The following is a 144,179-nucleotide window of genomic DNA, read 5'->3' as shown; positions in this document are numbered from 1 at the left end:
CCATGAACTATCTTTTTTAGGAACTAAAAGAACAGAGACTGCACAAGGTGAAAGACTTTTCTGCACATACCCTTTTCTCATCAATTCTTCCACTTGTTGCTGAATTTCTTTTGTTTCCTCCGGATTTGTGCGGTATGCAGCTCAGTTTGGAAGTGAAGCACCAGGAACAAGGTCAATTTGATGTTCAATTCCTCTCTTAGGTGGCAGCCCTAGTGGTACCTCCTCTAGAAAGACATCCTCATATTCCTATAACACATTAAAAATAACACTTGGCAAAGTAGAGGATAAGTCGTTAGTGGTAAGAAAATTTTCCTGGTACAGGAGTACAAAGAATGTGGCATTAGGTTCACTCAATTCTTTTAAATCCCCTTTCCTAGCCATCAGAACTAATCCCTCTTTTCCCTTTGTCTTGGTTGTTTGCGGCTGTGGGGTTTTATTTGGCTTTGGAAATACTCCCTCTATATTTTTGTGGGTCACTCGCAAGTGGTTCTCGTACTCTCGCTGTTTTCTTTTTAGATCATCCTTTAAAATCTCCTCTAGTGTCAAAGGGAGCAAAGAAATTCGCTCTCCTTTGTACATGAAAGTCAGCTTGTTGGTTCTTCCAAAGATCTGAACATCATGATCACATAACCATGGTCTTCCTAGCAGCAGTTGGCATGCTTGCATAGGCACCACATCACACTCCACATGATTATTATACCTCCCAATAGAGAAAGGAACTATCACAACATGGTTCACACGCAGCGCACCACAATCATTCAGCCACTGCATCTTGTATGGTTTAGGATGACGCCTTTGTTTTAGCTCCATTCTATCAACCAATTCTTGGCTAGCAATATTGTTGCAGCTGCCATTGTCAACAATAATTCTACACAACTTTTCTTTGATCATGCCTCGAGTGTGGAAAAGATTGTGTCGCTGCCCATTCTCTTCCTTTGCAGTAGTAACACTAAGCACACGAAGACAAATAAAGCAGTTGTTATCCCCTTCATCGGGTTGGATCTCATTTTCATTGCTTTCATAATCCTCATCATATCTTGGACCTTCTTCCTCACGATCACTTTCAGATTCACATTCACCATTCTCATTCACAATCATGGTCCTCCTACTGGGATATTGTACATCAATATGTCCACGACCATGGCACTTGTGGCACACAATTTCTTTACTACGTGCAGAGGAAGTAGTAGCTGAAGAAGCAATAGTTGGGGCTGCTACACTTGTAGCAGGTCGCTGCTGATTTGCAGGAGATGATGTTGTAGAAACCACCATCTTCGAAGGAGCATTAGATGAAGAGGGCAAAGCTACAGCACCTTGGGACCGTCCCCCATCGATAGAAGTGTTGGACTGCTGCTTGCACCATGGGGCTACAATTGAATGACTTGCATAAGATTTTCCACGTGTCTCTTACTGAATTTTTCTTTCAGTACGGATGGCTTGATCAACAAGGTCTTGCAAAGTATGGTATGGAAACATCTCAACAAAACCAGCAATTTTCTCATTGATACCACCCAAAAATCTTGCCATTTTTTACTCTGGATCCTCTCTAATTCCAGTCTGCAATAACAGCAGCTCCATCTCCTTATAATACTCATCAACCGATCTTTTTCCTTGCTTCAACATTTGTAGCCTATTGCAAAGGTCACGCTGATAGCTTGACGGTACAAATCGCCTTCTCATCACTTGCTTTATCTCTTTCCATGTGTTGATATATTCACGGCCCAACACAAGTTGATTATCTTGTATCTGATTCCACCAAGTCAGAGCATAACCAGAGAATTTCACTGAAGCAAGATTAACACGCCTCTGATTAGAAAGATTATGCACTCTGAAAATTTGATCATACTGCTCAGCCCACTCAAGATATGCATTTGCATCCTCTCTTCCAGTGAATTTTGGGATACTCAACTTGACACAAGCAATGCTGTCCGGATCTTCCCTATTACAACGACTATGATGATGCTCCCTATCTCCATGATCAGCACGCCACCGATGATCATGGCGCCGCCCGTGCAGCCCATCATATGCAAAGGGTTTCTCATCAGACCTCTCTTCTTGATCAAAGTTATCATATTCTTCATCATCAAAATAAACATGATGGCCACGACCATGCCCATGAGCTCGTCCTCCATCCTGGCCATGATGACCAGCCCGCCTGCGACCACCACGACCATCTCTGAAACGGTCATGTCCCGCATCAGAATTTTCAGCACCAGATTCATCATATTAATGTCGAGGAGCCCTCCGCCCATCTGTAGGTATGCGTGCATCAAGCATCCTCTCCATGGCCTACAAGAGTGAGTCTGCCATTTGGCGCATCCACTACAAGACCTTAGACCTTCTATGACCAACTAATTATGACAAATACAGTGTTTTTCATGTCACTATACCCCTTCTATGACACTGCAGTGACGATATGGTTGTAGTCATAGAAGGTGGGTCACAATCCCCCTTTTGTGACCAACAGACCCATTTGTCATTACTAGTGACAATTGCACGCATTGTCATCAGATTATGACAATAGTATTTGTCACTATATTTGTCATAATACGTTAGATGAGGTGATGACAAGTGTCCAAGGAGCTGACATGGCATATGACGTGGCACAAATAGTATGACAAAAATAATTGTCATAAAAATAAATTCGGCCCAATTAAAGCATGGGCTGGTTTTACAATTATATTTCAAATAGGCCTATTTAGCCCATGGGCTAGCCAGCCAATTTTGGCCCACTTAGTAACAACTTATTTATTTTTTCAACACAAGCCCAATAACATTCCAGTCCGGTTTGCATTCAATACTACCCAGTTTACATCCAATATTACAACCCAAGCCCATATAAAGAATCATCATAAATCAACACAACAGCAGTAGCCAGTAGATCACTTTCTTCAACTAATGGTTCACACAACCATACAATAGTTCAATAAATCAACAACCATACAATGGTTCATACATCCATCAATTACCAGCCATACCAAACATACATCCATCAAATTAAAAGAAGTAGCCATATTTCAGTCACTACAACAACAGCAGCACCATGGCAGCGTAAGTTTTGGTCATCCAGTCATAGCAAAAGCAGCAGCATGGCAGCAGGGCAAGTTCTAGTTAGCAGCAGCTCACCAACAACAGTAGCAACACTCCGGGCACATTTCCAGACACTGCAACAATAGGATAGATCACTATATCACTAATAGAAATAGCACACTACTCCAATGATGCCAAAAGGATGAAAACATGGTGTTGGACTCCAGTCAGTCACACCACACTTCACAAATCACTAAAATGAGTCCAACAACCTGCAAAGAACATGGTGTCAAAATTAAGAAATGAACACACCATCTCTAAGTCTAATACCTAGCAATCAGAACTTTTAGTTAAAAAACTTATATAAGTTCATTTGATTCCAGTACTGTTAAAAAATAGGAGGTCAAAGTTTGCTCTATACCTTTGTATTTTTCTTGCTTCCGAAATGTATAAAACAAAATGAGATTGCTCTTCGCACGTTTTTCCTAGACATGAAACGATTGTGTAGCACTAGTAATATAGCTAATCAGGCAAAAATGAGAACAATCAGGTTGATACACTACTAACTTAAAGCTCTGAAATGCTAATTCTATACTATTGCACATATTCAATTAAGAGCAATATAGCTTAACATTCAGTGTATCATTCTTTAGAATAAAACTTCAATACTACAGTACACAATGAGTAGTGTAACCGAGAAATCCCAATTAGTGTCCAGGAAAAGGTTTCAAATGGGAAAATCATTTAACTGTCAAGCAGGAAATCAATGGTGTCCAATAAAAATTCTAGTGTTCTGAAACAATCACATCTGCTTAAAATGTTGTCAAGTGGGCAAGCAAACCCACTTCAAATTTCAGCCATATAATTCTGGTTTCTGAATCAGCATAGTTTCACTTTAGTTTTGTCTTAGATCTAAAGCATTGAATCTTAATTATCTGAAAAATAGATCTAAAGCCTTGAATCTCATAAGCAAAGATATACAAAATGGATTGATAACATAGCTTAATGCATTTCAGAGAAAAAAAGCAAAGCATGCAAGGCTTTGCTCCTATTGTTGTACATAAATAAACAGCAACAGTACCTGCTCATATCAAAATCACCCCTGATCCTTGGAGCACTGCTAGCAGGAGCACTGCTAGCCTACAAGTTAATTTGTTTGATCTCCAATCTTTTGCCCTATTGTTTTGCAAGAGTTAGATACAAATTGACTAGATGTTCACCATGCTCCACCACAGGCAGGAACCTTCCTACAATCGAGACTTAATCTCTACACAAGCATGATACATCCCATTGTGTTCAGTCAGAAAAAAAACTACCCATTGTGAAGAATATGCAATCTTAATCCTTGATTCTATTTTAATTTCCAACCTAATTGAATAGAAGAATTGGTAGTTTAGAAGAACAAGACTACAGTCTACTACTACTGAGCTACAAATACAGATTAGAAAAATACGAGATTGAAGAAACCAGAGAAGATCAGCAGAGACCGAAGGGAGACATGGTCATGAGGCCGTCGGCCGTCGGCCTGCAACCGTGCAGATCCGCCCCCGGCCCTATCCAAAACCCTACACCCCGTAACCTTACAGATGAATGCCCGAGAAGTACCTGGGACCTCCATTGATGGTCTTCTCATCCTCTTCCCCAGCGGCATCTTCCTTTTCGTTGGAGCGGCAACAGAAAGGAGAGGAGTGGCGGCGGCGGTCGATTTTGGAATGGGGAGTGATTTTAGGGTTAGGTTTGCATATATATATATATATATATATATATATATATATATATATATATATATATATATATATATATATATATATATATATATATATATATATATATATATATATATATATATATATATATATATGGCATACCGATTCAGCAGGCGGGTTTGGGCGATGGGCGGCGGCGTCGGACTCCTACTGTGGACGGACAGAGGCACGACATCCGCTCCAAAGTGCGTATCAGGGTGTGCCTTGTCTCTCCAAGTTGACGAATTAACAAAAGAGAAACAAATCAAAATATTGACAACAACAGAAGGCTAGCTCAGTGGGATATCCATTCTTTAGAGCATCTCCAACAACTCCTCAAATCTACTTGGTATTCTTATTATTTTGACAAAAACACAAAAACACCTCTCCAACAACTCTTTAAATTCACTTGGTATATTTCCCTTCTTGGCAAACATCGAGTCCGCACGCATATATCTCCGCGCGCAGCGTGGACTGCCTATCGCGGTTTTCGACTTCGACGGCCATGTCCCGCGCGCGAGAGAAGTTCCCAGTGCGCTAATAGAAAGTTTCTTGTGCGCTAGTAGAAAGTTTTCTGTAGACCGAAACCCTCTTAAAGTTTCTTGTATACCGGTGGAAAGTTTCTTGTTTAGCAGTGGAAAGTTTTCTGTGCGCTAGTAGAACGTTTTCTGCAAACCGGTGAAGTGCTGGTCCGGAGTATACTAGTCGTGAACCACGTCGATCGATGAGGAGGTGATGGCCGGCCAGAGTGCCTTGCCGACGTCCAGGAGGAGGTGATGGCCGGCCGAAGTAGCGTCGCGCTCGACTGGCGGCGGCGGCCACGCACGCGAGATCGGACGCCGCGCAGCCAATTTTCACGTGAGTCCAAGGCCCAGTACCGGTTTGGAGAGAGGTGGGCCTATTTTTTCAATTTTACGAAGTGAAAATACCAATTTGTTGGAGACACATCTTTTTTCTCCTTGCCAAACAAAATACCAAGTTGCTATAACTCAAGATATACCAAGTGAATTTTAAGGAGTTGTTGGAGACATTATTTTTCTCCTTGGCGTGGGTTCAATTCCCATAGCCACAACTTATGCTAAATTTTTAAATTTAATTGTTTTTTAATATAAACCTTAATATTTACCATATGTAGGTGGGTCCCAATTCACCTAGGCGTGGCTGTGCCAAAATACTTTTTAAAATAATTTTAAATATATATCAACTTCACATCTCACCATTTTTTGTGCCAAAATATATATATTTGAAATGATTTTTAATTCATGACAATCATATCTCATCAAGGGTCCCAATTCATCTAGGCGTGGCTGTGCCAAAATACTTTTTAAAAATAATTTTATATATCAACTTCACATCTCACCATTTATTGTGCCAAAATATATATTTGAAATTATTTTTAATTCATGACAATCATATCTCATCAAATTTGAAATGATTTCTAATTTATGACCATCACATTTTATTAGTTTTGTCATTAACTGTTGTCATAAAGAGTAACAAAGGCACATGGTGACTATTCTTTATGACTAAATCATAACTTTGTCACATACGCTTGTCATCTAAAGAAAAATTGTCATAAACACATCACTTTCATGACTAAAAGGTGCTTTGTCATGTGAAAATTGTCATAGAAGGCCCAATCTCTTGTAGTGATCTCAGCCCGTGCAATAGGGGGTTCTTCTTCTCCATGGCAATCACCATGAATACTTGAGTTGGATCTTGTCATGTTAGCACTAAAGCAGAATATAGTGGAATGGGTAAATTTGTAGAATCACAGAACCTCACCTCTTACTTACCAATGCTCTTTCCTGTTCTCAAGTATAGTGAATTGTGCTAGTGTAGCAGCTCAACAAAAGTGATTCCGAGGTCGCAAGGATTACAAGTCGAATGTCCTGGTTTCTGTTTTTGGTGGAGCTATAGGTGGCTAACCAAGAGAGGCTACGTTACTGAAAATCAAGTGGTTTCATGTGCTCAAAAGATATAATGTTGCTGGTATATAAATCACCAAGCATCTGAATATGTAAACTAAATTTTTCAGTAATCAAACCGCAATACAACCCCTGTCCTCTTCTTCTACTTTTCTGTTCTTTCTCTTTTCTTTTTCGCTGAATTTTTTTTCTCTGATTTTTTTGAACTCTTCTTTTTTATACTAACAGGGTGCAGATCTCAAAGGAAACATGACACAATATACGTAAAGAGGGTGACTAGCAGTTTGATGAACACAAAAAAAAACACAAGATATCGGTACCATCAAAGGGCTATAGTATTTTTTTTTGTGGCTTTTTAGTGAACTATAGGTGATGGACAAAACTGTAACAAACGATAGTTAAATTAAAGGTAGATATGTGGATGATTGTGAGACCTACCGTGACAACGGAAGCTTTGATATTTGTTGATAGGTTACTGATATGAATCGGCACAAGGGTGGCCCGATCTTTACGACAGTAGATCAAAAGAACAAGGATAACTTGCTGCGAACAGCGGATAACTAGCTTTATACCTGACAAAGGTTGGATGTGACCAAGCGACGGGGTGAGAGGCACCAAAACCGCGAAGACTTCGACTCGATCTCCGAATGACCGCAGAACCACAATCCGGAACTAGTCCACACAATACGGTGCAACCGAACGGAAGCCGTATAGCATGATGTAGGGGAACCCAGAGCATTCACTTCACAAGTCCAAGAAGAACAATGAAGAACAAAGGTTGAGTAAGGCACTCAGCAGCGCGGCTGCAATATCATGTAGTTTATCAAAATAATCAATGGTCCTTTTCATAGCTTAGAGGTAGAGAATATTTATACTAGGAACAACCCTCCTAGATAGGTATGAAAATAAAAGAGATTTTTTGAAGAAAGGCAATGTGAAAGGTCCCCTCGAAATGGATTCCTGAACTGGCTTTGCGTGACTGTTGTCCTCAAGAGCAGTTTCCAATAAACTGACCATAACTTCTTATTGGGAAGTCCAAATGATGAACCATTTCTTGGTTGTGAAACTAGACCCAAAGGGCTTTCCAGCAATATATATCATCCAGCAAGAAACATTGCAGATTGATACAGTTTTACTCGGCAAGTTGTACCAACGTTCTATCACGACAGACTGTTGACATTCTGAGCAGTCTATACTAATTCTGGTCTGCAAGCAATATGGTGTATCCAAACTGGTCACCACTAGATTCATTGAAAAGTAGAGTCAACAAGATTTCCATCAAGTCCTCATGAGCCTTCATAGCTTTTGTGAGTAAAAAGTTACAAAGATTTCTTTGCACTAGTCCGTTCTTGACTTCCACTAGTCTATTTTTGACTCTTGTGGTCCGTTTTGCTAGTCTGTCTTCTGGGACTTGCACTGGTCCATTCTTCAGGGTCCGATTCATCCTTGTCTTCTTCTATATACCTGAGTACAATCAAAGTACAATACTTAGGTAGTATATAATTCTCATTAATGTTAAAATGAATCTTACAAAGTAGCACGTGGACCTCTTGTTGTAGCTTCTTTGCACGACCTGGTATCGGTGTAGGTAAACTTGAGTGGTTGTAGATTGACTTGGAGCTTATGATATGTTGCTTGCTGGCGTGGTCATATCACGTACCTTGTAGCTTCACTAGGATAGTCTTCTCCTTCCTTCTTTGAGAGTAGATTCGCTCCACAGTGGGATTGGCGTCTCCTATTTTGAATCTTATAGGGCAAATTATTGTCAGTGTAACTATTGATGTCGCAACATACCTTTCCAATGGGGAGGTGGAAGTGAACTTGTCTGGATCTCATGTAGAGCTGTTAACACTGGATTTTGGCACGTTTAAGGAGATGATAGATGATAGGTGGGCCAGTACACGGTGATTTCGTGGAGAGGCCAGTATTTTGAGTATTTCGACAAATGTCCATGCGGTCGGCTAATTCCTAAAGATTCGGCAAGCGTTTGTGTAATCGGTTGTCCTGGGAAAGGCGGTTTTGTCTAGGAACAACAAAAGTGGCAAATAAAGACCGGTCCGACAAGGAGAGATCACGATAATTAAGGTAATGGACATTCTGAGGAGGATTGAGGATAAAGACACATTTTTAAGTTTCCTTTATTGTTTAGTCATAGTCTTGTAGGATTCATGTTGCAAACAGGGTATAAATATGAGCCTTTGGTTATTGTAAAGACTGTTCAGAACCAAATCAATTCAACTGGCCCCGAGCCAATTTTGAGTCTCTGTCGTGTCATCGAGTTCTTTGAGAGGGGTTGTCGATCCGTCGACCTCCGTAAGTTCCAACAACCATGTTATCATGTCTAGTATCATGCGGTGGATTTAGACGTTGATGCAAGTAGTCTTGTTTGTCTCGACTGAATGGCCGTGCGGTAGGCGTTTGCTTGACAATCAAGAAGTCTTTGCCTATGCTTTATTTATCACAAGTAGATACCGTGCGGCAGACGTTTACTTGATATGCATAGTAAGGCTAGACAATTATCGACTCTATTAGAATGGGCAAGGTCTAATAGATTCATTAAATTATCATGTGTTACATGTTTTGAATACTTTATATATTTGGAACACTCTTTTGCCCAACCTAGATTGGAAATGTTCGGCTCCATATTTTCATAAATCTATCTATATTGTAATGTTATCTTATTTTCATGCAATCAATATGAATAGATTATACGCTCACAATAGCCAAACTAAATTAATCTAGGTTGCCACGTGTTGCGGGTTCATGTATGTTGAATACGTTTAAATTTAGAGAAAGCTAAGTGTCGTGAGACAAACATAAGTTCTTCTATTAATTTAGTCGTGTTCGCTTGTATGTTTCTTCTTCATGGATCCCAATTTGGTTAGATTGCCAAACTTGGTTACTTTTAAATTATAATTATATACAACTCATTTAGACACATTTTTCACACACGTGTTTTCGGTAATTGATGCAGTACCCTCATTTTAACCGAATGAGTTACAAATCTGTTGGCAGATAGCTTTATAGCTATGCGTCGTCGTATATATGGAACTGTCTGGTCTCACCCAACATGTTCAAGTTTTTGTATCTAACAAATTTCATCCCTTGTTAGTTGCAGGGCAAACTAACTAGCATGTTTCCGGATTTCAGAACACCCGGGCACCCGATTGAAGTCACGTTTTTTGGCTTGCTGTGTGTGAGGCACAGTGTGTCACATTTTGTGTCAACACACTTTTTGGCATGCCCGGTGGGACCCATAGTTCAAAATGCCTAAATTCGACAACGCTCAAGTTCTGGACATAACCATGGATGAACTGCCAAAAAACATAAAGGAGATAGTTCAGCAGGCATGTGATCAGTTCCAACACAAGTGCTTAATGTCCTTTTCAAAGAACAAAAGCAACAGAGTATTCCAGAAACAGTTGTTACCAAGGGTTCTTCTTCCACACCAGACTAATTACACTGAAGAAGACGCCCAAAGGATGGCTGAATTGGTTTACAAGGCCATGAGAGAAACTATGACAAATCATCATTCGGCTTTCTTGAATACTTTTCATGCGATCATGGTCAACACTTCCGGTCCAACAGCCGACAAGTATTTCGAAGAAGCTATCGGGCCAATGCAAGGACCAACGTTGTTCCACGTACCAAAGCATTAGGATAAGACCGCTGGGGGCAGTAGTGCATCTAATGCAAACAAAGGTTGGCTGGAGCTTCATGAGAAACAACAACCTTCTATAACTTATGGCCAGCTCGCATTCGGTACAATAGGGAACGTCCCACAATCGGCCTTTAGAGTGTCTCCAGTGGCAAATAGATTGCAAAAGAATATGTATGGAGATGGGTATCAGGAATTTGTCGATTACAATGCTGTAGATGCTGTTCCAAATCCAGGATACAGAAATTCAGCAGGATTGCCTTTTGAAGGGCAAGCACACGTTATTCAAAATTCAAATATTGATCTTATCATGCAGAGGATGGCGGACATGATGCAAAATCAGTTTGGCTTGAAACCAAAGAACCAGTCTTATGCGTATAAGTCTTCTTATCCAGAGTGGTATAACCGAGTGGCGTTGCCTCTATGGGTGAAGCCTCCTACTGATTTAACCAAGTTTTCTGGCCAAGATGATACTAGTACCATAAAGCATATTAGCCGGTATTTGATGCAGCTGGGGGAAGCATCTACAGATGAAGCTTTGAGGATTCGGTATTTTCTGTTGTCCCTGATAGGACCAGCTTTCACATGGGTTTACATCTTTATCGGCAAACTCCATTAGAACATGGGGAGAGTTAGAACATAAATTCCATTCATACTTTTTCACAGGAACTAATGAGAAGAAGCTAGTTGATCTTATGAGCCTAAGGCAGAACACTAATGAGACACCACAGGAGTATATTTGTAGGTTTAAAGAAACCAAGAACCTTTGATACTCTTTGAATCTACCCGACGATCAGTTACCAGGAATGGCTATAGCGGGTATGCAGCCCAACGTCAGGGAAAAGCTATTTGGTATGGACTTCGATGATCTCGGTCAACTTTCACAGCGGTTGGCCGTGATGAGTAAGCCAGCTCAGGGGTTCAGAAGAGATAATCATTTTCAGAAAGGCGATGTGGCTAGTGAGATGTATCAAGGTTTTCTAGAAGAAGCAGTGAAATACAACGATGAAGATGAAATAGCCATAGCCGAATTGGTGTGGGCAAAAGAGCTGACTCAGGTCACCCAGCGATGGTTGAGGCAGCAAAAGGGAACTTATGACTTTGATGTCTCCAAGATAGATAAGTTGTTCGAGTTGTTGGTAAGAGAAGGACGTATCAAATTGCCGGAAGGGCATCCCATGCTACGCCCTGTGGGAGTAAAAGACAAGAAATATTGTGGCTTCCATAATACCAATTCCCATTCTATCAATGATTGTCGAGTTTTCAGGGTACGAATTCTAAAGGCTATTCAAGAGGGGCATTTGAAGTTCGATGGCAAGATGAAATTCGATGCTCAACATTTTGCATAGAACATGGTGTCCTTCTCTATGAACATGATTGTTGTGGATGATCCAAAAGGCAAAAGCAATATGAAAGTATTGACCTCTGACAGGGTGAGGAAAGCTGGTGCTGTTGATCCCGATCGGCAAATCACAAATGAAGAGTTTCGACAACGCATTCAATCCCAGAATGGCCAAAATAAGGGAAAAGAAGTTTCCAAGCCGAGGGTTACAACACCAATCCTGTTGAACAAATGGCAGCGAGAGCGAGAGCGCCACCAGAGATGGAAATACTATGAAGAACAGGAGTTCATGGAGGAGCACCGAAGGTACAAAGAGAAAATACCGAAGAGAACAAGAATATATAAGGAAACAAGACCAGTCTCATTGGGGGTGTTCATTTTCAGACATTATTGGAATGAAGGCTTGAAACTGCCTGCTAGAAATAATTGCCATGAATGCAGTGATCAATATTTGTGGTATAGGCAGTCTCGAGTCAACCGCCGTTCGGTCCATGAAAGACTTGGAGCACAGTTTCATGAGGACAATCGGCGTTTAAAAATAAGCAGCTCTAAAAATCAGCAAGGGAAGAGGTTTGCCGATCAGGATTGGGTTCATTACGGGGACCACAAAGAGGAGGAAGAATTTCATGAATACATGTGGCAAAGGGGACAGTGGTGCCCACCAGGACTTACAATTAGCCAGAATGGAGAGTGCAACGTTTGAGGAACAAGGAATTAGAGCAAGAAGTTGCCGAAAAGAAACAAATATGGCATCCTAAGAAGGAATCTGATGGGCATGACCGTTCGACTGATGCATGTATGGCTTTTTTCCTTCCATCAGAGTTTGTGGCTCCCGAGGGCCAAGACGTCTAGGAAAAAATATACTTAGATTTTGATGAAAGTGAGTATCAGGATTTGATGGCTCAACTTGTCTTGACTCAGAGGGCAATTTTTGATAAACCAGCTAAGCATCCACATTTGAAGTCGTTATATGTGAAAGAATACGTCAATGGCAAACCTCTAACCAAGATGTTTGTTGATGGAGGCGCGGCTATCAATATCATGCCATACACTACCTTTAGAAAGCTTGGCATGACAAATGAGGAATTTTTAAAGACTGACATGGTGCTGAGAGACTTTGCTGGCAATCCTTCTGACACCCGAGGAGCTGTGCATGCCAAATTAATGATTGGGTCGAAAACTTTGGTTACTACCTTCTTGGTCATTGATGGCAAGGGGCATATAGTCTGCTTTTAGGGAGAGATTGGATCCATGCTAATGGTTGCATTCCTTCAACTATGCATCAAGTTCTTATCCAGTGGATTGGAGATGACGTAGAGGCTGTTCATGTTGATGATTCGGTAAGTGTTGCCTCTACAGAACATGCTTATTGGGAGTATGATGGTATTGATTATTTCTCTGGTAGAGTGTGGTGGGGAGAAGGTCCTGTGAATGTTTTCAATAGGGATCAACAACCGATCCAAGCAGTCGGCTCTCAGAGCAATTTTTGATGGGTAACCCGATTGATGGCAACAAAGGAAAGTTAGGACGTGGTTTTATGTTGGCCGATAAGTTAGAAGAAATAAATGTTGGTAATGCCGTTAAGCCAAGGCCAATGTACATCAGCGCAAATTTGAACCAAGAGTATAGATCAAAGTTGATAGACCTTCTTAAGGTGTTTAAAGATTGTTTTGCTTGGGACTACACAGAGATGCCTGGATTAGATCATTCTATTGTTGAACAATGGTTGCCTATCAAGTCTGGGTACCGACCTTACAAACAGCCCGCTCAGAGAATTTTTAAAGAGGAGGTGTTGGCTGATGTAAAAAAGAAAGTTGAAAGACTGTTAGAAGCAAATTTCATTCGGTTGTGTAGGTATGTGGAGTGGATTTCGAGCATAGTTCCGGTATACAAGAAGAATGGAAAGATGAGGATTTGTATTGTCTTTAGAGATCTTAATAAAGCCACTCCAATAGATGGGTATCCGATGCTGATTGCCGATTTGCTAGTTGATGCAGCAGCCGGTTATGAGTTATCAGTTTTATGGATGACAATGCTGGTTATAACCAAATTTTTATGGCAATAGAAGAAATTTCAAAATCAGCTTTTAGATGCCATAGTCATATTGCTATGTTTGAGTGGATTGTTATGACATTTGGTTTGAAAAATGCTGGTGCAACTTATCGGAGAGCCATGAATTATATTTTCCATGAGTTGATCGGTAAAATTGTGGAGATTTATATTGATGACGTCGTGGTTAAGTCTTGGAATCGTGAAGGGCATTTAGCCAATTTGAGAAAAACTTTAGAGTGTACTAGGAAACATGGTTTGAAGATCAATCTGAATAAATGTGCTTTTGCGGTTTCGGCTGGTGAGTTTTTAGGGTTCCTAGTACATAAAGGAGGAATTGAAGTTGGAAAGAAGATAATGGAAGCGATAGACAAGGTTGCTCCTCCGACCAACTTGACAGAATTGCAATCACTGCTCGGCAAAATTAATTTTGTGAGAAGGTTTATATCCAACTTATCAGAAAGGGTTTTGCCTTTTTCTCCACTACTGAAGCTTAACAAGGATCAAGAATTTGTATGGGGTGACATACAACAAAAGGATTTTGATCAGATCAAAGAATATATGAAGGCGCCACCTGTGCTGGTACATCCACGGCTTGACAAACCTTTTAAGTTGTATGTGGCGGCTAGTAGCCTGACGATAGGATCGGCCCTTATGCAGGAGTTTGAAGGAAAGGAGAGAGTAATAGCATATCTTAGCCGAAAGATGTTGGACCCAGAGACGAGGTATTTGTTTGCAGAAAAACATTGCTTATGTGTTTACTATTCATGTACCAAGTTTCAGCATTATTTATTGAATGCCAAATGTGTGGTGGTTTCGGAGTTTGTTGTAATAAAGCATATCTTATCAATGCCAATTTTGAACGGAAGGATTGGTAAGTGTATTTTAGCTTTATTGGAACTTGATTTAAGGTACAAATCGGCAAAAGCAGTGAAGGGTCAAATTATTGCTGATTTTATCACCCAACATCGTGATCTTTCTATTGAAATAATAAGCATTACGCCTTGGGCTTTGTTCGTTGATGGTTCATCTTGTAGCAAAGGTGGTGGTGCTGGTATTCTTTTAATTTCTCCACAAGGAGTGACCTTTAAATATGCTATTCCCATTGAATATTATGTTACTAACAATCAGGCGGAATATGAAGCATTGCTCAGAGGGCTTCGGATCCTTGTAGAAATAAAGGCCATTGCTATTGAGGTCTTTGGAGATTCTAATTTGGTAATAAACCAGTTGATAGGTTAGTATGAATGCAAAAATGACATGCTGAGAGAATATTATGAAGAATGCCAAGAACTTTTAAGGAATTTTCAGATAGCAACCTTGCACCATATCCCTAGGGGGCATAATGTGGAAGCAAATAAATTGGCCCAAATTGCTTTTGGATATCGAGAAGACCAGGAGATTCTGGCTTTAAGTAAGGATCAAGTTGTTGATGATTGGAGAAGTGAAGTTGCTGATTATTTGAAAAATTTGTCACAAAACGTTTCCTGAAAGCTCAGGTATAAGGCCCTTTAGTTTGTGGTACTTGATGGTCAATTGTATTATAAATCCATAGATGGAGTGCTACTTAAATGCTTGAGTCAAGAAAAAGCCAGAAAGATGGTGTGTGAAGTGCATGAAGGGTTGTGTGGTGCACACCATTCAACTTACTAAATGAAGTGGATAATTAGGAGAACCGGTTATTTCAGGCCAACCATGTTAGAAGATTGTTTTGAGTATTATAACGATGTCAAAATTGTCAGAGATTCGGCAATATTCAAAAGGGTCCACCGTGTGCCATGAACCCAATTATTAAACAGTGGCCATTTATAGGATGGGGCATAGATTTGATTGGTCAGATTCATCATCCTTCTAGCAAAGGGCATAAGTTTCTACTGCTAGCCACGGACTATTTCACAAAGTGGGTTGACGCTATCCCTTTGAAAAGGGTTACATCGGGAAATATGGTTGATTTTGTTAAGAAGCATATAATTTACCGATTCGGGATTCCTCAAAGTATCACAACTGATCAAGGGACTCAATTTACTTTATCCAAATTTTGTGATTTTGCCAAAGAGATGGGAATTAAGCTATACAATTCTTCTCCTTAATATGCGCAAGCCAATGGTCAAGCTGAGGCATCAAATAATATTATGATTAAGATCACTCGGAACAAGATTGATGAGAAACCAAAAAAGTGGCATTTGGTTCTTAATGAGGCCTTATGGGCTTACCAAATGGCGTATCATGGGTCTACTCAAACGTCACCCTATGAGTTGGTTTATGGACATCATGCTGTTTTATCGTGGGAATTGCAGTCAAATTCAAGACGAGTTACATTGCAGAATGATTTGAGACAAGAAAGTTATAAGGATTTGATGATGGACGAATTGGAAGATCTACAATTGATTCGTCTTAAGGCGTTGGAAAGTATGGAGAAAAATAAACTGCGTGTTGCCAAATATTATAACAAAAAAGTTAAAATGAAACAGTTTGAAGAGGGAGACTTAGTTTGGAAAGTTATATTGCCGATTGGGACAAAAGATAGAGCGTTTGGTAAGTGGTCTCCAAATTGGGAAGGACCTTTTTGGATAGTAAGATGTGTGCCTAGCAATGCGTATGTTTCGAAGACTTTATTGGGAGAAGAGTTCACCAGGGCTATTAATGGAAGGTTTCTTAAGAGATTTTATCCAAGTGTCGAAGTTGGTTCATAAAAGAACTTAAGACTACAAGTGTGGATAGCCGATGTGAACGCATCGCCTTTAGCCGAAAAATTACTTTGAGGATTCGGAAGATAGCCGATACAGTATGTATCGCCTTTAGAAAAAAACATATGTAAAACTTAGAGGCAGAGATTTTGCACCCATGAGCGCAAGCTTAGAGCCACTAGAGCCCATGATTCTCACATCTAGCTATGAGCTACGCCCATGTTTGGTTGCAGTAGGTCAAAGCCAACCCTTTTCTACAGCTAGAGTCATATCTTCTAATCAAGAAGGTAATGTACATAAGGTCCTATCTTCTGATTTAGTAGATAATGAACTTTTAGCTACACTTAGGGAATCCTTTAATCTTACTATAAATTTAGGCTTAGACCTACCAGACCTTGTTCTTCTTCAACATCTTTATACGGGTCTTGATAGTACCATCTTTGAGGTGTTTTCTTTCATTATCCATTAGTAAGGTGAGGTTTGTCCTTAGTATTAACGGACACACTCCCACTAGCCTTCATTATAAAATCCTAGAGATAGAGAAGGAATCGTCCCTAAACTAGAAGAGGAAGTTTTCATAGCCACTTTGCAAATATTCCAATCCCATGATTTGGCTATTCATCCCAAACTAGTAATACTCCAAATTCACCATCAAAAAGATTTTAGGAGTTTAAACTTCCCGCTTCATAAGAGATCTTTTAGTGATTATAGTTTGAATCTTCAAAAGAGATTTCTTAGAAAGCTTTTCAAATCCAATCCCTTTGAAGGACGATTAGAAAGACTCAAAGATGGCATGTCAAGTGATGCCATAGAAGGAGAGCAAAGCTGTCAGTGTTTTCCCCACGGGGGGTCACACCAACGAGTGAATTTGTATGCGTGCTCCCTTTTCCAGATGGTGATGCAAAAAGACACAAGAATTTATCCTGGTTCGGGCAAGAGAAGGCCCTACCTCCAGTGGGGGGGAGAGAGTTTGTATTATTTTGCACCTAAGTGCTTGTACAGGGGTGAATACAAGCGTGGTATGGAGTATTGGGATTCTACCGTGTATGGGTATGGTGTTGCCTGATGTCCTAGTTTGCTCCCGGGCTTCCCCTTTTATAGTTCCAAGGAGAAGCCCAGGGTACAAGTATAGGTGTTAGAGTAGGGGTCGATAGAGGCACGGCGCGCGGACCTACTCGAGGCCTCCGTACCGGCGTGGTCTCGAGCCATCCCGTCCTGGTAGCTTGATGATGATTACGCGTGCCCCTGTATCCCGCTCCGTGCGCCGTCTTGGACTGGCTTATCGGTTGCACGCCTGTACGTCATGGCGGCTGACACGTCGGAGTGGTTGCAGTGTTGTTAGTCGACGCCTAACCCTTCCCCAGGAAGGAAACATATCTGGTTGAGGGTCGGACGCCGTGTTATGCCTTGTTATCCAGAGCATTGACCTTGGATGTCTCGAGGGGGTCCTGATTAGACGTTCCATCCCCGCTTCCCGCATCCTGACACGCTCTGGGTTGTTTAGTGGGGAAGGCTGCAAAAAGAATGATGAGACGGATGCCTATTCCCTATCACGCTTCCCGTGACTGGCATGTTAGGTGGGAGCGCGACAGGCGCATTAAATGCCCTGGTTCCCGTGCGCGCGTCAGGCGGCGGGTGGCGTCCCCGTGCTCGACGCCTCCTGGTTCGCTCGAGCCTGTTTCCGTATCCGACGGTAGTTGGTGCTCGAGCCCTGGTTGATTCGCTCGACGCCCTTTCCGTCTTCGAGGCTGGGGTCATCGATGATTGTACAGGTGACTGAACAGAGCGTCGAGTTGAGGGCCTTGACCTGCGTACAGACAATCTTATTATGTACATCTGTTAGGATACCCCTTACTGATACCCTTGACAGTAGCCCCTGAGTCTCCATTTGAGCGCTGGCGCTCGAGTGGAGGCTTTATTTTGTGGTCGAATTTCTGTAGGGGCGCGCGAGCGACCCCGCGGGGGTAGCCCCCGAGCCCTTGGAGGAGTTTTTGACTCCTTCGAGGGTTATATTGCCTAATTCATAGAAACACTGTCGACACCAGTGGTGGAAGGTTCTGGTTGGCTCATTTTACTTAGGGGGTTTCAACGTACTCTCGATAGAGCGAGCGTCATCCACCCCGGATCGAGCTTATAACGGGTAGTCCAAGTGAGAACCTGTGCCCCTTTCGAGGGGGTCAACTGTAGCCCGGAGGCGTTCTCATAAAGCGGGGTCGACATGGTCGGGGATGCTGGTCTCGTCCGATAGAGTGCAGTGGCTCGATGCCTCCCGTCGGGGGGATTCCTCTCGACTGTCTCGACCCTACCTCGGACATCCCCAGCGAGTTCTCGAGGTGGGCCTCGATTTTCGACCACTCGCTAGGCATCCCTCACTCTGGTGCTTGAGATCGGCTTTCGAACCCTTCCGGTGGGTCAGCCTGCGACCTCTCGATGGTTTTGTGGGTGTGTGTCTTGGCTTACAAGGGAAGGAAGAGGCCGTGGCGGTTCGCCTTTCTGCCCGTTGGGCGCGTCTTTTCAGGCGGGAGCCGTTGCGACACTGTGTTGGCGCAGAATTCGAAGCGCCCCGTCTGTGAGGAGGAAAGGGACCGTTAGACGGCGCATTTATGGGGGGAGTTACCTCATTTATCAGATCTGTCTGTTGGTGGGTCGCTACCTATAAGTATCCTGTGGCCTTGCCGCCGTTCTCCCTTCTGCCTTCCATCTTCATCCTGGCCTTAGCCCTTTCGTCGTCTTAGTTCTCTTGCCATCTCACGCGCGCGCACCCCCTCGAGCAGTAGCGAATCCGTCCTCCTTCCGTCCAAGATGCCTGTGAGACTCGTTGCCGCCAACGAGTGGCGCCCGTCGTCGATGACGGAGCGCCGGTTGCTGGAGCTTGAGAGGGAGGGGCTTCTGCGCCGCCGCACATCGCTGTCATCGCTGGAATGGATCGCACCGGCGGCGGATCACCGGGAGCCCAGGCCGCCTAAGGGCTACGTGGTCTCCTTCGCCAAGTTCCACCGCCACGGCTTGGGCGCTCCTCCGAGCCGCTTCATGCGGGCGCTCTGCCACCACTATAGGGTGGAGCTCCAGCACTTCTCCCCAAACGCCATCACCGTCGCGGCGGTCTTCGCCGCGGTGTGTGAGGGCTATTTGGGGATGATGCCCCACTGGGAGCTGTGGCTCCACCTCTACAGGGGCGAGCTCTTCAACGCCCCCACCGGGACCACCGGCGTGTGGAAGCCTGTGCGGGCGGGATGTCTCAACCTCGTGCTGAAGACAGGGAAGACGGAGAGGCCGCGCGAGTACATCCCGGTGGGATTATCGACGAACCACGCCGGATGGGACTCCCAGTGGTTCTACCTGAGGAACGACGACGATCTCCTACCCGCCTACACCGGTCGCCTGATCACGGAGCGCCCGGAGAACTGGACGTACGGCGTCGTCCAAGTTCACCAGTCGCGGCTCGACCCCCTCCTCGACGTCTTGAAGAAGTTGCGCATGGAAGGCTTGACCGCCGCTCTCGTCCTCTTGGCCGTCCATCATCGGAGAGTTCTCCCATTGATGTCTCAACCGCTGAGGATGGACGAGATGGGCCCTGGCGTCTCGTCTCGGGACCTCGAGGCGTGCCGGATGTCCAACGAGGCTCCAGCACACGACGAGGTCGCGGCCCGGGTCACGGCGGCCATTGCCGGCGATTTTAAGTCAGAGCACGTTAACGGCTTCCCCATGAGGCCTGATGCGGGCTCGATCGACCTGGTATGCTCTTTTATTGTACATGGCTCCGATTCTGGATTTCTTTCGATCCCTTTTTAAGCCTTCCTTTGTTCTAGCAGGGACGGATTGATGTCCGGTCTTCGAGGCCTCCAGTAAAGGAGGACAAGGTCGACCGTGACAAGCGGCGCCAGTCCGCCGAGAAACTAAAGTCCGCCAAGGACTCTGAGAAGAAAGGGAAAAGGAAGAAGAACCTCGACCGCCAAGCCCTAGAGGCGCGTCGAGCTAAATCCAGGCAGAGGGGGGAGCCTGAAGAAGAATCCCCCAGTGTGGATGATGGCGGGGACAGCGATGATGATAGCGACGACTCCGAGGGGATGGCGTCTCGCCTCGACCGGATCCTCGAGGGTCCGCCTCTAGGTGGCGTCGACGCCCCGCGGATGGGAGCGCCAAAAGAGGGGCCTGGCGGATCTCACCGCCCCCGAGCTGACACCCCTCCTGCGCCCGCGACCAGTCGGGCCACCCCGCGCCCCCAACCTCCCCCTGCACCAAAGGCGGGTAGCCGGGCTAAGCCCCAAACGACAGGGCCGTTGACCCACGGTCGTGCCGCCGCCTCCGAGAAGGGAGAGACCGGCCGCAGGAGCACCAGTCCCGACGCTCGCCAGGCGGGAGACGCTAGGCCAAGACCAGCGCCTGTCCTCTAGGGGCCTGGGGCCTTGACGCGGAGTGGCTCGAGGCCCACCGGTCGAGGTACCGGCAGGCGAGCCGTTCTCCCCGTGGGGTAAGTTCTTCGACGCTGTGATTCTTATTCTCTTGGTTCTTTGCGTTTTCTCGTATAACGGTCTTCTTTATGCCCGTTCCTCTCTCCTCAGGTTGAAGCGGACGCTTGAGCAGGCCCAGCCTTCAATGGCGAAAAGGCTCAAGGTGGGACTGGCCTCCAAGGACTTAGGTTAGCAGCTTATTCTTGGGATTTGTGTTGTTCTTACGTTAGCCATCACAGTGACTGACCTTTGTTTTGCGTTCTATAGGCTCCTCCGACCCTCAACCACCAACCGGCACCGAGAGCGCCCCACCCCGTCCCCTGGCGGGTGAGCCTACCCCGTCGTCGCCAAAACAAGCCGAGGCGCCTCGGCCCCAAGGGCAGAAGGGAGCCCCCGAGCCTCCCCGATCGGGGTTCGAGGGGGATCCCATCACCATAAGTGACGGGTCTGGCGGCGACGGGACCGCGAGGGATGCCCGTCCTATGGACGAGGAGGCCTCGACCTCTCTTATCGCGGGACGGACGCCCTGGCCCGCCGGTCTTCGCTCCATCGAGGAGCAGAGGAAGAAGGAGGAGGAGGAGCGGGAGTAAGAGACGTGGCGGCAACTGCAGGAGCAGGAGCATCGACCGGAGCCGCAGGAGCTCCAGGAGCAGCAGCAGCAGGGGGACCAGCAGCTGGCGGAGCCGCTTGATCCGCCCCAACCGGAGCTGGAAATGCCGCAGGAGCCTGGAAACCAGGAGGAGGGCTTGCTGGCTTTTGGACCTCCGACCCTGGCGTGGCTCCGTCCGGGGGCACCAGCTGCGATCCCTGCAGAGTCGGGGCGGGCGGACGGCGTCGTGGTGCTCGCCTGCATGATCAGGAGGACGATCTACGGCATGGATGGGATCGCCTTGGGATTCCTCCGGGAGCGTCGATCATGGGAGGACCGTATTCCCGCCGAGGAGGACGAGGCTGGTACGTCGGGCGGAGGCGGCGGCAGCGAAACGGGCACCTGGAAGACGGTGGATGACGACGGGCGGTTCCCCTCCCTCGTCGACTTGTTCCTGCGCCAAGGGTGGTCCCTTGAGACCGTCAAGGAGCTCATGCGCGGTGTCAAGGCGCGGGCCAACCAGAAGATGGAGAACTGGTGCCCCGATCGGATCCACATCCGGGCTTCCACTGATCCGTCCAAGCCCAACATTTTTCTGGACGATCGGAAGGAAGCCGAGAAGTGGGAGCACGTCGAGGAGCTCCGCCTTTGGATGAAGCACACGGTGGGGCTCCTGTCAGATGTTGTAAACAACGGACTCGGGCCGGCCTACTTTGTAAGCCTCCTAGTCTTTTAATCCTTAGGGAATTTGTTGGTTTTGGGTTCTAACTGCTCGATCATCGGCTCGCAGGACCTGAAAGAGACCTCCCGCATTAAGTCAAGCTTCATTCATGCCACGAGGGGCGGCTGGGACCAGCTCCCCATCCTCAAGGACCAACTCCTGGAGTCGCAGGAGAAACTCCTCAAAGCTTATAAAGAGCTTTTAGCGCTCGAGGAGGAGAAGAAGGAGAGGGAGGCTGCCCTGGCCGAGGCTCGAGAGGCCTCAAAGAAGGCTGTGGAAGAGGCTGTGCTGCTAAGGAAGCAGGCTCTGACGGTCGAGGAGGCTGCGTCCAAAGCCCGCGAGGAGGCCCTGTCCTACAAGAACGTTGTTGCTGATCTGGACAAGGAGAAGGGCCTCCTCAAGACTGACCTGGACTCCCTTCAAGAATCCTTTCAAAGGATGAAGGTGGAATATGTGAACAGCGAGGTCGCCAGGAGCACCACGGAGGAGGCAAAGAAGAAGGCCCTTGAAGACCTCGAGGCGGAGCGGGCTCGATCCCGCAACCTCTCTGACGACATCGGTCGTCTGAAGGGAGAGCTGCTGGAGAAGAGTGGAGCCATTGCTCAGGCTGGCAAGGCGATCGAGGATCTGCGCGTTGCCAACACTGAGCTGGCACGCTCCAACAAAGAGATCGAGAGGTCCAACACCAAATTAGTTGGCGAGAACACAGCTCTGGAGGAGAATGTCCGCGGTACGTTTCTATTGTCGGATTTTCTTTTCGAGGTGTGCTTGGTCTTTTCTAAAGTTTTTTTTGCGTTGGCATTCATAGGGCTTAAGGACGAGCTCTTGGCCGCCCAAGTCGAGGCTCGCAACGCTAAGGCCCAGCTCGAGGGGGAGGTTGCTTTGAACCGTCGACTGCGGACGGCGATAAGCGATCTCTCGACCTCTTGGGAGGTCGAGCCCATGGTCGAGTCGAAGGAGGAAGCTCGAGGCGACGCGCTGGTCGACCAACTGTGCTACTTAGGCACGACGCTGAGGGATCGAGTGCGGGACGCCCTCCATATCTGGGTAAAGTGGGCAATGGCGGTTGTCTGCTCGGGCTTTTCCTACGATATGGAGGTGGTGTCTCATGGCTTTGTTACCGACATCTCCAAGACTGACGCGGAGAACGAGGAGAGGCTCCATGCCTTGATCGACGACGCGGAGGTCCCTGGGGAGAGGCTGGCCAAGCTATTTGAGCCCGAGGTACTTCCCCCTGAGACTAGCTCAGGCGCAGGCGAGGGTGGTGAGGACCGTGATGTGGACTAAGGTCTGCGAGCCTGCTCTAGGTGGCTAGGGCCCCTTGTATAGTACTCTATTAACTTGTCTTTAAGTAACATTGCGCTTTTAAGTGACTCGAAAGATCTTATGAATGTTTATCTGTCTTTCCGCTCGAGGCTGTTTTGTTTCTTTTTACGCCTACGTTCGTATTCCTTGTTTTGTCTTTTGTTTAAGCCTGTCTCGACCGACATAAGGGTGAGGAATCGAGTAGAGTTTCCATAGCCTGGGGGCGTGGGAATTCTCCGGCTCGCTGTTCTCTCGGCCCTTAAGGGGCTCGAGGTGCCTCAACTACTCGACCGTGCAAGGTTTACTAAGTAGGGACAAAAAAACTGCTTATTTTTTCCCGGTGCTTGGGGGGGAATCCCCCTGCTAGCCCCCGAGGAGTATCGAATATGATGTGTCATAGTTGGTACTCCCTTCTAACGTCTAGGCTTTGACCCGTAAAAAAGTAAGTTACTCGAGGGAAAGATCTCATTAATTTACGCATTCATTCATAAGGCTTTGATACAGGATGTACATGGGAACATAAAGCCTTGGAGTTCTAGGGGTAGAATCAACGTAGCTGTTCGATGTTCCATGCGTTGGTGAAGATCACGCCTTTTTCATCTGCTAGCTTGTACGTTCCTGGCTTCAAGACCTCGGCCACCACGTATGGGCCCTCCCAAGGCGGGGTCAGCTTGTGGCGTCCTTGATTGCTTTGCCGCCGTCGTAGGACGAGGTCGCCCACGTTTAAGTCCCTCTTGCGCACGTGCTTGTCGTGGTAGCGTCGAAGTTTCTGTTGGTATCTGGCAGAGTTGAGGAGGGCTATGTCTCGAGCTTGCTCGAGTTGGTCGACCACATTTTCTTGAGTCTCCTTATTTGATTGCTCGTTGTACGCTTTGAGTCGAGGGGACCCGTACTCGAGATCTGTCGGGAGCACGGCCTTAGAGCCATAGACCATGAAGAACGGGGTGTATTTTGTGACCCTACTTGGCGTAGTCCTTAAGCTCCATAGGACTAAGGAAAGCTCCTCGACCCATTTCTTGCCGAATTTCTTCAAGCAATTATAAATCCTTGGTTTGAGCCCCTACAAAATCATGCCGTTGGCACGCTCGACCTGCCCGTTAGTTCGAGGGTGAGCCACTGCGGACCAGTTCACATGGATGTGATGCTGATCGCAGAAGTCCAAGAACTTTTTGCCGGTGAACTGAGTGTCGTTGTCGGTGATGATGACATTGGGAATCCCAAACCGGTGGATGATGTCGGTGAAGAAAAAGACGGCCTGCTCGGAGCAGATGTTGGTGATGGGTCGAGCCTTGATCCATTTGGTGAACTTGTCGATGGCCACCAATAAGTGGGTGTACCCCCCTTTTGCCTTTTGTAGAGGCCCCACTAGGTCGAGCCCCCACACCGCAAACGGCCACGTGATAGGGATCATCTAGAGAGCGTGGGCAGGTAGGTGCGTCTGTTTGGCGTAGAATTGGCACGCATGGCACGAGTGCACGAGCTCGATGGCATCAGCTACGGCCGTTGGCCAGTAGAAGCCTTGTCGGAAGGCGTTCCCAACGAGGGTCCGAGGAGCAGCATGGTGGCCACAAGCCCCTGAGTGTAGATCCTCAAGGAGTTTTCGACCTTCTTCCACGATGATGCAAAGCTCATTATTCTCGGGGGCTTCATCAATACAGCTCATTATTCTCGCCATATATTACATACGACTTGGCCCGTCGAGCAATATGGCGGGCCTCGGATCGGTCTTCTGGTAGCTCGCAGCGGATTAGGCAGTCGAGGAACGGCGTGCACCAATCAAACGATCGACTGGGCCGCTGTTCCACCTCCATTACCTCAGCTGCCATTAGAAGCGTTTCGACGGTGTAGGTTTGCTGGGCAGGAGCGGCTTCGACACCAGCCCCCAGGCCCAAGTCGACAGATGGCTCGTGAAGATCTCTTGAGAACGCATTAGGTGGCACCGTGCCCCGAGTTGACGCGATCTTCGCGAGTTCGTCGGCCGCCTCGTTGTAGCGTCGGGCGACGTGGATGAGCTCGAGGCCATGGAACTTGTCCTCGAGTCGACAGACCTCCTTGCAATATGCTTCCATTTTTCGGTCATGACAGTTCGAGGCTTTCATCACTTGGTCGATGACGAGCTGGGAGTCACCTCGAACGTCGAGGCGTCGGACTCCCAGCTCGATGGCGATCTTCAGACCGTTGACAAGGGCCTCGTACTCTGCGGCAAAATGTATCCTGATGACGTACCTCATATGAACGCCCACCGGCGAGATGAATAGCAGGCCCGCCCTAGCTCCCGTCTTCATGAGAGACCCGTCGAAGTACATCGTCCACAGCTCCGCCTGAACTTGAGCCGGGGGGAGCTGGGAGTCTGTCCATTCCGCGACGAAATCTACAAGGGCTTGTGATTTGATAGCTTTACGGGGCGCATAAGTGAGAGTCTCACTCATGAGCTCGACCGACCACTTAGCGATTCTTCCCGTGGCTTCTCGACTTTGGATGATCTCGCCCAAGGGAAAAGACGAGACTACCGTGATAGGGTGGCCGAGGAAGTAGTGCTGCAACTTGCGTCGGGTGAGGATTACGGCGTAGATTAGCTTCTGGATCTATGGGTAGCGCGCCTTGGTCTCTGAGAGTACTTCGCTGACGAAGTAGACCGGCCTCTGGACTGGCAGCGCATGCCCCTCCTCCTGCCTCTCGACCACTACTGCTGCACTGACGACCTGGGTCGTCAATGCGACGTACAGAAGCAGAGGTTCTGCGGGTTGAGGCGGGACTAGCACGGGCGCAGACGTCAGAGTTTTCTTCAAGTTATCGAGTGCTTCCTCGGCCTCTGGGGTCCAAGAGAAACGCTCGACTTTCTTCAGAAGTCGGTACAGAGGCAATGCCTTTTCTCCCAACCTCGAGATAAAACGACTTAGCGCCGCTAGGCATCTCGTGACTCTCTGCACGCCCTTGACGTCTCGGATCGGCCCCATTCTTATGATGGCCGAGACTTTCTCGGGGTTGGCCTCAATGCCGCGCTGGGAAACAACGTAACCCAGGAGCATGCCTCGAGGTACGCCGAAAACGCATTTCTTGTTGTTGAGCTTGATCTGGTTTCCACGTAAGCAGCTGAAAGCGATCTCGAGGTCCTGGATCAGGTCCCACCGCTGTTTTGACTTGACGACGATGTCGTCGACGTAGGCCTCGACCGTCGACCGTATGTGCTTGCCGAACACGTGGAGCATGCAACGCTAATATGTGGCTCCCGCGTTTCGTAGCCCGAACGACATGGTTACATAACAATACATCCCAAAAGGTGTAATGAAAGAGGTCGCGAGCTGATTGGACTCTTTCATTTTTATTTGGTGGTAACCAGAATATGCATCAACGAAAGAAAGGGTTTCACATCCCGCAGTAGAATCAACAATTTGATCAATACGTGGTAATGGAAAAGGAACTTTCGGACATGCTTTATTTAAACTCGTGTAACCGACACACATCCTCATTTTCCCATTCTTTTTCTTAACTAGTACAGGATTTGCTAACCAGTCGGGATGGTGAACCTCCTTGATAAATCCGGCCGTCAAAAGTTTTTGGATCTCCTCGACAATGATCTTGTGCTTCTCCTCGTCGAATTGGCGCAACCGCTGCTTCACTGGCTTGGAACAGGCTCGAATTTCCAAGGAGTGCTCGGCGACCTCCCTCGGTATGCCCGGCATGTCCGAGGGACTCCATGCAAACATGTCAGTGTTCGCACGGAGGAAGTCGACGAGCACAGCTTCCTATTTGGGGTCGAGGTCGGCACTGATCGTCAGCGCCTTGCCGTTAGAGTCATTGGGGTCGAGTGGGATCTTCTTGGTTCCTTCCGCCGGTTCGAAGCTGCCCGCGTGGCGCTTGGGCTCAGGAGCCTCTGCGGCTAGGGCCTCGAGCTTGGAGACGAGCTCAGTGGAACTCTCGACTGCTTCCCCATACTCAACGCATTCGACGTCGCACTCATACACGTGCTCGAAGGAGGAGCTGACGGTAATGACGCCCTTGGGACCGGGCATCTTCAGCTTTAGGTAGGTGTAGTTGGGGATAGCCATGAATTTGGCATAGCCCGGGCGTCCGATGATGGCGTGGTACGTGCCCCGGAACCCCACCACCTCAAAAGTGAGGGTCTCCTTTCTGAAGTTGGCTGCTGTGCCAAAGCAGACTGGCAGGTCGATTTGACCTACTGGCAGCGCCTTCTTCCCTGGTACGACGCCATGGAAACCACCGGCGCTCGGTTGGAGTCGTGCCCTGTCGATGCCTAGGAGGTCGAGGGTCTCGAGATAGATGATGTTGAGGCCGCTGCCACCGTCCATCAGCACCTTTGAGAGCCGGGTGTTGACGATGATGGGGTCGACGACGAGTGGGTAGACGCTAGGGGCAACTACCTTGTTGGGGTGGTCCTCTCGGTCGAAGGTGATGGGGGTGCTCGACCAGCTGAGATACTGGGGCACCGCCATTCTTGCCGCGAAGACTTCACGACGTTCCCTCTTGCGCTGCCTTGCGGTCAACTGCGTCGAGGGCCCACCGTAGATCATGTAGCAGTCCTGGACGGCTGGGAAACCATCGTCGTCTTTGTTGTCCTCCTTTTCGCCGCCCTTCTCCTTCTTTGGGTCGCCGCGCGCATCCTTCCTGAACCCCAGACCATCGAAATGCTTTGTCAGCATTCGACAGTCCTTAAGCTTGTGGTTGGCTCCTCCCTTATGGTAAGGGCACGGCTCTTCTAGCACCTTATCGAAGATGCCCCCATCTGGAGGGCCTCGAGGCTTTTTGCGTTCCAAGGCGGCGACGAGGTCGTCGTCGAGGTCTTCCCGCTGGAACAGTCGCATCTTCTTCTTCTTGTTGTTCTTCTTGGGCCCTCGACTGGGGCCCTCGTCGTCATCGGCGAGCTGCTTGCCTTTCCTTCCTTCACAGCTGAAGAAGGCCCCGACCGCTTCTTCCCCTGCGGCGTAGTTCGCCACCACGTCCATCAACTCGTCGACGGTTTGAGGGCGATTCCGACCCAACTCCTACACCAAGTCTCGACTGGTGGTACCAGAGACAAAGGCTAGGATGACGTCGTGATCGGGGATGTGTGGCAGCTCGGTGCGTTGTTTTGAGAAGCGTCGAGCATACTCTTGGAGGGTTTCTCCTGACCTCTGCTTGCATTTGCTGAGGTCCCACGAGTTGCCCGGTCTAATGTAGGTTCCTTTGAAGTTTCCCTCAAAAACCCTAACCAAGTCAACCCAGTCGTGGATCTGATCGGCTAGAAGCTCCTCGAGCCACCTGCGGGCGGTGTCGGAGAGGAAGAGCGGCAGCTGTCTGATGATGGCTCGATCATCTCCTCGAGCGCCTCCCAGCTGACATGCCAGCCTGAAATCTGCTAACCACAGCTCTGGTTTGGTTTCGCCGTTGTACTTTGCGATGCTGGTCGGGGGTCGGAACGGACTAGGCAACGGCGTGCTGCGGATTGCCCTGCTGAACACCCGCGGGCCAAGCGGTTCTGGGGCCATCCGGTCCTCATCGCTGTCGTACCTTCCACCGCGGTGAGCGCTGTAACCGCGCTCTTCCGCGTCCCCGTGCCGACGGCGACGATTTTCCTCGATGTCACGTCGGGCGTCGTGTCGACGTTGGTTGTCGACGGGGAGGACGAGCGTGGTCTTTTTCCCTCGAGGGGGTGGTTGCTGATGGACCGATACCTCCTTCTCGTTTTGGGCTGGCTTATCGCGCTTTTCAGTGGCCGCTCCTCGACGTCGAGAAGCCGAGCTCTCGGCTTGCTGAACTGCCGCTACCTGGAGCAGAGTCTGCACCTTGTCTCGGATGCGCCGCGCTTGGGAGTTTGATGGCTCTGGGATGTTCCGCAGCAGCATTGTTGCCGCCACAATATTCTGGCCTGCTCGAGGGAAACGGCTGACGGGCTGCTCAGGCTCTGTGTCTCCGACAATCTGTCGGTGCACTTCTCAAGCCCTTCTACGGACACTTCCGCCTGGCGGGTAAGGTAAGTCCTGCTCAAGGATCTGTTCGAGTAGAACAAGGCGCTCGCGATCCTCGTCAAGCTTGGTCTTGAGTTCTCGCAACTGCGCAAGTTGCGCAGCTCTGTCTTCTTGCGGTGGTGGGTCGACCTGTCCGTCGTTCCAAGGCATCCTAGGGTCTTCCCTTGCTGTAGGGGCTCGACCGCCCGTGGCCGCATCGTGCGTCTTGTCGGTAGTTTCTACCGCCCTGCCGATGTGATAGCATTCCCTGGTAGGGTCGTAGCTATCGGTCTCAGAGTCGGAGTCTGGCTCGGCGGCGTAGAAGCATCCACGTCCCTCCTCCAGCAGCCGCTGCCTGAGCGAGGTGATCATGTATCGCCTAGGGCCTAGGCGACGGAGGCCTCGTACCTGGGAGAATTCTGGTAGCTCGGATGCCTGTGGCCGTGCTTCAGGGTTGCGTGGGAGGACCATTGGTCTCTCCACGTACGCATGGGCATTTGGGCATATCACCCTGGCTAGTGACGTTGCGGCATTGTCCAGGCCGAATGGCAAGGCTCCTCTTGAGGCGAACAGCCCGTGTGGAGGTAGCCTGCCGGTGGGGGAGAGCGCGCGGGGCGCGCCCCCTCCTGTCGTCGTGCGGCGCTGAGCCGTCATGCCCACGGTTCCGGCACGCGGTGCTGTCGGCTCCAGTGCCACCTCCTGCTTAGCACGATCTGCTGGTCGTGACGAGGCGGAGGGGCAACGGTGGTGCTGTCCACGCCTCTTCTTGGGCGGGGAGGCGTGGTGGCGAGGACGTCTCGGGGCCCTCAACCGTGCTAGCGCAATGCGGGCTCCTCCCGGTCCTTTGATCGAGAGCAAGATCATGTCATAGCCAGAGCCAGTGGACATGAACTCGAGGCTCCTGAACCAAATCACCGTGGAGCGCGGAATCGGCGAGGCAAGAGTGGCCATCTAGAAAGGAGTGGGAGATCGATGAAAAACACGCAGGACCCCTACCTAGCGCGCCAACTGTTGGTGTTTTCCCCATGGCGGGTCACACCAACGAGTGAATTTGTATGCGAGCTCCCTTTTTCAGATGGTGATGCAAAAAGACACAAGAATTTATCCTGGTTCGGGCAAGAGAAGGCCCTACGTCCAGCGGGGGGAGAGAGTTTGTATTATTTTGCACCTAAGTGCTTGTACAGGGGTGAATACAAGCGTGGTATGGAGTATGGGGATTCTACCGCGTATGGGTATGGTGTTGCCTGATGTCCTAGTTTGCTCCCGGGCTTTCCCTTTTATAGTTCCAAGGAGAAGCCTAGGGTACAAGTATAGGTGTCAGAGTAGGGGTCGATAGAGGCATGGCGCGCGGACCTACTCGAGGCCTCTGTACCGGCGTGGTCTCGAGCCGTCCCATCCTGGTAGCTTGATGATGATTACGCGTGCCCCTGTATCCCGCTCCGTGCACCGTCTTAGACTGGCTTATTGGTTGCATGCCTATACGTCATGGCGGCTGACACGTCAGAGTGGTTGCAGTGTTGTCAGTCGACGCCTAACCCTTCCCCAGGAAGGAAACATATCTGGTCGAGGGTCGAACGCCGTGTTATGCCTTGTTATCCAGAGCGTTGACCTTGGATGTCTCGAGGGGGTCCTGATTAGACGTTCCATCCCCGCTTCCCGCATCCTGACACGCTCTGGGTTGTTTGGTGGGGAAGGCTGCAAAAAGAATGACGGGACGGATGCCTGTTCCCTATCACGCTTCCCGTGACTAGCGTGTTAGGTGGGAGCGCGACAGGCACATTAAATGCCCTGGTTCCCGTGCGCGCGTCAGGCGGCGGGCGACGTCCCCGCGCTCGACGCCTCCTGGTTCGCTCGAGCCTGTTTCCATATCCGACGGTAGTTGGTGCTCGAGCCCTGATTGATTCGCTCGACGCCCTTTCCGTCTTCGAGGTTGGGGTCATCGATGATTGTATAGGTGACTGAACAGAGCGTCGAGTTGAGGGCCTCGACCTGCGTACAAACAATCTTGTTATGTACATCTGTTAGGATACCCCTTACTGATACCCTCGACAAAAGCCATCTAGAAGCCACTCTTATACTCTCCCCTTCTATACACACTTTAGATATTGAATACGAACCCATGTCTATACCCATCCTTGATCACTATGGCTTGTTCTATGCTCTTTCTCCAAAACCACCTGATGATTCTAGAAATCCATCTAGATATCCCATGCATAGGAATCATCAAGACCATATGGAAGATCGAGGAGAGCAACATCCATGGCTAGAGAGCAGTAAAACCTATATGCTATTGCCATTGGATGGATAGACAAGGTCTTAGATATGATCAATTCAAGAGATGATCCAAGGGAATTTTTGGACATATATGTCGAGTCACTCTTAGAAGTAGAAAATGATGGAGACTTCAATGAGCAAGGAAGCTACCTCATTAATACCTGATCTATCCCTTGTTCATTTGAAAAATCTCCTGATTCACTTAGTCTCTCTAACATTACCCCACATGAGATCTTCAACCCCCTCATACTCCCTGTTCCTAAAGTTGTTGAAAGGGTAGTTGTAGACACATATGTTCATCATAAATATTGTAGATCTCGTTGTGGCGAATCTTAGTACACTTAGATTAGTGTTGGAAGGGAAACCACTTCACCAAACCACATCTTAAAAGGTTTCCCAGGGACAAGCTTAGTGTCCTAAAATAAGCACTATATAGACCATGACATGAGTGCTCATCTGTCTACTGCGCTACCATTGTTAATTGAGAATAGAATTATAATTATGAAAATATTCCTTCGGGTATTCTTGTCACTAACCTTCCAAGATTAGAGCAATAAGATCAAAGGAGTGACAAATGCAAGGTATGTCCAACAATCATTATGCAACATTGAATTACTTTCATTCAATCTTGATTTTTGCAAAAGTCAAGCTTGGGGGATATGCTTTAATAGATACATCTCTTTCCATGTTGCTACATCATCTTGGTTGTCCCTACCTTTAAGATATGCTCAATTTACTAAACAATAATCATGCTCTATCATCACTGTTTGAGTAAACATCTATAATGATCTCATGCTACCTTTGTTTGCTAAGTATGCGTAGGTTTTGAAGTCTTTTCAGACACCTTTTAAATTAGGCATGGTGCTTAGTTTAAACTTTGTTCTGACTTAAATTAGACAAGGTGTCTAGTTTAATTCTTGGACCAAAAGGTGTGCTAATCTTACTTCTAAAAGGCTTTAAAATTAAGTGTGGTGCTTAGGTTGAATGCCTTCCTAGATCAAATAGACATGCTGTCTACGTTGATTTTTGAGCCGATAGTATGCTATAGTAGATATTGGATATTTTGTTAGACTAACCCCTGTAGGAAAACTTTATACCAAAATGGGCAAGTCCTAAGATGAACTCACACTGGAGATGATGAGAGACACAATAAATTTGCACAAGGGTGACATAACTCACCCGTAGCCAAGAAGAAAGAAGGGTGCCACAAAACATGTTCCACAAACAAAGCACTCTCACTTCTGTGGTTGAGAAGCTGAGACATGAGCAAGAAAGGTCAAACTTCTCTAGATGATCCAACCATGTTCTTCCACATCTCATGCTCCCATCGCTTCACACGCTGGTTTGCAATCTCTAAATTCACTATTGTTTCATTTCTATAAGTTTGATTTGATTCATAATGCCTATATTTGAGAATCAAAATATCAAATAAATCAATCCTTTAGAAAGAAGTAATTGTGAATAAAAAGTGTGCTATGCTAAGTATGATTAAGCAACCTTTTTGTAGCATAGAAAGTGACACTTAGCTGTGTTACAACAATACCCTTGTCATTACTTGTATATTCCTTCGGGTATGTGCTGTCAACTAAAGATTTGTAGAGATAAAATAGTAAGAAGAGCTAAAGGTCCAAGCACAAATTAGATAGAGAACAAACAATGGCATAAGGTAAGAAAGGAGTATAACAAAGAAGATAGTCGGTGCATGAACAAGACATGTGACTAGCCAAGCAAGGGAAGCTTCCACAAGATGTTACAGCTTCAACATGCTTCAAATACTAAAGGTAACATCTCTAGGTAAGTGATCATTACTTTCAAAATATCCTCCTTGATTTTGGCATGCACATAAGTAGAAAGCTAAACATGCTTTGAGTTACAACCTCATTTGATCCAATCTAATTAACTGAACATGTAACCGTAGAAACCTAAATAAAGATTTCCCTATTTATTTATATCTATATCTATCTTTCTATTTGATATTAAGTTTACTAAATAAAATTTAGGAGAGTATTGGAAGAAATTTCCTGCTAAAATAAACCCTATAAAATAATCTCTTGTATGGAAATGATGAATAGTTGCTCTGCCGTAATTCCTTTCAAGTACCTAGTTTTCAACCTTGAACTCTCCCATGTTTTGACACAACTGTTTTGATTTGAGGACTGCTCTAAATCTGAAACTTGTGGGTAGAGAATGCTTGATCTAAGTCTAGGTAGTTGACAGATATGATATGGGAAGGTTTTGAGTTGCTATCCATCTTGTTCCTAGAGGTAATAGATTTCTAGAGAATTTATCTTTGAAAATCTTAAATTGCTGCATGATGAGTTCCTGTATGACTAGAGTTTAAATTCCTACCACAGCCAAATATACATGCTTACTAGATTAAGAAAGCCATCCACTTCCATATACTGCTTGTAGGCATTATGTGTAGTTAAGCTGTGTTGACCCTTAGGAATTACTAAATATTATGTGCTCTCCATCCATTGATCTATGCTGCTTCTGTGCTCACAAGTATGCCCCAATTCACTCTATGCTACTTCTGTTCCTGGAAGTACCACCCACATATATATACACTCCATGCATCTTGTGCTGTTTCTACCCTAGAAACATGCACCTATGCTTCTCCTACCCCAGGAGTACACATTCCTTTATTCACATGCATACACTTCATTCAATTAGAAAATGTTCTACTCCTACACGAGGAATGGACACCAAAAATATATGTCACTATCCTATCCTTTTTCCATCATCCAATAAAGCTCCAGTTACTCTACTTATCACTCCCTATTAATATATTTCTAGTGAGAGGCTTGGTTGCTCTAAAAAAATAGAAAAAGAAGACAGAGGACAAATGTCCCAAGAAAGAAAAGTAAGAGAGCAAGCCAATTCCTCCAAGGTCTTCAATTTGCAAATAAGGGAGGTATGTTATCACCAAGGAGCAAATGTAGAATTAGATCTCCACCACTATCATCATCACCATTTATATCACTCCCTTCACTCCTCTTATTCACATGCACATATGATTTGATTGTATGACTGGCTTCTTTGGATCCATGGTATAACTATACAACATATGTTTGCAAGTATGTTTGAGCTGTCTCCCCACCTATAAGCTCCACATAAGCCTATTAGATGTAGGGTGAGCGAGAGAGAGGGCATAATGCCACTATGCCTTAATTCCACAAATACCACATATTCTAAGAGTAGAGAAAAGGCATATACCATTCATGCCTTGGTAAGGATCCAAAAATACCACAAATGAGAGAATTGAAAGAGTCATACAAGGAAACTCTGAGTTCTATTTGAAAATCTTACAAAAACTCTAGAATAGTAGTTGATCAAAGAGCAAGAAAAATAGCGCTTGACTTGATTGTTTTGTCTTTCAACTGCTCAAGACCCAAGTGATGGTTACAAGCCCCATGGTGGAAGGTAATATGAGTAAGTTTTGAGTCAGAATAGTTCACTCTAATCTAGAGGAGAGTTCTTGTTTGAATGCATGTGTATTTTTTAAGCGTGAAAGCATTGTAGCAACTCCTGATCCATCACTGAATTTATCTTTACTCAGAGACGAGCAAAGGGTAAGCTTGGGAGAGTTGTTGACGGTAGATAACTCCTAATTTTAACTGTCAACTAGATATGAAAATGGATCTATATGAAAAACACCTAGTAGATATAGGGTTGTCACTGACAGAATTCCATAAGTTTTGGTGATTGTCTATTTCTGTAAGCGGTTATTGGAATAAGAACAAAAGGAGGTCCACATGTCAGATTTACATAGAGAGAATACATGAAGCGTCAACTCAGGAATACTCAAGAAGGTTCAGGAAGACACCACCTAAGAGGTGGGGCCCACTTGCCATAGGGTAGGGGCGGGCGCCCCACCCTGTCACGGGCGGCCGCCTCGGGGCAGAGGCCAATCAGATTCATTTTCGCGAAAAAGCCTCCACCGATTTTAAGGATTAATCTAAAGCGCATGTTTAAGTCAGTTTGATCCAAGGGCTATGTTTATTCCTAGGGGGTGGAAAGATTAGTACCACATCGCTAGTTCAAGATAGAGGAGGGGTTGGATGCCCTCTATAAATACAAGCCTGACCCCCCTAGGGAGTAGCTAATTCTGAAGCTTTAATTCATATTTTCCAGAGAGAATTACTCAGAGTGAGGTCCCTCGAATGGATCTGGCTCTTTAGGGTTTTAGCAACAAGAGAGGTCGAGAGAGTATAGGGTGGAGATTGAAGTGGAGAAAGCCCGGCCTATCGGTGTCTTCTTCCTTGTATCTGTAGGATCAAGTCTCCTAACCAGAGGCTTGGTTCTAGAATCATTCGGCAATTCGACTTCTAATACTAGTAAGTTATTGTTCTTATTGTTCTTTGGTTTATGAGTTTACTTTATTTGCTTGCGCTTGGGAATAGAGTAATCATTTGTAGTGTAAGGGTGGTGCTTGGGCTAGGAACACTTGTAGATACTCCCTATCTGGCTAGATTTCTAGTAGCCTTTTTAGGGAAGTGACAATCCTCTAGGGCCTGAGTAATCCACATCCCATCAGGAGGTAAGGTAGGGTATATGGTACTAGGGTTAAGCACTGTGTGAGGTGTCTCTTTTCTCTAGTTACTCCCCTTAGAACAATATCTACACAGCTTACCATAGGTTAGAAGAAGACTGACAAAGGAATTCTCTCTATATTGCTCATATCTCACTAACTTGTCTTGCAAGCCCAGGGGTTAAGTATAGATTTAGGTTAGTCTGGTGCACTCTTTCTCCTAGTGGTCAAAATATAAATAACGATACTCTAGAATATCTCTCGGGCGAAGTGCTCACCGATATCTGTGCGCTTGTGGATTTCTCTGTGTGCATAGCTAATATCAATAGCCAAATACAGCACCGGCGATCGTACCTACTTTGAGGGGGTTCACGCTCATCCGACAAAGGTCAAATTCATCCCCCCAAAGGATGCTCCAAAGTCTGCCATGGTCGTAGCTGAGACTCCTTGGAAACACCGCAAGACAATGGCAGACTTAGAGAAGGAGCTAGCTGAGCAGCACGCAGTAATAGCCTCACTAGAAGCCTATCAGCGTGTCCAAAGTAGATGCATCAGTTACAACGATACAAGAGTGTCAATGCTAGAGCATGATTCCACCACTCTAAAGGAGAGGGTGAAAGCCCTAGGGCACCCTAAGAAGTAGGGTCAATTTGTCTTAGCATCCGATAGGGAAAGTGTTAATTTTATTAAAGTGTGTTTGATTTCTAAAGTTTGCTATTGTAATAATAAGCTCTACACTAAGATGAATTAGATGATTATTATATGTCTTATCTCTCTTTTGTCTCTCTTTTGTATCCATCATGTTGTGAATGAAGGATAACAGGAAACCAGTGTGGGGGAGGCACACGACGATCGAAACAAACAAATTCTCGTGAAATGATAACAATATTGGAAAAGACATGACACGAAGAACACACTCGACAAAGCTGACCTCGAAGGGCCATTGGCCAGGGGCGGCCACCCCATTCTCCTTGGGCGCCCGCCCAAGGGGTGGAGCCCCCTGGTCTCAGCTTTGAACCATGGTCAGGTATGATTTCCCTATGTTATAAATTGTTATTATCGCTGCTGTTTTGATTTGGAATAAAATATCTTTAGTTAAATCACCCTATGCATAAATATTTAAAAGATGTTTTATTCATGAAGCCAAGATAGACATACACCATGACAATTCCTAGAAATTCCCATTGCTAATGGGAACATTAATATAGAGACCCCATATTACTTAAGTTGTTGTGGAAAGATAGTATGAATATGAGAACATGATTTCTGATGCCTAGTCATTTGAAGAATTTTACTTTTCAAAAATCTTAAAATGATTAGCTATACTTCTCATTTGTAGCAAGAATTAATATCCTACTAGAACCATGCATGATAGATATAAACTAGCTCATAAGCTATGTGCTTTGTATTGAGTTTTGTCAAACCTTATTGACCTATGTCGAGAGGATTATCATGTTCCTAAGATCAAGATCACGTACACCCACATAAATCTGCAGTTCATACACTGGAAATGTGCATAAACATGTCTTTCCATCCACTAAAAATGTTTTACTCCTACATTAGGAGAAAACACAAAAAGAGTCTTAGTAGGAATAATTGCTCTAAGTTCTTTAAAAAGTCTTTTTCAATATTTTCTAGTTACAGAAGGAGGTATGAGGCTATGCAAAATAAAAGTATCAAAAAAGAGAGAAGAGAAAAAGGACAAGTGTCCTAGAATGAAAGAGACTAAAAAATAGCCCATATCATCCTTTACAAAGATCATCAGTGCTTTAGAGAAAAAGAAGACATTTTTTAAAAGAGCAATGTAGAATTAGGATTAGTCACTATATATTCCACACACATGCACTTCTTGATCTAAGAGTATGCTATTCCCCTCCATGGATCTGAGTTTTGACTTAGCAAAATATGCAAGGTAAGTATGCTATTTCCTTGAATTGCCTTTAACTCCATATAAGCCTATATAGAGTAGGATACATATGATGCATATATAATACATGCTTTGGTGAGTTCCATAAATACTACCTATAATGAGTGATTCGAGTGTGCTACATGATGGAGAAGGGTAAGGTATGTTTTTCTTAGCAAAAATATTATAAAACTCCAAGTGACAGGGCTAAAGGAAAAGAGAACTCTAATTTATATTGTTCCATCCTCAACTTCCAAAAGTTTTATGATAGACACTTTGAATCTCGCAGTACAGGTATGACTTGGAATAAAACTGGTTATATCTTGGTTTGAGGTTATGATTAAAATAATCTATCTATCCTTTTTCCTCAAGGACGAGTAAAAGATAAGTGTGGGGGAGTTTGTTGATGGTAGATAACTCCTAATTTTAAATGTCAACTAAACATGAAAAAGGACTCATTTGCAAGCACTCAGTAGATATAGGGTTATCACTAATTGAATTCCACAAGTTTTGGTGATTGTCTATTTCTGTAGGGGGTTACTAGAATAATAACAAAAGAAGGTCCACAAGTCAGATTTACATAGAGAGAAGACCCAAACGTCGACTCAAGAACAATCTAGAAGACACCAGGAGCCACCACAAGAAACCTAGGCCCACTTGGAAGCCACCTAGGGGCGGGCGACCCTACCTGGTGTGGCAGCTGTTGACACCATTTTTGGACACGTACCTGATAAATTAATGGAGTACGGATCGGCAGGCGGAAAAGTAAATGCTTGATTGACAAAAGAGTTTCCGATGGGTTATGATGCCGATGATAAGGCAGCAGGATGTGACCAAGTCCGGGGGTAATTTATCTATGCCGATGACCGATATTGGTGGTTGCCGATGCCAATGGAAGATGATTTGCCAATGATAGCAGAAGAAGGCGCATGAATTGTCAATAGGATGGTGACGGTGTGCCGATTGCCTATGGTGGATAGATTAATGTTTTCTATAGTTATTAGAGTTTGTTTTACGTACGGATTCCGTTCGATTTGGAATTAGAGTCCTAGTCGTGTCTAGTTGTAACTCTTTTGGACAGGGTATAACTGTAGACCCCGTAGCAATGTAAGAGACACAATCAATCAAACACAAGTTTTACATCTATTCTAGCATCTACTTTTTCGATGACTTCGTCAACTCGCATATTTTATTTTTACTTACGAGTTCTTAGGAATTCATCGAGTCAACCTTGACGAGTTCTCAAGTTCCACGTGAATACCTCTTGGTCGTGGCATCCGGGCGCATCGCTGTTGTCGGGGCCAAAGTATTCGAGTTATCACCTTTGTCGGTTGTAAGGTCAAATAGGTTGGCACGCCTTAACATTGAATCAGGTATTAGCCCTTTGTGTTTGCAGATCCACTTTTGCATCAACACATCTTTTGGCACGCCCGGTGGAACTCAGATTCAATGTCAAGATCAACATGTCGAATACTGATTTCGATACGGATAACATTATCCCCGTGATGGAAGCCAATCTCAGAGATGAGCAGAAGCAAGCTATGGCAAAAGCTATGGAGGAATATAAGCAGCTATGTTTGAAATCCTTCAGTGTCAACAGGAGCGGTGAGGTGATCCAAAAGGAAGCATTGCTGATGCCTCAGCAAATCACTTTTGAAGCTAATCCTAGTAAACTACACGAGATGGTTGATAATGCTATTAATCACGCTTTAATCAATAAATCCAGTGTGTTGTCCAATACAATTTTCAATGCTATGGCTAGAACCTTCAAAGAGGGACAGATACCACCATCTTATGTGGGCCCAGCCTATCATCAGCCAGGATCATCATCGGTTACGGCTCCATCGGCTACTCTAGCTGTTGCGGGTATAGAAGTTACTTCTCCTCCAAGCACATTAGGGATGACTAATGGGCAATCTACACTGATGAGAACTAATCCAGCAACATTAGAGGGACAAGTTCAACTTGCTACAGATCTATTGGCATCGGCAATGTCAGGTTCTATATTCCAAAATTATCAAGTTCCTCCCAACTGGTGGGGATATGGTATGCCCTCAGACTTTCTTGCAAATAGTTCTGAGACATCTCAGGTGGCTGACATGACAGGCAAGGCTCCTATGACATCGACACCTCCAGTGTCGCCGATGCCTCAGAATCCCCAGTATTCTACAACTACTACTGCGAGGCCTCTTCCTAGAAATTTTTAGATGCCGACATTCTAGATACCTAATGCATCGGCAGATCCATTGCCGACGCACCAAAGGTTTATAACTCAAACAAGGTATGTTAACCCAATGATGACACCCAACTATCAGCCATCGGCAGGGCCTACGCTGATGAATATTAACAATGGATGGCTAGGGCAATTTGTTTTTCCATAGATGGCTCAGGATAATCATCAAGCTGCGGGATTTCCACAGGGACAGATGCAGCCTGGATTTCAGATCAAGGCCAGTCAATCAGCCAATAAATCTTACTGAGCAATTTGGTGGCCAATAGGCTGTGGCTAATGCTATGATCCCTGGAGATCGTGCACCTCAGAGACACATGGAAGCTTATCAGCAAATGGTAGAGCCACAACCCGCACATCGGCAAGATGTCGATACCTATTGGGCCGATAAGATAGCTAAAGTTATGAGAGACCAATTCGGAATAAAACCAAAGGTTAATACTTACTCTTATCGGACACTATATCCTCCTGCATACGACTTGATTCCACTTGCAAATCGGTATAAGGTGCCACATTTCACTAAGTTCTCTGGACAAGATGATACATCAACTATGGAGCATGTCAATCGGTTCATCATCCAGTGTGGGGAGGCTGCCAACCGAGATGAGTTAAGAGTTCGTCTATTCTTGTCATCTTTGTCTGTATCGGCCTTTACTTGGTTTATTTCATTACCTCCAAACTCAGTAATTACTTGGGCCGATCTAGAGAAGCAGTTTCATAAATACTTCTTTTCTAGAGTTCATGAAAAGAAGATTACCGATTTAGTCAGGCTAACGCAACACAATGATGAATCGGTTGAAAGTTTTGTACAAAGGTTACGGGATGTCGAGAACAAGTGCTACAGTCTAGTTCTGGACGATCGGTAGCTAGCCGGTTTGCCTTTCCAGGGATTATTGCCACATATCAAGGACAAGTATGCATCTCAAGAATTTGAAAGTCTAAGACATTTGGTGCAAAGGATTTCTGATCAAGACATCAAGGCTTTTGAACCTAGGAAAACTTGGAACAAAAAGGTGTCATTTGTTGATGAGGCAACATGTTCAGATTGTGATGAAGAACCAGTCATCGGTTTGGCAGAATGAGTGAAAAATAAAAAACCGATGTCTTGCCCTTTCGGCCATAAAGATCCAAAAAAGTTTGCTTTTGACATCACAAAGGCCGATAGGATATTCGACTTTCTACTTTAGGAGGGGAAAATTAAATTGTCACCTAACCATGTGATTCCATCGGCAGAAGAGTTGAAGAAGATCAAGTATTGCAAGTGGCATAATGCAACATCTCATAGTATAAATGAATGCAAAGTGTTCAGACAACAGCTGCAATCGGCCATAGAGTCTGGGAGGATTAAATTCGATAGCTCCAAAGCTCAAAAGCCAATAAAGATTGATCAGCATCCTTTCCCCACAAATATGTTGGATGCTAAGGGAAAACTAAAGTCTTAACTTCGGAAGCAGCTGAAAAAGAGCGCATCGGTGGATCCTCAGCACCAGATCACTGCCGATGACACCAAGGGTAAGGGCTTAATCCAGGAAAGCACCAGCTCAGGAAGACCACCTCGGTCCGGTATTATAATTACCCATAGGAGACATCGAGAAACATGGCAGCAGTGTGAAGATCGGTATCGTCACCAGCAGGAAGATCGTCGTCAGGAAGAGGAAAGACGCCGACAAGAGTGAAATCGGCATAAAGATCATTGGAACTGCCTGTTCTTCATCCACTGTTCGGAGCAAAACATCAAACTACCACCTGTTAGAGACTGCCCTAAGTGCAATGGTTATAATCAGCATGATAGACCAAATTGATGATATCAAGATGATAATCGGCGTTTTGGTGGGCCGATTAGAGGAAGAACATCAGTTCACGATCGGCTGGAGGGCAGACTCACTGTGCTTGACAAGCTTAGTGAACGTGTCGGCTATTTTCCCAGAAGCCAAGAGGAACTTGAGGAGATGGCGGATGCGCGAGTTCCCAATGAGTTCATATTTTGTAGGGATGCTAATACTTATCAGGTGGAATCAAGGGAAAATCGTCATCAATTGGTGAGGCAACCACAACTTCCCCGGTGGTATCCAGAAGGTTTGACAAGGACACAGAAAAGAAAGCTGCAGGGAAAGTGACAAGAAGAACTGAGTAGGGAAGAGAATTCTGCTAAGTCTGGAGATCGGCAGCAGTCAGACCCCAAGGGAAAAGGCCCATCGGCAGATGTTAATATGGTGTTTATGTTGCTGATGGAATACCTTGCACCTTTCATTGATGATGAAGAGATAGATTTCACCGATCAGATAGCTCAGTTGGCTCTTGACCCGATGACAGCTATCTTTGAAAAGCCCGCTGACGATGAAAGACAGCATCTTAAAGCTTTGTTCGTTAAAGGCAGACTTGATGGACAACCGATGACCAAGATTCTTGTTGATGGTGGGGCTGCTATCAATATCATGCCATATACAGTCTATCGGAACCTTGGCAAAGGGGATCAAGATTTGACCAAAACCGATATGATGTTAAAGGATTTTGAAGGAAATGTGTCTCCATTCAAGGGAGCCATATGCGTTGAGTTAACCATCGGCAGCAAGACCTTGCCGACAACTTTCTTTGTCATCAGTGGAAAGGGTGCTTATAATTTGCTGTTGGGGAGAGATTGGATTCATGCCAATTGCTGCATTCCATCTACAATGCACCAATGCTTGGTTCAGTGGGTAGGTGACAAGATTGAAATTGTCCCAGGAGATTCGGCATATGTCATCGCATCGGCAGATGCAGATACTTATGAAAAGACCAGATGCATTTCAGGAGAAGTTTGGAAGAAGGATTTTCTCAAAGTTGCCGATTATGAAATTCCACTGATCCAACCAGTCGGTTCTGATGAAGGGTTTTAATGGATAGGTTCGCCGATGATGGAAAACTAGGCCAAGGGTTTACATCGGCCGATGATCTAGTAGAAGTAGATATAGGTAATGATGATAAGCCAAGACCTACTTTTATTAGTTCTAAGTTAGATTCTGAGTGTATGCAACAATTAACCGATTTGTTAAAGGAATATAAAGATTGCTTTGCTTGGGATTGTACCGAGATGCCTGGTTTAGACCGATCGACCGTTGAACATTGGTTGCCTATCAAGTCTGGATTTCGGCCACATTAGCAGCCAGCACGCCGATGCAATCCTAATATTCTTCCTGATATTAAGGCCAAAATAACTAAATTTGTTGAAGCTAAATTTATTCGACAATGTCGGTATGCCGAATGGATTTCCAATGTTGTCTCGGTTTACAAGAAGAATGGGAAACTTCGTGTCTGCATTGACTTTAGGAATCTTAATAAAGCCACGTCGATGGATGGTTATCCAATGCCAGTTGCCGATCTGTTAGTTGATGCTACGGCTGGGCATCGGGTTATTAGCTTTATGGACGGTAATGCAGGTTACAATCAAATATTCATGGCTGAAGAAGATATTCCCAAGACTGCCTTTAGATGTCCCGGTCATGTTGGATTGTTTGAATTGATAGTCATGACCTTTGGCTTGAAGAATGCTGGTGCTACTTATCAGAGGGCTATGAATTTTATCTTTCATGAGTTCATCGGCAAGCTAGTGGAAATCTATATTGATGACGTGGTGGTTATGTCTGGAGATTTCACAAAGCATTTAGCTGATCTACGAAAGGTGTTAGAGTGCACAAGGAAGCATGGTTTAAAAATGAATCCTAATAAGTGTGCATTTGGTGTCTCGGCAGGACAATTTCTCAGTTTCATGGTGCATCAAAGAGGGATTGAAATTAGTAGAAGATCTATTGATGCCATTAACAAAATAGTTGCTCCTACCAATAAGATTGAACTTCAATCATTGATCGGCAAGATTAATTTTATCAGATGGTTTATATCTAATTTATCAGGTAAAATTCGTGCTTTTAGTCCCTTGCTTAAGTTGATGGCCGATTAGGAATTTGTATCGGGAGAAGAGCAACAGTTAGCCTTGGATGAGATCAAGAATTATTTGATAAATCCTCCAGTTTTGGTTCCACCGCAACAAGGAAAACCCTTCAGATTATATTTATCTACCGATCGTGTGGTCATCAGTTCGGCTCTAATTCAGGAATTTGAAGGGAAGGAACGTGTGATTTATTATCTAAGTAGAAGACTGGTGGATGCTAAAACAAGGTATTCGGCAATTGAAAAACTATGCTTATGCTAATACTTTTCATGTATCAAATTGAGACACTATTTCTTATCGGCCGAGTGCACTGTTATATGTAAAGATGATGTAGTCTGATACATGTTATCAATGCCGATTATGAGTGGTAGAATTGGCAAGTATGAAAGCCCAAGTTTGGTTTTGGTAATTAATGACACCAAGTTGCTAATGCTTTTTGTTTAAGTGATTTGAGTTAGGCATAGCAACACATGTGATGAAGGAGCAAGGTGGCATGGAAAGGTGGCCACATGATCACAAAGAGATGTAGCATGATGTGGAGATCATGGTGATAGACGAGGAGCAAAGTTATCAAGGCAAAGGTATAAACATAGGGTTTTACTTTTGCCGGTCTAAGATGAGTAGAGAAGTGATTAACCAGGTTTAGGATAGATAGCCGACTATCAAGAGGGGAAATCACGATCATCTCTCGAATCAAGTGCTACTAGGTCCATATCTTGAGCATATGCATTAGGATCTAGTAAAGTACTAACTTAACTCCTTTGGTGAAAATGTTTGTGAAAAGCTAACACACATGCACTTTGGTGGCGGACACTTGTTGGTGTTAGCACATTTCCGAAGGAGGTGAAGTTCCTAGGGTTGAGAGGGGTGTGGATTCGGCGCTTTTGAGAAAATTAAGTGTATATTTTCTATTGCGCCGGTGGGAAATTTGGAGAAGTCGCGGGAGTGGTTTTCACTGAGAAACACTCATCGGACGCTCTGCGCAGAGGCACCGGACGCTGGCCTTTAGCGTCCGGTGTGCTGTCGGGTGTTGTAGAGTGCACTGGACGCACCGGAGAGAGTCCGGTGCTCAGCGTCCGGTGTGCGGGCGTTTTGCAAACCTCTCTGGGTATGAGTCCGGTGAGCACCGGACGCACCGGAGAGTCCGGTGCTCAGCGACTAATGACCCCGAGGTTTTGCATACCTCCCTGAGTTTTAGTCCGGTGTGCACCGGACGCGTCCGGTGTGGACCTGTAGAGCGTCCGGTGCTTTGCAGGTAGCCGTTAGAGACTGACACGCGAGATTCAAAAGGACACGTGGCCAACCCCTGAGCACCGGACGCTGGGGGTTGAGCGTTCGGTGATCACTTGGTAGCATCCGGTGCCCCCGTTTTCTGCCCACTGAAGGTGGCCAACGGCTAGTTCCTTGAGGGGGCTTATAAATAGTTGGTGGCCGGCTTTGGGGGGTTCTCTCTTGCACATTTGAACACTTGAGGCATACATTGAGCTAGAGAACACTCCTCCACTCATCTCCTTGCTTGATTGCTCATCCTAGTGAGATTGAGTGAGATTCAAGTGCATTGCTTTGAAAGTTGCATTTAGTGGCACTTGATTCTCGAGTTTGTTGTGGATTTCTTGTTACTCTTGGGTGTTTCCCGACGCCCTAGACGGCTTGGAGCAGCGGTGGTGTTGAGCTCGTGATTGGAGATTGTTTCGAGCCTCACCAAGTGTTTTGCGAGGGGTTCTTGAGCCTTCCCCGCAGGAGATCGCAATTGGCTACTCTAGTGGATTGCTCGTGGCTTGGAGGATCCCCATCTTGTGAGTGGATGTGTGGCACCCGCTGAGGGTTTAGCTTTGGATTGCCAATTAGCTCGTGATCCATCAAGTGGGTGTATCGCCACAACGAGGACTAGCTTGCCAGGAAGCAAGTGAACCTCGGTAAAAAATCTTGTGTCATCTCTTGCCGAGGATTCTCTTATAGTTGTGATTGATTGATTGGCTATATTTCTACTCTACAATGTTGGTATAACAATCACTCACCTCTCCTTTACTTTTGTGCATACCTTGCTAGTTGTGTAGCTTGTTTAGCTTAGTTTTCTTGTTGTTGTGCTTTAGTGTTTAGCCTTGTACTAGTTTGTATAGGTGGCTTGCATAGCTTAGTTGAGCTAGTGCTAGAATTGCTTTGCCATTTGTTTACTAACTCACTTGCTTAGTGAAGTTTGTAGAAATTTAAATAGGCTATTCACCCCCCTCTAGCCATTTGGACCTTTCAAAGTAGATATTGGCATTGTCGGAATTTGATCTGCGCTACGAGTGAGCTAAAGCAGTTAAAGGGCAGATTATGGCTGATTTTGTAACTCAGCATTGTGGTATAGTGGACGCTTTGGAAATCGTTCCTTGGACACTCTTCTTTGATGGATCCATGTGTGACTGGGGGGCAGGAATCGGCATAGTACTAATTTCTCCTCGAGGAAAGAAGTATGAGTTTTCTTTGCCGATTGTTGCTACGTCGACAAATAATCAAGCTGAGTACCAAGCTCTAATCAAAGGATTGGAATTATTGAAGGAAGTTTATGCCGATGTTGTTGAAATCTTCGGCGATTCTATGCTTGTTATAAAATAGTTGGTCGGGATTTATGAATGCCGAAGTGAGGTTTTGACAGCCTACTATGAAAGGTGCGTACAACTGTAACTGTTAAAGGAATTCAAGAATTTCCGGTTAGAGCATATTCCTCGGTTGCATAATGAAGAAGCTAACCGATTGGCTCAGCACGCTTCGGGATATCAACCCATCTTGGGTGTATTGTCGGCAATCAGTGCTGATGATTGGAGAAAGGAAATTATTGACTATTTAAAAGATCCATCTAAGAAGGTTGAGAGGCATGTTAGGTTTCAAGCTGCCAAGTATGTACTCCTTGAATAAGAGTTATATTATCGAACGATAGATGGAGTTTTGCTCAAGTGTTTGGGTGATGATGAGGCTAGGAGCTTGATGGGTGAGATCCATGAAGGAGTGTGTGGAGCACATCAATCGGATTTTAAGATGAAATGGATGATTAGGAGGAATGAATATTATTGGCCGACTATACTTGAAGATTGCTTCAAATACTTTAAAGGGTGTCAAGGATGTCAGAAGTTTGGTAATGTTCAAAGAGCATCCGCATCGGCCATGAATCCTATAATTAAACCTTGGCCGTTCCGGGGATGGGCTATTGATCTCATTGGCTAGATTTATCCACCATCAAGCAAAGGACATAAATTCATCTTAGTTGCCACTGATTCTTTCAGCAAAGGGGTTGAAGCTATTCCTTTGAAGAAAGTAACATCGGCCAATATGATTGATTTTGTAAAAGAGCATGTTGTTTACCGATTTGGTATTCCTTAGACAATTACTACTGATCAGGGTACTATGTTCACATCGGGGGAATTTGATGAATTTGCAATCGGTATGGGAATTAAAGTGTTAAATTCTTCTCCTTATTATGCTCAAGCTAATGGACAGGCCGAGGCTTATAATAAAGGGATCATTAAGCTCATTAAACGGAAAGTTGAAGAAAATCCAAGAAGATGGCACACATTGTTAAATGAAGCTTTGTGGTCGTATCGGATGGCGTGTCATGGGTCGACCAAAGTTTCACCCTATCAGTTGGTGTATGGACATGATGTGGTGTTACCGTGGGAGATTAAGTGTGGATCTAGGCGGATGTATTTTTAGGATCAATTGACTACTGATGACTATGCTACTTTGATGAAAGATGAGTTGGATGATTTGGCAGAGCATCGATTGAGGGCTTTGATAAGTATAGAAGAAAATAAAAAGAGAGTTGCTAAATGGTATGATAAAAAATTAAAAGCTAAGGAGTTTGCCAATGGAGATTTGGTATGGAAATTAATTCTACCGATTGGGACTAAAAGTTCAAAATTTGGAAAATGGTCTCTAATTAGGAAGTTCCTTATCGGATAAATCGGTCTGCTCCTAGCAATGCTTATATTTTAGAAACTCTTGAAGGAGATGAATTTCCTAGAGCATTAAATGGAAAATATTATCCAAGTATCTGGCTTGATGCATAGAAGTTCAAATGCCGATAACACTCCTATCGGCTGGATGAAATGTATCTGGGATCATGCATGATGTTTTAAAGTGCCGATAACAGTCCTATTGGCTAGACCAGAATGATCAGAAGTTTCTAAGGGCAAAATGGAACGAATTGCTGATGAAGAGCTCACGGATTCAGCAAAGCTTGAATAGTCGATATGGCGCGCAGACAGATCTGGTTGGCCTCTTCTATCTCCCGGATATCCTCATCGGCAGAATGCTCTATTAGCTTCAGCTTCTTCTTCATCTGCAGTGCTTTGCAGGCTTGGATGTTTTGTTCTTGTTGAAGAGTCTTAAGCATCTCAGGCAGCTGGCTTTCTTCTTGCTGAGCTTGGGTCAGAGCCTCTTCTACTTGTTTAAGCTCATCTATTAGGGCTTCCCTTCTTGCCGATAGGTCGGAATTCTTCTGCTTCAGCTCAGCCCCTAAAGACTGCAGAATGTCGATGCTCTTATGTTTTTCATTGGCAATGTGCTTTACCTGCATCACTTCCTCTGTGAGCCGGGCGTGAGCGGCTCTATTGGCAAGACGCTAAGCAGCTTTCTAGTATTGGAGCTGGCGGCTCTCTAAGTGCGTAGCTTGGAATAGGACTTCTTATGCATCGGCTGGGATCTGACCACGAAGAGTCTTGAATAAGGCTTTGGCTAGATCGGAATCATCTACTAACTGGGCTGTATCTTGATGCAGGAGAGCCAACAGGTCTTCCAGCTTAGCTTTGATCTCTACCGATGAGATCCCTACTCCTTGAGAGGAGCTCGCTTCTTCATCCTCGTCATCGGAGATATCGATGGCAAAGGAGAATAGGTTGTCTGGGGAATCTTGTTCCTAAAATGAAATAGAGATAAGTTATCTGATGATCAAATGTTAATAATAAAGGATAGAGATCAGATAACTTACTTGCTTCAGAGTGATTTCGCGCCTCTGACGTGGAGATGCAGCCGGTACTATGGGTTGATCAGCTGAAGTTGCCGATGGAATAATGTCAACTGAGAAATTAAAAGGATGATTATAATTTGCAAAAATAAAATTCATCGGTGATAATTCTATGATCAGTACTTTACCTTGAGGGGGTGCAGTGCTTGTCTGTTCTGGGGGAACGACCCATGGTGTGCTCAGATCAGCCGGGTCGGTAATCTGTTCAGAAACATTGGCTGGTGCTTCTTGTGGCTGAGGTGCTGGTCGAGGGGGAGATGGTACTTGCTGTGTCTGGGTTTCTGGTGAAGAAGGTGATGACTCCACATGGATCGGCGATGCTAGACGTGGAGGAGGAGATGGTGCTGTCCTCTGGCGCTTTGGCTATGACTTGGTGCTTTTAGGGCCTTTTCTCTTGGCTCGGCTAGGCTGGGGGCATCGGCACTTGTTTGGGCGCTTCTGGTCTTCGCCGATTTGCCAGTTTGCTGTTACAACAACTATGATTTCATGAGTAAAAGCCTAAAAGAATATTAATGAAATCTTGTTGAAAGATAAAAGTTACCGATGAAGTTCCCGTGGCAGTCGATGTACCCTAAAAGGATGATATGAGTGTGGGATGAAATCAAGTGCAAGCAGAGGAAGTTAAGGTGTTTTACCTTGAAAGCCTATGCTAGAGTGGCAGCAGCTACCGATGGAGATGCTTTTGGCCTCTTAGTGGTCGTCTTCTTGAAGCGCACGTTGCGGTGCGCCGGAGCCGCCAGACTTGGTGCATGGTGACCGATCAAAGAAATCAGGCCCGATTGAAGAAGATTGATCGGCTTCCCGCTTCTGCTGACTGTTGGCGCTGGATTATCGACCTGTTGAGAATGAACAAAAAGCAAATAAGTTGCCGATAGGATCAGAAATAACGGAAGGATCAAAGTTTCGGTAAAAGACTTACGATATCATTGGGAAGTTTGTAGTCGGGGTTGATCATGTCGCGGTATGTGTGGGCCGATGTGCTGAACATGTGCTCCTTCCACTCCTCCCACCATTGCTTGTATAGCTAAGTAATAAAAAGGGCTGGCACCCATGCCGATATATCGATGTCTGTCATATCGGCATTTGGCTAAAGTTGAGCTATCCTTAACCATTCAAGCCTGCTGGTTATTGTCTCCCTTGGCTTCACCACATCGGCATAACAGAGTCTGATCGGCAGTTTGCCAAAAGCTAGTTGGCGAGCTAGTGCCGATGGATTGTAAAACTCATAAGTGGGACTAGAGTTTTTCCCACTGCCAAAGGTGTTTACTGGGATGGCCCTCGGAGTGATAATTGCCATCATCAAGTCATTATCTTTGTTGAGAGCATCATCGAAGGGGTGGAAGATGAGTGGGAATCTAGTTTCTAGATCTTCGTAAGGCATCCATGCTCGCTATTCTTTAGCAAGGCCGTCATATAAAGTTTGGAAGAATTGACCAATTTGGTTTTCGTTGCAGCTGGTACCGGGCAGAACTACAGTAGCCTCGCTATAATTGATGGGTGGGTGAGTTGCCGATTCATCATCAGCTAGTTCATAATCTTCGGCAATGTCTCTGGGGAATTGCTGTGCAAAGAGATCAAACCGAAGGCGTTTGTGCATATGAACATTAAGCCACATGTTGATAAACCACCAGGGGCCTTCTAGGTTGCCGATGGGTTCCCCTAACAGAAGCTTCTCAGTCACTTGGTGGAGGAGGTGATAGGCAGAACCGAGCATGTATCACCCAAGAGGAAATCGACCACCATTGGCTAGCCTTTCTGCTGCCCATAGGTAGACAGAAGTTGGTCCTACCGATCAGCCATAGAAGATGAACTTGTCTAGACACATGTTCAGGAAAGTGGCATGTTCCCTTTGCCCAACTGGTCCACTCCTCTGGTACTTCTGGATATATCCTGACCAACCGCCGATGTTGCGGGTTTCTACTTTGCGTTCGGCTTTACGGTCGTATAGATGGCTATCATCGGCAGATGCGATATCTAAGCCAGTGAGCATGAGCACATCGGTAAGAGTGGAGGAAGCAGGGCCATGACCAAACAGAAAATCATTGAGAGTATCTGACCAAAAGTATGAAGCAGCTATCAAAAGTGATTCATTTCTATTCATATCGGCAATGGATAGCCTGATACACTGATCTAGTTTGTGTTCACCCCAGTGTACTTCGTTCGAGTTGCTGACTCTCAAGAACCAATCCTTCCATCCCTTAGTAGAACTGGGCCAGGATCGGAAGGTGTCTTTCCATAGATCTAAGGAAAAGTTTTCAGCTCTAAAGGGAATCCTATTTGTTTCTGCATTGATCAGATCGGTAGGATCTGGATTTCCCAACGGACCGAGGCATTGAAGGTGAGGTTGCTCGGTAGGAATAATGATTTTCTCGGCCAATTCCTAAAGGTTTGAAGGTTGGAAGAACAAGGAAGAAGAGAGAAAATGCTGAGTAAATAGATTTGCAGAAGATAAAAATATGGAAAGAGAAAGAGAGAATGGGAGAAAATTGACCTCAGGGACGATGAAGTTGACGACCATTTCTTCTTGGAAAAGAAGAAGATCGACGATTTGAAGAACTGCTGGGAAAGATTCTCGCTGGAGTTCTTGGGCTTTTCGAACGACGCCGCTGCCAGGAAGATTGGTTTGAGGATGTAGAATGGCAAGGTGGAGAAAGAGTGCCAAAGAAGGAGGTATTTATAGGACAAAGTGAGCAGGGGCATTCTGACTAATCTCTTTGCCGTATCCGTAAAATTCGAGGGTGTGTAGTTGGATATGGTAACTGTTTGCATGGTAATCAAGGGATTGTGCAAGTGATTTGACAGCAAGCGGTCATGATTTTAGGAGATATTTTACTGTGCGAGATCTCCTGGTCGGGTCATCGGCAATTTACTCTAACGGTAAAGTTGTCGATGAGCGGTTGTTTAGGAGATTTGATTCAAGAAGTTGAGAGATTCAAGGAGTATGCTGGAAATCTGGGTTAAGGTTGTTCGGATTTGGCGATTAATTGCTGTCAAAAGGAAATAATTATGAAAAGGGCATCATTATTAGGAGAGAATTTTGGAAGCATTAATGATTTCATACTCTAAAATTGGGGGGCATGTGTTGACACCGTTTTTGGACACGTACCCTAGAAATTAATGGAGTACGGATCGGCAGGCGGAAAAGTAAATGCTTGATTGACAGAAGAGTTTCCGATGGGTTATGATGCCGATGATAAGGCAGCGGGATGTGACCAAGTCCGGGGGTAATTGAGCTATGCCGATGACCGATATTGGTAGTTGCCAATGCCGATGGAAGGTGATTTGCCGATGATAGCAGAAGAAGGCGCAAGAATTGTCAATAGGATGGTGACAGTGTGCCGATCGCCTATGGTGGATATATTAATGTTTTCTATAGTTATTAGAGTTTGTTTTACGTACGGATTCCGTTCAATTTGGAATTAGAGTCCTAGTCGTGTCTGGTTGTAACACTTTTGGACAGGGTATAAATGTAGACCCCATAGCAATGTAACAGACACAATCAATCAAACACAAGTTTTACATCTATTCCAGCATCTACTTTTTCGACGACTTCGTCAACTCGCATATTTTCTTTTTACTTACGAGTTCTTAGAAATTCATCGAGTCAACCTCGGCGAGTTCTCAAGTTCCGCGTGAATACCTCATGGCCGTGGCATCCGGGCGCATCGCTGTTGTCGGGACCAAAGTATTCGAGTTATCACCTTTGTCGGTTGTAAGGTCAAATCGGCTGGCACACCTTAACATTGAATCGGGTATTAGCCCTGTGTGTTTGCAGATCCACTTTTGCATCAACAGTAACCGCCGGGGCTCTCCACCAATCGGGGTGAACCTCACGGATCGTGCCTCCACCGACTTTGAGGATTAATCTTAAGTGCACGTTTAAGTCTGTTTGATCTAAGGGCTATGGTGATTCCTAGGGGGCTATAAATAAGACCCTGACCCCCCTTGTATCTAATTCTGAAACCCTAATTCATATTTTCTAGAGAGAATTAGATAGAGAGGGGTCCCTCAAATGGATCTATCTCTATAGGGTGATAGCAACAAGAGAGGTTGAGAGAGTATAGGGTGAAGATAGGAGTTGAGAAAGCTTGGCCTATCGGTGCCTTCTTCTTCATGACTTAAGGATCAAGTCTCCTAACCCAAGGCTTGGTTCTAGAATCGTTCGGCAATTCGACTTCTAGTACTAGTAAGTTATTGTTCTGTAACACCCAAAAATTAATTTTTTATTTAATAGGATTTAATTGAATTTATTTAAGCATTTTTGGTGGGCATTTAATCTAGCAAATAATTTTTGTCGAAATTAAAATTTACTATAAGGTTAGAAACATGTTTTGCATTCATGCTCGAGCATAGTATTTTGTGCTGTTGTTTTAGATTTTATATTAATTGTTTATGCTCAAAAGCTCAATTGGAAAAAGGTTTTAGAAAAGAAAAGAAAAAAGGGGGAAAGCCAGCGCTGCCGCACCAGTCGGCCCAGCCAGCCCCCTGGCCCGCTTCCCTCCACCACGTTCCAGCACCCCTCTTCCCCCTCGCTCGGCCCAACTGGCAGCCCAAAGCGTGGCCAGCCAGGCACCCCCTCCTCTCTCTTTGTTTAACTGGCGCCTGGGCCCTACCCTTCTCTATCGCTGAACTCCGGGGCCTGCACGTCAGTGTGTTCCCCCGTCTCCCTCGCAGAGACCGAGCCGGTCACGAACACAGCCGCAACGAATCCTAAAGTCTCGGGATTTCCTTGCCAAGGGAGCAAACCGAGCCCTATAAAGCTCTTTCCCCAAAGCAGCAGCTTCCTTTTGCATCTAAATCGCGAATCAAAGCCCTAGAAGCCGTCATATTTGCGGTTCGGGATCTCACCGAAGACTCAGAGCTCACCGCCCCCTCGCCAACCCTCTCTGCTCCCTATCTGCCGAGTCCAAGGATCTAGGTGAGTTTGGCATGAGTTCCTCTCCCGCCTGGTGTTTTCCTTTTGCTTCCTAACGCTTGGTTTTGTGAAAATGCTGTTCATCGGTGAGCTCCAAGGGGCACTCATGGCGCCGCCGCGCCGGATTCGGTGTTCCGACGGCCGGCCGTCCGGGCTCGGCCCTGGAAGGAATACAAGCCGTCCGATCAGAGATCAAGGGCTCAAAAAGAAGCGTACCCTTTCGGCAGCAAAACTTCATAAAGAGTCCCTAGAAGGTTTTAGTATTTACTCCGTGGTCCTTGGCGCCCTGAGAACGATTTCGTTTCCCAACTCCGAAAGCGTATTCCTAGCCGGTTTGAGCAAGATACACTTTCCACAAATCACAGTTTTACCACTGAATTTGTTTTGCTCATAAAATACTCATTTTAACTCCATTGTTGTCCATTCAAATTTCATTAGATGCATGTTTACGAGCTCTACATGTTAGTAGTATTATTTCTGTGTTTTGAAACTTATTAATTTCACAGTAGCATTTAATTATTTATTCTTCTATAGGAAATCCTAGAAAATTCATAACTTCTACGTTTTAATTCCGATTTTCGTGATCTTTATGTTTGTGTGATCGTAGCATTGTGTAGAATATTTTTATAAACTTTTATCTTTGTTTTACCATTGTTGGTGTAATGTTCTAATTATAGCTTGTTTGCTTTGTGTATGATTGTCTCCATTGGATTGCGTGTTGTTGATTAATTTTTGGGAATAGACGGTGAGTCGTATGTTGGTGAGCAAGACCAAGCTTTTGACGACCAACAGCAGGCTCAGGCGAGCTTTGATCAAGGCAAGTATAACTTGGGATCATCCTTGTTACCAATACACTTATAAATTCACATATATATCATATGCATGTTTCCACCTTGTCGACCTTAGCAAAATCATAGATGATTGTTACCTAGATCTCTTGTTACCTATTTGATATGCATTTTGGTGTAGTTATGCTAGTACTTGATGTAATCCATGATCTTGTAAGATGATTAATAGCTATGCAATGAACGTCAAAAGATGACTAATAACTATATGAGATATTGTCTCTAAGTGATCGCCGGGATAACAGTGCAACCATGAGGGCTATAATGGCTCTGGCTTTAGCTCAGTATGAAGACCTTTTCTAGCTTGTTAGAGGTTACCCATAAGGGTGCTAGAGGGGCTTGTCGACATGGGTATAGTGTGAGCCTTTGTCCTTATGTGTATAGGTTGCGCGTCATTGTGCCATTTGGAAGGGGGGCTCTATATCTGCTCGCCTAGGAAACGTTGCGGCCCTAACTTGTTAGATGAACTTTTGAAAGGCTTCATAGTGATCCCTTCCGACCTCTCTAGGAAGGGGGTTAAGATATTAGCTACCTCGGGCAAAAAGGTAAATCATGACTCATGGGTAAAGATGTACAAACTCTTTAGAGTGTTTAAAACTGGTATACTAGCCGTGCTCACGGTTTAGAGCGGCCTTGGGGGTTCTTATACTAAAGATGATGATGCTTATTAAGTTATTATGTTCATTCAATTATCATTTATGCTATGAGTTAATTATGCTTACATTTGATCATGTGATTATTGGATTATTTATTCTACCTTGACACTTGCTATTTAATTATGAACATGCTATCCATCATTAAAAGCTAAAAGCAGTCAAACCAGTGTTAGCTATTTGAGCCTCATGAACCCCTGGTTATACTTATTGAGTATGGTATGTGCTCACTCTTGCAATTTCTCAACACCCCAGGTTATGCAAATGATGATGATTGGAATGAGGACTATCGATATGAGTATTAGGTTTGAAGTCAACCAGTCAACGTTTGTCCCTGTGTGAAACTTCCATCGAGAGAGTTATTGTATAAGACTACGTGATTTATTATCGTTCCGCTATGTAATAAACACTACAATGGTATATTTGAGATTTGTCTACTTGTGTGTGCAACTGTTTCTAGGGCACATATGAGTCTTTTATGCATCCTATTTTGTTTTTCAAATATGGGTGTGACATGTTCTTATTGTTCTTTGGTTTAAGAGTTTACTTTATTCACTTCGCGTAGGGAATATAGTAATTATTCATAGCGTAAGCGTGGTGCTTGGGCTAGGAATACTCGTAGATACTCCCTATTTGGCCAGATTTATGGTAGCTTTGGTGGGAGAAGTGACAATCCTCTCGGGTCTCTATAATCCATGTCCTGTCAGGAGTTAAGGTAGGGTATATGGTGCGAGGGTAAAGCACTCTCTGAGGTGTCTCTTTTCTCTAGGTACTCCCCTTAGAACAATATCTACACACTTACCATAGGTTAGAAGAAGACTGAAGAAAGAGTTCTCTCTATATCGATTATATCTCACTATCTTGTCTTGCATCCCATGGGTAGTAAGTAAGATAAGTTAGTCTTTTACATGCTTTCTCCTAGTGGTGAGAAAATTAATATGATAGGCTAGACTTATCTCCCGAGTGAAGTGCACATCAATATCCGTGCGCTTGTGGATTATTTCTTTAGATTGTTTCATGTGCATAATTAATATCAACACCGCCCCTATGGCAATCAGCTTCAACCTCACGAATCCTGCCTCCACCGCTTTTGAGGAGTAATCTTGGTCGTCTATCATGGTCGGTTTGATCCAAGTGATGTGGTGCTTCTTAGGGGTCTATAAATACAACCCTAACCCCCTTGGAGGGAGGGATTCAATATTCTCTGAGAGGAATTCAGATAGAGAGAATTTAGAGAAGCCTAGAGCCATCATCTCAATTAGAGCCTCATAGTTCTTTAACATAGCTACATATGAATAGATCTAGGAGTCAAGCCTAGCTTGGAGTTCGGATCTATCTTCGTTCTTGGTAGTTTCTTATTCTTCATTGTATTATTCTTATTAGTTCTTGCTATTATTAATATGACTTTGACCTATTTGATTATATCAGAGTTGACTTTATACTATTTGCTTATATTCTCAATTATATTGTTATTAGTTTACTTTGATTATATCCTTAGCATAGTTAGATTAGAATTATGTTTATGCACAGGATCGTATAGCGCTTGCTCATTGGGCCAATGGGTGATTGGTAGATATTGTGTAGGCAAGGTGCCTAGACCGTATTTATCTGTGATTACGCCTTATAGTCTAGATCACGAGGTAGATCGCGGGAGTGATAGCCTATTGAGTCCTTTGTAGTCCTCCTCCTAAGTATAAGTTCCGTAGAACACCACTATTATAGGGAAGTGATTGCTCTATTCATGATCTTCCTTGGTAATATCACTATGCATAAGTATAACCTTTTCTTATGATGATGCTAGGTGTAATTGCACTAATCATTAAATGCTTTCACAATATAGTTAGAATACTTAGGATTTATTTTTGTACGTCATCCTAGCCGATGCTAGTGTTATAGACTTATAATACTCTATTGAGATGATTATCATATTCATATGTGGATATGTGCCCTCATTTATCTTCTATCACTTATTATTCATATTTATTATTTATCTTATGTGTCACTTACCCTGCATGAGAGATAGATAAAGACATGGTAAAGTTCTTCATGACTACATGTAGTGCTCATTGCTCATTATCCAATGCATTCCCATCCTAGTGGTAAAAATATAAATAATGATACCTGGATTACTCCTAGTAAAAATGCTACATCGGTATTATCTATGCGCTTGTGGATCTTTTATTTATTTATTATCTAGAAAAGCATATACATTTGATACCAGCACTTCTACATCATGCTGGGGATGACAACCTAGCTTAAGTGATGTAAAGTAATTTTGACATCGTTGCTAGGGATAGGTTTAAAATCTATTTATAGTAATTACGTTAAGAAGTGTCAACAATGCTCTAGTCTTGGTAGCTCCTAGATTAGGGTAGTATACATGGTGCAAACATGGTGCTCAGACTATCATTGCTCGTAGATGCACCCTACATTCTAGATTAGTGGTAGTTTGCGAGGGTGACTTTATAGCCTTGTTTATTCTTATATAGTCCACCTACCAACTATAGTCGCACATAGGACGTGGTTGTCAGGTTAAAATTATCTTATGGTGCTTTCTCTTGAGTAATGTCCCTAGCCTGAGTAGTGTTGGCATTTCTCAACATAGCTGTGACGGTCCTTAAGTATCAAATTTAATTATCAAATAAACAAAGAAAAGGATCCAACTGAAACCAACATCTAGACTTAGGGTTTTATCTGACAGAATTCCACGAGTTTTGGTGTTTGTCTATTTCTGCAGGGGGTTATCAGGAAATACGGAAGAAAGGCCCACACGTCGAGATTACATAGAGATATCAACGTGCCGCGCAATTATCTTACATCTAGAAGACTCCAGAAGCCACGGGAACGAAGCGGAGGCGAAACGGGGCCTGGCCCTGGGCGCCCGCCCAGGAGACCAGGGCGCCCGCCCCCTGTTGGAGTCCAATCAAGACACTCTTTCGAGATCAAGCTCCACCGACCTAAAGGATCAAGGATAATCGTTCAATCAATGTCGGTTTGATCCAACGGCCCATATTCACTTGGAGGGACTATAAAACCAGACCCCCTGGCCCCTGGAGGAGAGAGCCTCTCAACCCTAATTCATTATTCTTCAAGGGAGAAGAAGCCTCTAATTAAGCCTAGAGCCACCACATCAATTAGACATCTAGATTAGCATAGCTACATAGGATTAGAACTAGAAGGAGTCAATCTTCGATTGGTTTCTGGATCTGTCAGGAGGATTCTTGGTAATTCTCTAATTGTTCTTCTAATTGTTCATCTTTGTTATTCAATATTATGAACATGACTTTGTTCTACTTCAATATATTGCTTATGACTTTGCTCTACTTGTTTATATTCAAGATTATATTGTTCTTAGTTTATCATAGTTATATACTTGGCTTAGTTAGATTGGATCTATATACATGTTTAGGATCGTATAGCGTTTATCCATCGGATCCATGGGTAAATGATAGATATTGTGTAGGCGTGGTGCTTATACCGTATTTATCTGCAATTGTTCCCAATATGCCAGATCGCGGGGTAGTTCGTGATAGTGACAGCTTCATTGATTCTTATATAGTCCCCCTCTCATGTATTGGGCTGGCAGAGCAACATTATTACAGGGAGTGATTGCTATATTTCTCATATTCCTTGCTAATATCACTATGCATGGGCGTAGTCTTTTCACGCAATGATTGCTAAGTATAATTGCACTAACTATGATAATGCTAGACTGTATAGTTAAGAATAACTTAGGAAATATTCTTGTAGTTCATTCTAATTCCATGCTAATGACTTGCTAGAATATCTAATTGAGGTGCTTATCATATTTATTATGTGGCTAAGTTATCCTGATCAGATTAGTTATCTTTGTCACTATTCATTACTTTATATATCCTTTATGTGACACTTATCCCTGTATGAAAGAGTTAGATAAATGTTCTCAATTATACATGCAATGATAGATACTCAATCTTATATTCCATTCTATAATCAACATTGATGATTACTAATCCCTTTCCAGTGGTAAAAATATAAATAACGATACCTGGAATACTTCCCGGTTAAAATGCTACATCGGTATTAATTTGTGCGCTTGCAGATCCCATTTGTTATTTATCTAGATGAGCAATTGCATATTTCAATACCGCGTCTCTCATGTCATGCTGGGGATGACAACTTGGCTGAAGTGGTATGAGAGATAGGTTTGGCATTTTTGGCGCCGTTATCAGAATTAGAAAACTAAGTCTACTTTTGGGAATGACGTTAAGAATACCTAACAAGCATTTTTGGCGCCGTTGCCGGGGAAGGTTGATTACTAATCAGGAATGGATATGGAATGTTGAGTTATCATTCGCATCACTAATATGATTGAGCTTATCAATTCTCTCATACAGTTTTACCCCGATATTTTTCTATTTTATCTTATGCAGGGTAATGTATGAATAGAAGACATCTTTCAAGAAATTTTGTTGACAATCCTGAAGCGTTATTCAAAAACAAGAAGCTTCATCCATTCAAGAAGATCACCAGAACTTGTCTTCAGAGTTCGAAGCCATGGCGAACAAATCGATCCGTGAGTTCTCAGCTCCCACTACGGACAACATCCGCACTGGACCTGCTGCAGAGATCGATGGCAACTTTGAGCTCAAGCCTAGACTTATCAACATGGTGCAATCCAACCAGTTCTGTGGGAAGGCACACAAAGATGCTAGTGCTCATCTCCAACACTTCATGGAGATTTGCAGCACATACACCATATCAGGAGTCCCTAGAGATGCTATACTACTTCGCCTTTTCCCATTCTCACTGTTAGGAAGAGCGAAGTAGTGGTTCTACGCTACAAAGGAGAAGAATACTACGTGGGCACTCTGCTCAACAAACTTCCTGGCTAAGTTCTTTCCCATGGGCAAGGCCAATGCTCTCCATGGGAAAATTACAAGTTTTCAGCAACAACATGATGAATCCGTTCCAGAAGCATGGGAGCGCTTCCAAGACTACATCCTAGAATGTCCACATCATGGAATGGAGAGTTGGCTACTGATGCAGATGTTTTATCATGGGCTCGGTAATAGTGCCTGAGAGACCATGGATGCTGCAGCTGGAGGAGCATTCCTATCACTTACCATATCACAAGCCACAGCTCTTGTGGAGAAGATGGCATCCAACCAAAGCTGGAATGAAGAGAGGACCCAGACACGCAAGAAAGGTGGAGGTATGCATCAGCTCAAGGAGGTAGACATGCTGTCTGCAAAGCTAGACCTGCTCATGAAGAAGCTCGATGATAGAGTTGGAGATAAGAAAGAAGTTATGCACATCTACGACTCTCACATGACTTGTGAGGAGTGTGGAGATACTGGACACTCAGTCAATCACTGCCCTGAGATGCTTGAGGATGTGAACTACATCAACAACAACAACTACTACTACGACCGTCCTCAACAAAATCAAGGTTGGAATCAACAAAGGCCTAACTACTCAGGTAATTATCAAGGTAACAATTCTTACAACAATAATAATAATTTTCCACCTCTGACAGAGTTAGTGTCTAATCATGGAAAGCTAATGGATAACCTGTCTAAGAAATTGGCATCTAATGATAAAATGCTAGAAAATATAAATATCAAAATGGATAATTTCTCTACTGCCATCAAGAATCAAATTAGCTTTAACAAAATGATTGAATCTCAGTTAAATCAAATAGCTGCTGCTGTTCCTGCTACTAACCCCAGTATACCATCACAACCGGAAGGATTAGAATCTGCAAATCTTGTAGACATGTTTGATGCAGGTAACTACTAGAGTAACCCTGTCACTAAAGTTACTACTGACCTTCTGCCGGTCAAGAGAGGCGATCCAGGACGCCCCGTCATCCCAATCTCCATCGGCATGGTGGACTTCCCAGAAGCACTCTGCGACTTTGGCTCTAGCGTCAACATTGTGCCCAGGGTACTCTATGAAAAATTCTTTACATATCCTTTAGTAGAAACAACCATGTGTTTGCAGTTTGCAGATCAGACGATAAGTTTTCCAAAAGGAATATTAAAGAACCTCTGTGTCTGAGTTGGTACCTTATATGCCCCAGCAGACTTCGTGGTGATAGAGACCGGTAATGATGAGAGGGCACCCATCATCTTAGGGAGGCCATTCTTAAACACCTCGGGAGCTGTCATCTACGCTAGTGCTGCCAAGATCAGTTTCTACATCAAATGGAGGAAGGAGACGTTTTCCTTCAAGAACAAGACTACACATATCCCATAGCAATCTCGACATGAACCAAGGAAGAGGACCAACAGGAGGAACTGGAACAAGCAAGTGTGGACCGAGTCAGCTAAGATGGTCATTGCAGTTCAAGGAGGTCAAGATCATCAACTTAAGTCACCGTTTCTGACCAAGAAGGATGACCCAGGAATGCCAAGCATCTATTGCTCCATAAATGGATACAACTTCTACAAGACGACTTGCGACACCAGATCGGGCGTCAACATAATGGCCATAGTCACCTATCGGCTCTTGTTCGGAACCATGCCCCTAAAACCAACATACATTCAGCTCTAGATGGCAGATCAGACATTTCGAGAGGTTAAAGGTATTGTAACTGATGTCCCAGTCAAACTAGACGATCATTTTGTCTACATAGACTTTCAGGTTATTGACATGGGAGAAGACGAATACGATCCACCCGTCATCCTGGAAGACCGTTCCTCAGCACCGTCAAAGCAATCATCTACATTGGAACCAGAGAAGTTCACATTCACTTCCCCTCAGAGAAGGTACGCCGCTATTTTACTGACCCTAACTATATTGTTGAAGACTCTAAGCAGGTCAGGACAAGAAGAAAACGACGCAACCGCAACCAGAGGAGGCAAATCATCAAGGACGGATGGGCAGATTATGAAGGGGAAGTGGTAAGGTCTGAAGACATACAGCTTGAATAGAATTATCCTGAGGAGACCGTAGCATCGAGTCAGGTGTGGAGAGAGAAGATAACTATACACGAAGAAGAGGCACCGTCGGAAGCACCGACTACGCCATCCAACAAATCCGAGGAAAACTGAGAAAACAGAGAGTCCCGTTCGGAGGACTTAAAAACACCGAACGCCTTGCCAAGAGGTAAACTTGGTAGTTATCCTTTCCCTTTTCAATTATTTCAAATAGTTTACCTAGTTAATCATGTTCGTACTATTCTAAAATGAAAATAAAAATGATAAAAAATAGTAAGCCCCATGTGAGTATACAAGTGGCATGAAACCCATAAGTACATTCACTGTGGTGGCATAAAAATAAAATAAATATTTTTTTTCTGCTCTATAAAACGAAAATATAAAAATAGAGAGTAACATTTATTGAGGAGACTCAACATGATAAAGGCTAGATATTTGTGCTAACACTTAAACAGTTCCACAAAGCTTTGTTGTCTATTTGAGCTCAACAGAATTTAAGGATCAAGAAGACTAGCAGACGGAGGACATTCTAATAGCTGTCAGAATACTGCCGATTTTCAAATACACCTCTACCTCCTGCTAGCTACATCAGAAGAAATTACGTCAAAATTCAGCTTGGGGGAGAGCACCCCCATTTATCCCGATAAGTATTTCTATCTATCTATCTTTATACTTATACTATATTAAAATGCATAACTATGGAAAACCAAATAAAGATTTTATGCTTATATATATACAAATCTTTTGCTTAGTGTGTTTAATAAATAAATAAAGTGGCTATGCTAAACTGAATCTTAATAATAAAACTCTAGCATGGATATGATGAATAGTTGCTTTGCCTAATTTTCAAATTTGAGTTTTCTCTCTAGTTTAGACATAACTGTTATAATTTAAAGCTTGCTCTAAACCTAAACTTGTGGCAAGAAAACTTGATCTGAAGTCTAAGTTGTTAACGGATACAATATGGGAAGGTTGAGCTGCTGTTTATCTGTTCCTAGAGATGATAGAATTCTGGAGAATTTTATCTTTGAAAATCTTTAAATATTGCATGATGAGTTCCTCTATGATGAGAGTTTAAATTCCTACCACAGCCATATATACATGCTTGCTAGACTTTGAGCCACACATTTACTTTTTACTACTTATGAGCATTGAGTGTGGTCAAGCTGTGTAGACCCTTAGGAGCTTGTCATGTGGTTAAATCAAGATTCACTTGCACGTTCACTCACACATGCTGCTTCTACTCCGGAAGTACCATCCACATATACCCACTCATTTCCATCTCCAGAACCACCCAAAAATATTCTACTCCTAATCCGAGAGAGAATGGCCAAAAATATTTCTGTTTTTCCATTGTGAAATAAATGCTCAAGTTATCTGGTTACTACCACTTGCTATATTATCTCAAGAGATGAGTGCTCTAAAAAAAAGAGAGATACGAGGAAATAAAAAGGGGCAAGTGCCCGGAACCTCGAAAGAAAAGAAAAAGTGAGACGAGAAGTAAAAATGGACAAGTGTCCGACAGTAGAATTAGGGGTACAAGATACCCACCTGAGAGGAAAAAAAGAAAATACAGAGCATCTCATTCTCCTCACAAAGTTTCAAAAAGCAAGAAAGGTATGTATCCCATCAAAGAGCAAAAGTAGAATTAGACTTTCACATTTGTTATCACCATCATCACCATACGCCATTCATTCGCCAAACATGCACATCTTGATTTGACTTATTGATTTGTTTCTTTGGATCCATGGTTTGACTATGCAATAAATGTCTTGTAAGTATGTACACTTTATCTCCCACCTATGAGCTCCAGATATTAAAGCCGTAATAGAATAGGGTGACACAGAAGGCAATGTCACTATGCCTTATACCATAAATACCACATATTTTGAGAGAAGGCATATACCATCACTACCTTGGTAAGGATCTAGAAATACCACAAAAGAGAGATCCGAGAGAGTCATACAAGGAATCTCTGAGTTTTATTTGAAAATCTGCAAAAAAACTCTAGAGCTATAGCTGATCAAGAATAAGAGACATGGCACTTGACTAGACCGTTCTATCTTTTAACTACTCAAGACAGAAGTGACGGTTACAAGTCCCATGGTGAAAGGTAAAGTAAGTAAGTTTTAAGTCGTGACAGTTTACTCTAACTTTGAGATAAGATCTTATTTAAAAGCATGTGTACCGTCAATTTTTAAAGATATTGCAACAACTTCTAATCCATCGCTGAGATTATCCTTGCTCAGGGATGAGCAAGAGGTAAGCTTGGGGGAGTTTGTTGACGGTCCTTAAGTATCAAATTTAATTATCAAATAAACAAAGAAAAGGATCCAACTGAAACCAACATCTAGACTTAGGGTTTTATCTGACAGAATTCCATGAGTTTTGGTGTTTGTCTATTTCTGCAGGGGGTTATCAGGAAATGCGGAAGAAAGGCCCACACGTCGGGATTACATAGAGATATCAACATGCCGCGCAATTATCTTACATCTAGAAGACTCCAGAAGCCACGGGAACGAAGCGGAGGCGAACAGGGCCTAGCCCTGGGCGCCCGCCCAGGAGACCAGGGCGTCCGCCCCCTGTTGGAGTCCAATCAGGACACTCTTTCGGGATCAAGCTCCACCGACCTAAAGGATCAAGGATAACTGTTCAATCAATGTCGGTTTGATCAAACGGCCCATATTCACTTGGAGGGACTATAAAACCAGACCCCCTGGCCCCTGGAGGAGAGAGCCTCTCAACCCTTTATTCTTCAAGGGAGAAGAAGCCTCTGATCAAGCCTAGAGCCACCACATCAATTAGAAATCTAGATTAGCATAACTACATAGGATTAGAACTAGAAGGAGTCAATCTTCGATTGGTTTCCGAATCTGTCAGGAGGATTCTTGGTAATTCTCTAATTGTTCTTCTAATTGTTCATCTTTGTTCTTCAATATTATGAATATGTCTTTGTTCTACTTCAATATATTGCTTATGACTTTGCTCTACTTGTTTATATTCAAGATTATATTGTTCTTAGTTTATCATAGTTATATACTTGGCTTAGTTAGATTGGATCTATATACATGTTTATGATCGTATAGCGTTTATCCATCGGATCCATAGGTAAATGATAGATATTGTGTAGGCGTGGTGCTTATACCGTATTTATCTGCAATTGTTCCCAATATGCCAGATCGCGGGGTAGTTCGTGATAGTGAGAGCTTCATTGATTCTTATATAGTCCCCCTCTCGTGTATTGGGCTGGCAGAGCAACATTATTACAGGGGAGTGATTGCTATGTTTCTCATATTCCTTGCTAATATCACTATGCATGGGCGTAGTCTTTTCTCGCAATGATTGCTAAGTATAATTGCACTAACTATGATAATGCTAGACTGTATAGTTAAGAATAACTTAGGAAATATTCTTGTAGTTCATTCTAATTCCATGCTAATGACTTGCTAGAATATCTAATTGAGGTGCTTATCATATTTATTATGTGGCTAAGTTATCCTGATCAGATTAATTATCTTTGTCACTATTCATTACTTTATATATCCTTTATGTGACACTTATCCCTGTATGAAAGAGTTAGATAAATGTTCTCAATTATACATGCAATGATAGATACTCGATCTTATATTGCATTCTATAATCAACATTGATGATTACTAATCCCTTTCCAGTGGTAAAAATATAAATAATGATACCTGGAATACTTCCCGGTTAAAATGCTACATCGGTATTAATTTGTGCGCTTGCAGATCCCATTTGTTATTTATCTAGATGAGCAATTGCATATTTCAATACCGCGTCTCTCATGTCATGCTGGGGATGACAACTTGGCTTAAGTGGTATGAGAGATAGGTTTGGCATTTTTGGCGCCATTATCAGAATTAGAAAACTAAGTCTACTTTTGGTAATGACGTTAAGAATACCCAACAATAGCCACTAGGATTAGGGAGAGAACTTATCCCCAGCAATTGTGCTAGAAATTTCCTTGTGGTTTCTATGTAGTAAGACCGCTAGTATTGACCTTGATAGTTCCTTCATCTTTAAAATATTAATCTACAAGCGCATAGACCTATCATTTATAAAATTTCACCTGGTGAGTATTCGGGTATTGTTATTTATATTTTCTAAAAGGAAGGCATTGATTAAGATTTTGATATGGTCATGGGTAGTAATGTTGTGTATGTTAACCAATTGTTAATACAGGTGTAAGAAATGATAATAGAGATAGTGGACACACACTTCCTCGAATGATAAATAGAAAATAAACTAATAGAATAATATTGTTAAGCAAGTAGGCATTAATCTAATATAGTCATATTATGATTAGTTAATGTTCATACAATTTACATAATTAGAATTAGTGCTAAGTGTGATATGGATCAGGAGAACATGCGTATACTGATCTGCCAGCAATCACCATGCAAATTTAGACTCCAACATCCCAAACAAACAGGGGGAATGCTAAGGATGGACAGGGCTATCACCACCTGCCATCATCTCCTCTACTAAAGCAAGGGTTATGCACACACCTGCCTCTCCATACCTAGGCACCATGCCTACGTATACAAAGACTACCCAACTCACCCCAGGACTCCGACCCTATGGATCATCAAGTTATGAATTAGGCACACCTTGCGGTAAGAGGAACCACCACAGCTGTTGGCATTTCTTAACTTCATTGCAAAAAGTAGAGATAAACTCTAACCTAACAACAATGCTAAAAATGTTGGTATGTAATTAACTTGTCATTAGCAACTAGCCATGTGTCTAATACCATTATTCCTAAGCATGAACTAGGTTGTCATCTCTAATCATATATGCTAAGAATAAACACAAGTTTTACATATATTAATAAGGTCCGACAGAAATAAATATATATTAAATAAACTAAGAACAATTCTGCAAGCGGACAAATAATTATACTATTGTAGCATTTTACGTAGAGTATATGTTGACGGTCCTTAATGCTCACATTTAGCCGTTAACTAATCATGAAAAAGGATCCAAATGCAACCGACACCTAGACTTAGGGTTTCATCTGACAGATTTCCACAAGTTTTGGTGTTTGTCTATTTCTGCAGGGGGTTATTAGGAAATACAAAGGAAAGACCCACATGTCGGGTTTACATAGAGAATTAATGTGTGCGGTAATTTTCTATAATCAAGAAGACTCTAGAAGCAACTCGACCGAAGCGGAGCCGAGACGGGCCCTGGGCCGGGGCGCCCGCCATTGATCCTAGGGCGCCCGCCCTAGTACAAGCACCAATCATAGAATGGAGTACACCATTACAAAGATCTCGTCGAGCTGATCGAAATGCATATATTATTTGCTATATTTGGAGTTCGGAATCAAGAGATATTAATAAAAGAAGAAGGACTCCACATAAAAGAGCTGCGGGATTAATTGGGCCCAAATCAGATTTTGGTCCATTAAGGCCTATGTGGATTTTAATGAGATATGATGGAAAGTTTAGTACCACATCGCCTGCGGAACCAAAAATGCACAAAGGAGGAGGCTATATAGGCAAGGCCCCTAGCCCCTGGAGGAGAACACATCATTATAGAGTTGAGAGGTGCCCTCGAAGGATAACCTTTCCTCTATAGAGAATTAGGGCTAGACATTCCAATGTAGTAGATTAGTTCTAGTCGGGGTTAGGGAGAGCGGAGCTGCGCTTCGGTTCTGGAGAAGTCTTCAGAGTTTTGGTATATCTTTATATTTATTGTAAGACTTATGCTTTAATATATTTATCTTCTCTATTTACTTTGATGCCTTCATTATTATCGAGTAGTGTAGTTGTTATATTTTGGCATAGGATCTCTGTTCGCATCGAGTGCTCTAGTTATTTATGGTAATTAGAGTAGTAATCGTTAGTATAGACGTGGTTTCTATACTAGAGGTTACCTGAGGTTGCACCCAGTCCTGCGGATTGTTGTGGTAGCCCTAGGGTAATGACAGCCCTAACGGTCGACGTATTCCACCTCGTTCGGATCGGTGTTTGTAGGACCGTAGTCAGAGCTTCCCAGCCCCCTTCCAGTTCTCTTTCTGTGGTTGGTGTTCTGATGTCCCAAAGTGCTAATATGTGATTGCTAAATCTATTCATCATAGAACTGAAGTAATAGAGAAGTATACAGGAACCCAGGTCTCTCCCGTTGTCCTCCCGCTATGGCTATCTACGCATTTATCATAGAATTGTCACCTTTATATTATTACCTATCATATATCATTTACCCCTACTTTAGTCTAGTTGGTTTATTAAATTAGTAGATGCATGATAGTAAGTTATCAGATTCTTTGACCTTAGCTTCCCAGTGGTAAAATATAAATAACGATACCTGGAATACTCCCGGTAAAATGCTACGATGATATTCTGTGCGCTTGCGTAATTTTTTTTATTCTTATTGCACTTAACGAATGTCAACAAGCATTTTTGGCGCCGTTGCCGGGGAAGCAATTGGTGTGAAGATTTTGATAATGATCTTGATGTCTGCTAATTTAATGTATCACTAGCTTTAGTAAGTTTATTGTATTTATCTTTTCTGCATTTGTTATTAGCATATTTATTTCTCCATAACATATTTATCTTTCTGCATTATTATTGCATTAGAAAATATAAAAAAATATTTTATAACTCATTGCATCTTAAATACTAAAACCCCATGTGAATAAATTGTGTGGTGTGTAAAAGCCCACACGGATATTCACCGTGGTGGAATAAGAAAAAATATAAATAAAAGTAAATAAACATGCATTCATCCTGTTCCATTTCCTTTTGCTTCATAAAAATATTAAAACCCAATATATATATATATATATATTAAGAAAGAGATCTTGTTGAAACTCTGCTTAGAAAAGAATTAAGAAAAATCGAAAAAGCTTGGACAACTAAGGCTTAGGTGGCCAACTACTAATGTTTAATCGGTGCCACAAGTTTTTGTTGTCTATTTGAGTTTAGCATGATTTAAAGAGAGAATCCGCAATGACCAAGATATCTTCAACAATTTGGAAGCGCTGCCATCATCACTAACATTTTGAAGCTCAAGAATATTGAAGAACATATGTGTTGTGCGGATTCAAGATTAAAGACTATGTCAACATTCAGCTCGGGGGAAGCAATCCCGTTATCTTCGTGGTTCAGGCTTGAAGTAAAAGAGTGAAGAATAACAACAAGGTATGTCCAACCAATCATCATGCAACATTGAATTAAATTCATCCAAACTTGACTTGTTCAAGCTGGGGGGAATACCTTACACAAAAACATCCTTTGCCATGTTGCTATGTTGGTTGTCCCTACCCTTAAGACATGCTCAATTTGTTAAACACTAATCATTCTACTTCATCCCCACTTGAATAGATCTCTATAATGTTGTCATGCTACCTTTGTCTATTCACAAGTAAGTGTTGGTTTGAAAGTACTCGACATACTTCCATTGGCATTTAAATTAAGCATGGTGCTTAGGTTAAATAGCCTTCCTTAATCCGATTAGACATGGAGTCTAGTTTGGTTACTGAACTAAAAATTGCTTGTGTAGACACTGGTATATTTTGTTGGACTAACCTCTGCAGGAAAAATTTCAATTTCGATTTGAGAAGTCCTGAGATAAATTCAGAATGAAGATAAAGAAGGAGACACATGAAGTTTAACAATTTGCACAAGAAAGATATAGCTCGAGAGATAATCCATGGAACGAGACGAAGAGTGCCACGAACAAGATGCACAACCATTGAGAAAGAAAAGCTTCCACAAGGTGATATTGTACCATCACTCTTCAATTAAGGTAACATCTTAAGGTATGTGACTGTCACTGTTATAAGCTTCTCCTTGATTCTGGCATGCACGTGGATAAAAAGACAAACATGTATGATTTATAACTCCAAATTAACTAACCCAATTGATTCAACATGTTTAGTCCTTTAATCTTTGTTTCCGGTACTACCTTCTTGATCCCACACTCTTAACCATATGAGCTAAAATGTTGCACATCCGATCTTTGTGAAATGATAGTCATGTAAAGAAAAAACATTTACTTAGATAGATTATCTTTCCATAAGGTTGAGTGATCTGATCTGACAAATGTTTTAAATGCTACACTCATGATCTTATCATCCATCAACTTTGTCTTGCTCACTATGCTTAAGGTTAGAGAAGAACAAATACACTTTTGGTTTTGTTGGTGTTTTCCATCCAACAGGGCCCATGCACTTGATCTCTGCCTTGTCTCTATGAGCAGGATACACTTCGAGCAAAACATGGAGGAGTTTTCCAACTCCTAGACTCTACCAAGTGAAGGACCTGGATCTACGAGCACAAACACACTGAGGAGGATGCTGCCAACGCCGCACTTCGAACTGCTGGGCAAACGAAAAACATGGGTGACACAGTATCAAGAGGTGCAGATGTCAAGGTCCACACCTAACTCAAATGACGCACCTAAAGAATGAACACGGTGAGAAGTCTTGTTCAGAAGACTTAAAACATTGAACCCTCACCGAAAGGTAAAATCGGTAGTTATCCATATTTATCCTTTCTGCTTTCCCTTTTTTCTGAAATTATTTACTTTCTTTAAATAGCTTGTTAGTTAATCATGTTTTCTTGAAAAGAAAATAAAAATGTTAAAAACAGTAAGCCCCATGTGAGTATGCTCGTGGCATAAAACCCATTCACTGTGGTGGCGTAAAAATAAAATAAATATATTCTTGTCCTGTAAAAATGAAAATATAAAAACAAATTTATGATCCTACTAAAGAGAGTAATATTTATTAGAGGAAGCTCAACATGATAAAGGCTAAGAGATTTTATGCTAACACTTAACCAGTTCCACAAAGCTTTGTTGTCTATTTGAGCTCCACAAAATTCAAGGATCAAGGAAGACTAGCAGACGGAGGATATCTCAATCGCTATCAGGGTGCTGCCAACATTAAAATACACCTATGCCACCTTCTAGACACATCAGAAGAAATTACGTTAAAATCCAGCTTGGGGGAGAGCACCCCCATTTATCTAGCTAAGTGTTTCTACTCACATTTATACTTTACTCAAATAATAAAAAAATGTATAATCATAAAAAGACAATTAAACATTTTGTGCTTATATATATCTTTGCTTAGTTTGCTAAATAAATAAATAAAGTGTCTATGCTAAACTGAACTTCAGTGATAAACTCTTACATGGATATGATGAATAGCTGCTCTGCCAAGTACCTAGTTTTCAAATTTGAGCTCTCTCTCAAGTTTAGGCATAACTGTTATAATTTAAAGCTCGCTCTAAACCTGAATTTGCGGGAAGAGTACCTGATCAAAAGTCTAAGTTGTTAACAGATATGATATGGGAAGGTTGAGCTGCTGTTTATCTGTTCCTAGAGATGCTAGAATTCTGGAGAATTTTATCTTTGAAAATCTTTAAAATGTTGCATGATGAGTTCCTGTATGATGAGAGTTTAAAATCCTACCACAGCCATATATACAAGCTTATTAGACTATGAATCATACATTTACTTTTTACTGCTTATGAGCATTGAGTGTGGTCAAGCTGTGTAGACCCTTAGGAGCTTGTCATGCGGTTAAAATCAAGATTTACTTGCACGTTCACTCGTACATGCTGCTTCTACTCCATAAGTACGCATCCACATACATCCACTCATTTCCATATCCAGATTCACCCAAAATTATTCTACTCCTATCTAGGAGAGAATAGCCAAAAACATTATCCTATCCCTCTTATTCCCCATGAAATAAATGCTCGAGATATTTTGGTTACTACCACTTGCTACATTATTCCAGGAGGATGAGTGCTCTGAAAAAAAAGTGAATACGAGGAAATAAAAAGGGGCAAGTGCCCGAAACCTCGACAAAAAGGAAAAAAATGAGAAAAAAGTGAGACGAGAAGTAAAAATAGACAAGTGTCCGACAGTAGAATTAGGGGTATAAGATACCCACCTGAGAAAAAAGAAAAATAAAATATAGAGCGTCTCATTCCCCTCAAAAGCCTCAAGTGCAAGAACGGTATGTACCCCCTCAAAAGAGCAAAAGTAGAATTAGACTTTCACCATTATTTTCACCATTATCACCATTCATTCGCCACACATGCACATCTTGATTTGACTTATTGAATTGTTCTTCTAGATCCATGGTTTGACTATGCAATAAGTGTCTTGTAAGTATGTATTTGTTGTCCCCCACCTATGAGCTCCAGATATCAAAACCTTATTAGAGTAGGGTGAGAGAGAAGGCAATACCACTATGCCTCATACCAAAAATACCACATACTTTGAGAGAAGGCATACACCATTACTGCCTTGGTAAGGATCCAGAAATACCACAAAAGAGAGACTAGAGAGAGTCATACAAGGAATCTCTGAGTTTTATTTGAAAATCTGCAAAAACTCCAGAGCTATAGTTAATCGAAGAACAAGAGACATGGCACTTGACTAGACCGTTCTATCTTTTAACTGCTCAAGACATAAGTGACGGTTGCAAGCCCCATGGTGGAAGGTAAAATGAGTAAGTTTAAATCTTAACAGTTTACCCTAACCCAGAGATGAGATCTTGTTTGAACGCATGTGTACCTTTAAGGCATGAAACCACTACAGAAACTCTTGAGTCCATCTTTGCTCAGGGACGAGCAAAGGTTAAGCTTTGGGGAGCTTTTTGACGGTCCTTAATGCTCACATTTAACCGTCAACTAATCATGAAAAAGGATCCAAATGCAACCAACACCTAGACTTAGGGTTTCATCGGACAGATTTCCACGAGTTTTGGTGTTTGTCTATTTCTGCAGGGGGTTATTTGAAAATAAGAAGGAAAGGCCCACATGTCGGGTTTACATAGAGAATTAATGTGTGCGATAATTTTCCATAATCAGGAAGACTCTAGAAGCAACTCGACCGAAGCGGAGCCGAGATGGGCCCGGGGCCAGGGCGGACGCCCTTGATCCTAGGGAGCCCGCCCTGGTACAAGCACCAATCATAGAATGGAGTACACCATTACAAAGATCTCGTCGAGCTGATCGAAATGCATATATTATTTGCTATATTTGGAGTTCGAAATTAAGAGATATTAATAAAAGAAGAAGGACTCCACATAAAAGAGCTGCGGGATTAATTGCGCCCAAATCAGATTTTTGTCTATTAAGGCCTATGTGCATTTTAATGAGATATGGTGGAAAGTTTAGTACCACATCACCTGCTGAACCAAAAAGGCACAAAGGAGGAGGCTATATAAGCAAGGCCCCTGGCCCCTGAAGGAGAACACATCATTATAGAGTTGAGAGGTGCCCTCGAAGGATAACCTTTCCTCTATAGAGAACTAGGGCTAGACATTCCAATGTAGTAGATTTGTTCTAGTCGGGAGTTAGGGAGAGCGGAGCTGCGCTTCGGTTCTAGAGAAGTCTTCAGAGTTTTGGTATATCTTTATATTTATTGTAAGACTTATGCTTTAGTATATTTATCTTCTCTATTTACTTTTATGCCTTCATTATTATCGAGTAGTGTAGTTGTTATATTTTGGCATAGGATCTCCGTTCGCATCGAGTGCTCTAGTTATTCATGGTAATTAGAGTAGTAATCATTAGTGTAGACGTGGTGTCTATACTAGAGGTTATCTGAGGTTGCACCCAGTCCTGCGGATTGTTGTGGTAGCCCTAGGGTAGTGACAGCCCTAACGGTCGACGTATTCCACCTCGTTCGGATCGGTGTTTGTAGGACCGTAGTCAGAGCTTCCCAGCCCCCTTCCAGTTCTCTTTCTGTGGTTGGTGTTCTGATGTCCCAAAGTGCTAATATGTGATTGTTGTATCTATTCATCATAGAACTGATGTAATAGAGAAGTATACAGGAACCCAGGTCTCTCTCGTTGTCCTCCCGCTATGGCTATTGACGCATTTATCATAGAATTCTCACCTTTATATTATTACCTATCATATATCATTTACCCCTACTTTAGTCTAGTTGGTTTATTAAATTAGTAGATGCATGATAGTAAGTTATCAGATTCTTTGACCTTAGCTTCCCAGTGGTAAAATATAAATAACGATACCTGGAATACTCCCGGTAAAATGCTACGATGGTGTTCTGTGCGCTTGCGGAATTTTTCTTATTCTTATTGCACTTAACGAATGTCAACAGTATACCAGGTTGTCAATTTATATTTAATTGTATTGAAATAGTATTGATACTAATTATATATATTCAATGCAATAAATGTTATTACCCATATCATTACTCTAATCATAACAGGTAGAGGTCACAAGATAAATATATATATAAGGTAAAAAGCATAATCAAGCATCATTAATAAAGATAATCATCAGAGCACTTTCTAGTCATAGATCTAATCTAGCCAATAAATAAACTAGAGAGTAAATATATGAAGTACTTTAATCTATGTCAATGAATAACTTATATTAGTGCAAAGACATCTAACAATCATCGTATTAACACTATCCTACATCATAATCATATGTAACAGAGCATCATCTAGGGAAGGTGAGAAACATAGTAACAGCAAACTTCACGACCGTGCTCTGCTAGGCCTACGTATAGGGGATGGACTACAGAGAAACCAACATAGCTGTCACCTATGCGGACTACCAAACGACCTGGCACATTAGGATGCACTCGCATATAGGCAAGATATCTAAACACCATGCCTACATACTGCCAACCATTCACCGAGGGTACCTCTAGACGAACGCTATAGGAGCAATTACATAAATTCAATAGGATCGGACCCAATATGATAGACGAATAATAAAAGTAGACAATGACTATTGCAATTAAGAACAAACTGTCTATTAATATTTCCCTAATCATGATGAATACAGTAAGAGAGAAAGACTAGAACTATACCAGACTCCGTTGCTCCAGACAATCGCTTTAGATCCAGATGATCGACTAGAACTCCTCTACTTCTAATCTAACTAGAACTAGAAGGCTCTTGATGACTTGATGGCTTGAGGCCTTGCTCAATGAATGAGTTCTGCTTTTCCAATGGGGGTCTGCCCTTCCTTTTATAGTCCAGTGGGGTGAATGTGCGCCATTTTATCAAACCGACTTAGAACATGGCCGAGATGGCGGTGGAGGAAGCTTCGAGAAGCAGGGGCCAGGAACCCTAGGTAGGGCGCCAAGCGGCCCCATGTGGGGCCAGTCAGCCCCACCAAGTGGCCCCATGACGTCTTCTCTCATGTCTTCCAGAAGGTTCCCATGTCCCAATGGCGGTTGATTTCATCACGGTTAAGTTTCGTGATTTTTATGCACTTTAAACCCTCCTTAATGCTTTTCTGGAATAGTCCCTAGAAAATATGAAATATCCAAAACTCGTGGAAATTGTTAGTTAAAACCCTAGACTAGTGTGTATTTATGTATCTTTTCATGTCTAATGTTTTAATAAAAGTTGACGTTATCCACCGTCAATAACTCCCCCAAGCTTACCTTTTGCCAGTCCCATAGCAAACCAAGCCTAAGCAATATATGTATTTGGATCAGGAGTTGCTACAATGTTTTCATTCTTTCCTCCGGATTAGTCAATAATTGCTCTAATCTTCAAACTTACTCGTTTTACCTTTAACCATGGGGCTTTATAGCTTATGCATGAGACTTGAGCAATCAGAAGACAGAACAATCAAGTCAAGCACTCTGTCTCAAATTCTTTGAAGAACCATTATTTCGGAGTTTTTATAAGTTTTTAGAATAAAACTCAGAGCTTAATTGTATGACACCCTCAAGTCCCTTAATATATGTGGTATTTATGAATCTTTGTTAAGGCATTAATGTTATGCCTCCCTACAGCTAAGGATATATAGTGGAGCTCATAGGAGTGGCGATAAAAAGGATAAGCATACCTATAATACATATATTGTAAAGTCAAACAATGAATCCAAAGATAATTAAGGCATACAATCAAACCAAGATGTGCATGTGTATGGAATATGGTGGATAGGTGCATATGTGCTATTTAGTGGCTAATCCTAATTCTACTTTGGCTCTTTAAAGATAACTCTCTCTTGAAACTTAGAACTTTTCGTTGGAAAAACATGGGCTATCTCTCTTTCTTCCTTTTTTAATCAGGGAGACTGATATATATATAATTGTAATATATATATACAATTATAATTGTTGGGACACTTGTCCATCTTTTACTCCCTCTTCTTCTTTTATATTTTTGCATAGCCACATGTAACCTTTGAATATAATAAATGATCAGAGAGATAATATTAGGAACTTTGAGCATTTATGATGGGGTTTATCCTATGGTCATGGTTTATGTGAGTGTTTACTCCCAGTGTAGAAGGAAAACATGATTGATGAACATGGAATGGAAATGATTGCGATTACTCCCAGTGTACGAATAATGCATATGTGAACTGGAGTGTGTACGTGGTCTTGGTTTTAAAAGCATAACAAGACTCTCATAAGGTATACTACAAAGGTTGACTAAACTTAATGTAAAGCAAGCAGCATAAATGTACAAAAGTTTCCTATCCCTAAAGATATAATTTCAGGCTTTGGTAGGAATTCACACTTGTCATACAAGAGCTCATCATGTAAATTTTAGATTTTCAAAATAAGTCTCCAAAACTTAGTAATGCTAGGAATAAGATAAATAGCAGCTCAGACTTTCTATGATCATATCAACCAACTACCTAGACTTAGCTCAAACTTATGCCTCCACAAGTTGCAGATTTAACTCTTCAAATTAAAACAATAATGTCCAAAACTCGAGAGAATCTAAGGTTGAAAACTAGGTACTTGTAAAGAACTACAACAGAGCAATTCATCATCTCCAAGATCAAATTTTAATGTTCATCAATTTTTATTTAGCTCTAGTTTAAACTGACTCTAAACAGACTCTAACACTTAACTATAAACGCACAAAAAGACTCTATGACTTGTGGACCTTCATGTGCCCATATATTTTTGGCATTTTTATGTTTTTCTATGATACTATGGTGAACATTCATTTGCTCACATATTTTTGGTACTTTTATGACTATATAGACTCGATAATCGCTTAGGTATAATTACTTGATAACTAGGGGATGCTCCTCCCCTAAGCTAGATGTTTGCAATGCTTGGTGTTGTTCCTGCGTAGTCATACTCCAACAAGAAAACCAAAACTCGAGGCTTGAATTTAATAATGGGTTAGAGGTCAGCCAATGAGCAATTGATTATTCTTATGAGCTAATTTTTGCAGAATTTTATGTTTATATATATTTTTTTAATTTTCTGATTTTATAATGCATGAAATAAATATGAATGTTGTTTAATTTTTATTTTTATGCCACCATAGTAAATATTCCTAAGGGGTTACCATAAGTTTATTCATATGGGGCTTTGGTATTTATGATGCAGTAATTAAAGCAGTAATTATTTTTTGTGTTCTGTATTTAATATGCAAAGAGAAATAAATATGCTACTAGGTATATTAAAGTGAAATTACTAATACATGCTAACTTAACTAGATAACTACCATTCTGACCTTATGGCTAGGATATGGAATTTAAAGTCTACCGATAGGACTTAGATAGAGGAGATGACTTACTCGGTAGGTTCATCGTCTAACGTTACCTCAGTCAATTCCCCATCTTGCGGTACTGTAGCAGGTGTGTCTTCCTTCTTCCATCTTGCCTCTTCTACTTCTCTTTTGTTCAGCTCTAGCTGAGCTTCATGCTCCTTTTCTCACTCTTCTAGTCGTGCTCTAATTTCTTCTTTTTTTGATTTCGCAATCTGATCCATCCTTTCAGCTTCTGCTTCCCACTCACTCCAGCGTGGTGCTTGTACAATCTCTTCTTGCTCCTCGTAGTAGTCTTCATACTTCACAATCTTGCCTGGAAATTCTTCCCACTCATAGCGAGGCTAGGTAGCCTGACGATGAGCTTGACATCTTCTCTAGTTGCAATGCTTCCTGTTCTACTCACGATTCATAAAGGTTCTGAATTGATAGCATACCTTACCTATGAGGAGGTTAGAGTGGATCTATCCCGTCCGATGTAGATAACGGCGTTGGCGGTGTAGAGGAACGGTCATCCTAGAAGAATGGAGTCCTCATCGTCTCCCTGCATGTCAAGAACTAGATAATCTATGGGTATGTATTTCTTTTGTATTCTTACCATGACATACTTGACTATGCCTTCAAGGAATCATAGTGACTAATCCACCATCTGCAACTGAATATATGTTGGGCATAATGGCAAATCAAAGAATAGATTGTCATATACCTTTTTAGACATTATGTTGCAGCCTGATCCTATGTCGCAGATGGTGTTGGGGAAAGTGATGTCCTTGATTGTGCAGTCTATGATTTGTACACCTAGATCACCACTCTTTATTGGAAACGGTTGGTGTAGCATGTGATCATTCTCTATGTTGAGAGTAGTGACCAGTTGAGCAGTTCCTTCGTGCCGGGTCTTGTTCCTCCTCCATCTTCTATTGTTCTTCTTCTTGGGCACTATTGCTTTTTGTTGCTCTACTTGTTGAGGGAATTGCTTTAAAGCTACAGGAGTCTTCATTATGCGGTTCTTGAACGAGAACCTTTCTTTCTTATCATTGATGGATAGGACAATCTTGGCATGCTCTGCATAGACGATGGCCTTGGTTGTGCAGAGGAATGGTCTACCCAAGATGATCAGTGCATTCTCATCTACTCCTGTCTCCATGATCACAAAGTCAACTGGGATGTATGATTGTCCCACTATGATGATTGCTTCTTCTAGGATTCCCTCAGGGTAGCAAATGGACTGATCTGCAAGTTGCAAACGCATATCTGTGTACAATAAAGGATCTCCTATTATCTTATCATAAATTACCTTAGGCATGATGTTGACACTTGCGCTGAAATCATAGATGGCCTCTGGAAAACTGTGACATCCTATAGAGATAGGAATTACAGGTCTTCCTGGGTCTCCCATCTTTTCTGGTAGAGAGTGGTCAATCCACTGTACATCTGCAGGCTCAATATAGTATTGGGTTGCATTGTGAATATCAACAAGGTTAGCAGTTTCTAAATATTTTGGTTGGCCTAGAATTTACCTTTTCATATAGAGGAACAGCAGTAGCTAACTAAGCTAATTGTGATTCTAACATTTTATTAAAGTTGTGCAGGTTTTTAATAGCAGAAGTAATGGTATCCATTCTAGAATTAATATTTTCTAAAACTTTATCAGTTGAGGCTACCTTTCTAGACATTTGTTCCAACAATTTAGATTGACCAGCAACTAAATCTCTAAAAGGCAGAAGATTGTAGTTATTATAATTATTACCTTGGCTGTTACCTTGGTAATTGCCTTGTCGAGGTTGCTGATTCCATCCTTGATTTTGCTGAGGATGATAGTAGGTGTTGTTGTTGATGAAGTTCACATCCTCTTGTAGTGTAGGGCAACTGATAGCTGAATGTCTGTAGTCTCCACATTCTTCATAGGTCATGCAGGAATCATCAATGCGCATGACTTCCAGCTTCTTCATGATGAGGTATAGCTTGGCAGTTACCTTGTCAGTCTCCTTGAGATGATGGATGCCTCCTCCTCCTCTCTTGCGAGGTTGAGTATGATCTTCAGTGCAGCTTGCTTTTGAGGCCATCTTCTCAATCAATGCTTTAGCTTCTGTGAGCCTAAGTGACAGGAAAGCTCCTCTAGCTGCAGCATCTACAGACTCACAGGTGTTAGTGACAAGGCTGTGATAGAAGGTCTGCAGTAACAACCAGTCCTCTATCCCATGATGAGGACAATCTTCAATTTAGTCTTGAAATCTTTCCCAAGCTTCAATGAATGATTCGTCATGTTGCTGTTGGAAGCTTGAAATTTTCCCATGCATAGCATTTGTCTTGCTTGTAGGAAAGAACCTAGCTAGGAGAGCGGTTGAACACTGGTCCCATGTAGTGTTTCTCTCCCTATTCATGTAGAACCATTGCTTGGTTTTGCCCAGAAGTGAAAATGGGTAAAAACGGAGTAAGACAACATCTCTTGTTACTCCTCTAATTGTGAAGGTGCTGCAGATCTATAAGAAGTGTTGTAAGTGTGCACTTGCATCTTCATGAGCTTTTCCATAGAATTGGCTAGCTTGAACCATGGTGATGAGAGTAGGCTTGAGCTCAATTCCATTCTCCCCTATGTTGACTGCAGGTTCAGTCCTGATATTTGCTTTTGTTGGGGTAGAGAACTCGCGCAGCGTCTTCTCAGTCATATCTTCAAATAAAGGAGCTAAGTTGTCTCCTAACTCTTCTTCCAATGTTATTGCTAACTCTCCCAAAGAACTAGCTTGAGCAGCAGTGGGTGTTCTTGGTGGTGAGTCGAAAATATCCCGTGCTTCTACAAACTTCTTCCTTCTGATGAGTCTTTCTGGATCGTCTATGAAATTATTTGGAAGAGAAAAACCATTCATTCATAACCCTATATAAGATAAGCAAATGATAAAAAGCAAGGGTGTGCCCGTTGAGTTAGAGATCAATTGGTACTACAAACTTATTCCATAATATATATATTTGCTATCAATGTTTTAATGTGCTTTTCCCCGGCAACGGCGCCAAAAATACTTGTCGGTATTTCTTAGCATCATTGCAAAAAGTAGAGATAAACTCTATCCTAACAACAATGCTAAAAATGCTGGTATGTAATTAACTTGTCATTAGCAACTAGCCATGTGTCTAATACCATTATTCCTAAGCATGAACTAGGTTGTCATCCCTAATCATATATGCTAAGAATAAACACGGGTTTTACATATATTAATAAGGCTAGGTAGAAATAAATATATAATAAATAAACTAAGAACAATTCTACAAGCGGACAGATAATTATACCATTGTAGCATTTTACCTAGAGTATACCAGGTTGTCGATTTATATTTATACCACTAGGAAGGACTATTGTATTAAAATAGTATTCATTCTAATTATATATATTCAATGCAATAAATGTTATTAACCATATCATTACTCTAATCATAACAGGTAGAGGTCACAAGATAAATATATATTTATATATATGAGGTAAAAAGCATAATCAAGCATCATTAATAAAGATAATCATCACAGCACTTTCTAGTCATAGATCTAATCTAGCCAATAAATAAACTAGGGAGTAAATATATGAAGTACTTTAATCTATGTCAATGAATAACTTAAATTAGTGCAAGAACATCTAACAATCATTGTATTAGCAGTATCCTACATCATGATCATATGTAACAGAGCATCATCTACGGAAGGTGAGAAATAGAGTAACACTGAACTTCACGACCATTCTCTGCTAGGCCCACGTTGTTGGCACTTCTTATCTTATAATTATAAACATAATTTTTATAAATAAAATAAATAGATGATAGGGCTGTTATCTAACCTTTCCACAAGCTTTGTTGTAAATATCAATTTCAGGTATGACACGTGGAAAGGCGCAAAAGACACAAGAAAGCGCACTTCAAGAAAGCATTTTTAGCAAAAGGCCAAATCAAGATTAAATGGAAAAGCCCACCAAAACACCGAACTGGATCCATCTGTAACCACGCAAAGGCGGGGCCAGGGGGGCGCACCCCCCGTGGCGGCAACTCGGTCCCACCTTTTTTAGGCGGTTGCATGGCAGCATGCATAGGACGGTTTCACCTACTACCAAATTTAGATCACCCCAAACCGTCTTATGGAGCTATAAATTGAGACCGCCACTCCTCCATTTAAATATATCAAGATACAAGAAAATAGAAGGAGTGGTGCTTTATTTTTCCATTAGTTTAGCTCCAGCTATTCTAGACTTAGGCTAGAGAGAGAGGCAAGAGTTGAAGTGTAGAAGCGGTGTTGAAGCAAGTTCTACTCTAGGGTGGACGAAGTGCCGGACCTGTCGGCTCTCGCTCCTTCTTGAACCTCTACATTCATTCTTACTACTTGAAGAGGTTTGTGTTACATTTCAGTTTTGATTCATTAAGTGAATTACTTTTATAAAGCTATTTACTTGTGGGATCGTCGCTAGTTCTTAGAACAGGTGCTCTAGTAAGAGGACTCCTGATAAAGACGGATAATCCTGCGCATCACTAGAGCAGTAGTCACCTTCGTAGACGTGGTGTCTAAGTTGTGGGCTACCTTCGTATGTGGTACGGCTTTCGGACAGAGGGGTAGGTGTCAGTGTAGTGACAGCATCTGGCATCCGTAGTAATCCCCCACGATCAGTCGTAGCGTAGTGCTGATACTGGGATCTCCTAGTTACTTAGGACTCTCAGTGGACCTGAAGCAAGCAAGTAGTGGGAAGGTCTTTCCACTTAGTGGTTCACCACTTTAGTGTATTGATGCGTCACGTTGTCCCGATCTTCACGACGTAGGATGAACACCGATAACTAGCTGAAGAACAGCCGGATAACTTGCTGCAAGCAGCGATAACTAGTGCAACCTGGCAAATAAAACTCGAAGCCAACCACCGTCTTTAACCGGCAACCTGAATCGAGGATTCGCCCAACCACACTCTCAAGGAACCAACCAACACAGCCTACAATCAATCAAGGAATACCTTAAAGGGAGTAGGAGCACCAATTGGGAGCGGATGAAGCCGCCGCCTATGTAATCCCGCGAGGAAATCACAAGAGCAAAGGGGTAGAGATCACTCTCTGAATTTGTTAGCACACAGCTGAACAAAGGGGTTCTGTATTTCAATTGTCAAAGTCTGAGATTACAATGAGTTTTAGGAGATATTTGTACTAGCAATAGCCCTGCTAGATAGGTATGAAAACGAAATAGAGTTTCTGAGGGAAGGCACTGTGAAAGGTTCCCTCAAAATGGATTCCCGAAGTGGCTTCGCGTGACTGTTGGCCTCCAGAGTAGTTTCCAATAAACTGACCATAACTTTTTATTGGGAAGTCCAAATGATGAACCGTTTCTTGGGTGTGAAACTAGACTCAAAGGGCTTTCAAGGAATGTATGCCAACCAGCACGAAACATTGAAGATTGGTAAAGTTTTACTTGGCAAGTTGTACCAACATTCTGTCACGACAGACTGTTGACCTTCTGAGCAGTCTGTACTAATTCTGGTCTGCAGGCAATATGGAGTCTCCAAACTGGTCGCCACTAGATTCATTGGAAAGTAGACTCGTCAAGCTTTCCAACAAGTACTCATGGACCTTCATATCTTTTGTGAGTAAAAAGTTATGAAGATTCTTTGCACTGGTCCGTTTTTGACTTCCACTGGTCCGTTTTTGACTTCTTCTGGAACTCGCACTGGTCCGTTCTTCATGGTCCGATTCTTCCTTCTCTTCTTCTATATACCTGAGTACAGTCAAGGTACAACACTTAGGTAGTATATAATTCTCATTAATGTTGAAATGAATCTCACAAAGTAGCGCGTGGACCTCTTGTTGTAGCTTCTTTGCACGACTACGTGTAATCGGTCCATCGATGACTTGAGCTGGTGTCGGTGTAGGTAAAACTTGAGTGGGTGTAGCTTGACTTAGAGCTTGTGACATCTTGCTTGGTGGCATGGTCATATCATCCTCCCCCCGTTGAAAAGGAGTCGTCCTCGACTCTAAAGTGTCTTCACTTGTGAATGGTGAGAGATCAGCAACATTGAAGGAGTTGCTCACACCATAACTTGCAGGAAGATCAATCTTGTATGTATTGTCATTGATCTTCTCAAGAACATGAAATGGACCATCTCCTCGTGGCAGCAATTTTGATTTGCGCTGCTGAGGAAAACGATCCTTGCGCAAGTGTATCCACACCAAGTCCCCGGGTTCAAATAACACCTTCTTCCTATGTTTGTTCATACTTGCAGCCTTGCATCCTGCCTTGAGTTCAATTGCTTCCTTGGTCTTCTCGTGTACCTTCTTGATGTATGCAGCACGCTTGGAGGCTTCCATATTGGTTCTTTCCTGTAATGGAAGGGGCAACAAATCTATCGGAGCAATAGGTTTGAACCCATATACAATTTCAAAAGGACACATATTAGTGGTAGAGTGTACTGCCCTGTTATATGCAAACTCCACATGTGGCAAGCATTCCTCCCAAACCTTCAGGTTCTTTTTCACCATAGTACGCAGCAACATTGACAATGTGCGATTCACCACTTCAGTTTGTCCATCGGTTTGAGGGTGACAAGTGGTGGAGAACAAAAGCTTGGTTCCGAGCTTTGCCCATAATGTTTTCCAAAAATAGCTCACAAACTTGACATCACGATGAGATACAATGGTTCTAGGCATTCCATGCAGGCGCAAAATTTCCCTGAAGAATAAATTAGCAATATGTGAAGCATCGTCGCTCTTGTTACAAGGAATAAAATGAGCCATCTTTGAAAATCTATCAACCACAACAAAAATTGAATCTTTTCCTTTCTGAGTTTTAGGCAACCCCAAGACAAAATCCATGCTTATGTCTTCCCAAGGAGTTTTAGTAGTAGGTAAAGGAGTATATAAACCATGAGGGTTTAGTTTAGACTTAGCTTTGTGACAAGTAACGCATCGCTCCACGAATCTGATGACATCTCTTCTCATCTTGGGCCAATAAAAATGATCTTCTAGCAGCTCATAGGTTTTCCTTTGTCCAAAATGGCCTGTCAATCCCCCCCCCCATGAGACTCCTGCAACAAAAGCAATCTAACCGAAGAATTTGGAACACAGATTTTGTTAGCTCTAAACAAAAATCCATCATGTATATGATACTTTTCCCAACCTTTTCCATTTTTACAATGATTATATGGTTCTGAAAATTCAGGGTCATTACTGTACAGTTCTTTCAAACTTTCAAGTCCCAAAATCTTTACCTCAAGTTGGTTTAGCAACACACTCTTTCGTGACAGAGCATCAGCAACAACATTATCCTTACATTTCTTATATTTCACAATGTATGGAAATGTTTCGATGAACTCAACCCATTTGGCAGGACGACGGTTCAGTTTTGCTTGTCCTTTCAAGTACTTCAAAGCTTCATGATCAGAGTGAATAACAAATTCTTTTGGCCATAAGTAGTGCTGCCATGTTTCAAGCACATGCACCAAAGCATATAATTCTTTATCATACACAGAATAATTCAGTTGAGCACCTCCTAGTTTTTCACTAAAATATGCTACAGGTTTTCCTTGTTGCATTAAAACTCCTCCTATCCCAATTCCACTAGCATCACATTCTATTTGAAAAGTTTTAGTGAAATCAGGACGAACAAGTACAGGTGCTTCAGTCAAACGTTTCTTTAATTCTTGAAATGCATTTTGTTGTGATTTTTCCCATTTAAAGTCAACACCTTTCTTTGTCAATTCATGCAAAGGAGCAGCGATGGTACTGAAATCTCTCACAAACCTCCTATAAAAACCAGCAAGGCCATGAAAACTTCTTACTTGACTTACATTCGTTGGAGTTGGCCAATCCTTGATGGCTTTCACCTTGCTTTCATCCACTTCTATGCACTCTCCTGAAACAACAAAGCCAAGAAACACAACATGGTCTGTGCAAAAACTGCACTTCTCAAGATTAGCAAATAATTTCTCCTTTCTAAGCTCTTCCAAGACTTGCCGAATATGATTCACATGTTCCTCAAAAGACTTGCTGTAAATTAAGATATCATCGAAGTAGACAACAACAAATTTTCGAATGAAAGCTCTCAAGACATGGTTCATTAATCTCATGAAAGTACTAGGAGCATTAGTCAAACCAAAAGACATAACTAACCATTCATACAGCCCAAATTTTGTTTTAAATGCAGTTTTCCATTCATCCCCTGTTTTCATTCTTATCTGATGGTATCCACTTCTCAAATCAATTTTAGTGAATATGGTGGAACCACTTAATTCATCAAGCATGTCATCTAAACGTGGGATAGGATGGCGATAGCGAACAGTGATGTTATTTATAGCTCTACAATCAACACACATTCTCCAAGAACCATCTTTCTTAGGTACTAAAATTACAGGAATAGCACAAGGACTTAAACTTTCATGAACAAAACCTTTATCAAGAAGTTCTTGCACTTGCCTTTGTATCTCCTTTGTTTCTTCTGGATTGGTTCGGTATGGTGGTCGATTAGGTAGTGCAGCCCCTGGAATGAGATCAATTTGATGCTCAATCCCACGAATTGGAGGTAGTCCCGCCAGTGTTTCTTCTGGAAAGACATCTTCATAGTCCTGTAAAAGATGAGACACAACACTAGGAAGAGAGGTCATGTCGTTAGCTGAAATTAAAATGTCTTTGTAAACAAGTACAAAGAGCACTTGTTCGGGGTTGTTCCTCACTTCTCTCATTTCAGATTTTGTGGCTAGCATGACTAAATTCTCTCCCTCTCCTTTCTTTTTCTCCCTCAAATTTGGCTTGTGGCACTCACTCACCGAATTGTGGATGGCACTCAATTTCTTTTGCTCTCCTTCCTCTCTACTCACTGGAACAATTTCAGATTTCTTTTGTAAATATTCAGCCATGATTTGTTGGGGTGTCATAGGCTTGAGAACAAACTTCTTCCCCGTTAGATTGATAGTAAACTGATTTGTTCTCCCACAATGTTGGCTACATCGATCATATTGCCATGGCCTTCCAAGCAGCAAGTGACACACCGACATGGGCGCCACATCACACTCTACTGTGTCAACATATTCACCAATCTTGAATGGAATATTTACTTTATATCCAATCTTGATATCTCTCGAATCATTCAGCCACTGTACATGATATGGATGAGGGTGTCGTAGCAGCTTCAGGCCAAGTTTATCAGCCATCTCACGACTAGCAAGATTATGGCAGCTCCCTCCATCAATAATCACCTTCACCACCTTATCATGTACCTTTGCTCTGGTTTGAAATAAATTATGTCGCTACCCATTTTCAGCTTCTTTCATTTGAACACTCAAGATTTGAGTCACCACAAGAGCAGCACCATGCTCAAATTCACAGCCAGTATGTTCCTCATCTTCATGGGCCTCACCAACATGTTCTTCCTCAGCTTCCTCATCACTAGCTGATTCAAATTCTCCACTCTCATTCACAATGACCACACGATTATTTGGACACTCTCTTGATACATGTCCACAGCCTCCACACTTGAAGCACTGAATTCCACTACTCTTGGAAGTGGAACCCACTGAAGTAGTGTTTGATGTTGCTGGTTTTGAACTTGGGACAGCAGTGTTCTTCCCACTAAAAGTACCCTGAAAATTAGATCGTGAGCCTCCACTTGAGCCTTTCACCATGGATGGTTCAGCAGAAAACTTGGTGATTGATTTGTTTCCTCCAGAGAAGTTCCTCATACCAAAGGACAAGGACTTGCTGCTCTTAGCATCTTGCTGCAATTGACGTTCAGCTTTGGTTGCTTGATGTACCAAAATAATAAGATATCGGTATGGCTGAAACTCAACAATGCGCTGAATATTGCGATGCAGCCCAGCCATAAAACGTGCAATAGTTTGCTCTTCATCTTCATACACATTGGCTCTAATCATAGATTTCTCCATCTCCTTATAATACTCTTCAACAGAGAGACTTCCTTGCTTCAAATTCTGCAATTTATCAAAAAGATCACGCTGATAGTGCTTCGGCACAAAACGACTTCTCATTTCTCTCTTCATTTCATCCCAAGTTGCAATAGGATGTCTTCCATCTTCTTCACGATCACTGAGGAGCTGCTCCCACCATATCAGAGCATATCCTTCAAACTCCAGAGATGCCATTGCCAGCTTCTTCTCTTCTGAATAATTATGCAAGCGAAAGATTTTATCCACTTTCAGCTCCCAAGTGAAATAAGCTTTAGGATCAGACCCACCATCAAACTTTGGCATGGTAAACTTCAGTTTTCCTAGCCTCTCCTCATGATTGCCTCTTCTACGATGTCGGCGACCATATCGATATTGAGAATGATCATCATCATCCTCTTTTTCAGATTCTTCATCATCATGATTTCTTCGACCTTGACCTCTTCCCCTACCTCGGTTCCTCCTTCCTTGTTCCCTTGAGCTTCTACTAGCAGCACTTCTATCACTCATATCTCCATCTTCACCATGGTTGCTTGCTCCATCATGAGGTTGGCGACGCCTTCTGATTTCAGTCATAAGGTTCTGAAGATCTTGTGTCAACCTATCTTGCTTTCCTTCTATGCTTTGTCGGAGTTCATTAAATTGTGCCAAAGTGACACAATCCTCTATTCCATCACCCATCTTCCTGTAAGGTTAGCTGAATACAAATAATTTGTATTTGTGGAATATGAAAATTTGGTGGCCCTCACAACTCACCTCTCTAACCACCAAGGCTCTTATGAATTCCTCTGCTGCAGATTACAAGGAAAACAAATGTGTGGTGGCAACTGAAAGTGATGGCGAGGCGAATACAAGAACAGAGAGTACCGATTACGATGGTTTTTTTATGTGGAGCTTGGTGGGGAGTAATACACAAGGAATGCAATCTGAATTCTAGTTGTTGTAAAGTTAAGTAACGATCCAAACTAGAAGTTCTCTGCCTAGTGCTGATCAAAAGATTCGAAGTGTATAAATAGATCACACACATGCAAAGAAATTTCCGAATTGATGCAAACAAGGAGTATGATTGGGATGCAAGTGTTGCAATCAGACCCAACCAAAGTTTTGCACCAAACAAAGATAGCAAACTGGTTGTAGAACTTGATATGAAACTTTCAGCACTCGTGCACATAAACCAACTAATCTTTCAGACTTTCTCTCTGAACCTTTCTCAACATTTTTTTACTTCACTTTTTTTTGCACTTTCTTTTCTTTCTTTTTTGACACACTTTTTTTTATATATATAGAACTAAAAACAGGGATCAGATTATGATACTTGCACAACTAAAGACAGAAATGAAACAACAACCAGTAGCTAGATAGGATCAAAGTTAACACAAAGGATGATATAGGCTATAGAGATTTTTTTGTGGGGATTTTTAGATATAAAAGAGGCACAAAGAACACGCGAAGGATAAATGATCAGCAACTAAAACAAAGACTCTAATGGACTGCGACTTAATCGAACTCACTAAAATAACATATTGAAACAAAGGTTTAAACAATATATTTTTCTGGCTTTTTGGTGGATAGGACGAAGCAAAATATATATGTAGCTAGGGATAAAATTCCTACCGTGGTAACGAAAGCTTTGATACCAGATGATGCGTCACGTTGTCTCGATCTTCATGACGTAGGATGAACACCGATAACTAGCTGAAGAACAGCCGGATAACTTGCTGCAAGCAGCGATAACTAGTGCAACCTGGCAAATAAAACTCGAAGCCAACCACCGTCTTTAACCGGCGACCTGAATCGAGGATTCGCCCAACCACACTCTCAAGGAACCAACCAACACAGCCTACAATCAATCAAGGAATACCTTGAAGGGAGTAGGAGCACCAATTGAGAGCGGATGAAGCCGCCGCCTATGTAATCCCGCGAGGAAATCACAAGAGCAAAGGGGTAGAGATCACTCTCTGAATTTGTTAGCACACAGCTGAACAAAGGGGTTCTGTATTTCAATTGTCAAAGTCTGAGATTACAATGAGTTTTAGGCGATATTTGTACTAGCAATAGCCCTGCTAGATAGGTATGAAAACGAAATAGAGTTTCTGAGGGAAGGCAATGTGAAAGGTCCCCTCGAAATGGATTCCCGAAGTGGCTTCGCGTGACTGTTGGCCTCCAGAGCAGTTTACAATAAACTGACCATAACTTTTTATTGGGAAGTCCAAATGATGAACCGTTTCTTGGGTGTGAAACTAGACTCAAAGGGCTTTCAAGGAATGTATGCCAACCAGCACAAAACATTGTAGATTGGTACAGTTTTACTTGGCAAGTTGTACCAACATTCTGTCACGACAGACTATTGACCTTCTGAGCAGTCTATACTAATTCTGGTCTGCAGGCAATATGGAGTCTCCAAACTGGTCGCCACTAGATTCATTGGAAAGTAGACTCGTCAAGCTTTCCAACAAGTGCTCATGGACCTTCATATCTTTTGTGAGTAAAAAGTTATGAAGATTCTTTGCACTGGTCCGTTTTTGACTTCCACTGGTCCGTTTTTGACTTCTTCTGGAACTCGCACTGGTCCGTTCTTCATGGTCCGATTCTTCCTTCTCTTCTTCTATATACCTGAGTACAATCAAGGTACAACACTTAGGTAGTATATAATTCTCATTAATGTTGAAATGAATCTCACAAAGTAGCGCGTGGACCTCTTGTTGTAGCTTCTTTGCACGATTACGTGTAATCGGTCCATCGATGACTTGAGCTGGTGTCGGTGTAGGTAAAACTTGAGTGGGTGTAGCTTGACTTAGAGCTTGTGACATCTTGCTTGGTGGCATGGTCATATCATGTATCCTCTCAGCCGTGTTCTCCTCCCTTCTATCTTCTAGGGTGATTAGTTTAGAGTCTAAGTGACGTTTTGCCGTTCCCTGTGGATAAATATGATACCCTGAATACTTCCGGGTGAAGTGCTACAACGGTACTTCCGTGCGCTTGCGGATTTCTCTGCTGTCGCTAAGAAGCGCCAACAAGCATTTCAGGCGCCGTTGCTGGGGAATGGTTGTCGTCTTAATCTCCGAACCTAGTTGCCCGTGTATCTTTTGTTTTTACCTTTCTTTTCTTTCTTTGTTCCGATGGAGGAACCTATCATCTCCGATATGACTGCTCCCAAGGCTGAGTTCGCCACACCTCCACAATCCACGAAGCCCATCACAGCTTCGAGTTATGAACTTTGGCCGGCTTTTATAGCCATGGTTCAGGAACAATCCTTCTCAGGCTTAGATTACGAAAACCCATATCACCACTTGAGGGAATTTGAGCAGCTCTGTGCATGCCTCACCATTGCTGGCATGTCACCCGAGACAATGCGATGGAAATTGTTTCCCTTCTCTCTTAATGAGAGGGCGAGGCAATGGTACACCCAGAACGTAGGGAAGGTAGCTCACGATTGGGAAGAATTGTGAAACAAATTCTGCCTAGCATTCTACCCCTTATCCCGAATTGCTGCCCTACGTCAAGAGATTCTCAACTTCTGTCAAGAAGAGAAGGAATCCCTAGGAGCAGCTTGGGACAGATTCACAACTTTGACCAAATCTGGCTCAGACTTGTCTATCCCCAACCATGTGCTATTACAGCACTTTTGGTTAGGGCTTAACAAGGAATCTTCCCTAATGCTTGACACGTCCCCGAGAGGATCATTCACACACAAAACTGCAGAGGAGGGAGAAGCTCTGCTAGATCGCATTCTAGAAAATACTCCCCCCTTAGAACCCCTCTGCGTAGAACTAGAGCCGTGTTTTGAGGAAGTCTCTTCGGTTGAGGCCGAAACAAATGCACAACCTGAGACATCCTCACCCGAACCAGATGAGCTAAGAGAGAACCCTCTACCCTATGCCCTTCCATGTTTCGATGACGATTTCATTGACAATTTCGGTAATTATTCAAAGTATAATAAAAAGAAGATCAATGTTCGTGTCACTCCAGAACCTGATCGTGATTCCCTTAAAGAATCCCTTAAGGAGTTGACAGCGATCATGAGCAATGAATGGACGAATGAAAGAGAGTCTTCGTCTGAAGTAATTCAGATTTGCTCACCTTCATGAACCATTCACTGCAAGATCCAGGATGATTGGGTAGAAACGTTGTATAATCCCATGGTAGGAGCAAACATAGTCTCCTCAGGCTTTGCACTCACCCATCTTGGTGATAAGACTTTAGCTCCTACCAACTTGTCTTTTAGAGATGGACCATGGTCCATTAAAATGAGACAAGGAGTGGTTTACAATGTGAACATTCAACAAAAAGATGTCGTCTTGACTCTAGATTTCATATCTTTGACGACATAGGCTTCGATGTGCTGATCGGGCACCCCCTGGAGACATTCTTTTACGATGCCTCCAACATAGGGGAATTAGATGTAAAGATAGGGAGGAATAAATTTTTGATCCCATTCTCTCGAGCTAGAAACTCGATAGCAGAACCTCCCTGTTCTTCTATGCCCAAGGAGGTTATGTCGGTAATGCCATTCGAAACTCCTGAGATGTCCTTAGAAAATGACTCTAACTTCTTTATAGAAGAAGAGGACGACACAGGAGAAATCCTCGAACTTCCTAAGGAGGAAGTGCCGACTCCACCTCCAATTGAGCTAAAAACCCTACCCGAAGGATTAAGATATGCTTTTCTTCACGGTGACAAAAACACGACCGTCATCATTAGTGATAAGCTTTCTGATGATGAAACCTCTCGACTCATCGCCGTTTTACAAAAGCGTAGGTCGGTCTTCGGGTATTCCTTGCAAGACCTCAAGGGGGTTAGCCCAACACTCTGTACCCATCGTATACCTATTGACCCTGCAAGCACGCCCACACGTGGACCACAACGCAGGCTCAATAATGCGATGAGGGAAGTCGTGAAAAAGGAAGTCCTCAAACTTTTTCATGCCGACATTATTTATCCCGTACTACATAGCGACTGGGTTGGTCCCGTCCAAGTGGTTCCGAAAAAGGAGGAATGATGGTAGTTAAGAACACTAAGAATGAGCTTATCCCTCAGCGTACCGTCACGGGTTGGAGAATGTGTATTGATTACAGAAAACTTAACGCAGCAACGGAAAAGGATCATTTCCCATTACCCTTCATCGATGAGATGTTGGAACAATTGGTGAAACACTCCTATTTCTGTTTCCTCGATGGGTATTCTGGTTATCACCAAATTCCCATCCATCCCGATGATCAAAGCAAAACTACGTTCACATGCCCATATGGAAGGTATGCATATAGAAGAATGTCGTTCAGGTTGTGCAATGCACCCGCCTCATTCCAAAGATGCATGATGTCCATTTTCTCAGAAATGATTGAGGAGATCATGGAAGTTTTCATGGACAACTTTTCGGTCTATGGAAAAACTTTCGATCATTGCCTTGAAAATTTGGACAAACTTTTGCAAAGATGCAAAGAGAAGGACCTGGTACTTAATTTGGAAAAATGCCACTTTATGGTCCGAGAAGGCATTGTTTTGGGACACTTAGTGTCTGAACGGGGAATCAAGGTAGATAAAGCAAAAATAGAAGTCATAGAACAACTAGCTCCCCCTGTGAACATCAAGGGAATTCGCAGCTTTCTAGGCCACGTCGGGTTTTATAGACGATTTATCAAAGATTTTTCACAAATCACCCAGCCGCTAACAGCCCTTTTAGCAAAAGACGTTCCCTTTAAGTTCACAGATGAGTGCTAAGAGCTTTCGAAACCATAAAGAAGGCACTCATCTCAGCGCCCATTATCCAACCTTCGGATTGGTCGCTACCCTTTGAGATAATGTGTGATGCCAGCGATTATGCTGTTGGGGCGGTCCTCGGCCAAACCAAGGACAAAAAGCATCACGCGATCGCTTATGCTAGCAAGACTTTGACAGGACCTCAGCTTAACTACGCCACTACTAAAAAAGAGTTCCTCGCTATAGTCTTTGCTATCGATAAGTTTAGATCCTATTTGGTGGGAGCAAAGATAATTGTTTATACGGATCATGCTGCTCTCAAATATTTGCTCACCAAAAAGGATGCTAAACCTCGTCTACTCCGATGGATCTTGTTGTTACAAGAGTTTGATATTGAGATAAAAGTAAGAAAGGAGTATAAAATACTGTTGCAGATTATCTTTCGCGTATGCAAGTCACTAACATGCAGGAACAGGAGATTAACGACTTCCTACGCGACGACATGCTCCTGATGATCAATGACACGAACCCATGGTATGCAAATATTGTTAACTTTATGGTTTTGGGGTACGTACCCCTAGGTGAATCAAAGAAGAAGCTTGAATATGAAAGTCGACGCCACCTGTGGGACGACCCCTACCTATACCGGGTCTGTGCTGATGGACTGCTACGAAGATGTGTGCCCACCTCAGAGGGTGCACAAATCATCGAGAAGTGTCATGCTTCACCATACGGAGGTCACTATGGAGTATTTTGCACACAGTCCAAAATCTGGACGTGCGGCTTCTACTGGCCTACAATGTATCAAGACACAAAGAAGTTCGTCCACAGATGCCATCAGTGCCAGCTACAAGGCAACATCAGTGCACGCAACGCCATGCCACTTCACTTCAATCTCCAAGTCAAAATTTTTGATGTCTGGGGAATTGACTTTATGGGGTTATTCAAGAAATCAGGTGACTGCGAGCACATCCTTGTAGCAGTTGACTACGTATCAAAATGGGTAGAAGCATTACCGTGTCGAGCAGTAGATGCCAAGCATGCAAGAAAGATGTTTCACGAGATCATCTTTCCTTGTTTTGGGACACCAAGAATGGTGATAAGTGACGGAGGGTCGCACTTCATTGATAAAGCCTTCAGAACTTTTTTGCGAGATTTGGGCACCCATCACAATGTTGCTACTCCTTATCATCCCCAAACCAGCGAGCAGGCCGAAACTTCCAATAAGCAGATCAAGAACATACTCCAGAAAATAGTGAACGAAATGGGAACGGGCTAGAAAGATAAGCTCCCTGATGCACTCTGGGCATACAGGACAGCTTACAAAACTCCCATCGGGATGTCACCTTATCAGTTGGTCTATGACAAAAGTTGTCATTTGCCTGTTGAGCTTGAACATAGAGCTCATTGGGCAATCAAGACTCAGAATATGGACATCAAGGCCGCTGGAAGAAACGGGCAAATACAAGTCGCAGAATTAGAAGAATGGCGAGAAAAAACCTATCATAGTGCCAAGCTCTACAAAGAAAAAACAAAAAGATGGCACAATAAAAAGATCTTACATAAAGAATTCAAGATCGGCGACATAGTCGTGCTCTTCAACTCGAGAGTCAAATTGTTCGGGAAAGGAAACCTCAGGAGCAAATGGCATGGACCTTACACAGTGATCGAGGTGGCGCCGCACGGAGCTGTCACAATAAAGGACGACGGTGGCAACATCCATAAGGTAAATGGCCAACGTCTCAAGGTATTTCTCGAACCCGAACCCCATTCCTTTGATAAAATAAATTTAGTTTCTTTTAAAGAATACACCAAAGGAATGTGTTAAAAAAATAATATAATATATATTTTGTTGTTGTATTTATTTTACTTTAAATAAAGCCTCTTGATTTATGCATTTATGTTTTAACCAAAATGCCCCTATGATCTTGTATATCCTGTTTAAAATCTGTTTTGATCATAGCATCTTCTCATCATAAATGCATGATAGTGCAATCTCTTGAGTTTTAGAAAGTTTTATTCAAAATTCAAAAATTATTCTCTTTACCATCCCGCCAATTCACTGCGAATCAACATTGATCGTAAGTGGGATCATGATTAGGGAAAGAAATAACATGAGCTACCAAAAAACAGAAGCCGACTGGTGGCCCTAGGGGTTCGGGCGCACCTGGGTGTGGCCGCACCCTTGGCCCAGCCAATCGGCCCCAATCTTTTTCGTACCTCCCTCTGATCCCTCCAGTATCGTGTTACCGCCTACGATCAAGTTTGATTCCTTATTTAGGTCCGCGGAAGAACCTACATAAGCAGCCCCTAGGCCTCTCAATTCTTCACACCAAACCTTTCTCTTCTCCCTCTCACCAAGTGTGCTGAGCTCTCCCAAGATCCAAGGCAAGAATGTCTAGCTACGCCCTCTCCCTGATCCAAGCCCCTGGCTCCTTCACAAACCTAGACATCGTCCCCTTTATAGAGAGTTCCTTTGTGGAGGAAGAAGCACGGGCGGCAGTCGAGGCACCACTAGCCTTTCTCCCACCAAGCCAGGACTTTAGCCCAAGCCTGAAGTCGACTGCCCGCTCCCGCATCATCAATGATGGCGCCCAAAAGAAGAAGCCCACTGCTGTTCGTCCAACCACTGGCGCACTAGGACCAAAGAAGAAGACTCTTGGTGGTAGTGGACTTAGCAAGGGAGCTACTGTCATGCCTTCGTCTTCTGAAGAGCCGTCTCTGTTGTCTCCCATTTATGATAATCGCTCATATATAATTAGAGGGATACACAAACCCGACGGAGGGTATGCAAAGGGACTTTTCCGTAAGGACAAAACTTCGGCTAGCAAAGCCGCGCCCTCAGCAGAAACCTTAGGCGCTAAACGCAAGTTCATTAGGACTGTCATCAGGGGACAGCCTAAAGGTTTCTTTAGCAATAGTGAGGATGAGCAGCCGCCCAAACGGCCAACCATCGCCTCACTCTGTGCAAGCAATAGGAGCACCCACGCTAGTGTAGAGAGAGCTCATGATCGCATAGCCAAGGCTCATCTTAGCGTCAAAGGACTTAAGGATGAATTAGATGAGATGCGCCGCGGCTATGGCGATCAGCTGCACAGGATCGCTGAGGCAGCAGGGGTGGAGCATGTTCTTAAAAGTTTGTAAGAACCCCCTGCAAATAAAATAGGCACGCTTTCCCTTTTTCAACCATTTTCCCTTTTGATGTAATTGTGCCTATTTAAGTTATCAATGAAAATATCTTTTCTTGTGAGCACTTGTTTTTTGGAATGTATATATTTTTCTGTGACTAATCAAAGACAGGAAAGAAAACAAGTGTGGGGAGAAGCACATCATCATGAAAACTCAGTTTGTATAAACGCTCCCCTCTTTTAAATTTTTTAAAAAAAGTTTTATAAATAAAAGTTTAAAATATTGTACCTTCATTCCGCATCAACTTGTCTTCTTTGTTCAAAATGTTTTGCATCCCTTTTATTTCTCGCTAAAATTCCTGTGAATTTATGAACACTTTGTAAGGGACCCCATTTTGTCTAAGTAATTGACGGATGTGATATAGTAGAATACATGATGCTTGCTAGTCTTTGCAAAGTACTTGGGTTTTTATTTTACAAAGTTAAAAATTCATAAAGCAAATTCCTTGAATGATTAAGCTTTTACCTACCAATGGCCAAATATATCTCTTTATGATGAACCTTCTACATATGCTGCTTACTCTGTGTTAAGTTTGGTCAAATTTTTGGACCACTGTTGAGAGATGTTTCATGCCACCAAGATCAGAATTCACTTGCACCCACCAAATAAAGCGAACTCTCACACCGAGAAGTTGCGCATAACATGTTCTTTTCCATCCACCCAAAAATACGCCAACTCTTACACTAGAGTTGCGCCCATACATCCACCAAATAAAAATGGCAATATCTCACCCTGAGAATTGCGCATCCAGTTACATTCCTTGCATTAATTACTATGAAGCTCTCTTCCACTTGTTCTTTTGTCAGCAACAAAGGAATGGGCTATTCGAAAAAAAGAGAAGAAAAAAATATATGAGAAAAGCCAAAAGGCAAACGGGGAAAATCCATACCCATTAAAAAAATTATCGCCCATTTCCTTCTCAGTTCCTCATGTCATTCAAATAAAAGAGAGTCATGTGGCAAGGAGTGACCCAGATTATTTAGAATTAGGACTTCCACCAAAAATTCCACACACATGCACGTTCTGATCTAAGGGTATGGCGCACTCCCTCCAGTATGGTCCTGGGTTTGACTCGACAATATATGCAGGGTAAGTATGATTCCACTATTACCATACCTACCCAAAACTCCAGATAAGCCTTTAATTAGAGGTTGGATGATCAAAGAGAAGGCATCAAATATTCAAATCCTTATGCCTTGGTGAGGTACCACTTACCAAATTTGAGCGATTTGAGAAGAGTCATTCAAGGAACATCCGCTATCTTTCTTTTCAAAAAATTGCAAAACCCCAAGTTTCTGCACAGGGACTGTGTAAGTAGATTTGAATTCAAGCTGTTCCATCTTTCAATTACCCAAGATTTGGTAGACACTTTGAAATTCATAAATCCGGGTGAAGCTTGAAATAACTTGTATGCAGATTTCTTTGACAAGGATGATGAACCCATTTGGTCCATAGCACTTTACTCAAGGACGAGCAAAGGACCAAGTGTGGGGGAGTTTGTTGGCACTTCTTATCTTATAATTATAAACATAATTTTTATAAATAAAATAAATAGATGATAGGGCTTTTATCTAACCTTTCCACAAGCTTTGTTGTAAATATCAATTTTAGGTATGACACGTGGAAAGGCGCAAAAGACACGAGAAAGCGCACTTCAGGAAAGCATTCTCAGAAAAGGCGCAAATCAAGATTAAATGGAAACGCCCACCAAAACACCGAACTGGATCCATTCGTAACCACGGAAAGGATCAGGGCCCAGAGACGAACCGACCACACAAAGGTGGGGCTAGGAGGGCGCATCCCCCGTGGCGGCAACTCGGTCCCACCTTTTTTAGGAGGTTGCATGGCAGCATGCATAGGACGGTTTCACCTACTACCAAATTTAGATCGCCCTGAACCGTCTTATGGAGCTATAAATTGAGAACCCCACTCCTCCATTTAAATATATCAAGATACAAGAAAATAGAAGGAGTGGTGCTTTATTTTTTCCATTAGTTTAGCTCTAGCTATTCTAGACTTAGGCTAGAGAGAGAGGCAAGAGTTGAAGTGTAGAAGTGGGGTCGAAGCAAGTTCTACTCTAGGGTGGACGAAGTGCCAGACCTATCGGCTCTCGCTCCTTCTTGAACCTCTACATTCGTTCTTACTACTTGAAGTAAGAGGTTTGTGTTACATTTCAGTTGATTCCCTAAGTGAATTACTTTCATAAAGCTATTTGCTTGTGGGATCGTCGCTCGTTCTTAGAACGGGTGCTCTAGTAAGAAGACTCCTCATAAAGATGGATAATCCTGCGCATCGCTAGAGTAGTAGTCACCTTCGTAGACATGGTGTCTAAGTTGTGGGCTACCTTCGTATGTGGTACGGCATTCAGACAGAGGGGTAGGTGTCAATGTAGTGACAGCATCTGGCATCCGTAGTAATCCCCCACGATCAGTCGTAGTGTAGTGCTGATACTGGGATCGCCTAGTTACCTAGGACTCTCAGTGGGCGTGAAGCAAGCAAGTAGTGGGAAGGTCTTTCCACTTAGTGGTTCATCACTTTAGTGTATTGAAAAATACTGATTTCTCAACTGTGTTCTCCTCCCTTCTATCTTCTAGGGTGATTAGTTTAGAGTCTAAGTGACGTTTTGCCATTCCCTGTGGATAAATACGATACCCTGAATACTTCCAGATGAAGTGCTACAATGGTATTTTCGTGCGCTTGCGGATTTCTCTGCTGTCGCTAAGAAGTGCCAACACACGTACGGGGGATAGATGTTGATATTTGTTAAGGAGACAGAAGAATAATCCACAAGCGAACGGATATCGGTGAGCACTTCACCCGGGAGTCTATCCAGAGTATCGTTATTTGTTTTCTGCAGGGAGAAAGCGTGCATCTGACTAACCAAATCAATTGCTACTATCCTTTAGGCTACAAACAAGGTGATTTGATGTGAGCGATATAGAGAAGACCACACAACACTCTCATTGTAACCTATGCAAGGTTGGTACTATTGTTCTATTAGGGAGAACTATAAAGATAAGAAAAACACCACAAAGGATGCTTATCCCCTGGCCTACTAACCCTACCAGTCCTTCTAACGGGATCGTGGGCTCCAAAGGTACCAACGGAATTGTCACTTTCCGAGTTACTACCACAAATCCAGCTTGACAGGGGATATCTATGAGTATCCTAGCCCAAACTCCATGTTTACACTAGTGATGATTACCCTACTCTCTATGTGAAGAGAATAAAGTAAACTCAAAAACCATAGAACAATAATATCAAGGCACTTACTAGTATTACAAGTCGAAATGTTGAAGAATCTTAGGAACATGCCTCGGGTTAGGAGACTGGAACCCGAAGGTACAAACTGGAGAGGAGACATTGATAGGCCGGGCTTCCTCCAATCCACACCTCCACTCTATCTCTCTCAATCTAGAAGAGTAAACTCTAATCTCACATAGAAACTAAAATAGTTTCTCTTGAATGCTAATCCCTAGAGAGTAGATTGGCGATTCCTCTCTGGTAAATATTATGATGAATAATGGATTGCCCTTGGCAGGGACCTTGGGCCTTGCTTATATAGCCCCCTCAAATGAACGTCAGCCGTTGGATCAAACCGACTTAAATGAATGGTTTAGATTAATCCTCAAAGGCGGTGGAACCCTAATCCACGAAGTGGAGCCTGATTGGCCACCTGGCCTGGGCAGCCACCCTAGGGGGGTGGGCGCCCGCCCTGCCCTGCTGGCAGGTGGGTCCCCCCTCTAGAGGGGTGCTTCTGGGGTCTTCTAGATTGTTCTTTTTTGTACCGAAGTGTTATGTGTCTATGTAAACCTTACTTGTGGGCCTCTTTTGGTATTTTGCAGTTGTCTCCCTACAGAAATAGATAAACACCAAAACTCATAGAATTTTATTAGTATAAACCCTATGTCTAGGCGGTGTATTACAATTATATCCTTTGTCATGCTTAGTTGACACTTAGAATTGATACTTAAGGAGTGTCAACAAGCTACCCCATACTTAGGCTTTTATCGTCCTCGAGAAAAGGATGGTTAAAGCATAAGCTTAAGGTTAGACAAAAATTCCATTATACCTGTATTGTAGGAGTTTAGTAGAGTCCACCATATGAGTGTGAGCAGTTGAGGAATGGAGCAACTCCCAGCAGAGGTCCTTTTTCTGTCAATCCTGTCACTTGGAGTTTTTGTATATTTTTGAAAAGAAAACTTAGCTTACCTCTTTCTTCATAGGTGCTCTCAGATCACTTGTATATGTGGTATTTGTGGACCTCACGATACATCATTGTTAAACATGTTTCTTTTTAAGCTTAGAGAGTATAGAAGGTGTGGCATATCTTACCTTGTATATATTGCCTGGTCAAAACGGGATCAGAGGAGAGGAGTGTCATACTCTTAGATCAAGACTTTTGATATTTTTTGAAACATGTCATCTCTTGATGGCATATTGCTATTAGAGGAACCATGGGCTATTTTTTTAAGTGGGTGTTGAAGTACCCCTAATTCTATTGTCGAACACTTGTCCATTTTCTACCGCTAGGTTGTTGGGCACTTTCCCCTTTTTTATTTTCCTCAAATTTCATACTTTTGCATATCCCATGCCTCTAATGCAAGATTATTTCGGAAGAGTGAATCTTTTATATTTTTGAAAAGAAAGTACTTGATCTTTAGAGCATGATAAAACTCTCAACAAGGGTCAACTTGGTTTGAACAAACTCAATACAAAGCTAGTAGCTATTAAGTTATGATAGTAAATATTTAGCTTTGAGTGGCATGTGTAAAACAACAGAGGATGGTAGCTATTATTTTTTGTTTTTGAAGGAAATTGTCCAAGTGACAAAGATATCAAGAATCTGGTTCTCATATTCTACCACCTCCCATTACACAACGATTCATGCAACATGGAGTCTCTAAATAAATTTCTAAAAATAACAGGACTCTAGGAAACATTGAGCATGATTAAAAATGTTTTATCTTTTTAATTCATCATGTTTAAGAAGTTATTTATAATAATTTACTGCACGAATCGAAATTCAGGGGTATGTATGAAAATTTGTAACATGTAGGGTGCAAACCTGACCGTGGTCGACAGGCTGAGCAGGAAGTTCCCTAGGCAGGGCGGGCACCCAAGGTAGTGGGGCGATCGCCCAGCTAGGGTGGCCCCTTGCCCTCTACTTTGTCGTGTAGAGTTGATGCATAGTTTGTTTCCAAAAATTTTGATTGTTCTGGTTGAATTCATTCATTTCATCATTGGAAGTCTTCCCCATATTTGTTTCCTGTTCTCTTGCATACAAAACAAAGTAGAGACAAGCAAGGCACAATAATAATTAAATGATCTTTATTTCAATCTCATTTGAGGCATTTATTACATTTGTAGCAAAACAAACTCTAATGGATGAATGAATAAACCTAAATGAATCTAATCGAATCTAAGCGAATCTAATCGAATCTAAGTGATTGTATTACTAGCTAATGTGCTCAACGACACTGCAAGGTCTTCACTTGATCCTTGAGCGTAGCTATATCACGCCAAAGGCTCTCCATTATCGTGTTCAGGTGCAAAACCTGCGTATTGAGAAAGCTAATATCAGATTGGAGTTGTATGATCGTGTCGTCCCTACTGTGGAAGTCCTTGTCTAAGTCGGCGACACTCTTGTGACGCTTGGGCGGTGACTCGAAGGAGTTGAGTGAACCCTTTGAAGCATCCTTTGGTGGGATGAATCTGACCTTCGAGGCACGAATCCCCTCGAAGTTAGGACGTTCTTCTTCAGTGGTTGTACTTGATGCTTGAGAGCTCTCCTCGGCAGTTGGTCTTCACATCAACGATCCTTTCGCTGGGTCATGGTGGGAGGATCCTAGTTCCAGTAGGCACGTCGACGACACGACCTTCTCTTGGTCCCTTGAGCAAGAGTGGTTGCGGTGGTGTAATGAGGATGGGCTGAGTGTTGATGGTTCTTAAGTATCAATTTTAATTATCAAATAAACAAGAGAAAGGACCAATATGCAAACAACACCTAGAATTAGGATTTGATCTGACAGAATTCCATCAGTTTTGTTGTTTATCTGTTTCTGCATGGGGTTATCAGGAAATAAGGAAGAAAGGCCCACATGTCAGGATTACATAGAGATATTAACGCACCGTGCAATTTTATACCCTCTAGAAGACCCCAGAAGCCACGAGAACGAACAGGAAGGCGATCGGGCCCGGGGGCAGGGCGCCCGCCCTCCCCCCTAGGGTGCCCGTCCTGGTGTTGTGGCTAATCACGGCCAACTTCACGGATCACGCTCCACCGACCTAAAGGATCAAGGATAACCGTTCAATCAATGTCGGTTTGATCCGACGGCCCACGTTCACCTGAGGGGACTATATAAACAGACCCCCTGGCCCCTGGAGGAGAACAAGTTCATCATAGAGTTGAGAGGTGCCCTCGAAGGATAACCTCTCCTCTAAATAGACTTAGGGCTTAGCATCTAATGTGGGTAGACTAGATCTACTAGATTGAGAGAGATAGAGTGGAGGTGTAGATCAGAGGAAGCCCGGCCGGTCGGTGTCTACTCCGAGGTTATACCTGCGGGATCAAGTTCTCCTAACCCGAAGCTTGTTCCTAGGATTCTTCAGTATTTTGACTTCTAAATACTAGTAAGTTCTTGTTTTATTGTTCTTTGGTTTATGAGTTTTCTTTAATCTCTTCGCGTAAAGTTTAGAGTAATCATCTCTAGCATAGACGTGGTGTTTGGGCTAGGATACTCATAGATATCCCCTGACTAGCTGGACCGTGGTAGTAGTGAGGAACGTGACATTTCCGAGTTACCTTTACAGACCATATCCCGTTAGTAGGATTGATAGGGTTTATAGGTGCGGGTTGAACATCCTCTGTGGTGTCTAGATTCCGTGAGCCTCCCCAACAGAACAGTAGATCATCCTTACCAAGGTTAGAAAGAGATTACGGTTGTAGTCTTCTCTATACATCGCTCACATCGAGAAACATTCTTTGTGGCCTAAAGGTTAGTAGTAATAGACCAGGTTAGTCAGATGCACTCTTTCTCCTAGTGGTAAAAATATAAATATGATACTCTCGATAACCTCCCAGGTGAAGTGCTCACCGATATCCGTGCGCTTGCGGATCCATTCCTTATTGCGTTCCCAAATGTTGACACTTGCTAACACCACTTGAATACTAGGTTTTCATCCCCAGCATGGCACTAGAGTGTACTATGGTATTTATACGCACACAGATAATCCGCAAGCGCACGGATACCGCTGTAGCCTTTTACCCAGTTAAAGGTTTTATCGTATCCACAGGGAAACGGGAGAACAAACTACGCTCTAACTTAACCAAGATAGATAGATAAGTGTAAATAGGAAAGATAGTAGAATTGAATAAGAACAATATTAAAGATAAGACAACAATGGGTAATAGTAGGAGAATAGAGAGTTGAGCAATCTAGTATAAGGGCGATGGTAGCAGAATAGAGACGATAACTATAGTTTCTCTACTTCAAAGGGGTATGACTAAGTCTGGGACGAACATCCTGCTAGCAAGAGGTGGACTACAGGGGACCAACGTAACTGTCACCTACGCGGCCTACCACACGATCTAGCTAGACAGGGGATATCCACAAGTAATCTAGGTCTAAGAACCACGCTTACACCTATACTACAACTCTCACCTATAGCGTCATATAGATTAAAGTACGCAAAAGAGTTGTGAATTAGAATTAGATTACCAGAGTCATCCCATGAGCAAGTTTGATTAGAGCTTGATCATGATGAAGTACAACCGGAGGAAGAACCGACAGGCTGGCCTCTCCTCCAATCCTCCCTCGCTCTCCATCTCACTACTATCTAGATCTACTCTAGTTTAGAGAAGAGAGGAGAGCTCTCATCTCTAAACCCTAGCTTTTGCTCTATCTATGAATAATGAATAATGATCAAGGGGTGCCTCCTCTAGGGGCCAGGGGGTCTGCTTATATAGTCCCCTCAAGTGAATCTGGGTCGTCGGATCAAACCGACATTGATTGAACGGTTATCCTTGATCCTTCAGGTCGGTGGAGCATAATCCACGAAGTTGAACGTGGTTGGCTGAAATAGGTGGGCGGGTGCCCTAAGGACTTGGGCGGGCGCCCTGTCCCTGAGCCCTCTCGGCTTCCGCTTTGTTCCACGGTCTTCTGGAGTCTTCTAGATGATAGAAAATTGCACGGCACGTTAATATCTCTATGTAAACCCGACGTGTGGGCCTTTCTTCTATATTTCCTGATAACCCCCTGCAGAAATAGACAAACACCAAAACTCGTGGAATTCTGTCAGATAAAACCCTAAGTCTGGGTGTTGGTTGCATTTGGATTCTTTTCTTTATTTATTTGATGATTATATTTGGTACTTAAGGACCGTCAACACCAAATATCAACAATCATTTCTAGCGCCGTTGCCGGGGAGAAAGACGGTTTGTTGAGATAACCTTGAGTCTTACTACTAGCTTGTATCCATACTTTTATCTTTTCTTATCTTTTATATTCTTTATTTATTTTCTTTACTCTTACCTTATGGAAAACCAAGATTCTAAATCAATCCATCAATTTGCAACACCTTCGGTAACTGACCTTTTACCATGGGAGTCATCACAGCCTATCCAAACATCCCAGTATAAGTTAACCAAAATATTTTGGTTATCCCATTTACCTTTCACCATTTTGGTTAGTACCGTCACTTGTAGTAACCAAAATATCTTGAGCATTTATTTCAAAGGGAAAAACAGGAATGGGATAATGTTTTTGGCTATTCTCTCCCGGATAGGAGTAGAATTATTTTAGGTGAATCTCGAGATGGAAATGAGTGGATGTATGTGGATGCGTACTTCCAGAGTAGAAGTAGCATGTATGAATGAACGTGCAAGTGAATCTTGATTTTAACCGCATGACAAGCTCCTAAGGGTCTACACAGCTTGACCACACTCAATGCTCATAAGCAGTAAAGTAAATGTGTGGCTCAAAGTTTAGCAAGCATGTATATATAGCTGTGGTAGGATTTTAAACTCTCATCATAGAGGAACTCATCATGCAACATTTTTAAAGATTTTCAAAGATAAAATTCCCTAGAATTCTAGCATCTCTAGGAACAGATAAATAGCAACTCAACCTTCCCATTTCATATCTGTTAACGACTTAGACTTTTGATCAGGTACTCTTCCCACAAGTTTAGGTTTAGAGCAAATATTAATTCATAACAGTCATGCCTAAACTTGAGAGAGAATTCAATTTTGAGAACTAGACATGGCAGAGCAACTATTCATCATTTCCATGTGAGAGCTTATCATGAGGGTTCATAGAAAACTTTAGTTATTTATTTATTTAGCAAACTAAGCAAAGATATATATAAGCACAACATCTTTATTTGGGTTTTTATGATTATGCATCTTTTTATTATTTGAGTAAAGTATAAACGCGAGTAGAAACACTTAGCTAGATAAATGGGGGTGCTCTCCCCAAAGCTGGATTTTGACGTAATTTCTTCTGATGTAGCTAGCAGGTGGCGGAGGTGTATTGAATGTCGGCAGTACCCTGACAGCGATTAGGATGTCCTCCGTCTGCTAGTCTTCTTTGATCCTTGAATTCTGTGGAGCTCAAATAGACAACGAAGCTTTGTGGAACTAGTTAAGTGTTAGCATAAAAATATCTTTGCCTTTATCATGTTGAGCTTCCTCTAATAAATATTACTGTCTTTGGTACGATCATAAATTTATTTTTATATTTTCATTTCTATAGGATAGGAATATATTTATTTTATTTTTATGCCACCACAGTGAATGTACTTATGGGTTTTATGCCATGAGCATACTCACATGGGGCTTACTATTTTTAACATTTTTAATTTCTTTTCAAGATAGCATGATTAACTAATAAGCTATTTAAGGAAAGTAAGTAATTAAAGGGAAAAGGGAATGCAGAAAGGATAAATATGGATAACTACCAATTTTACCTTTCGGCGAGGGTTCAATGTTTTAAGTCTTCTGAATAAGACTTCTCACCGTGTTCATTCTTCAGGTGCATCATTTGATTCAGGTGTGGACCTTGACGTATGCTCCTCTTGATACGGTGTCACCCATGTTCTTCGTTTGCCCAGCAGTTCGAAGTGCGGCGTTGACAGCATCCTGCTCAGTGTGTTTGTGCTCGTAGATCCAGGTCCTTCACTTGGTGGAATTTGGGAGTTGTAAAACTCCACCATGTTTTGCTCCAAGTGTACCTGCTCATGGAGACAAGGCAGAGATCAAGTGCATGGGTCCTGTTGGTGGAAAACACCAACAGAACCAAAAGTATATTTATTCTTCTCTATCCTTAAGCATAGGGAGCAAGATAAAGTTGATGGGTGATAAGTTCATGAGTGTAACATTTAAAACATTTGTCAGATCAAATCGCTCAACCTTATGGAAAGATAATCTATCTATGTATGTCTTTTTCTTTATATCTCTCAAAGATTGAATGTGCAATATTTTAGCTCATATGATTAGGAGTGTGGGATCATAGAGGTAGTACTAGGAACAAAGATTAAAGGACTAAACATGCTGAATCAGTTGGGTTGGTTAATTTGGAGTTATAAATCATACATGTTTGTCTCTTTATTTATGTGAATGCTAGAACTGTTGATGCAAAACTGATCTGCAAACACAAAGGGCTAATACCCGATTCAAACGTTAAGGCGTGCCAGCCGATTTGACCTTGCTATCGGCAAAGGTGATAAGTCGAATACTTTAGTCCTGACAACAGCGATGCGCCCGGATGTCACGGCTAAGAGGTACTCACGCGGAACTCGAGAACACGCCGAGCTTAAGTCGACGAATTCCTAAGAACTCGTAATAAAAGAAAAAAGGTATGACGAAGTCGTCGAAAAGTAGATGCTGGAATATGAGTAAAAACGTGTGTTTGATTGATTTCTTGATTCATTATTACAAGGTCCTAGGGTTTATATTTATACCCTGCTCAAAGAGCTACAACCAGACACGATTAGAATTCGAATTCCAAATTACACGGAATCCGTATACAAAACGATGCAAATAATTAAGGAAATAATAAAACTACCCTTCGTGACAAACCGAAACTCCTCCACATGACGACTGGCAGCTTCCAGACTCCTCCCTCGCATCATCGGCAATTCCCTTGCCATAGTCATCGGCAGACCTTTTTATCCAGCTATCGGCACCATATTACTGCCTGTGGACTTAGTCACATTCAACCTCTCCCTCATCGGCAACCATCCTCATTAGCAACCCGCATCGTACTGCCACCCTATCCTGCCATCCTAGACACGTGCCCAAAAATGGTGTCAACACATGCCCCCCAGTTTCGGAGTATAAAACTATTAATGCTCCGAAATTCTCTGCAGTAATGATGCCTTCTCCGCAATTAATGCTCCTAATCTGGTAACCGACAACCTCAATCTGGACAACTCTGATCCTAATCCTCCGCAGATTCCTCGAAATCCCCAACTTCCTAAACGGGCATCTTTCTTGGTCGTACATCGGCAACAATACCGTTACAAAGATCTGCCGATGCTCTGACCAGGATATTCGCAAAAACGGTTACTTCCCCTCTATCCGCCCATCGGCAAGATGACTGTTATAGAATATCGCCGATGGACCGACCAGGAGATCTCGCACAGTAAAATATCTTTAGATAATGACTGCTTCCCGTCAAATCACCTGCACAATCCCTGGATTACCGTGCGAACAGTTACCATATCTACCTGAGTACCCTCGGGCTTCTCGGATGCGGCAAAGAGATAAGTCGGATTTGCCCTTGCCCGTCTTGTCCTATAAATAGTTCCTTCTTGGGTACTCCTCCCCCATTACACCATTCTACTATCCAACTTTGCTTTTCCAGCGGCGGCGCCATTTACAACCCTCAAGATCTCCGACAAACATTCCTCTTCATCAACTCCGGTGCCCTCCAACGTCCTCTTCACGACAAGATGGCCATTGGCTTCGTCGTCCCTGAGGTCAGACTTCCATCTCATCTCCTGTACCTTTTTCTCGCATTCCTATTCATCTGCGATTCATCCTACTGAATATCTTCCTTTTCCTTTTTCTTTGTATTTTTATTCTCCAAAACACTAGGAGTTGTCCAACAAAATTGTCATCCCTACCGATCAACCACACCTTCAGTGCCTCGGCCCTCTAGGGAATCCAGATCCAACCGACCTTATCAATGCAGAAACCAACAGGATTCCCTTTAGAGCCGAAAACTTTTCTTTAGATCTGTGGAAAGACACCTTTCGCTCTTGGCCCAGCCCTACTGTAGGATGGAAAGATTGGTTCTTGAGGGTCAGCAATTCTTATGAAGTCCAGTGGGGTGAGAGGAAGCTAGCTCAATGCATTAGGCTATCCATTGCCGATATGCACAGGAACGAGTCACTGCTGATAGCTGCATCCTACTTTTGGTCAGACACTCTCAATGCCTTTGTCTTTGGCCACGGCCCTGCTTCTCCTACCCTTGCCGATGTAGCCATGCTTACTGGGCTAGATATATCTTCTGCCGATAGCACCCACTTTTTTGATACTGCCCCCAGTGCCAAAGTGGAGACTCGCGCTATCGGCGGTTGGTCAGGGTACATCCAGAAGTACCGCGGGAGAGGGCCTGTCACCATAAAGGAGCAAACCACCTTTCTGAACATGTGGCTGGACAAGTTTGTATTCTGTGGTCAATCGGCAGGACCGACTTCTGTCTATCTATCGGCAGCAGAAAGACTGGCTAGCGGTGGCCAATTTCCTCTCGGCCGATATTTGCTCAGCGCTGTTTACCACCTTCTTCATCAGGTAGCCCAGAAACTCCTGCTTGGCCAATCCATCGGCAACTTGGGAGGCCCCTGGTGGTTTATTAATATGTGGCTCAATCTGCACATAAGCGCCTTGATTTCAACTTGTTCTCACAGCACTTCCCAAGAGATATAGCCGAAAATCATGTGTTGGGTGAAGAGGAATCGGCAACGCGTGCCCCCTTGAACTTTGGCGAAGCCGTTATAGTCTTACCCGGTTCAGGGAACAATCCGGATCAGATCGGCCGATTCTTTGAGACTCTGTATGAGGGTCTGGCCAGAGATGAACGACCATGGCTGGCTTATGACGACCCAGATAGCATGCTCCCTCTGTCCTTCAATCCATTTGATGAAGCTCTCGACAGGGACAATGAGGTGATGATGGCAATTGTGACTCCCAGAGCCATACCAGTGAATTTCTTCGGTAGCACAAAAACCTCTCCCCAAACCTATGAATTTTATAATCCATCGGCATTAGCTCGCCAGCTAGCTTTCGGCCAGTTGCCGATTGCACTTCCTTATGCCGATGTGATAAAGCCCAGAGAACCCATCGCCAACCTTCTCGAGTGGACTCGAGTAGCCCAGCTACCACCAAATGCCGATACAGATGTAGATCTGTCGGAATGGGTTCCAGCTGCCTTTATCACTCAGGCATACAAGCTATGGTGGGCAGAATGGAAAGAGAATCTATTCTGCAGATCGGCCCTCTCATACCGCGGCATGATCGACCCCGAATACGAAGTCCCTGATGACACTGTAAGTATTTTAAACCGATGTCTCATTTTCCAATACTATTTCCATCGGTAACTTACCCCTGTATTCCTTTTGCAGGTTGACAACACCCCCCCATCGGTTAGCAGGAGTGGGAAACCGATCGACTTGTTCCCATCAGGCCCGATCTCCTCAATCGGCCATAATGCTCCCACTCTGGCTTCCATCGTGCATCGGGGTACGCGCCTCAAGAAAGTTACCACCAGGAAAACTCACACATCGCCAACGGTAGCTGCTTCCACTCTGGCGCAAGCTTTCAGGGCAATTTGTCAAACCCTTTTCATTTATGCTAACTATCTTTGTATCGGCTATCTATGCTCATAAACTCCTTTTTGTTGTTGCAGCAAACTGGTGCATCGGCAAAAGCCAAACGCCAAGGTACCGATGCCCCCCAGTCTAGCCAGCCAAAGAGGAAGGGCACCCAAGGTGCTAAGGCTGGAACAAAGCGCCAGAAAGTGGCAACTCCCCCTCCTCCTCCGGTGTCTCCAATCCCGGTGGAATCTTCCCCTTCTTCTCCAGAAGTCCAGACACAGCAAGCACCATCTCCCCAACCAATGCAGGAAGCACCACAGATGGAAGAACCTCAGCAGGAAGAACCTCAAACAGAAGGTACATCAGCTGACGTGGGTGAACAAACAACTGGCCCGGCAGGTCCAGTTATATCATCGGCGGTTTCCCCGATTCAGACAACTGTTGTTCCTCCTCCGGGTAACATATCTCAACAATACTTCCGCCGATAAACTTATTCTCATTTAGTCTCATAACCCTTCCTGTCTTCTTTCAGGCGATATCGTTCCATCGGCAACATCTGCCGATCAACCTGTAGCTCCATCGGTACCTTTGAGTCAAAGGCAAGAAATTGCTCTGAAACAAGTAAGTCATCCAATTTTTCCACCAGCATCGTCTGCCGAAGCTTTGACCATAAAAATGACTTATTTCATTCTCATTTTCAGGAACAAGATTCTCCCGATAGCTTATTCTCCTTCGCCATTGATATCTTCGAAGAAGAAGGTGAGGAAGCAAGCTCCTCTCGGGCAATTGGGACTGTATCGGTAGAAACCAGGGCTAAGCTGGAGGAGCTATCGGCCATACTTCATCAAGACACTGCTCAACTGGTCAACGATTCTGACCCAGCCAAGGCCCTGTTCAAAACCCTTAGAGGCCAAATTCCTGCCGATGCTGAAGAAACCCTCTTCCATGCTGCATACCTAGAAAGCCGCCAGCTACAGTACCAGAGAGCCACTCGACGCCTTGCCGATAGAGCCGCTCAGATCCAGCTTTCTGAGGAGATGATGAAAGAAAAACTCTTAGCCGACGAGAAACATAAGAACATCGGCACCTTAAAGTCCTCAGGTGATGCACTGAAGCAGAAAGTATCTGATCTATCGGCAAAAAGAGAAGCTCTGCTGGCCGAACTCAAGCAAGTAGAGGATGCTCTGTCCCAAGCCCAGCAAGAAGAGAGTCAACTGCCAGAGACCATCAAGCACCTTGAACAAGAACGAAACGTCCACGACCGCAAAGCGCTGCAGCTGAAGAGGAAGCTGAAGCCGATAGAAGGTTCTGCCGATGATGATATCAAAGAGATAGAGACAGCCAATCAGATCTGGCTGCGCGCCATATCGGCAATCCAAGCGCTGCTGAACATCTGAAGCTTTTATCGGCAACACACCTTTGTTTTCCCGCTTTTAGCTTTTAGTCTAGCCGATAAGACTGTTATCGGCATCTTTTGAAACATTAAGTCTGCCCCCAAACATTTAAATCCAGCCGATAGGAGTGTTATCGGCACTTAAACTTTTATGCATCGACCCATATGCTGGGGTAGTACTTCTTTAAATATTTGCCATTTAATGCTCTGGGAAATTCAACTCCTTCGAGAGTTTCTAGAATATAGGCATTACCAGGAGCCGAGTGTCTTATCCGATAAGGACCTTCCCAATTAGGAGACCACTTCCCAAACTTCGAACTTTTAGTCCCGACTGGCAAAATCAACTTCCATACCAAATCCCCATCGGCAAACTCCTTAGCCTTTACTTTCTTATCATACCATCTAGCAACTCTCTTCTTATTTTCTTCTATACTCATTAAAGCTTTTAACCGATGCCCTGCTAAATCATCTAACTCATCGGTCATCAAAGTGGCATAATCATCGGCAGCCAATTGAACTTGAAAAGATAATCGCCTAGATCCAGCCTTAATCTCCCAAGGCAACACTGCATCATGTCCATACACCAATTGATAGGGTGACACCTTGGTTGATCCATGACAAGCCATCCGATAAGACCATAGTGCTTCATTTAACAATGTATGCCACCGCCTAGGATTTTCTTCAATCTTTCGTTTAATAAGCTTGATAATTCCTTTGTTAGACGCTTCGGCCTGCCCATTGGCTTGAGCATAGTAAGGAGAAGAATTCAACACTTTAATTCCCATACCGATTGCGAATTCATCGAACTCCCCTGACGTGAACATGGTGCCCTGATCGGTAGTAATCGTTTGGGGAATCCCAAATCGGTAAATAATATGCTCCTTCACAAAATCAATCATATTGGCCGATGTGACTTTCTTCAAAGGAATAGCTTCGACCCACTTAGTGAAATAGTTAGTGGCAACTAGAATGAACTTATGCCCTTTGCTAGATGGTGGATAAATCTGGCCGATCAGATCGATGGCCCATCCCCGGAACGGCTAAGGTTTTATTATAGGATTCATAGCCGATGCGGGTGCTCTCTGGATATTACCGAATTTTTGACAACCTTGACATCCCTTGAAATATTTAAAACAATCTTCAAGTATGGTTGGCCAAAAATATCCATTCCTTCGAATCATCCACTTCATCTTAAAAGCTGACTGATGCGCTCCACACACTCCTTCATGGATTTCCCCCATCAAACTTCTGGCTTCATCATCACCCAAGCATCGGAGAAGAATTCCTTCGACAGTTCGATAATACAATTCATTTTCAAGGAGCACATACTTGGTCGCTTGAAATCGAACCCGTCTTTCAACTTTTTTGGATGGATCTTTCAGATAATCGATAATTTCTTTCCTCCAATCATCGGCACTGACTGCCGATGTCGCATTAATCATTGGCTGATATCCCGAGGCATGCCGGGCTAACCGATTAGCGTCTTCATTATGCAATCGGGGAACATGCTCCAATCGGAAGTTCTTGAATTCCTTTAACAGTTGCATACTTCTCTCGAAATAGGTTATGAGAACTTCACTTCGGCATTCATAGCTTCCGGCCAATTGATTTATAACCAACATAGAGTCCCCGAATATTTCAACAGCATCAGCACGAACTTCTCTTAACAACTCCAATCCCTTGATCAGAGCTTGATACTCAGCCTGATTATTTGTTGATGTAGCAACAATCGGCAAGGAAAACTCATACTTCCTCCCCTTAGGAGAAACTAATACAATGCCGATTCCTGCCCCCCGGTCACAGGTAGATCCATCAAAGAAGAGCGTCCAGGGTGCAATTTCCAAGGTTTCCACTAGACCGCAATGCTGAGTCACAAAATCGGCCATAATCTGCCCTTTGACTGCCTTAGCCGATTCGTAACGCAAATCGAACTCCGACAGCGCTAAAATCCATTTACCGATCCTACCACTCATAATCGGCATAGATAGCATGTATCGGACCACGTCATCTTTGCAAACAACAGCACATTCAGCCGACAACAGATAATGTCTCAGCTTGATACATGAACAATATAAGCATAAGCACAGTTTCTCAATGGCTGAATACCTGGTTTCAGCATCAATCAACCTCCTACTCAAATAATAAATTACTCTCTCTTTCCCTTCAAATTCTTGAACTAAAGCTGAACCGATAACCGATCCATCGGTAGATAAATATAATTTGAAGGGCTTCCCTTGTTGAGGTGGAACTAAAACTGGAGGATTTACTAGATACTTTTTGATTTCATCCAGAGTCAACTGTTGTTCTTCTCCCCAAACAAACTCTTGATCGGCTTTCAATTTAAGAAGAGGACTGAAAGCACGAATCCTCCCAGATAAATTCGATATAAATCTTCTGATAAAATTCACCTTGCCGATCAAGGATTGGAGCTCGGTTTTATTGGTAGGGGCCACTATTTTATTGATGGCATCAATAGATCTTCGACTAATTTCAATACCCCTCTGATGTACCATGAAACCAAGAAACTGCCCTGCCGATACGCCAAATGCACACTTGTTGGGATTCATCTTCAATCCATGCTTCCTTGTGCACTCCAACACTTTTCGTAAATCGGCAAGATGCTTTGAGAAATCTCCAGACTTAACCACCACATCATCAATATAAATTTCTACGATCTTGCCGATGAATTCATGAAATATAAAATTCATAGCCCTTTGATAAGTAGCACCAGCATTCTTTAACCCAAAAGTCATGACTATCCATTCAAATAGTCCAACATGACCAGGACACCTGAATGCGGTTTTTGGAATATCCTCCTCTGCCATGAATATTTGATTGTAACCCGCATTACCATCCATGAAGTTGATGACCCGATGGCCAGCCGCAGCATCAACCAGTAGATCGGCGACAGGCATTGGGTATCCATCCATCGGCGTAGCTTTATTGAGATTCCTGAAATCAATGCACACCCGAAGCTTCCCGTTCTTCTTGTAAACCGGAACAACATTGGAAATCCATTCGGCATACCGACACTGCCGAATAAACTTAGCTTCAATAAGTTTAGTGATTTCGGCCTTAATATCAGGTAGAATGTTAGGATTACATCGGCGGGCTGGTTGCTGATGTGGCCGAAATCCAGACTTGATGGGTAACCGATGTTCGACAATTGATCGGTCTAAACCAGGCATCTCTGTATAATCCCAAGCAAAGCAATCTTTATATTCCTTTAACAAACTAATCAATTGTCGCTTACACTCAGGATCTAATTTAGCACTAATAAAAGTAGGTCTAGGCTTATCACCACTACCTATATCTATTTCTACCAAATCATCGGCCGATGTGAATCCCTGGCCTAATTTTCCATCATCGGCGAATCTATCCATTAAAAACCGTCGTCAGAACCGACTGCTTGGATCGGTGGAATCTCATAATCGGCAACTTTGAGAAAATCTTTCTCCCAAGCTTCCCCTGAAATGCACCTGGTCCTTTCGTAAGTATCCGCTTCTGCCGATGCGATAACATAAGAAGAATCTCCTGGGACGATCTCAATCTTGTCACCTACCCACTGAACCAAGCACTGATGCATTGTAGATGGGACACAACAATTGGCATGAATCCAATCTCTCCCCAATAATAAATTGTAGGCACCTTTTCCGCTGATCACGAAAAAAGTTGTCGGCAAGGTTTTGCTGCCGATGGTCAACTCTGCACATATCGCCCCCTTGACTGGAGACACGTTTCCTTCAAAGTCTTTGAGTATCATATCGGTCTTGGTCAAATCTTGATCCCCTTTCCCAAGCTTCCGATATACTGCATACGGCATAATATTAATAGCAGCTCCACCATCAACTAGGATCTTGGTCATTGGCTGCCCATCAACCCTTCCTTTGAGGAACAAAGCTTTAAGATGCTGCCTCTCGTCATCGGCAGGTTTCTCAAAGATAGCCGTCATCGGATCCAGAGCCAACTGAGCTATCTGATCAGAAAATTCCAACTCATCGTCACTGGCTGGTGCAAGAAACTCCATCGGCAACATGAAGACCATGTTGACGCCTGCCGATGGACCTTCCCTCTGGGTGTCTGACGGCTGCCGACTTCCAGAGTTTTCTCCCTTGTTTAGCTCCTCTTGCCTTTCTCGTTGCAATCTCCTTTTCTGTGTCCTGGTTAATCCTTGAGGGCACCATGGAGGAAGTGGCCTTTGCCTTGCCGTCGGACGTCGGTTCTCCCTTGACTCCATGCGATGCGTGTTAGCATCCCTGCAAAATATGAATTCATCGGGAACCCGCGCATCAGCCATTCCTTCGAGCTCCTCTTGGTTCCTGGGAAAATACTGGACACGGTCACTAAGTCTGTTGTGCCCACTGAATCTGCCCCCCAGCCGGTCATGAACTGACACTCTTCCTCTGATCGGCCCATTAGCTCGCCGTTCATCACCATGATAACGCCGATCGTTCCTATCGTACCGATCATAACCGTTGCATTCAGGGCAGTTTCTGACAGTAGGAAGCTTGATATTTTCCTCCCAACAATGGATGAAGAATGGGCAATTCCAATGATCCCTGTGCCGATTCCACTCCTGTCGGCGTCTTTCTTCTTCTCGTTGATAATCTTCCTGTTGGCGTCGATACCGATCTTCCCGTTGTTGCCATTTTCCTCGAGGCCTCCTATGAGTTATGACGATGCCAGATCGAGGAAGCCTTCCTGAGCCAGTTCCTTCCTGGACCAAGCCCTTACTTCTTGCATCGGCAGTAGTAACTTGATGCTGAGGATCTACCGATGCACTCTTCTTAGCTGTCTCTGACGTTAAGACCTTAGCCTTCCCCTTAGCATCCAACATGTTTGTCGGGAAAGGATGTTGGTCTATCTTCATCGGCTTCTGGGCTTTAGAACTGTCAAACTTAATTCTCCCTGACTCTATAGCCGATTGCAGCTGCTGTCTGAATACTTTACACTCGTTGGTGTCATGTGAAGTTGCATTATGCCACTTGCAATATCTCATCCTCTTCAACTCTTCTGCCGACGGGATCACGTGATTAGGTGACAGTTTGATTTGACCTTCCTGAAGTAGAAAGTCAAATATCCTATCAGCCTTGGCGGTGTCAAAGGCAAACTTCTCTGGTTCCTTCTGCCCAAAGGGACAAGACATCGGCTTCTTGTTTTTTACCCACTCTGCCAAACCGATTACTGGTTCCTCATCGGAATCTGAGCTTGTTGCTTCGTCAACAAATGACACTTTCTTATTCCATGCCCTCTTAGGCTCGAAAGGCTTGATGTCTTGATCAGATATCCTCTGCACCAAATGACTTAAACTTTCGAACTCCTGAGAGGCATACTTATCCCTGATATGTGGCAACAAACCCTGGAAAGCCAAATCGGCTAGCTGCCGATCATCCAGAACCAGGCTATAGCATTTATTCTTGACCTCTCGTATCCTCTGCACAAATCCCTCAACCGACTCATCATTACGTTGCTTCAACTTGACCAAGTCGGTGATCTTCTTCTCATGAACCCCCGAGAAGAAGTATCTGTGGAATTGCTTCTCTAGATCGGCCCAAGTAATTACTGAGTTGGGAGGTAATGATATGAACCAAGTAAAGGCCGATCCAGACAATGATGATGAAAATAGACGAACCCTCAATTCGTCCCTGTTACCAGCCTCTCCACATTGAATAATGAACCTGTTGACATGCTCCATGGTTGACGTGTCGTCCTGTCCGGAAAACTTTGTAAAATCCGGTACCTTGTACCGATGTGGAAGCGGGATCAAATCATACGCTGGAGGATACGGTGTCCGATAAGAATAAGTGTTGACTTTGGGTTTTATCCCAAATTGATCCCTCATTACTTCAGCAATCTTATCGGCCCAATACGCATCGGCATCTTGCCGATGAGGCGGCTGCGGATCTGGTACCTGGTGGCGAACCTCCACGTGTCTGTTTGGGACGTGACCTGCATGGAACATTGTATTGGTCACCTGTCCTCCAATCTGCGGACTACCAAACTGCTGTCCACCGATTGGCTGTCCTCCGAGTTGCTGCCCAAAATTTATTGGCTGGTTGGGAATCCCCTGTCCTTGGAACCCGGGATAAACCTGCCCTTGCTAGAACCCTGTAGTCTGATAACCCTGCTGGGGCGATTGTGGAAAGGCTTGCTGTCCAAGCCATCCATTATTAGCGTTCATCGGCATAGGTGCTGCCGATGATTGGTAATTGGGTACCGTCGTTGAATTGACATACCCCGACTGGGCCATAGGCCTCTGTTGCATCAGCAATGACTCTGCCGATGCGTTGGGCATCTGAAACATTGAATCTTGAGGATTCCCAGTGTGAGGCCTTGCAGTAGTAGTTGTGGTATACCGAGGACTCTGGTTCACCGGCGCATTGGGAGGTGCCGATGTCGTAGGAGTTTTGCCCCTCATGTCAGTTATTTGTGATGTTCCCGGCGTCAACTCTGGAGGCATACCATAACCCCACCAGTTGGGAGGAAGAGTTAGCCCTGACATTGCCGATGCCAACATATCTGTTGTCAGTTTATGCTGCCCAACTGAAATTTGTGGGTTGGTTGCCATCGGCATAGATAGTGCACCAGTAGTCCCCAATGTACTTGGAGGGACGGCAGACTGTGCACTTGCATTCGTCAAGGCAGCCGATGGAGCCGTGACCTCTGGTGCCGTTGGCTGATGATGGGAGGGCCCCACATAATCTGGCGGGATTTGTCCTTCCTTGAAAGTTCTTGCCACGGCGTTGAAAACCGTATTAGACAGTACACCAGCTTGGTTAATCAACGCTCGATTGATGGCATTGTCAACCATATCTTGAAGCTTGCCAGGATTGGCGTCAAAGGTGACCTGCCGTGGTACCGGCAGTGCATCTTTCTGGACCACTTCGCCGCTCCTGTTTATGCTGAAAGACTTCAGGCATTGCTGCTTGAACTCTTCCATGGCTTGGGCAATAGCTTGCTTTTGCTCATCCTTGAGGTTGGCTTCCGTCACGGGGATGACGTTCTCTTGATCGAGGTCAGAGATCGACATGTTGATCTTGATCTTGAATCTGTCCCACTGGGCGTGCCAAAAGATGTGTTGATGCAAAACTGATCTGCAAACACAAAGGGCTAATACCCGATTCAAACGTTAAGGCGTGCCAGCCGATTTGACGTTGCTATCGGCAAAGGTGATAAGTCGAATACTTTAGTCCTGACAACAGCGATGCGCCCGGATGTCACGGCTAAGAGGTACTCACGCGGAACTCGAGAACACGCCGAGCTTAAGTCGACGAATTCCTAAGAACTCGTAATAAAAGAAAAAAGGTATGACGAAGTCGTCGAAAAGTAGATGCTGGAATATGAGTAAAAACGTGTGTTTGATTGATTTCTTGATTCATTATTACAAGGTCCTAGGGTTTATATTTATACCCTGCTCAAAGAGCTACAACCAGACACGATTAGAATTCGAATTCCAAATTACACGGAATCCGTATACAAAACGATGCAAATAATTAAGGAAATAATAAAACTACCCTTCGTGACAAACCGAAACTCCTCCACATGACGACTGGCAGCTTCCAGACTCCTCCCTCGCATCATCGGCAATTCCCTTGCCATAGTCATCGGCAGACCTTTTTATCCAGCTATCGGCACCATATTACTGCCTGTGGACTTAGTCACATTCAACCTCTCCCTCATCGGCAACCATCCTCATCAGCAACCCGCATCGTACTGCCACCCTATCCTGCCATCCTAGACACGTGCCCAAAAATGGTGTCAACAAGAACCAAGAAAAAGCTTATAAAAGTGATAGTCAAGTACCTTAAGATGTTTCCTTGCTTGAAGAGTGATGGTACAATATCACCTTGTGGAAGCTTTCCTTTCTTAGCGGTTGTGCATCGTTTTTTGTAGCACCCTTCATGGATCATTTCTTATGAGCTATGTCTTCCTTGTGTAAATTGTTAAACTTCATGTGTCTCTCTCCTTGTCTCCAATGTGAGTTTATCTCAGGACTTCCCAAATCGATATTGAATGTTTTTCTGCAAGGGTTAGTCCGACAAAATATACCAGTGTCTACACAAGCAGTTTTAGTTCAATAACCGAACTAGACTCCATGTCTAATCAGATTATGGAAGGCTGTTTAACCTAAGCACCATGCTTAATTTAAAAGCCAATAGAAGTATGTGCAGTACTTCCAAACTAACACTTACTAGGATAAACAAAGGTAGCGTGATGGCATTTATAGAGATCTACTCAAAGTGGAGATGTAGTGTGATTAGTATTTAACAAATTGAGCATGTCTCAAAGGTAGGGACAACCAACATAGCAACATGGCAAAGGATGTTTTTATGTAAAGTACTCCCCCAAGCTTGAATTTTGCAAAATTCAAGTTTGGATGAATTTAATTCAATGTTGTATGATGATTGGTTGGACATACCTTGTGCTTGTCATTCATCCGATCTTCTTGCTCCAATCCTGAAAAGGTTAGTGACAAGAATACCCGAAGGAATATTTTCACAATTATCGTTATACGCTCAATGCACAAGGCAATATTGCAAGGTCATGTTACGATCTGATCAGTGCTTATTTTTGGACACTAAGCTTGTCCTTAGGAAACCATCAATTTATGTCGGCGAAGTGGTTTCCCTTCCAACGTTGACCTATATCAAGATCAACTCAACGAGATCTGCAATATTTATTATAGACATATGCATCGACAACCGCCCTTTTAAAGTTTTTATAAATAGAAAGGAAGAGGGGGTTGGAGATCTCAAATGTGGTGATGTTGGAGAGACCAATAGATTGGGAAGATGTTACATATGAGCATGGAGTAAATGAAGTGGCTATGAAATAAATTCCATGCTCATTAATGTTATCTTCGTCTCCAATCTGAATGTTCGGAGTTTCTCCTGGATTGGTCTCACCTATGTCCTCTTCTGTAGTTGGATGAATATTGTCTTCAAAGGGAGTCAAGAACTCACCATTGAGTCAAAGTCAGAATCCATTAAGGCTTCTTCCTTGTCCATCCATTCTACACATTCTAGCCATTTAGAACTTGTGATCAGGAAAGGGGAGGTGTTAGAATTTTCTATATAGCTTAGCTCTCCTTCACTTGATATGTCATCCTCGACTTCTTCATAATAGGAACCAGGACATTCTCCAAGAGAACCATTATTGCAAGGATTTGAATTATCCCTGCTTGAAGGTCTCTTATGGAACCAGAAGTCTAAACCATCAACATCTGAAAGATTTAAGGTCCGAATTCCTTCCTCCCATGGAGAATTTTTGGGTATTGATGGTTTAGGATCGATAGCTAAAGTTTGGGATTGAAGTGGTTGTGATCTGGCCATCGAAACTTCTTCTTCTTGTCTAGGAACTGGTTCTTTCTCTTTCTCAAGGATATAAAAGCTAGGAGACTTTCCGCTCATTAAATCAATCAAATTCCAAGCTTCACTAGTGGGTAGGTGATAGAAGGATCCTCTAGAGGCTGTATTCAAGGTTTGTTTATTTTCCCTACTAAGGCCCTCAAAAAAGTGAATTAGAAGAATTTCTTCTGGAATAGAAAGCTTTGGGCCAGTGAGAGTAAGGTTAATAAAGTGGTCCCATGATTTGCCAAGAGATTCTTCTTCCAGTTGTCTAAAAGAAATAAACTCACGCCGAAGTTCCGCCACTTTAGAGATTGGAAAATATTTTAAAAGAAAACTATTATGTAACTCCTTCCAATCTCCATGAACACTCCCTACTTTGAGTTTATACCAATGTCTAGCTTTTCCTATTAAAGAGAATGGAAAGAGCTTCCATTTAAAGGTCTCATCGGACATGCCTTCTATGCGAAGGAGCTCACATACTCTATAAAACTCTCTTAGGTGTGTGTATGGGTTTTCCTCACCTTCTCCTGAGAAAGGTTGTTTTTGAACAAATTCTATGTATTCGGGGTCTATCTCAAAACTAGATGCTATGATAGGCTTTGAAGATTTTGGTGGTTCGAGATGTGTGCCCGTAGGTCTATGAAATTCATAGATAGACATGTTTGAATTCATGATAGACCAGAGATCAAGGATTAGATAAGAAGAAAGAATAGCAGAGATAAGGCAAAGGATAAAAGGAATTTTTTTTATTTTTTTTAGAAAATGATTAAGCTAGTTCATATTCAACTCAGCAACCGTTTCCCCGGCAACGGCGCCAAAAATGCTTGTTGACACTTGCTAACACCACTTGAATACTATGTTGTCATCCCCAGCATGGCACTAGAGTGTACTATGGTATTTATACGCACACAGATAATCCACAAGCGCACGGATACCGTTGTAGCCTTTTACCCAGTTAAAGGTTTTATCGTATCCACAGGGAAACAGGAGAACCAACTATGCTCTAACTTAACCAAGATAGATAGATAAGTGTAAATAGGAAAGATGGTAGAATTGAATAAGAACAATATTAAAGATAAGATAACAATGGGTAATAATAGGGGAATAGAGAGTTGAGCAATCTAGTATACGAGCGATGGTAGCAGAATAGAGAGGATAACTATGGTTTCTCTACTTCAAAGGGGCCTGACTAAGTCTAGGACGAACCACGTGATAAGAATACACCACAAAGGATGCTTATCCATAGGCCAATAAACCCTACCCATCCTGCTAAAAAGAGGTGGACTACAGGGGACCAACGTAACTGTCACCTACGCGGCCTACCACACGATCCAGCTAGACAGGGGATATCCACAAGTAATCTAGGTCTAAGCACCACACTTACACCTATACTACAACTCTCACCTATAGCGTCCTATAGATTAAAGTACTCAAAAGAGTTGTGAACCAGAACATACATGATTAGTAATTGCATAATGAATTAGAAGTAGATTACCAGAGTCATCCCATGAGCAAGCTTGATTAGAGCTTGACCATGACGAAGTACAACCGGAGGAAGAACCGACAGGCCGGCCTCTCCTCCAATCCTCCCTCACTCTCCATCTCGCTACTATCTAGATCTACTCTAGTTTAGAGAAGAGAGGAGAGCTCTCATCTCTAAACCCTAGCTTTTGCTCTGTATATGAATAATGAATAATGATCAAGGGGTGCCTCCTCCAGGGGCTAGGGGGTCTTCTTATATAGTCCCCTCAAGTGAATCTTGGCCGTCGGATCAAACCGACATTTATTGAACGCTTATCCTTGATCCTTTAGGTCGGTGGAGCATAATCCCCGAAGTTGAACGTGATTGGCCGAAATAGGTGGGCGGGCGCCCTAAGGACTTGGGCGGGCACCCTGTCCCTGAGCCCTCTCGGCTTCCGCTTTGTTCCTGTGGCTTCTGGAGTCTTCTAGACGATAGAAAATTGCGCGGCACATTAATATCTCTATGTAAACCCGACATGTGGGCCTTTCTTTCGTATTTCCTGATAACCCCCTGTAGAAATAGACAAACACCAAAACTCATGGAATTCTGTCAGATAAAACCCTAAGTCTGGGTGTTGGTTGCATTTGGATCCTTTTCTTTATTTATTTGATGATTATATTTGGTACTTAAGGACCGTCAACACCAAATATCAACAATCATTTCTGGCGCCGTTGCCGGGGAGAAAGACAGTTTGCTGAGATAACCTTGAGTCTTACTACTAGCTTGTATCCATAATTTTATCTTTTCTTATCTTTTATATTCTTTATTTATTTTCTTTACTCTTACCTTATGGAAAACCAACATTCTAAATCAATCTATCAATTTGCAACACCTTCGGTAACTGACCTTTTACCATGGGAGTCATCACAGCCTATGCAAACATCCCAGTATAAGTTAAGTTTTAGGTTGATTGCTATGATTCAAAACCTATCTTTTTCAGGAAAGGAAGACAAAAACCCTTACTTCATATTAGAGATTTTGAGCAAACATGTGATTGTCTTCGCATTGAAGGCATTTCTGATAAGACTTTACGTTGGAAGCTTTTTCCTTTTTCTTCAAGGGGAGAAGCTAGATGTAATACCCGATTTTAAGGACAAAACCAGATATGCACCATTTGTGAGTTTTAGAAGTCAAATCTCACATATAGCAACAAATAAGGGGTAATATCAAAAGACAATGCATAAATATATAACGTACTTAATATAAAAGGAATAACCTTCAGTATCAAACAGCGGATAGACAACTCCAAACTTCGGGTATTAACTCCTCTCCACAGGATCAAACTGACTGGTTGATCACAAGCCCAAAACTTCTCCTGAGGTGTGGGGGGAAATTGCAAGAGTGAGCACATATCCTACTCAACAAGTATAACTAGGGGTTCATGAGGCTCAAATAGCTGACACTGGTTTGACTGCATTTAGCTTTTAATAGTTGATAGCATGTTTAATCATTGGATAGCAAATGTCAAGGTAGTATAATAGATTCCATAACCACATGATCAATGTATACAAGAATTAAGAATAACACATATAAACAACATAATAAACCATCATTTATTATCATTATTCACGTTCTTCAGTGTCCGTCTATTCCGTCAGTTTTCCGGGCCGCCCGTATCCGTGGGCACGGCTAGTATACCAGATTTAACACTCTGCAGAGGTTGTACATCTTTACCCATGAGTCATGATTTACCCTTTCGCCCGAGGCCCGTCGACCTCTTAGCTCACTTCCAAGGAAAGCCGGCAGGGTTCACTATGAAGTCTTTCAAAGGTTCGTCTAGCAAGTTAGGGCCGCAAGGTTTCCTTTGCGCGCAGATATAGATACCCCCCTTCCGAATGGCACAATGACGCGCAGCCTATACACATAGGGACAGGGGCTCGCACTATACCCAAAACGGTTCAGCCCCTCCGCCCTTTCGGGTAACCTCTAACAAGCTAGAAAAGCTTACTCATACTTGACTAAAGCCAGAGCCATATAGCCCTCATGGTTGTACGAGTTGTCCCAGCTTTTGCCAAGGGATAAGTCCTTATGGAGGGTCAAGATCAATCCAGCAAAAGCTAGAGTTCTTTCCACCCTTTATATTCAAGTTGCTAGAAAGCTTATTTTATTGTTTATTGTATATTCAAATATTCATGTTACAAGATCATGGATTATTAATCAAGCACTAGCAAGAACTACCCAAATGCATATCCAAATAGGTAACAAGGAATTTAGGATAACAATCATCTATGATTTTGCTAAGGTCATCAAGGTGGACACATGCATATGATAAATATTGTATTAATTGTGTATAGGTAACAAGGATAGTCCCAAGTTATACTTGCCTTGATCAAAGCTCTCCTGAGCCTGCTGGTCCTCAAAAGCTTGGTCTTGATCACCAACGTACAGCTCACCGTCTAATCCCAATCATCAATCAACAACACGCAATCCAATGTAGACAATCATACACGAAGCAAACAAGATATAATTAGAACATTACACCAAACAGTGGTAAAACAAATATAAAAGTTTATGAAAATAATCTACGCAGCGCCACGATCACACAAACGTAAAGTTCACGAAAATCGGATTTAAAATGTGAAAGATATGAATTTTCTAAGATTTCCTATAGAGAAATAATTAATTTAATAGTACCAGGAAATTAAAAAGTTTCAAACTGAGTAAACAATTTTACTAACATGTAGAGCTCATTAATATGAATTCAACGCAATTTGAATGGACAAAAACGGAATTAAGATGAATATTTTATGAGCTAGATAAAATCAGTGGCAGTTTTGTAAATACAAGAAAACGTATTCTCGGAGTCAATCTGGTTGTTTTCCGTTTTCTAAAAGAGAAAGCGTATTTTTGAAATCCGCTTTGGACTGCGGGTTTATTCTTAAAAAGAGCAGGGGTTCTTTAGCAAGAGTTACACCGAACCGTTACCTTCTAATCTCGTTCGCTGGTGCTTGATCGGACGGTCCGCAGCGTCCCAAGGAGGTCACGGCAGGGGTCGGCCGCCGGGTGGAGCTCCAGCGCGGCGGCGCCATTGGAGGCTCGCCGGAGTTCTCGGTTTGAGCGATTCCGGCCACTAGAACGCAAAAAGAATACACCGGGCGGAGGAGAATCTCGTGCCGAACTCATCTAGGGCCTAATCTGGAGCCGAGGGAGAGCGAAGAGGGCTTGCCGCGGTCGAGAACAAGGTCGGCCTCGCCGAGATCCAACTCAAGAGAACACGGCGACCTAGGGCTTGGTTTCGCAACATGGATGCAAAGGGGTGTTGCGGGGTGGATTTGGGAGTTTTATAGGGCTCGGTTCACCGTGGATGGCAAGGAATCCCGTGCGTATCGGGTTTTGACACCCGGTCGAGAGTCCAGCACGACTCCGACTTGGGGTTGAAGAAGGCTGGCTGTCGGGTGGGGTCCACTGGTCAGAGAAAGAGAGAAGGAGAGGGCGCGGGGTAGGCCAGGAGCTGGGCCGGTTGCGCGTACTGGGCCAAAGAGGGGAGCGGGCCGCGGGGGAGGGGAAGCAGGCCAGAGGGAAAAGGGAAGCGGGCCTCGGCCAGACCCAGGGAGCTGTCTCCTTTTTTTTTCTTTTTATTTTCTTTTGTTTCAAGGCCATTTCAAAAACAAGTTTGAAAAATCATTTTAAAATCAGTTTAACTTACCTTTAATCAAATCCACACAATACAATGAAAATAATGCTCCAATATGAATGCACAACAAGTTGCTACACCCTATGATAAATTTTAATTAAATGAAAAATATTATTTTTCCTATATTTTCATGAGTACGAAAATACAAAATAAATTATTTTAGCTCTATTTTCAAAGAAACAATTTTTTAGGGTGTTACAAATCTACCCCCTTAAAATGAATCTCGTCCTCGAGATTCGGAAGAGCACAGATTCCAAAAGAGAAACAGGAAAAGATCTTGATCACTATTTCAACTTCACAACTTGCAAACAAAACTTCCATAAAATGTCTATTATTCGTATTTGATCAAGGTCCATCTTGACTACCAACTTTTTGACTTACAACTCCGAGACATGATAGCTTAGCATGGATTTACCTCCTCGTGTAGTAGTGAATCTCCTTGATACTCAATTCTTTTCCCTTACGGTGCGGTTAAGAAAATTTTCCACTGGGTAGCATAGATCACTCCTTTGTGTGTACATATCCCTCCATTGCCAAGAACCAAAGAAATGTCGAGTGACTCTAGCATAATGAGGTTTACAGCAACGTTTTCCTTGCTTTTGACCAAATTGATATTCGAACAAACCTGATCCATGGGACACTACACTCCCTGTCATTAAGTGACCAACGTCAGTAACGAGCAAGGATAGATGATCATAACCATAAGATATCTCAGCAGATAATTATCACTTCAAGATAGATTAAATATGCATCATCTAGTGATATCAAGGTACTATCCCCCTTAAAACGAGGTTGATTGGGGGACACTAGAGGCTAGCTCTCCTATCTTTTTTGGATGCTACACATCATAGTCTTTTAAATTTGCTTGTACCGAGTCTCTTGATCCAAGGTTAGTTTCTCCACTAAGTTCCAATTATCGGTACCTTTATCACAGTTAAGTTGCTTCACTCTCACACTATACATACAACTCTGTAGACTTTGGTGTCATCTGATCCTCATACACAACTCTTAATCCATGAGTATCAGTAATGACATAAACCTCCATTGGTATTAGCACACTCCAAATAGAATGATATCTTGAAACAAACCAACATACCAAGTACTTGATGTCCTTGTAGATGTTCCAGTCATTAACCACTTCTTCTCCTTGTAGTTCTTTAATTGGGCTACCCCCCTTAAAAGGGTCAACTAGGGGACACAAGAAAGTTAGCTTGCATATTTTTCAGACAAGTTAACTAACATTGAGAACCTCTGACATTCCAAAGAACTTATGTGCAATAGAGCAAACAGGTATCCTGAAATTTCCTCGCGATATGAAAAACACCCGCGCAGTAAAATGGACATAACTCTTATTCTGTGAATCCAATAGAGTTGTGGCTTATACCGTTCGAAAACTTATGAAATTCCCAGCAACTTTCCTGTAGAAGATCTCCTTAGGTTCTGTCTTTAAGCTCAGGTAAAACAACCAAACTTAATATCCATCCTGAAAATGTCCCAGCAAAGGTGCAGTAGCTTCCCAAAGTTATATCTTGAGCTAATTAACTCATCTGGAGATGATTATTACATTTTTGAAAAGCTAAGGAAATCCTTTACAACTTTCGTATACAACTTTTTCCCAGATTCTGTCTTTAACTTGGCTGAAAATGGGAAATGCCAGATCTGTCCAGATTTTCAAACAGAACAGAAATATCCAAGTGTAAATGTCATATCTCAGGTTCTACTTATCCAAATGAGTTCCAGCTTATACTGTTGGAAAGCTTAGAAAATTGTCTACAACTTTTCTATAGATCACTTTTCCAAATTCTATAGTTACATTTGTCTCAACAGTAAACAACCGAAACTGGTCCAGATTCTTGACAGCCCATCTGTATCATTTTGTGATTTTTGTAACTTCCGAATCATAATAGCTATGAGGGTGATTCTTGCGGTCAGAGAAAGATCTTGAAGTCTAGTTGTTCCCAGAAAAAGTTGATAGACTTTGCATGAACAAAACTTGAGATACACCAGAATCATCGCAGACTGCACCAGAAATCAGCAAGGGATAGAAACAAGAGATAGCCAAACCCAACTACGTATTTCATTAATCCTTATGCCTTAGACCTATAAACTAAATGAAATTGTGAAGTAATTCCACAAGATCATTGCAATCATTACAAAGATCCAAATCAAGCATAAACATAATAACAGACCAATTAAGCATTGAAGGTTCACACGTCACTCATCTTGCGATACTATCGTTCTCTTCATATAAAGGGCAAAGATCCTAAAACTTATATTTCAAAGACGCGAGAAGGTGGTAAGAAAAGGTTCTAATAGCATACCAAATCAAGGAGTGAAGGTGAGAACAAGGACTTTTAAAATAAGCAACAAGGTAGAGACAAATGGCAAGGATAGAGATATAGTATGGATAAAAATACAAAGGTTTATAGAGCAATGATTTTATGACAATTCCAAAACCTTAAGACGACAAATTTCTAACTAGGCTTGCGTCCTACAGCCAGCATTGCTCTGATACCACTTTGTAATACCCGATTTTAAGGACAAAACCAGATATGCACCATTTGTGAGTTTTAGAAGTCAAATCTCTACAAATAAGGGGTAATATCAAAAGACAATGCATAAATATATAACGTACTTAATATAAAAGGAATAACCTTTAGTATCAAACAGCGGATAGACAACTCCAAACTTCGGGTATTAACTCCTCTCCACAGGATCAAACTGACTGGTTGATCACAAGCCCAAAACTTCTCCTGAGGTGTGGGGGGAAATTGCAAGAGTGAGCACATATCGTACTCAACAAGTATAACTAGGGGTTCATGAGGCTCAAATAGCTGACACTGGTTTGACTGCATTTAGCTTTTAATAGTTGATAGCATGTTTAATCATTGGATAGCAAATGTCAAGGTAGTATAATAGATTCCATAACCACATGATCAATGTATACAAGAATTAAGAATAACACATATAAACAACATAATAAACCATCATTTATTATCATTATTCACGTTCTTCAGTGTCCGTCTATTCCGTCAGTTTTCCGGGCCGCCCGTATCCGTGGGCACGGCTAGTATACCAGATTTAACACTCTGCAGAGGTTGTACATCTTTACCCATGAGTCATGATTTACCCTTTCGCCCGAGGCCCGTCGACCTCTTAGCTCACTTCCAAGGAAAGCCGGCAGGGTTCACTATGAAGTCTTTCAAAGGTTCGTCTAGCAAGTTAGGGCCGCAAGGTTTCCTTTGCGCGCAGATATAGATACCCCCCTTCCGAATGGCACAATGACGCGCAGCCTATACACATAGGGACAGGGGCTCGCACTATACCCAAAACGGTTCAGCCCCTCCGCCCTTTCGGGTAACCTCTAACAAGCTAGAAAAGCTTACTCATACTTGACTAAAGCCAGAGCCATATAGCCCTCATGGTTGTACGAGTTGTCCCAGCTTTTGCCAAGGGATAAGTCCTTATGGAGGGTCAAGATCAATCCAGCAAAAGCTAGAGTTCTTTCCACCCTTTATATTCAAGTTGCTAGAAAGCTTATTTTATTGTTTATTGTATATTCAAATATTCATGTTACAAGATCATGGATTATTAATCAAGCACTAGCAAGAACTACCCAAATGCATATCCAAATAGGTAACAAGGAATTTAGGATAACAATCATCTATGATTTTGCTAAGGTCATCAAGGTGGACACATGCATATGATAAATATTGTATTAATTGTGTATAGGTAACAAGGATAGTCCCAAGTTATACTTGCCTTGATCAAAGCTCTCCTGAGCCTGCTGGTCCTCAAAAGCTTGGTCTTGATCACCAACGTACAGCTCACCGTCTAATCCCAATCATCGATCAACAACACGCAATCCAATGTAGACAATCATACACGAAGCAAACAAGATATAATTAGAACATTACACCAAACAGTGGTAAAACAAATATAAAAGTTTATGAAAATAATCTACGCAGCGCCACGATCACACAAACGTAAAGTTCACGAAAATCGGATTTAAAATGTGAAAGATATGAATTTTCTAAGATTTCCTATAGAGAAATAATTAATTTAATAGTACCAGGAAATTAAAAAGTTTCAAACTGAGTAAACAATTTTACTAACATGTAGAGCTCATTAATATGAATTCAACGCAATTTGAATGGACAAAAACGGAATTAAGATGAATATTTTATGAGCTAGATAAAATCAGTGGCAGTTTTGTAAATACAAGAAAACGTATTCTCGGAGTCAATCTGGTTGTTTTCCGTTTTCTAAAAGAGAAAGCGTATTTTTGAAATCCGCTTTGGACTGCGGGTTTATTCTTAAAAAGAGCAGGGGTTCTTTAGCAAGAGTTACACCGAACCGTTACCTTCTAATCTCGTTCGCTGGTGCTTGATCGGACGGTCCGCAGCGTCCCAAGGAGGTCACGGCAGGGGTCGGCCGCCGGGTGGAGCTCCAGCGCGGCGGCGCCATTGGAGGCTCGCCGGAGTTCTCGGTTTGAGCGATTCCGGCCACTAGAACGCAAAAAGAATACACCGGGCGGAGGAGAATCTCGTGCCGAACTCATCTAGGGCCTAATCTGGAGCCGAGGGAGAGCGAAGAGGGCTTGCCGCGGTCGAGAACAAGGTCGGCCTCGCCGAGATCCAACTCAAGAGAACACGGCGACCTAGGGCTTGGTTTCGCAACATGGATGCAAAGGGGTGTTGCGGGGTGGATTTGGGAGTTTTATAGGGCTCGGTTCACCGTGGATGGCAAGGAATCCCGTGCGTATCGGGTTTTGACACCCGGTCGAGAGTCCAGCACGACTCCGACTTGGGGTTGAAGAAGGCTGGCTGTCGGGTGGGGTCCACTGGTCAGAGAAAGAGAGAAGGAGAGGGCGCGGGGTAGGCCAGGAGCTGGGCCGGTTGCGCGTACTGGGCCAAAGAGGGGAGCGGGCCGCGGGGGAGGGGAAGCAGGCCAGAGGGAAAAGGGAAGCGGGCCTCGGCCAGACCCAGGGAGCTGTCTCCTTTTTTTTTCTTTTTATTTTCTTTTGTTTCAAGGCCATTTCAAAAACAAGTTTGAAAAATCATTTTAAAATCAGTTTAACTTACCTTTAATCAAATCCACACAATACAATGAAAATAATGCTCCAATATGAATGCACAACAAGTTGCTACACCCTATGATAAATTTTAATTAAATGAAAAATATTATTTTTCCTATATTTTCATGAGTACGAAAATACAAAATAAATTATTTTAGCTCTATTTTCAAAGAAATAATTTTTTAGGGTGTTACACTAGACAATGGTATAATCAGAAGGTAAGTCAACAACGAGGTGAATGGGGAGTTTTACGAGCCAACTTTTGCCTAGATTTTTATTCCCTTGGCCGTATCGGCGACCTTAGACTCGAAGTCCTATCTTTTAAACAAAAAGATAATGAAACTTTGGGAAAATCCTGGAAATGTTTTTCTGATCTTTTAGAATCTGGTCCAAACCTTAATCTTGAAGACCCTGTTCTTTTATTTCACTTTTTTTGAGGTCTTCAGAAAGATCATAAACAAATGCTACATACAATGTCTAGTGGTTCTTTCTTTCGCATCCCTACTAATGACGCTAGAGTGATCCTAGATAGAATCCTAGAAGCTGAGATAGATAATACCCTTCATGATGAAACCCACGAAGCTGAAGTAGACACTCTACCAAATTATCCATCTACTTTAGCTATCCCAAGTTCTGAGCCACAAAAGGAAGAAATTCCACCACCTGAATTCATGTTGGATATACAATCTGATCTTTTTGCCGATTTTGGAAACATTTCAAACTACCATTCTATTGACAGACCCCAAAACGGCCATTTTAGCATTTGTTTGCCAACTGAATATCAATTAAGAGAGCTTATCTCAGTCATGAGTAGCGAATGGTTGGAGGAGTCAGAGCTTTCCTCTGATGTGATCCGTTTGGACACACCTCCTATAACTATACGCTGTGCTTATGATTCTGATCAATTTGATGCTCTCTATAATCATGTTGTGGGGATCAACATCATGTCTGAATCTTTTGCACTTAAATTATTTAAATATTTGGTCTTAACCCCCACCAATGTTTTCCTAAACGCTAAACGGTAAACAGTCGGTCACCTGCCGTTTAGCCATTATTCGGGCTAAACAGTCCATTAAACGGGCTAAACGGTCAATTAAACGGACAAAACAGATGATTAAACAGAAACGGTGTATCATTGTGTAGCGTTTACACGGCGTTTAAACGGTATAAACGGCCGTTTAGGCAAACAGTGACCCCCACAACAAAGGTCATAAAGGAATCTTCGGGACGATTAGTCCCCAGTCTTGGAATTATTAATGTCCTACCCCTTATGGTAGAAGGCTCTATGGTTCATTTGAACTTTTATATCTTTGATACATGGGACTTCGACCTGTTGATAGGACAACCTTTTAGAAGACTCCTTTATGAAGGTCATACTGGAAAGCTACACATTTCTTTTGGAAAAACTTTTAAATTTCCAATAACAATTTCACACTCCTTAAATAATAAGGCCGAGTCATATCTTTTGCCTGATCCTATAGAGGAGGTAAAGGCTACATCTCTAGAGCTTTTAGAAGAACCAGACTTAGAAGACGAAGCTCCTTTCTTCATAGAAGAAGAAGCTGAACCTTCTGAACCTGAACCCTTAGATGAGTTTGTAGAAACACCTCCCATAGAGCTTAAAACTTTACCACCCGGTCTTATCTATGCTTTCCTAAACAATAATCCAGAGTTTCCTGTGATCATTAGTGATAAACTCACTCAGGAGCAAACTCTGCGATTAATGACCATTCTTGAGAAACATCACTCAGTTTTCGGCTACTCACTCCAAGATCTTATAGGAATTAGTCCTATGATTTGTACCCATCGTATTCCAACAGATCCTTCTGTTTCACCTTCTCGAGAGCCCCAACGTAGACTTAACAACGCGATGAGAGAGGTAGTTAAAAAGGAAGTTATAAAGTTGCTGCATGTAGGGATTATATATCCTGTGCCGCACATTGAGTGGGTAAGCCCAGTCCAAGTTGTGCCTAAAAAGGGAGGCATGACTGTTATTACGAATGAAAAGAACGAGCTAATTCCACAACGCATTGTCACAGGGTGGCGGATGTGCATAGACTATAGAAAACTGAATAAAGCCACGAGAAAGGATCATTTTCCTTTACCTTTCATAGATGAGATGCTAGAGCGATTAGCGAACCATTCGTTCATCTGTTTCTTAGATGGATATTCAGGGTATCACCAGATCCCGATCCATCCCGATGATTAAAGCAAAACAACTTTTACATGCCCATACGGAACTTATGCTTACCGTAGAATGTCTTTTGGGTTATGTAATGCACCAGCTTCTTTTCAAAGATGCATGATGTCTATATTTTCTGATATGATTGAAGAGATTATGGAACTTTTCTTGGATGATTTTTCTATATATGGAAAAACTTTTGATAGTTGTCTTGAAAACTTAGACAAGGTTTTGCAAAGATGTGAAGAAAAGCACTTAGTCCTTAATTGGGAAAATGTCATTTTATGGTTAGGGAAGGAATAGTGCTGGGACACCTAGTGTCTGAAAGAGGTATTGAGGTAGACAGAGCTAAAATTGAAGTAATTGAACAACTACCTCCACCTGTGAATATAAAAGGAATTCGAAGCTTTCTTGGCCATGCTGGTTTTTATCGCAGATTTATAAAAGATTTTTCATTTATTGCTAGACCACTGACTCTTTTACTAGCCAAGGATGCTCCTTTCGAATTTGATGATACATGCCTAACATCTTTCAATTTATTAAAGAAAGCACTCATCTCTGCACCAATTATTCAACCTCCTGATTGGTCGTTGCCTTTTGAAATTATGTGTGATGCTAGTGATTATGCTGTGGGGGCAGTTTTGGGACAAACTAAAAATAAGAAGCATCATGCAATTGCTTATGCTAGTAAAACTTTGACAGGAGCTCAACTTAATTATGCAACCACTGAAAAAGAGCTTCTGGCTGTTGTCTTTGCCATTGATAAATTTAGATCTTATTTAGTTGGAGCGAAAATAATAGTTTACACTGATCATGCTGCACTAAAATATCTGCTCACTAAAAATGATGCTAAACCTCACCTGATTAGATGGATCTTATTACTTCAAGAATTTGACTTAGAAATAAAAGATAAAAAGGGAATAGAAAATTCTGTTGCTGATCACTTGTCTAGAATGTATTTTAAGAATCCAGAGAAAACCCCCATCAATGATTCACTCCGGGACGACATGCTCTACGAGATTAACAGGTCTGACCGTATGCAGATATTGTTAATTTTATGGTTTCAGGGTATGTACCACCAGGAGCAAACAAGAAGAAGCTTATTCAAGAAAGTCGTTCACATATATGGGATGAGCCATACCTCTTCCGAGTATGCTCTGATGGCTTACTCAGGAGGTGTGTGACCACTGAGGAAGGACGGAAGATCATCGACAGATGTCATTCATCACCATATGGAGGTCATTATGGAGCATTCTGTACACATTCAAAGATCTGGCAGTGTGGATTCTACTGGCCTACAATGTATGAAGACACGAAGCAATATATCAGAAGATGTGGGCCATGTCAAAGGCACAGAAACATAAAGACAAGGGATGCCATGCCACTCACCAACAACCTTCAGATTGAGCTCTTTAATGTCTGGGGAATAGATTACATGGGTCCACTTCACCCATCAAAGAAGTGTGAGTTCATCTTGGTGGCAGTTGACTACGTCTCCAAGTGGGTAGAGGCATTACCTTGCAAGCATGCCGACAACATTAGTTCAAAGAGGATGTTTGAAGAAATTATATTTCCAAGATTTGGAGTCCCCAGAGTAGTGATAAGTGATGGAGGAGCACACTTCATCGACAAACGCTTTAAGCAATATCTATCAAAACATGGAATCCGTCACAACGTCGCTACCCCCTACCATCCTCAGACAAGTGGCCAAGCAGAGACTTCCAACAAGCAAATCAAGAATATTCTCTAGAAGATAGTCAATAAATGGGAACGACATGGAAAGACAAGTTACCCAATGCACTCTGGGCATACCGGACAGCATACAAGACCCCAATTGGAATTTCCCCATACCAATTGGTGTACGGGAAGACTTGCCACCTACCTATTGAACTAGAATTCAAAGTACACTCGGCCATAAGGAGATGGAATATGGACATAGATATTGCTGGAGATCATAGAAGAATGCAACTGTCGGAATTGGAAGAATGGCGAGAGAAAGCATATCACAATTCAAAGATCTATAAAGAAAGAGTCAAAAGGTGGCATGACAAGAGTATCAAGAAGAAGGAGTTCGCACCCGGAGATAAGGTATTACTTTTTAATTCTAGGATGAAGCTTTTCGGGCATGGAAAACTCCGGAGTAAATGGGAAGGACCATTCAAGGTAATCAATTCATCATCCCACGGAGCTATCACACTTCAAAATGACGAAGGTACGTTATTCAAGGTAAATGGTCAATGTCTTAAATTATTTTTAGAGCCCAATAAAGAATTAGAAGAGATAGACGTGATCCATTTTTACCTTCCCATGGAGAATTAGAGCCCGACCTTTTTAATCTGACGTTTTAGGGCCATGTATATATTTTCCTAATAAGTTTTGCACCTAGAACCAAACGCTCGAGGAAGCGGGCCCATAGAGGGGCCAGGCACAGGGCGGGCGCCCTGGTGAAGAGGGCGGGCGCCCAGCCCCTACCCCCTCTCAGTCCGAATTTCCTCCGTCGCGGTAAACACATCTATGGTAAACCCAATAATCCTACAGATGGAATGTTTCGCACGCACGGCGGCGGGAGTAGCCCGAACAAACCCTAGAGGCACTTTTTGACCCCTATATAAACAGACCCTTGACGTCAGTTTTCAAACACCAATCTATTCAAGCCTTCTCTCCTTCTTCAACTAGAGCTTGATTAGTTCCTCGCTGCTCCAATGGCCGAAGAGTTCCACGACGATTGGGAAGTCGTTCCCTACGACCTCAACAAGAAGCCTAAGGAAGACCCCGACGCCCGTGCTCTCGTCCCGGCCAACGCAGAGCGACAGCTAGAAGCCACGCTATTACGCCAGCGCAGCTCCGCCCAATCCTACCATGCTCAACCCGTTCTCACCGCACTGCCACAACCCCTACTTCTCAAAGGATCATCAGCCAAGAAGGAGGCCACCATCAAGGTGCCAGCCGGCACAAGGATCCTTCCACCTAGACCCAATGAGAGGGTCGTTGGAGTCAAGACCAATCGGAGCATCGAGATCAGCAGCATCCGCTACACTACGGAGGAAGAGAGGCCTTACTTTGAGGGGATTAGAGCAGCCAAAGTCTGTTTCATCCCTCCAAAGGCAGCTCCGAAGCACGCTCTCAATGCTTTTAAGACACCTCCTAAGCCTCGCAAGACCATAGTAGATATTGATGAGGACGTTCGCAGGCTAGATAGGGTCATCATAGACCTCAAGTCCTCAGTTAACTCTATCACTAGGAAGCTCTCTAACCACAACACTGTGATACTAGGTCTTAGGCCTAATCTTGTTAGTGCCAATAAGAAGATCAAGGAGTTAGAGCGCCGCTAAGTTATCTAGATTAGATCTTGAGGCAATGCATCTTAGTTATTTATCTTTAAATTCGGTTTAGATCTATTATTAGCTTCAGTTCATTATTAGTCAATTGTAATAAATGCCTCAAGATAAATAAAGAGTATTATTATTATTATTATTATTATTATTATTATTATTATTATTATTATTATTATTATTATTATTATTATTATTATTATTATTATTATTATTATTATTATTCTCTACTTTATTTTTATGCAAGAAAGCAGAAAACAAGTATGGGGGAGATTCCTCGACATGCCAAATACACTTCGACTACACCACTCCACGATTCAAGTACATACTCTGCACACTTTACACATACACATATATCTTGGTTTGTGCAGAATATTGTCTCCAACATGATAAATTAATAAGATTAAAATGTTTCTAATCATGATTAATCTCACTCTGTGATATTTCCTAAAACTTGCAATTATCGAAAAATCATTTTAAAACCCTATGTTACTTAAGTCAGTATGGAATATGAGATGGTAGAGTATGAGTATCTTATTCTTGATATCATTGTTGCTTGGAGAATTTATTCAAAAATTCTAGCTACCATCCTCAATGTTTTATATGCCTGATAAACCTGAAAATATAATAATTATAAAAGCTATCTACTCTGTATTGAGTTTGTTCAAAATGAGTTAGACCCTTGTTGAGAGATTTATCATGCTCCTAAGATCAAGATATTTATTCAGAAAGATTCACTCTTCCGAAGTATTATTGCATTAGAGGCATGGGCTATGCAAAAATAAGGATATTTCAAGAAAATAAAAAGGAGCAAGTGCTCGACAACCTCGCAGAAAAAATGGACAAGTGTCCGGCAATAGAATTAAAAAAGAGAGAGAGAAAGAGAAAAGAAAGAAAATGATAGCCCGTGGTCCCTCTAATAAGCAATATGCTAGTAAGAGTTGACAAGTTTTTAATTTCCAAAGTCTTTGATCTAAGAGTATGGCATTCTTCTCCTCGGATCCCGTTTTGATCAGGCAATAAATGCAAGGTAAGTATGCTTGAGAATTTTTTCAAATTAAAACAGCCTCAATGAGATATACAAAAGATAATGAGTGATCTGAGAGAACCTATGAGGATAAAGGTATGCTAAATTTCTTTTCAAAAACATACAAAAACTTCAAGTAACAGGATTGAGAAGAAAGGACCTCTACTTTTGACCATATATGTCCCTGACTACGGTACACAGTGAATTTTTACAACACCCTGCAGGTATGAAGAAAATGTTTTACAATGTTTTTACCCCAGATATTTTTCTTAACCATTCTTTTCTCAAGGACGAGTAAAAGACTAATTATGTCTATTTCTTCTAATTTTTTATCTGGTTCTGAAAATAATTTAAGATGTTGGCCATTTACCTTGAATAATGTACCTTCGTCATTTTGAAGTGTGATCGCTCCATGGGATGATGAATTGATTACCTTGTATGGTCCTTCCCATTTGCTTTGTAGTTTTCCGTGCGTGAAGAGTTTTATCCTAGAATTAAAAAGTAATACCTTGTCTCTGGGTGCAAACTCCTTCTTGATTCTCTTGTCGTGCCAATGTTTCACTCTTTCCTTGTAGATCTTGGAATTGTGATATGCCTTCTCTCGCCACTCCTTTAACTCCGATAATTGCATTTGTCTCTCCTCTTGAGCAGCATCTATGTCCATATTCTATCTTTTTATGGCCCAGTGTGCTTTGAACTCTAGTTCCATAGGTAAATGACAAGTCTTTCCTTACACGAGTTGATATGGAGACATTCCGATTGGAGTCTTGTATGCAGTCCAGTAGGCCTAGAATGCATTAGGTAACTTGTCCTTCCATGTTGTTCCCATCTCATTCACTGTCTTCATAAGAATATTCTTGATTTGTTTGTTTGAGGTCTCTGCTTGGCCACTTGTCTAAGGGTGATAAGGTGTAGCTGTAACACCCCAAAACATGTTTCGTATGTTAGAAAGTGTAAAATGGTAAATACTTAATTAGGAGTTAGAGTGAGTGGCAAAAAAATAATTTTTTTATGTTATTTGGATGGACAATTAGAGACCACAAACACGTAGAGCTCGTCGGATGCTTTCAGTTGCACTACTCATATCTTTTGTTTGGAGTTTAGGTTATGGAGATATAAATTTCAGAAGTTTTAGGGAAAAAATAAACTGGAAAATATGTTACTGTAGCACGCCACTACAGTGCAGCGACGCTACAGTGCCCATGGTGGCCTTTTATATCCCCCTCCTAAGGCCTTTAATAGCCGTTCATATTCAGGAAAAGAAAGGAAGAGAGGGGAGAAGAGAAAGGAAGAGAGAAGGGAGGAGGTGGGAGAAACTAGGGTTTTCGCCCAACGTCGTTTTCATTCCTCATCCAAAATCATCGGGGTAAGATCCTTCTTTTCCCTTTTGTTTTTGTGGGAAATTGATGCTAGGGTTTGGCAATTCCTTTGGATTAGTTGACGAGTTAGGGTTCTAATCTCGAAATTAGGCCCTGCTGTTTTTTCCAGATTGTGCAGTTGTAAGTTGTATGCTGTTTTGGGCTATGTTTATATATCTAAAAATCATAGGTAAATTATATTCAAGCAGCAGACTTCAATATCTTTCTTTTGGCGTAATGATCTCTCTTGTAGCCCTTATGGTCTAAGAGATATGGTCGTTGTTTGTTGATGCATTTGTGCTATCAGAAATCAGGACATAGTTAGATACATTCAGTTTTATGTTGTCATACATCCATAATCTCATGGTATGATCTAAATAAAACTTGTTTGTAATTTCATAAGCTTTCTATATTGTTAAATATTATATATTTTCGACCATTATAGCACCAGTTATGTGCGTTTTAGTCCGCTGTTGTTGTTCGGCTGTCTGAAAAGTGTAGTTTGATTCTTGACTCGTTATGAGTATCTTTCAGTCCTTAAAATCCAAAGCTTATAACATGAAAGTTGTAAAATATTTGGTAAGTTTTCTATATTGATAAAAATCATTATTTTTGGATAATCATAACTCCACTTATGAATTTTAGAAGCTTACTATCTTGTTTTTGTCGTCAGAAAAGTTCAGTTAAGTTCAAAGATTGTTTATGCTATCTTGAAGATCTCATATGCCAGACTGCTTTATATAAAAGTTGTATATAATAGAGTTTTATATCTTCTATAAAAATTTCATAATTTTTGAACATGTAACCTATTCACACTAAAATTGTAAAGTAGGATTGCTGCTGTTGATTGGTTGTTTGGTCGCTGTTTTGAGGGTTTTCCAGTGACAAAAATCTGGACAGTTTTCGATCTAAGCAGTTTTTGACCCTGTTAAAGAAATAATTAGGTCTTTTATTATTAACAAAAGTTTTAGGATTTTTGTTAAGCTTTCTAGATTGGTAAAAGTTTTTGACCCTGTTAAAGAAATTTGATGTTCTATTTTGGACGTCAGAAATATTCAGTTAGGTTCCATGTTTAATTACCCCATCTTGAAGGTTTGTTATGCAAAACCTTATAATACCCATATTGTTTATAATTGAGTTTTGCATAGGCTGATAAATTTTGAGAATTTTTGGATGAGTATTCTGAAGTATATGAAAATGAGAAGAGTCGGTGTTGCTGTCTTGATCGGTAGCGCAAACGGTAGAGGCTTGAATGTCGGGTTTGGGGCGCTTTAGTGCATATTTGTTCTTAATCTTGCTTGTATGTTGGTGTATGCACTGAGTATTATTTGTGATCAGGTGGTAGCACTTCGGAACGTCGCTAGTGCTTTTGTTCTCCGTCGGTAAAAACTCAAGTGAATGTAGCGGTGGTTTGCTACCGTTTTGGCTTGTTATTTTCATCACCTACAACTTATTGTCTGTAAGAATATCATACCACTAATATCCAAAACTGCTGACCTTGGTTTATTCAATCATATTTAATTGTGGTCTTATTTTTTATTGATGGTGATGTTATTATTCCATATTGCTATATGTGGTTAGCCCACAACTGTGGAGATGAAGTTGAAGTATCAATGGTGGTGTATGTAATTTCATTGCAGCATGCCAAGTGCATTGCATCATTCATTTGCATTGGAAGTTATGTCGTCGACCTATGGTCACGACCGTACCGGTACAGCATCATGGGATGCAGCTCCACACCTTGTTGGGTGTGCAGGCGGGAGACATATGCATTGCATTCATATGCATTCATGAGAAGTATGTTATTGAAGCGATTTTATCCATGTTACTATGAAGCTCTCTATTGTTGGCTATGTTCCAAATCGGAATACCGTTACTTTAATTTGATATCATGTCAATTGGGAACACCATGTTAAATTGATGTTAATTCAACTTGTGGTTTAAATAGCTTGATAAAAAAAGTTCGCTTGCTGAGATATTTCATCTCACCTTTGCTTTACTCAATCCAGGTACTTGATGCTTGCTTGGAAGGGGAGCGAATTAGCTGCACATCACACACTTCTTTATTTAGAGACCTTGTGTTTTAATAAATAATAATTTGGTTTGCTTAGTGGTTTTGAAGGTGATTGTTTATAGGATGTTCATTAATCCAAGTTTGGTATTTCAGTTATTTATATATTTTATTCTTCCGCTTGCTATAAATGCAAAGGAGATGCTGCCAAATTGTTTATTGGTTTTGCGCAACTGTTATTTGTGTAATTTAGTAGCATTCTGGTGTATTTGTGGTTCCTGGGGTGTTGCAGTTGGTACCAAAGCAGGCATTAGATTTAATACGACACACTTGCACATGTAGGCTGGGTATGGATTTGTATATCAGACATGCCTTTTGATATTGAGGTGTTTGTTCTGCTTAAGTATCCTTATGCCTATGTTATATATCATTGCTATTGTTAACTTTGAGTCATGTGCAAATCTTATTGGCTTTGTTTACATAATCTTTGTTGTTGCCATATGTGGTATATGTTTAAATATGATCTAGTGCATATTAGTTATTCTTACAAGTACAAACTTGACTAGTTTTGTCACCATTATGTTTTGCATAAGTATACCTTTAAAGTATTGTAGTTTTATGTGCTTGAGTAGTGAAGATGATAAATGTTCTTTATGTTTTTGTTGATAGCAAAAGATCTTGGAACCCTGTAGAGTAGCTATAGTTTAGTAGTGTAGATGGGCGGAGTGGAGGGCCCCCACAATGCTTTTTCTGCACTACTATGTGAGGATTTCTTGAGAGATAGGTAGCGACCCAACTATCTGTATGCGAAGAAAATAGTGGAGCGACAGGTGGATTGGCCCCCATGCCGTGCACTCTAGCTATTCTCTCTCGACATATTGATTGGTGGCACGTTGTGTGACTTGTCCTATATGTTCGTGTTGCGATGTTTAAACCTAAGCCTAGAATGGTGTAGGATTATCCCGTGTTGCAGTTGTAACCTTACACAGGTCATAGTGATTTAGTGATCGAAGTGCATATTAAGAGTTACAAGTGGTTTTAAGGGTTATATGCAATCATGTGTTTTCTTTTGTCGAGTGCATGCTGGTTATCTAATTAATTTCTAGTGTCCAAGTGTGTGAGCTTACGCTCTGTAATGCTTGGGTGAAGTGTTTGCTTGAAGACATGATTTTATTGTGTTCTTTATCATGACTATTTTATTATAAGTTGCCTTAAAGTCGTCATCTTTATTTTGAGTAGGTTTTAGGTTAACTAAGCAGAGAAGTGCATGAACTCTAGAAGTCACATTTGTTGCTAGTGCATGAATAGATATTTGGAGGAGTTGGTTAAATTAGTATTCATGTTTTAACAAGCCGTTTATCCTTAACATGATGTTCAAGTTCTTTAAAAATGTGAAGTTGTCTCACTTCATTCCTTAGTCGTGGCTATTGTTTGATTGAACTGATCTAATTCTTTATGTGCATGCTTAATATGTCATCCTCAGCTGACATACTTGCTTTGGGTGAATTAGTCCTTGTAGATGGCTTCTTGGGTTTGCAGGATATTTTTTTACACGTGTGGTATTTATCTTTGTAGGTCATACATATGTTGTGCGTGTTTATTGTTGTTCTAGAACTCGAGGACGAATTCTTTTAAGGGGGGTACAATGTAACACCCCAAAACATGTTTCGTATGTTAGAAAGTGTAAAATGGTAAATACTTAATTAGGAGTTAGAGTGAGTGGCAAAAAAATAATTTTTTTATGTCATTTGGATGGACAATTAGAGACCACAAACACGTAGAGCTCGTCGGATGCTTTCAGTTGCACTACTCATATGTTTTGTTTGGAGAGGTTCTGGAGATATAAATTTCAGAAGTTTTAGGGAAAAAAATAAACACGAAAATATGTTACTGTAGCGTGACGCTACAATGTCCATGGTGGCCTTTTATATCCCCCTCCTAAGGCCTTTAGGTGCCATCCATAGCCGTTCATATCCAGGAAAAGAAAGGAAGAGAGGGGAGAAGAAAGGAGGAGAGAAGGGAGGAGGTGGGAGAAACTAGGGTTTTCGCCCAACGATCACGGTCGTTTTCATTCCTCATCTAAAATCATCGGGGTAAGATCCTTCTTTTCCCTTTTGTTTTTGTGGGAAATTGATGCTAGGGTTTGGCAATTCCTTCGGATTAGTTGACGAGTTAGGGTTCTAATCTCGAAATTAGGCCCTGCTGTTTTTTCCAGATTGCGCAGTTGTAAGTTGTATGCTGTTTTGGGCTATGTTTATATATCTAAAAATCGTAGGTAAATTATATTCAAGCAGTAGACTTCAATATCTTTCTTTTGGCGTAATGATCTCTCTTGTAGCCCTTATGGTCTAAGAGATATGGTCGTTGTTTGTTGATGCATTTGTGCTGTCAGAAATCAGGACACAGTTAGATACATTCAGTTTTATGTTGTCATACGTCCATAATCTTATGGTATTGTCAAGGGCGTCAAACCCTAGGATAGCACGACCTTGACTACGCAGTTCGTAGTCGCGATCCGTCTTCTCC

At 42.6% G+C, this 144,179-nt stretch overlaps 1 long non-coding RNA gene across 1 annotated transcript; it reads right to left on the bottom strand.

Moving 5' to 3' along the window:
- LOC110435056 lies at positions 2,964-4,778 on the bottom strand. Its single transcript, XR_002452708.1, has 3 exons — positions 4,636-4,778; positions 4,112-4,206; positions 2,964-3,500 (listed from the first exon to the last, which is right to left on the bottom strand). It is a non-coding gene; the product is annotated as an uncharacterized LOC110435056 (long non-coding RNA).

Source organism: Sorghum bicolor, chromosome 4, assembly GCF_000003195.3.
Source record: "Sorghum bicolor cultivar BTx623 chromosome 4, Sorghum_bicolor_NCBIv3, whole genome shotgun sequence".
In the NCBI taxonomy this organism is placed as follows: domain Eukaryota; kingdom Viridiplantae; phylum Streptophyta; class Magnoliopsida; order Poales; family Poaceae; genus Sorghum; species Sorghum bicolor.
The sequence above is the reverse complement of the archived record's forward strand: the minus strand, read 5'-3'. Positions and strand labels throughout refer to the sequence as shown.